This window comes from Rhinoderma darwinii (assembly GCF_050947455.1).
Source record: "Rhinoderma darwinii isolate aRhiDar2 chromosome 1 unlocalized genomic scaffold, aRhiDar2.hap1 SUPER_1_unloc_20, whole genome shotgun sequence".
Classification (NCBI taxonomy): domain Eukaryota; kingdom Metazoa; phylum Chordata; class Amphibia; order Anura; family Rhinodermatidae; genus Rhinoderma; species Rhinoderma darwinii.
Window position 1 is genome coordinate 75,826 of NW_027461657.1, and position 144,179 is coordinate 220,004.

Here is a 144,179-nt window from a genome sequence, read left to right on the forward strand (position 1 = left end):
ACTGTTATGTGAATCAGAGAACATTACAGGAGGAGATATAAGAGGAGAGAACTACAACTCCCAGCATGTCCAGACTGTTATGTGATATCAAAGGACATTACAGGGAGGCGACATAAAAGGAGAGGACTACAACTCCCAGCATGTCCAGACTGTTATTATATGATATCAGAGGACATTACAGGGAGGAGGTATAAGAGGAGAGGTTTACAACTCCCAGCATGTCCAGTCTGTTATGTGATATCAGAGAACATTACAGAAGGTGATATAAGAGGAGAGAACTACAACTCCCAGCATATCCAGACTGTTATTATGGGATATCAGAGTACATTACAGGGAGGAAATATAAGAGAGAACTACAACTCCCAGCATGTCCAGGCTGTTATGTGATATCAGAGGACATTACAGGAGGAGATATGAGAGAATTACAACTCCCAGCATGCTCAAACTGTTATTATGGGATATCAGTGGACATTACAGGAGGAGGTATGAGGAGAGGACTACTACTCCCCGCATGTCCAGGCTGTTATTATGTGATATCAGAGGACATTACAGGAGGAGGTATAAAAGGAGAGAACTACAACTCCCAGCATGTCCATGCTGTTATTATGTGATATCAGAGGACATTACAGGGAGGAGACATAAGAGGAGAGAACTACAACTCCCAGCATGTCCAGACTGTTATTATGTGATATCAGAGGACATTACAGGAGGAGGTATAAGAGGAGAGGACTACAACTCCCAGCATGTCCAGGCTGTTATGTGATATTAGAGGACATTACAGGAGGAGGTATAAAAGGAGAGAACTACAACTCCCAGAATGTCCAGACTGTTATTATGTGATATCAGAGGACATTACAGGAGGAGGATTAGAGGATAGGACTACAACTCCCAGCATGTCCAGACTGTTATTATAGGATATCAGAGGACATTACAGGAGGAGATATAAGAGGAGAGAACTACAACTCCCAGCATTTCCAGACTGTTATGTGATATCAGAGGACATTACGGGAGGAGACATAAGAGGAGAGAACTACAACTCCCAGCGTGTCCAGGCTGTTATTATGTGATATCAGAGAACATTACAGGAGGAGATATAAGAGGAGAGAACTACAACTCCCAGAATGTCCAGACTGTTATTATGCATATCAGAGGACATTACAGGAGGAGATATAAGAGGAGAGAACTACAACTCCCAGCATGTCCAGACTGTTATTATGTGATATCAGAGGACATTAGAGGGAGGAGATATAAGAGGAGAGGACTACAACTCCCAGCATGTCCAGGCTGTTATGTGATATCAGAGGACATTACAGGAGGAGAAATAAGAGGAGAGAACTACAACTCCCAGCATGTCCAGACTGTTATTATGTGATATCAGAGGACATTACAGGAGGAGATATAAGAGGAGAGAACTACAACTCCCAGCATGTCCAGACTGTTATGTGATATCAGAGGACATTAGAGGGAGGAGATATAAGAGGAGAGGACTACAACTCCCAGCATGTCCAGGCTGTTATGTGATATCAGAGGACATTACAGGAGGAGAAATAAGAGGAGAGAACTACAACTCCCAGCATGTCCAGACTGTTATTATGTGATATCAGAGGACATTACAGGAGGAGATATAAGAGGAGAGGACTACAACTCCCAGCATGTCCAGACTGTTATTATGTGATATCAGAGGACATTACAAGAGGAGATATAAGAGGAGAGAACTACAACTCCCAGCATGTCCACACTGTTATTATGTGATATCAGAGGACATTACAGGGAGACATAAGAGGAGAGGACTACAACTCCCAGCATGTCCAGAATGTTATTATGTGATATCAGAGGACATTACAGGAGGAGGTATAAGAGGAGAGAACTACAACTCCCAGCATGTCCAGACTGTTATTATGTGATATCAGAGGACATTACAGGAGGAGATATAAGAGGAGAGAACTACAACTCCCAGCATGTCCAGACTGTTATTATGTTATATCAGAGGACATTACAGGAGGAGGTATAAGAGGAGAGGACTACAACTCCCAGCATGTCCAGGCTGTTATGTGATATCAGAGGACATTACAGGAGGAGATATAAGAGGAGAGGACTACAACTCCCAGCATGTCCAGACTGTTATTATGTGACATCAGAGGACATTACAGGAGGAGGTATAAGAGGAGAGAACTAAAACTCCCAGCATGTCCAGGCTGTTATTATGTGATATCAGAGGACATTACAGGAGGAGGATTAGAGGAGAGAACTACAACTCCCAGCATGTCCAGGCTGTTATGTGATATCAGAGGACATTACAGGAGGAGATATAAAAGGAGGGGACTACAACTCCCAGCATGTCCAGACTGTTATTATGTGATATCAGAGGATATTACAGGGGGAAATATAAGAGGAGAGAACTACAACTCCCAGCATGTCCAGACTGTTATTATGGGATATCAGAGGACATTACAGGAGGATATATAAGAGGAGAGAACTACAACTCCCAGCATGTCCAGACTGTTATGGGATATCAGAGGACATTACAGGAGGAGATATAAGAGGAGAGAACTACAACTCCCAGCATGTCCAGGCTTTTATTATGTGATATCAGAGGACATTACAGGAGGAGATATAAGAGGAGAGGACTACAACTCCCAGCATTTCCAGACTGTTTATATGTGATATCAGAGGACATTACAGGAGGAGGTATAAGAGGAGAGGACTACAACTCCCAGCATGTCCAGGCTGTTATGTGATATTAGAGATCATTACAGGAGGAGGTATAAGAGAACTACAACTCCCAGCATATCCAGAGTGTTGTTATGTGATATCAGAGGACATTACAGGAGGAGATATGAGAGAACTACAACTCCCAGCATGTTCAAACTGTTATTATGCGATATCAGTGGACATTACAGGAGGAAGTATAAGAGGAGAGGACTACAACTCCCAGCATGTCCAGGCTGTTATTATGTGATATCAGAGGACATTACAGGAGGAGGTATAAGAGGAGAGAACTACAACTCCCAGCATGTCCAGGCTGTTATTATGTGATATCAGAGAACATTACAGGAGGAGATATGAGAGAACTACAACTCCCAGCATGTTCAAACTGTTATTATGTGATATCAGAGGACATTACAGGAAGAGATATAAAAGGAGAGAACTACAACTCCCAGCATGTCCATGCTGTTATTATGTGATATCAGAGGACATTACAGGGAGGAGACATAAGAGGAGAGAACTACAACTCCCAGCATGTCCAGACTGTTATTATGTGATATCAGAGGACATTACACGAGGAGATATAAGAGGAGAGAACTACAACTCCCAGCATGTCCAGACTGTTATTATGTGATATCAGAGGACATTACAGGGAGACATAAGAGGAGAGGACTACAACTCCCAGCATGTCCAGACTGTTATTATGTGATATCAGAGGACATTACAGGAGGAGATATAAGAGGAGAGAACTACAACTCCCAGCATGTCCAGACTGTTATTATGTGATATCAGAGGACATTACAGGAGGAGGTATAAGAGGAGAGGACTACAACTCCCAGCATGTCCAGGCTGTTATTATGTGATATCAGAGGACATTACAGGAGATATAAGTGGAGAGAACTACAACTCCCAGCATGTCCAGACTGTTATTATGTGATATCAGAGGACATTACAGGAGGAGGTATAAGAGGAGAGGACTACAACTCCCAGCATGTCCAGACTGTTATTATGTGATATCAGAGGGCATTAGAGGAGATATGAGAGGACTACAACTCCCAGCATGTCCAGACTGTTATTATGTGATATCAGAGGACGTTACAGGAGGAGATATAAGAGGAGAGGACTACAACTCCCAGCATGTCCAGACCTTTATTATGTGATATCAGAGGACATTACAGGAGGAGATAAAAGAGGAAAGAACTACAACTCCCAGCATGTCCAGGCTGTTATTATGTGATATCAGAGGACATTACAGGAGGAGATATAAGAGGATAGAACTACAACTCCCAGCATGTCCAGACTGTTATTATGGGATATCAGAGGACATTACAGGAGGAGATATAAGATGAGAGGACTACAACTCCCAGCATGTCCAGGCTGTTATTATGTGATATCAGAGGACATTACAGGAGGAGATATAAGAGGAAAGAACTACAACTCCCAGCATGTCCAGACTGTTATTATGGGATATCAGAGGACATTACAGGAGGAGATATAAGAGGAGAGAACTACAACTCCCAGCATGTCCAGGCTTTTATTATGTGATATCAGAGGACATTACAGGAGGAGATATAAGAGGAGAGGACTCCAACTCCCAGCATTTCCAGACTGTTATTATGTGATATCAGAGGACATTACGGGAGGAGACATAAGAGGAGAGAACTACAACTCCCAGCGTGTCCAGGCTGTTATTATGTGATATCAGAGAACATTACAGGAGGAGATATAAGAGGAGAGAACTACAACTCCCAGAATGTCCAGACTGTTATTATGTGATATCACAGGACATTAAAGTAGGATATATAAGAGAGAACTACAACTCCCAGCATGTCCAGGCTGTTATTATGCATATCAGAGGACATTACAGGAGGAGATATAAGAGGAGAGAACTACAACTCCCAGAATGTCCAGACTGTTATTATGGGATATCAGAGGACATTACAGGAGGAGGATTAGAGGAGAGAACTACAACTCCCAGCATGTCCAGACTGTTATTATGTGATATCAGAGGACATTACAGGAGGAGATATAAGAGGAGAGAACTACAACTCCCAGCATGTCCAGACTGTTATTATGTGATATCAGAGGACATTAGAGGGAGGAGATATAAGAGGAGAGGACTACAACTCCCAGCATGTCCAGGCTGTTATGTGATATCAGAGGACATTACAGGAGGAGAAATAAGAGGAGAGAACTACAACTCCCAGCATGTCCAGACTGTTATTATGTGATATCAGAGGACATTACAGGAGGAGATATAAGAGGAGAGGACTACAACTCCCAGCATGTCCAGACTGTTATTATGTGATATCAGAGGACATTACAAGAGGAGATATAAGAGGAGAGAACTACAACTCCCAGCATGTCCACACTGTTATTATGTGATATCAGAGGACATTACAGGGAGACATAAGAGGAGAGGACTACAACTCCCAGCATGTCCAGAATGTTATTATGTGATATCAGAGGACATTACAGGAGGAGGTATAAGAGGAGAGAACTACAACTCCCAGCATGTCCAGACTGTTATTATGTGATATCAGAGGACATTACAGGAGGAGATATAAGAGGAGAGAACTACAACTCCCAGCATGTCCAGACTGTTATTATGTTATATCAGAGGACATTACAGGAGGAGGTATAAGAGGAGAGGACTACAACTCCCAGCATGTCCAGGCTGTTATGTGATATCAGAGGACATTACAGGAGGAGATATAAGAGGAGAGAACTACAACTCCCAGCATGTCCAGACTGTTATGTGATATCAGAGGACATTACAGGAGGAAATATAAGAGGAGAGGACTACAACTCCCAGCATGTCCAGACTGTTATTATGTGATATCAGAGGGCATTACAGGAGGAGGTATAAGAGGAGAGGACTACAACTCCCAGCATGTCCAGACTGTTATTATGTGATATCAGAGGGCATTACAGGAGATATAAGAGGAGAGGACTACAACTCCCAGCATGTCCAGACTGTTATTATGTGATATCAGAGGACGTTACAGGAGGAGATATAAGAGGAGAGGACTACAACTCCCAGCATGTCCAGACCTTTATTATGTGATATCAGAGGACATTACAGGAGGAGATAAAAGAGGAAAGAACTACAACTCCCAGCATGTCCAGGCTGTTATTATGTGATATCAGAGGACATTACAGGAGGAGATATAAGAGGATAGAACTACAACTCCCAGCATGTCCAGACTGTTATTATGGGATATCAGAGGACATTACAGGAGGAGATATAAGATGAGAGGACTACAACTCCCAGCATGTCCAGGCTGTTATTATGTGATATCAGAGGACATTACAGGAGGAGATATAAGAGGAAAGAACTACAACTCCCAGCATGTCCAGACTGTTATTATGGGATATCAGAGGACATTACAGGAGGAGATATAATATGAGAGAACTACAACTCCCAGCATGTCCAGACTGTTATGTTATATCAGAGGACATTACAGGAGGAGATATAAGAGGAGAGAACTACAACTCCCAGCATGTCCAGGCTTTTATTATGTGATATCAAAGGACATTACAGGAGGAGATATAAGAGGAGAGGACTCCAACTCCCAGCATTTCCAGACTGTTATTATGTGATATCAGAGGACATTACGGGAGGAGACATAAGAGGAGAGAACTACAACTCCCAGCGTGTCCAGGCTGTTATTATGTGATATCAGAGAACATTACAGGAGGAGATATAAGAGGAGAGAACTACAACTCCCAGAATGTCCAGACTGTTATTATGTGATATCACAGGACATTAAAGTAGGATATATAAGAGAGAACTACAACTCCCAGCATGTCCAGGCTGTTATTATGCATATCAGAGGACATTACAGGAGGAGATATAAGAGGAGAGAACTACAACTCCCAGAATGTCCAGACTGTTATTATGGGATATCAGAGGACATTACAGGAGGAGGTATAAGAGGAGAGGACTACAACTCCCAGCATGTCCAGACTGTTATTATGTGATATCAGAGGACATTACAGGAGGAGGATTAGAGGAGAGAACTACAACTCCCAGCATGTCCAGACTGTTATTATGTGATATCAGAGGACATTACAGGAGGAGATATAAGAGGAGAGAACTACAACTCCCAGCATGTCCAGACTGTTATTATGTGATATCAGAGGACATTAGAGGGAGGAGATATAAGAGGAGAGGACTACAACTCCCAGCATGTCCAGGCTGTTATGTGATATCAGAGGACATTACAGGAGGAGAAATAAGAGGAGAGAACTACAACTCCCAGCATGTCCAGACTGTTATTATGTGATATCAGAGGACATTACAGGAGGAGATATAAGAGGAGAGGACTACAACTCCCAGCATGTCCAGACTGTTATTATGTGATATCAGAGGACATTACAAGAGGAGATATAAGAGGAGAGAACTACAACTCCCAGCATGTCCACACTGTTATTATGTGATATCAGAGGACATTACAGGGAGACATAAGAGGAGAGGACTACAACTCCCAGCATGTCCAGAATGTTATTATGTGATATCAGAGGACATTACAGGAGGAGGTATAAGAGGAGAGAACTACAACTCCCAGCATGTCCAGACTGTTATTATGTGATATCAGAGGACATTACAGGAGGAGATATAAGAGGAGAGAACTACAACTCCCAGCATGTCCAGACTGTTATTATGTTATATCAGAGGACATTACAGGAGGAGGTATAAGAGGAGAGGACTACAACTCCCAGCATGTCCAGGCTGTTATGTGATATCAGAGGACATTACAGGAGGAGATATAAGAGGAGAGAACTACAACTCCCAGCATGTCCAGACTGTTATGTGATATCAGAGGACATTACAGGAGGAAATATAAGAGGAGAGGACTACAACTCCCAGCATGTCCAGACCTTTATTATGTGATATCAGAGGACATTACAGGAGGAGATAAAAGAGGAAAGAACTACAACTCCCAGCATGTCCAGGCTGTTATTATGTGATATCAGAGGACATTACAGGAGGAGATATAAGAGGATAGAACTACAACTCCCAGCATGTCCAGACTGTTATTATGGGATATCAGAGGACATTACAGGAGGAGATATAAGATGAGAGGACTACAACTCCCAGCATGTCCAGGCTGTTATTATGTGATATCAGAGGACATTACAGGAGGAGATATAAGAGGAAAGAACTACAACTCCCAGCATGTCCAGACTGTTATTATGGGATATCAGAGGACATTACAGGAGGAGATATAAGATGAGAGAACTACAACTCCCAGCATGTCCAGACTGTTATTATGTGATATCAGAGGACATTACAGGAGGAGATATAAGAGGAGAGGACTACAACTCCCAGCATGTCCAGGCTGTTATTATGTGATATCAGAGGACATTACAGGAGGAGGTATAAGAGTAGAGAACTACAACTCCCAGCATGTCCAGACTGTTATTATGTGATATCAAAGGACATTACAGGAGGAGATATAAGAGGAGAGAACTACAACTCCCAGCATGTCCAGACTGTTATTATGTGATATCAGAGGACATTACAGGAGGAGATAAAAGAGGAGAGGACTACAACTCCCAGCATGTCCAGGCTGTTATTATGGGATATCAGAGGACATTACAGGAGGAGGTATAAGAGGAGAGAACTACAACTCCCAGCATGTCCAGACTGTTATTATGTGATATCAGAGGACATTACAGGAGGAGATATTAGAGGAGAGAACTACAACTCCCAGCATGTCCAGGCTGTTATTATGTGATATCAGAGGACATTACAGGAGGAGATATAAGAGGAGAGAACTACAACTCCCAGCATGTCCAGACTGTTATTATGTGATATCAGAGGACATTACAGGAGGAGATATAAGAGGAGAGAACTACAACTCCCAGCATGTCCAGACTGTTATTATGTGATATCAGAGGACATTACAGGAGGAGATAAGAGAGAACTACAACTCCCAGCATGTCCAGACTGTTATTATGTTATATCAGAGGACATTACAGGAGGAGATATAAGAGGAGAGAACTACAACTCCCAGCATGTCCAGGCTTTTATTATGTGATATCAGAGGACATTACAGGAGGAGATATAAGAGGAGAGGACTCCAACTCCCAGCATTTCCAGACTGTTATTATGTGATATCAGAGGACATTACAGGAGGAGATATAAGAGGAGAGAACTACAACTCCCAGCATGTCCAGGCTATTATTATGTGATATCAGAGGACATTACAGGGAGGAGATATAAGAGGAGAGAACTACAACTCCCAGCATGGCCAGACTGTTATTAGGTGATATCAGAGGACATTACAGGAGGAGATATAAGAGGAGAGAACTACAACTCCCAACGTGTCCAGGCTGTTATTATGTGATATCAGAGGACATTACAGGAGGAGATATAAGAGGAGAGAACTACAACTCCCAGAATGTCCAGACTGTTATTATGTGATATCACAGGACATTAAAGTAGGATATATAAGAGAGAACTACAACTCCCAGCATGTCCAGGCTGTTATTATGTGATATCAGAGGACATTACAAGAGGAGATATAAGAGGAGAGAACTACAACTCCCAGCATGTCCACACTGTTATTATGTGATATCAGAGGACATTACAGGGAGACATAAGAGGAGAGGACTACAACTCCCAGCATGTCCAGAATGTTATTATGTGATATCAGAGGACATTACAGGAGGAGGTATAAGAGGAGAGAACTACAACTCCCAGCATGTCCAGACTGTTATTATGTGATATCAGAGGACATTACAGGAGGAGATATAAGAGGAGAGAACTACAACTCCCAGCATGTCCAGACTGTTATTATGTTATATCAGAGGACATTACAGGAGGAGGTATAAGAGGAGAGGACTACAACTCCCAGCATGTCCAGGCTGTTATGTGATATCAGAGGACATTACAGGAGGAGATATAAGAGGAGAGAACTACAACTCCCAGCATGTCCAGACTGTTATGTGATATCAGAGGACATTACAGGAGGAGATATAAGAGGAGAGAACTACAACTCCCAGCATGTCCAGGCTTTTATTATGTGATATCAGAGGACATTACAGGAGGAGATATAAGAGGAGAGGACTCCAACTCCCAGCATTTCCAGACTGTTATTATGTGATATCAGAGGACATTACGGGAGGAGACATAAGAGGAGAGAACTACAACTCCCAGCATGTCCAGACTGTTATTATGGGATATCAGAGGACATTACAGGAGGAGATATAAGATGAGAGGACTACAACTCCCAGCATGTCCAGGCTGTTATTATGTGATATCAGAGGACATTACAGGAGGAGATATAAGAGGAAAGAACTACAACTCCCAGCATGTCCAGACTGTTATTATGGGATATCAGAGGACATTACAGGAGGAGATATAAGATGAGAGAACTACAACTCCCAGCATGTCCAGACTGTTATTATGTGATATCAGAGGACATTACAGGAGGAGATATAAGAGGAGAGGACTACAACTCCCAGCATGTCCAGGCTGTTATTATGTGATATCAGAGGACATTACAGGAGGAGGTATAAGAGTAGAGAACTACAACTCCCAGCATGTCCAGACTGTTATTATGTGATATCAAAGGACATTACAGGAGGAGATATAAGAGGAGAGAACTACAACTCCCAGCATGTCCAGACTGTTATTATGTAATATCAGAGGACATTACAGGAGGAGATAAAAGAGGAGAGGACTACAACTCCCAGCATGTCCAGGCTGTTATTATGGGATATCAGAGGACATTACAGGAGGAGGTATAAGAGGAGAGAACTACAACTCCCAGCATGTCCAGACTGTTATTATGTGATATCAGAGGACATTACAGGAGGAGATATTAGAGGAGAGAACTACAACTCCCAGCATGTCCAGGCTGTTATTATGTGATATCAGAGGACATTACAGGAGGAGATATAAGAGGAGAGAACTACAACTCCCAGCATGTCCAGACTGTTATTATGTGATATCAGAGGACATTACAGGAGGAGATATAAGAGGAGAGAACTACAACTCCCAGCATGTCCAGACTGTTATTATGTTATATCAGAGGACATTACAGGAGGAGATATAAGAGGAGAGAACTACAACTCCCAGCATGTCCAGGCTTTTATTATGTGATATCAGAGGACATTACAGGAGGAGATATAAGAGGAGAGGACTCCAACTCCCAGCATTTCCAGACTGTTATTATGTGATATCAGAGGACATTACAGGAGGAGATATAAGAGGAGAGAACTACAACTCCCAGCATGTCCAGGCTATTATTATGTGATATCAGAGGACATTACAGGGAGGAGATATAAGAGGAGAGAACTACAACTCCCAGCATGGCCAGACTGTTATTATGTGATATCAGAGGACATTACAGGAGGAGATATAAGAGGAGAGAACTACAACTCCCAACGTGTCCAGGCTGTTATTATGTGATATCAGAGGACATTACAGGAGGAGATATAAGAGGAGAGAACTACAACTCCCAGAATGTCCAGACTGTTATTATGTGATATCACAGGACATTAAAGTAGGATATATAAGAGAGAACTACAACTCCCAGCATGTCCAGGCTGTTATTATGCATATCAGAGGACATTACAGGAGGAGATATAAGAGGAGAGAACTACAACTCCCAGAATGTCCAGACTGTTATTATGGGATATCAGAGGACATTACAGGAGGAGGATTAGAGGAGAGAACTACAACTCCCAGCATGTCCAGACTGTTATTATGTGATATCAGAGGACATTACAGGAGGAGATATAAGAGGAGAGAACTACAACTCCCAGCATGTCCAGACTGTTATTATGTGATATCAGAGGACATTAGAGGGAGGAGATATAAGAGGAGAGGACTACAACTCCCAGCATGTCCAGGCTGTTATGTGATATCAGAGGACATTACAGGAGGAGATATAAGAGGAGAGGACTACAACTCCCAGCATGTCCAGACTGTTATTATGTGATATCAGAGGACATTACAGGAGGAGATATAAGAGGAGAGAACTACAACTCCCAGCATGTCCAGACTGTTATTATGTGATATCAGAGGACATTAGAGGGAGGAGATATAAGAGGAGAGGACTACAACTCCCAGCATGTCCAGGCTGTTATGTGATATCAGAGGACATTACAGGAGGAGATATAAGAGGAGAGAACTACAACTCCCAGCATGTCCAGACTGTTATTATGTGCTATCAGAGGACATTACAGGAGGAGATATAAGAGGAGAGGACTACAACTCCCAGCATGTCCAGACTGTTATTATGTGATATCAGAGGACATTACAAGAGGAGATATAAGAGGAGAGAACTACAACTCCCAGCATGTCCACACTGTTATTATGTGATATCAGAGGACATTACAGGGAGACATAAGAGGAGAGGACTACAACTCCCAGCATGTCCAGACTGTTATTATGTGATATCAGAGGACATTACAGGAGGAGGTATAAGAGGAGAGAACTACAACTCCCAGCATGTCCAGACTGTTATTATGTTATATCAGAGGACATTACAGGAGGAAATATAAGAGGAGAGGACTACAACTCCCAGCATGTCCAGACTGTTATTATGTGACATCAGAGGACATTACAGGAGGAGATATAAGAGGAGAGGACTACAACTCCCAGCATGTCCAGGCTGTTATTATGTGATATCAGAGGACATTACAGGAGGAGATATAAGAGGAGAGAACTACAACTCCCAGCATGTCCAGACTGTTATTATGTTATATCAGAGGACATTACAGGAGGAAATATAAGAGGAGAGGACTACAACTCCCAGCATGTCCAGACTGTTATTATGTGACATCAGAGGACATTACAGGAGGAGATAAGAGAGAACTACAACTCCCAGCATGTCCAGACTGTTATTATGTTATATCAGAGGACATTACAGGAGGAGATATAAGAGGAGAGAACTACAACTCCCAGCATGTCCAGACTGTTATTATGTGATATCAGAGGACATTACAGGAGGAGATAAGAGAGAACTACAACTCCCAGCATGTCCAGACTGTTATTATGTGATATCAGAGGACATTACAGGAGGAGATATAAGAGGAGAGAACTACAACTCCCAGCATGTCCAGACTCTTATTATGTGATATCAGAGGACATTACAGGGAGGAGATATAAGAGGAGAGAACTACAACTCCCAGCATGTCCAGACTGTTATTATGTGATATCAGAGGACATTACAGGAGGTGATATAAGAGAGAACTACAACTCCCAGCATGTCCAGACTGTTATTATGTGATATCAGAGGAGATTACAGGAGGAGATATAAGAGGAGAGAACTACAACTCCCAGCATGTCCAGACTGTTATTATGTGATATCAGAGGACATTACAGGAGGATATATAAAAGGAGAGAACTACAACTCCCAGCATGTCCAGACTGTTATTATGTGATATCAGAGGACATTACAGGAGGAGATATAAGAGGAGAGAACTACAACTCCCAGCATGTCCAGGCTGTTATTATGTGATATCAGAGGACATTACAGGAGGAGGTATAAGAGAGAACTACAACTCCCAGCATGTCCAGGCTGTTATTATGTGATATCAGAGGACATTACAGGAGGTGATATAAGAGGAGGGAACTACAACTCCCAGCATGTCCAGACTGTTATTATGTGATATCAGAGGACATTACAGGAGGAGATATGAGGAGAGGACTACAACTCCCAGCATGTCCAGGCTGTTATTATGTGATATAAGAGGATATTACAGGAGGTATAAGAGGAGAGAACTACAACTCCCAGCATGTACAGACTGTTATTATGTGATATCAGAGGACATTACAGGAGGAGATATAAGAGGAGAGAACTACAACTCCCAGCATGTCCAGACTGTTATTATGTGATATCAGAGGACATTACAGGGGGAGATATGAGGAGAGGACTACAACTCCCAGCATGTCCAGACTGTTGTTATTATGTGATATCAGAGGACATTACAGGGGGAGATATAAGAGAAGAGGACTACAACTCCCAGCATGTCCAGGCTGTTATTATGTGATATCAGAGGACATTACAGGAGGAGATATAAGAGAAGAGAACTACAACTCCCAGCTTTTCCAGACTGTTATTATGTGATGTCAGAGGACATTACAGGAGGAGGTATAAGAGGAGAGGACTACAACTCCCAGCATGTCCAGACTGTTATTATGTGATATCAGAGGACATTACAGGGGGAGATATGAGAAGACTATAACTCCCAGCATGTCCAGACTGTTATTATGTGATATCAGAGGACATTACAGGGGGAGATATGAGGAGAGGACTACAACTCCCAGCATGTCCAGACTGTTATTATGTGATATCAGAGGACATTACAGGGGGAGATATAAGAGAAGAGGACTACAACTCCCAGCATGTCCAGGCTGTTATTATGTGATATCAGAGGACATTACAGGAGGAGATATAAGAGGAGAGAACTACAACTCCCAGCATGTCCAGACTGTTATTATGTGATATCAGAGGACATTACAGGAGGAGATATAAGAGGAGAGGACTACAACTCCCAGCATGTCCAGACTGTTATTATGTGATATCAGAGGACATTACAGGAGGAGGTATTAGAGTAGAGGACTACAACTCCCAGCATGTCCAGGCTGTTATTATGTGATATCAGAGGACATTACAGGAGGAGATATAAGAGAGAACTACAACTCCCAGCATGTCCAGACTGTTATTATGTGATATCAGAGGACATTACAGGAGGAGATATAAGAGGAGAGGACTACAACTCCCAGCATGTCCAGACTGTTATTATGTGATATCAGAGGACATTAGAGGAGGCGATATAAGAGGAGAGGACTACAACTCCCAGCATGTCCAGACTGTTATGTGATATCAGAGGACATTACAGGAGGAGATATAAGAGGAGAGAACTACAACTCCCAGCATGTCCAGGCTGTTATGTGATATCAGAGGACATTACAGGAGGAGGTATAAGAGGAGAGAACTACAACTCCCAGCATGTCCAGGCTGTTATGTGATATCAGAGGACATTACAGGAGGAGGTATAAGAGAGAACTACAACTCCCAGCATGTCCAGACTGTTATTATGTGATATCAGAGGATATTACAGGAGGAGATATAAGAGGAGGACTACAACTCCCAGCATGTCCAGACTGTTATTATGTGATATCAGAGGACATTACAGGAGGAGATATAAGAGGAGAGAACTACAACTCCCAGCATGCCCATACTGTTATTATGTGATATCAGAGGACATTACAGGAGATATAAGAGGAGAGAACTACAACTCCCAGCATGTCCAGACTGTTATTATGGGATATCAGAGGACATTATAGGGAGAGATATAAGAGTAGAGAACTACAAGTCCCAGCATGTCCAGACTGTTATTATGTGATGTCAGAGGACATTACAGGAGGAGACATAAGAGGAGAGAACTACAACTCCCAGCATGTCCAGGCTGTTATTATGTGATATCAGAGGACATTACAGGAGGAGATATAAGAGGAGAGGACTACAACTCCCAGCATGTCCAGACTGTTATTATGTGATATCAGAGGACATTACAGGAGGAGGTATAAGAGGAGAGAACTACAACTCCCAGCATGTCCAGACTGTTATTATGTGATATCAGAGGACAATACAGGAGGAGGTATAAGAGGAGAGAACTACAACTCCCAGCATGTCCAGACTGTTATTATGTGATGTCAGAGGACAATACAGGAGGAGGTATAAGAGGAGAGAACTACAACTCCCAGCATGCCCATACTGTTATTATGTGATGTCAGAGGACATTACAGGAGATATAAGAGGAGAGAACTACAACTCCCAGCATGTCCAGACTGTTATTATGGGATATCAGAGGACATTACAGGAGGAGATATAAGAGGAGGGAACTACAACTCCCAGCATGTCCAGTCTGTTATTATGTGATATCAGAGGACATTACAGGAGGAGATATAAGAGGAGAGGACTACAACTCCCAGCATGTCCAGACTGTTATTATGTGATATCAGAGGACATTACAGGAGGAGATATAAGAGGAGAGGACTACAACTCCCAGCATGTCCAGTCTGTTATTATGTGATATCAGAGGACATTACAGGAGGAGATATAAGAGGAGAGGACTACAACTCCCAGCATGTCCAGACTGTTATTATGTGATATCAGAGGACATTACAGGAGGAGATATAAGAGGAGAGAACTACAACTCCCAGCATGTCCAGGCTGTTATTACGTGATATCAGAGGACATTACAGGAGGAGATATGAGGAGAGGACTACAACTCCCAGCATGTCCAGACTGTTATTATGTGATATCAGAGGACATTACAGGAGGATATATAAGAAGAGAGAACTACAACTTCCAGCATGTCCAGACTGTTATTATGGGATATCAGAGGATATTACAGGAGGAGGTATAAGAGGAGAGAACTACAACTCCCAGCATGTCCAGGCTGTTATGTGATATCAGAGGACATTACAGGAGGAGATATAAGAGGAGAGGACTACAACTCCCAGCATTCCTCTGGCTCCGCCTCTCACATAATTGCTGACAACCTATAGGAGAAAAAACACTGATTGATCACCAGATCACACGTCACAAAGCCCCGCCCCTCACATAGCCCCGCCCTTCATGGCACGTGGTTATCGCCTGGCCACACTACATAGGAGCGACGCCCTCATTGTATGATACGTCATCATGCAGCACAGAAGCCCCGCCTCCTCGCATAGCCCCGCCCGTCATTTCATGTGATTTCTTCTTATTAGCGCTTCTTCCTGGATTTCTCCGCCGCACAGCTAAGCTCCGCCCCCTACAGTACTGGTCACATGATGGGACGTCATCTCAGGTCCTTTGTTCACTTTACTGCACAGTTGAGCTCCACCCCCTCCGTTACTGGTCACATGATGGTGACGTCATCACAGGTCCTTGGTCCACTTCGCTGCACAGTTGAGCTCCGCCCCCTCCTGTACTGATCACATGATAGTGACGTCATCACAGGTGCTTGGTCCACTTTGCTGCTCAGTTGAGCTCCGCCCCCTCCGGTGCTGATCACATGATGGTGAAGTCTTCACAGGTCCTTCAGACATAGTCCTATTACAGATACGTAGCAGGTCCTGGTCGGTGGAGGACTGGTCGTCACTGCTGTTGTGTTCTTCTCTCTGTTATCAGTCAGTAGAAGATTTCCCATGATTCACAGCGGTGTATACAGAGGATATATATATATATTACCTGCTACTAAGCTGCATTCTCCCCTGTCTTACATTATTAGTAGAAGAAGACGCGGCGTGTGACTGCAGTGTAAGGTAAGATGACGTCACACGCGTTATATGTGAGGAGAGAGGCTGCCGGTGACATGACACGTGTTATATGTGAGGAGAGAGGCTGCCGGTGACGTGTTATATGTGAGGAGAGAGGCTGCCGGTGACGTGTTATATGTGAGGAGAGGCTGCCGGTGACGTGTTATATGTGAGGAGAGAGGCTGCCGGTGACGTGTTATATGTGAGGAGAGAGGCTGCCGGTGACGTGTTATATGTGAGGAGAGAGGCTGCCGGTGACGTGTTATATGTGAGGAGAGAGGCTGCCGGTGACGTGTTATATGTGAGGAGAGAGGCTGCCGGTGACATGTTATATGTGAGGAGAGAGGCTGCCGGTGACGTGTTATATGTGAGGAGAGAGGCTGCCGGTGACGTGTTATATGTGAGGAGAGAGGCTGCCGGTGACGTGTTATATGTGAGGAGAGAGGCTGCCGGTGACGTGTTATATGTGAGGAGAGAGGCTGCCGGTGACGTGTTATATGTGAGGAGAGAGGCTGCCTGTGACATGTTATATGTGAGGAGAGAGGCTGCCGGTGACGTGTTATATGTGAGGAGAGAGGCTGCCGGTGACATGTTATATGTGAGGAGAGAGGCTGCCGGTGACATGTTATATGTGAGGAGAGAGGCTGCCGGTGACATGTTATATGTGAGGAGAGAGGCTGCCGGTGACGCGTTATATGTGAGGAGAGAGGCTGCCGGTGACATGTTATATGTGAGGAGAGAGGCCGCCGGTGACATGTTATATGTGAGGAGAGAGGCCGCCGGTGACGTGTTATATGTGAGGAGAGAGGCTGCCGGTGACGTGTTATATGTGAGGAGAGAGGCTGCCGGTGACGTGTTATATGTGAGGAGAGAGGCTGCCGGTGACGTGTTATATGTGAGGAGAGAGGCTGCCGGTGACATGACACGTGTTATATGTGAGGAGAGAGGCTGCCGGTGACGTGTTATATGTGAGGAGAGAGGCTGCCGGTGACCTGTTATATGTGAGGAGAGAGGCCGCCGGTGACATGACACGTGTTATATGTGCGGAGAGAGACTGCCGGTGCATGTTATATGTGAGGAGAGAGGCCGCCGGTGACATGACACGTGTTATATGTGAGGAGAGAGGCTGCCGGTGACATGACATGTGTTATATGTGAGGAGAGAGGCTGCCGGTGACGCGTCATATGTGAGGAGAGAGGCTGCCGGTGACGCGTCATATGTGAGGAGAGAGGCTGCCGGTGACGTGTCATATGTGAGGAGAGAGGCTGCCGGTTATATGTGAGGAGAGAGGCTGCCGGTGACGCGTTATATGTGAGGAGAGAGGCTGCCGGTGACGCGTTATATGTGAGGAGAAAGGCTGCCGGTGACGCGTTATATGTGAGGTGAGAGGCTGCCGGTGACGTGTCATATGTGAGGAGAGAGGCTGCCGGTGACGTGTTATATGTTAGGAGAGAGGCTGCCGGTAACGTGTTCTATGTGAGGAGAGAGGCTGCCGGTTATATGTGAGGAGAGAGGCTGCCGGTGACATGACACGTGTTATATGTGAGGAGAGAGGCTGCCGGTGACGCGTTATATGTGAGGAGAGAGGCTGCCGGTGACGCGTTATATGTGAGGAGAGAGGCTGCCGGTGACGCGTTATATGTGAGGAGAGAGGCTGCCGGTGACGCGTTATATGTGAGGAGAGAGGCTGCCGGTGACGCGTTATATGTGAGGAGAGAGGCTGCCGGTGACGCGTTATATGTGAGGAGAGAGGCTGCCGGTGACGCGTTATATGTGAGGAGAGAGGCTGCCGGTGACGCGTTATATGTGAGGAGAGAGGCTGCCGGTGACGCGTTATATGTGAGGAGAGAGGCTGCCGGTGACGCGTTATATGTGAGGAGAGAGGCTGCCGGTGACGCGTTATATGTGAGGAGAGAGGCTGCCGGTGACGCGTTATATGTGAGGAGAGAGGCTGCCGGTGACGCGTTATATGTGAGGAGAGAGGCTGCCGGTGACGCGTTATATGTGAGGAGAGAGGCTGCCGGTGACGCGTTATATGTGAGGAGAGAGGCTGCCGGCGACATGTTATATGTGAGGAGAGAGGCTGCCGGTGACATGTTATGTGAGGAAAGAGGCTGCCGGTGACATGTTATATGGGAGTAGAGTCTGCCGGTGACATATGTAAGGAGAGAGCCTGCCGGTGACGTGTTATATGTGAGGAGAGAGGCTGCCGGTGACGTGTTATATGTGAGGCGAGAGGCTGCCGGTGACGCGTTATATGTGAGGAGAGAGGCTGCCGGTGACGCGTTATATGTGAGGAGAGAGGCTGCCGGTGACGCGTTATATGTGAGGAGAGAGGCTGCCGGTGACACGTTATATGTGAGGAGAGAGGCTGCCGGTGACATGTTATATGTGAGGAGAGAGGCTGCCGGTGACACGTGTTACATGATATAAAGAGGTATTTCCGTCACATGTAGAACATATTAGAGGAGACCTCCAGTGGTAACACAACTTTCCATGTCTGCACCCCCCACCCGGCTGTATACCTCTCTCTACACGTCTTTTATATATAATGGACTTCAATGCTGCCTTGTCTGTTCTTTATAAAAGTCTCCATCCTGATAATGAGATTTCCCCGGCTTTCTCTTCCTCTCTGCTTTGCTATCAATTCCATGATGATTCAGCACAGCATCACATGACCAGCTACAGACCATACCATTTCTTCATGCTGGGGACACACTGATTATCATTGTCTCTGAGAAACCATAAGTATACAGACAGGGAGGATGCACTATATTCTTCAATACCTTTGTGACGGTAACCTAAGTATCAGTTGTAGCTGAAGATAGAAGCCCCCCCCCCCCCTCCCCGTACAGAACGTGTGTCGTACAGGAACTGCTGATGGGTGACACATTGATCTCCATAGACTCAAGTAGAGAAAGCGTGTCACCGAGCCCGATCCACACTGCTGCTAAGCAACCGCCCCAGTCTGATATATAGAGATAAATAACAGGTGAGGGACACATGGAAAACCAGAATGAAGCACATGGGAGAGTTTAGTTTAGGCCGGAGTGTCCCTTTAACCGGATATTCCATAAATATCTGATAGATGCGGGTCCCTCCTATGGGAACCCCACCTATGTAGTGAAGAGGGGTCCCCTGACCCGCCTGATGAGGTGGTAGCTGCGTCCAGGAGGACAATGAATGTAGAGGGGGCCAAGCTCGTCTGTTTCCTTTACACCTGTAGAAGTGAATAGAACGAGTCGTACATGTGTGACCACCTCTTTATTAATTCTCTGCCTGTACCGGTCACCAGCAGCCCCCTTTATCCACATAGGTCCGGGTCCCCCCCTAGTCCACGTGGGTAGGCGGGGTCCCCCCCTAGTCCACGTGGGTAGGGGGTCCCCCCGTCCGTCCACGTGGGTACGGGTCACCCCTCTGGGACCCGGACCTCTTATCAATCATACATTTATGATCTATCCTGTAGATAATTGTCGGTCCCGGTCATGTCCCTTTATTCCATGTGGTGGAGGCTCGGAGAACCTTTTCCTCTCGATAAGTGAGATTCTGTATTTCCCACTGACGTCGTCCCCTGTATGATTCTCTCCTCTTCTCATAAAGACGCCTGCAGTACTACAACAACCAGTGGATCCATGTTCTCATCCAGAACGTTCCATCTCCTGAATGACCCACCAGCAATGGACAAGGACAGCAATGAGGTGACCACAAGAATATTAAACTTCACCCTGGAGATCATCTACCTGCTGAGCGGAGAGGTAAACGTTTCTATATTTCTATGTTCTTTATTGTATTATGTAACAAGTCACACATAAGAGGAAGAAGCCGGTGTCCTGTATACCATCTACGAGACCTTCCAAGTGACGGGAAGAAGTGAAGATAAGCCAGCAATATGGTTCGTTATGTGTCATGGTAATAGTAATGTAGAGTAATGAGAATAGTAAGTAGTCACGTTGTAACTAGGAGGAGAAGGGCAACCGGGACCAGGGGGAGAAGGACCACAGGGATCAGGAGGAGAAGGACCACTGGGATCAGGAGGAGAAGGACCGCAGGGACCAGGAGGAGAAGGACCGCAGGGACCAGGAGGAGAAGGACCGCAGGGACCAGGAGGAGAAGGACCGCAGGGACCAGGAGGAGAAGGACCGCAGGGACCAGGAGGAGAAGGACCGCAGGGACCAGCAGGAGAAGGACCGCAGGGACCAGGAGGAGAAGGACCAGAGGAACCAGGAGGAGAAGGACCAGGAGGAGAAGGACCACAGGGACCAGGAGGAGAAGGACCACAGGGACCAGGAGGAGAAGGACCACAGGGACCAGGAGGAGAAGGACCACAGGGACCAGGAGGAGAAGGACCACATGGACCAGGAGGAGAAGGACCACAGGGACCAGGAGGAGAAGGACCACAGGGACCAGGAGGAGAAGGACCACAGGGACCAGGAGGAGAAGGACCACAGGGACCGGAAGGAGGAGGAGCACAGGAACCGGGAGGAGGAGGCGCACAGGAACCGGGAGGAGGAGGCGCACAGGAACCGGGAGGAGGAGGAGCACAGGAACCAGGAGGAGGAGGAGCACAGGGACCAGGAGGAGAAGGAGCACAGGGACCAGGAGGAGAAGGAGCACAGGGACCAGGAGGAGAAGGAGCACAGGGACCAGGAGGAGAAGGAGCACAGGGACCAGGAGGAGAAGGAGCACAGGGACCAGGAGGAGAAGGAGCACAGGGACCAGGAGGAGAAAGGAGCACGGACCAGGAGGAGAAGGACCACAGGAACCAGGAGAATCATATGGCCGGTGTTTGTCCTGGAGATGAGGATTTCTACCACTAGTCTGACCTCTATATAGAAACATAGAAGATGAAGGCAGGAGGAGAACACCTGGTCCATCTAGTTGACATTTATATTTCCTTCTTATATCTCTTAGGTTAGATTTAGGATTACATCGGGCAGGTTTACAGTTCTGATCTTCCCCCACATTAATGTCAGATTGAGCCCTGTTCTTGTGTTTGTAGTTTCTTTCCTCCTGTAATATATAAAGTTTTCCATCGTGTCCCATTTTCCCTTGTTATACAAATGTCGTTTTTTAAGTTTCTTTCTCTCCATACACAGGATTACACAATAGTGAAGAAGACATGGGGTGACTGTGTGGCCCCCAGCAGTCATGAGTCAGGAGGGCGGAGCAGGAGCCGGACCCCCATCACAGAGGCACCTCCTCACTCCCTGATACATGAGAAAAACATTAAGCAGAAGATCCTAGAACTTCTCCACAAGATGACTGAGCTGCTGACTGGAGAGGTGACACTGCTGGGAATGCAGGGAAATGATACAGTATCAGCACTGGAGGAGTCTGGGTAATGACTGTATCATTGTGTATGTCAGGTTCCTATAAGGTGTCAGGATGTTGCTGTCTATTTCTCCATGGAGGAGTGGGAGTATGTAGAAGGACACAAGGATCTGTACAAGGAGGTCATGAAGGAGGACCACCGGCCGTGCACATCACAAGGTAAAACAATATATATATTTGTTTTAACCCGTTAAATAATACCTGTCATTTCAGGTGACTTATCAGAATAATTTACTATGTGTGTGTGTACATGAGTAATCATCAGTTTTCCCCTCTGTAATCTCTATTTCTAATTGTCCTTTGTCCCTGAACTCCAGAGGGGGCGTTCATGAGCTACTATGATGTCTCCCTTGCACAGCAATTACAGGGAAGGGGAGATCCTACTCCACTATATCTCAATAGCACACCCTCCGAAGCAAAAGCAGCGTGGAGGATATTATACAGCAGTAATGAGCAGTGTAGCTATGACTCCCAGCACTGGGGGAGAACACTTACTGGAAGCAGCATGGAGGACTTTATACAGCAGGGCTGAGCAGTGTAGCTGTGACTCCCAGCACTGGGTGAGAGAGAGCACTTACTGGAAGCAGCATGGAGGACATTATACAGCAGTGATGAGCACTGTAGCTGTGTCTCCCAGCACTGGGGTGAGAGAGAACACTTACTGGAAGCAGCATGGAGGACATTATACAGCAGTGATGAGCAGTGTAGCTGTGACTCCCAGCACTGGGTGAGAGAGAGCACTTACTGGAAGCAGCATGGAGGACATTATACAGCAGTGATGAGCACTGTAGCTGTGTCTCCCAGCACTGGGGGAGAACACTTACTGGAAGCAGCATGGAGGACTTTATACAGCAGGGCTGAGCAGTGTAGCTGTGACTCCCAGCACTGGGTCAGAGAGAGCACTTACTGGAAGCAGCATGGAGGACATTATACAGCAGTGTATCTGTGACTTCCAGCACGGGTGAGAGAGAGCACTTACTGGAAGCAGCATGGAGGACATTATGCAGCGGTAATGAGCAGTGTAGCTGTGACTCCCAGCACTGGGGTGAGAGAGAACACTTACTGGAAGCAGTATGGAGGACATTATACAGCAGTGATGAGCAGTGTAGCTGTGACTCCCGGCACTGGGGTGAGAGAGAACACTTACTGGAAGCAACATGGAGGATATTATACAGCAGTGATGAGCAGTATAGCTGTGAGTCTCAGCACTGGGGTGAGAGAGAGAACACTTACTGGAAGCAGCATGGAGGACATTATACAGCAGTAATGAGCAGTGTAGCTGTGACTCCCAGCACTGGGGTGAGAGAGAACACTTACTGGAAGTAGTATGGGGGACATTATACAGCAGTGATGAGCAGTGTAGCAGTGACTCCCAGCACTGGGGAGAGAGAACACTTACTGGAAGCAACATGGAGGATATTATACAGCAGTGATGAGCAGTGTAGCTGTGACTCCCAGCACTGGAGTGAGAGAGAACACTTACTGGAAGCAGCATGTAGGACATTATACAGCAGTAATGGGCAGTGTAGCTGTGACTCTCAGCACTGGGGTGAGAGCACTTACTGGAAGCAGCATGGAGTACATTATACAGCAGTGATGAGCAGTGTAGCTGTGTCTTCCAGCACTGGGGTGAGAGAGAACACTTACTGGAAGCAACGTGGAGGACATTATACAGCAGTAAGGATCAATGTAGCTGTGACTCCCAGCACTGGGGTGAGAGAGAACACTTACTGGAAGCAGCATGGAGGACATTATACAGCAGTAATGGGCAGTGTAGCTGTGACTCTCAGCACTGGGGTGAGAGAGAACACTTACTGGAAGCAGCATGGAAGACATTATACAACAGTGATCAGCAGTGTAGCTGTGACTCCTAGGACTTGGGTGAGAGAAAGCACTTACTGGAAGCAGCATGGAGGATATTATACAGCAGTGGTGAGCAGTGTAGCTGTGACTACCAGTACTGGGTGAGAGAGAGCGAACACTTACTGGAAGCAACATGTTTGACATACAGCAGTGATGGGCAGTGTAGCTGTGACTACCAGCACTGGGGTGAGAGAAAACACTTACTGGAAGCAGCATGGAGGACATTATACAGCAGTGATGAGCAGTGTAGCTGTGACTACCAGTACTGGGTGAGAGAGAACTCTTACTGGAAACAGCATGGAGGACATTATACATCAGTATAGCTGTGACTTCCAGCACTGGGGTGAGAGAGAACACTTACTGGAAGCAGCATGGAGGACTTTATACAGCAGTGATAAGCAGTGTAGCTGTGTCTCCCAGCACTGGGGGAGAACACTTACTGGAAGCAGCATGAAGGATATTATACAGCAGTGATGAGCACTGTAGCTGTGTCTCCCAGCACTGGGGGATAACACTTACTGGAAGCAGCATGGAGGACATTATACAGCAGTGTAGCTGTGACTCCCAGCACTGGGGTGAGACAGAACACTTATTGGAAGCAGCATGGAGGACATTATACAGCAGTGTAGCTGTGACTTCCAGCACTGTGGTGAGAGAGAGCACTTACTGGAAGCAGCATGGAGGACATTATACAGCAGTGATGTGCATTGAAGCTGTGTGTTCCAGCACAAGGGTTAGAGAGAATACTTACTGGAAGGAGAATACTTAATGGAGGACATTATACAGCAGTGATGAGCAGTGTAGCTGTGACTCCCAGCACTGGGGGGGGGAGAGAGAACACTTACTGGAAGCAACATGGAGGACATTATACAGCAGTAAGGAGCAATGTAGCTGTGACTCCCAGCACTGGGGTGAGCGAGAACATTTACTGGAAGCAGCATGGAGGACATTATATAGCAGTGATGGGCAGTGTAGCTGTGACTCTCAGCACTTGGGTCAGAGAACTCTTACTGGAAGCAGCATGAAGGACATTATACAGCAGTGATGAGCAGTGTATCTGTGACTACCAGTACTGGGTGAGAGAGCATTTACTGGAAGCAGCATGTTTGACATTATACAGCAGTGATGGGCTTGTGTAGCTGTGACTCCCAGCACTGGACATTGTACAGCAGTGATGAGCAGTGTAGCTGTGACTACCAGTACTGGGTGAGAGAGAGAGCACTTACTGGAAGCAGCATGGAGGACATTATACAGCAGTGATGAGCTGTGTAGCTGTGACTCTCAGCACTCGGGTGAGAGAGAACACTTACTGGAAGCAGCATGGAGGACATTATACAGCAGTGATCTGCATTGAAGCTGTGTGTTCCAGCTCTAGGGTTAGAGAGAATACTTACTGGAAGGAGAATACTTAATGGAGGACATTATACAGCAGTGATGAGCAGTGTAGCTGTGACTCCCAGCACTGGGGGTGAGAGAGAACACTTAATGGAAGCAGCATGGAGGACATTATACAGCAGTGATGAGCTGTGTAGCTGTGACTCTCAGCACTCGGGTGAGAGAGAACACTTACTGGAAGCAGCATGGAGGACATTATACAGCAGTGATCTGCATTGAAGCTGTGTGTTCCAGCTCTAGGGTTAGAGAGAATACTTACTGGAAGGAGAATACTTAATGGAGGACATTATACAGCAGTAAGGAGCAATGTAGCTGTGACTCCCAGCACTGGCGTGAGCGAGAACATTTACTGGAAGCAGCATGGAGGACATTATATAGCAGTGATGGGCAGTGTAGCTGGGACTCCCAGCACTGGGGGGGAGAGAGAACACTTACTGGAACCATGTGGTTTAACCTTATGATAGAGTAGTCTTAGATTCTGTTGATCAGAGTTGTGATGGATTTGGGGTTGCAGATTTATTTGCACGCTCATTCCTGACAGTCTCCAGCAGCCTTTGGGGAATCGCTCACCTAGCAATTCCATAAACGTCCATCCTGGGAATGAATCAACCAGTGATTCCATAACAATACTTTCTTCTTGATACAAAATGTAACGAACTAATTTACTCACCCAGATCCATAACCCTGCTACAGACTTTTAATCCATACGACCATGGAGACAGAATAAGATAGAGTGCAACAGAATAAAAAGAGACCGATGAAGAAAAGTGTTTTTTTAAATAAGCTTTTTTTCTGGCTGCAGAGGAGGGGGATCAATTTGTTCATCCATTTTCTAGTCAAGCATTTTCCTGGAGCAAATAACATTCTAGAGATCGCAGTTTTAACAGAAATATCAGAGATATCAAATTTCCATAAAATACAAATCTCTAGTTTAGACTCCAAATTATAATTTATTTATTTTTTAATGTATGTTTTTTTTATTTTTCCAAACATTACAGACAAGTGAACAAAAATTCAACAATCGAACATGTCCCATGGCAATAGCATCTCTGAACACTAATATCATTATTTTGCATAGAATATAATCTTCAATTTGTATAAATTACTTCAAAGGGTCCTAGTTGGAACAAGGACAGATTTAGAGACTTTACCCCAAAGACAAAGGGAAAAGGTGTCAATATTCATAGGACATGTAACACACTAAATAAACCATAAAGAAGGGGGGTGGGGGTGGACATGTGTATTCCCCATCGGTACCACGATTCCACACAGATATTTAAGGAATCATCAGGATTGGTGTCACACCAGACAGCTGATGTTCCACATACCAAGTTGTGGAGCCAAAGCATGCAATTAGTTTTTGTTTTATATGAAGTGGTGAGCGGTATAAAGTTCTCCCACAACGTAAAAAAAGCTTCAGTTTCGTGCTCTTTTCGAAGGGAGGTTTCCACCCAGTCCATTCGGAAAAGATAAGATATTTTGTCTAGGAAAATACGATGTGTGGGGGGGTGTATTAATTATCCAAACCTGGAGAATCGCCTTCCTAGTAGCCGCAGAGACATCGTATTAAAGTTTTTTTGTGAGGTTTCGGGATAAAGAGCATGGAAGGTGGCAGGATCCCAAAGAGACCCCGCTTTTGGGTTGAGGGGCATTGTATGGACAGGGTGTTCGACACAAAATATTGAATCTTTTGCCAAAAGTCAACAATAGTTGGGCACAACCAGAGACAATGTAATAAGTCTGCCTGCGGCGCTCCACACTTTAAACACGAATGGTCAGGGGAATTACCCATGAGGAAGCCCCTGTAAGGGGACACGTAAGCCCTATGAGCTATTTTAAAAGACATCTCCCAGTACATGGCTGATGGGAGGTATTTGGCCGCCGTAGTTACAGATGATAGGATATCATCATGAGTTATTTGATCTAAGCGGTCAACCCAGTAAGATACACCCGATCACGATTTAGCGTAGTCCAATGGCTGTCTTAAAAATATTACAGTAGGTAGTGATTAGTCTTTTTCGGCATTGGTGAGATGGAGTTAAGTGACAGAAGTCATCCCAGTCTTGATCTTGTAAGTGTCTAATGACCTTGTGAGCAAAGCCTGGCCTGCATGTACTAAAATGGGTGTTGGCCCAAAAAATCGTATTGAATACGTAGCTCATTAAATGAGTATGGACGACGAGTGAGCATGTTAATTATCTGACTAATACATGTCAACCCCCTCCGAGCCCATCCACGAAAGATCACATGGGGATTGGCGTTTTGGAAATCAAAGTTATGGATCCAGGGAAGGAGCAGGGAAAATCTAGGGTTTAATCCTAAATGCTGTCTGACCTTGGTCCACGTCTTCCAGGAGGACATGACTAGGGGGTTAGCCCGTTGATCAGGCGTTAGAGCCGAGTAGGGAGTATGTAAGAGGCATGTTAAGGAAATGGGTCTTGAAAATTGTTGATCTAATGTAGAATCAGTAAAGCAGGAGCTACCAGTTATCCAATCCCCAATCACTCACAGTTGAGCTGCCGTATTATATAAGTGAATCTGGGGAAAGTTAATCCCACCATGCTCACGGTGTTGCTGCAATATGCACAGGTCACTTGTGGTCTCTTTTGGTTCCAAATGAAGCCCGAAAGAGAGTATTCAGCCGCCTAACGTCCACTGGTCTCAAGTATATAGGCAAGGATTGTAGTAAGTATAACAATTTAGGGAAGACAACCATTTTTAATAGATTAGCCCTACCAAGAAATTATAGAGCAAAGTGCCTCCAAGCCACAAGCCGGGATTCCAAACATGCAACAAAGGAATTAAGGTTTTGTTGATATAAACGTGATGGTTGTCTCGTGATGCGCACCCCCAAATATGGAATGTAATCAGAGTTCCATTTAAATGCATGCTTTGAAGACCAGAGTGGCGTGGAGGGACCCTTAAGAATTAGGGCTTCTGATTTTTCTAGATTGAGATATCATGGAGGATTGGTTGTAAAATAGAGGCAGGGTTAGATATGAACAACAATATATCATGTGTAAAAAGGCCGATAGTTTAATTTGAGAATCTCCAATTTGTATGCCTTGAAAACATGCTAGGGACTGGAGATGATGGAGAAGGGGATCTAGGGATGAATTAAAAAGGAACGGTGAGAGGGCATCCCTGAAGTGTACCTCTGAAAATGGAGATAGGAGGCAAGTTAAGCCCATTGATGGTAAGGGATGTGGCAGAACAGGCCTGTGAGCGTGAAAGGAATGTTAGAAAGCGGTCCCCGAAGTCCCAGGACTGCAACACCGCTGTGAGAAATGGCCGTGATACAGAGTCAAACGCCTTTTCTGCGTCAAGTCCCAGCAGCATGGTCACTGGGGAGGAGGGGTCTAGTCCCAGCAGCATGGTCACTGGGGAGGAGGGGTCTAGTCCCAGCAGCATGGTCACTGGGGAGGAGGGGTCTAGTCCCAGCAGCATGGTCACTGGTGAGGAGGGGTCTAGTCCCAGCAGCATGGTCACTGGTGAGGAGGGGTCTAGTCGCAGCAGCATGGTCACTGGGGAGGAGGGGTCTAGTCCCAGCAGCATGGTCACTGGGGAGGAGGGGTCTAGTCCCAGCAGCATGGTCACTGGGGAGGAGGGGTCTAGTCCCAGCAGCATGGTCACTGGGGAGGAGGGGTCTAGTCCCAGCAGCATGGTCACTGGGGAGGAGGGGTCTAGGGAAGACACCGTGGCTGCTACAGCCTGGCGAATACCTTTAGTGGAATGTCTATTCCTCAAGAAACCTAGCTGGGTTGGGGCAATGATCGGTCCAAGCGTGGTTTGGAGACGGTCGGCCAAAATCTTTTGTTAGGAGCTTATAGTCTTGGTTTAAACGTGAAATCGGGCGATAGGAGGAAAGGAGGTTTAGATCCCCATCAGGTTTGGGAAGCAATATGGTCCTGGACTCATGAAAGTTAGGCAGGTCGATTTCCCCACTAAATATGGCTTGTAAGGTCCTCGTCAATGTCGGTACTATAGGACGTTGGAGTGCTCGTGGTAAATTCCATCCATACCGGAGCGTGATCTGATATACATATGGGCGTCAGGTCTACCGAGGTGAGTGATGGAAAAAGGGAATCCGGTATAAGAAAATAATCTATTCTCGAGTGAGTTGTGGACTGGACATGCGAAAAATACGTATATTCTCGTGAGGAGGTGTGGGTTACACGCCAGGGATCACACAATGATAGGTGTTCCATGAGTGTAAGGAGTACCGAGGCCCCCGCGCGGTCCCGTGTGGTCGGTTTGGACCGGTCGTTGTCTGAGTTCAAGGTGAGATTAAAGTCACCTCCCAAAATCAGAGTGTATGTTTGTCTCTGTAGTAGGAAAGTGAAAAGAGAGGAGTAAAAGTCTGCGTTAGGATACAGAGGTGAGTATATTTTAACCAGGCTATATCTGTGCGTGTTAATAGTAGCGTCGATGTACGGGTCCGAGTATGTATCGTGAACAGTCAGGCCCAGAGATTTATTAAAGAGAGTTGCCACCCCCCCTAGATTTAGAAGTGTAGGAGGCTGTGTAACAGTCACCCAACCATGAGGCCTTCAGTGAACCCCCATCACCCTCGCGCCAGTGTGTCTCTAAGAAAATGACATGGGGTCTCAGTCGCTTTAAGTGAGTTACGACCATTTTAAGCTTGACCACAGTGTTTAAGCCAGCAACGTTCCAGTTGACCATTCGTAGTGTAGAAGGCGTGATGACAGGTGTGTCTATAGTGTTTTAAAGGGTAATCATCCTATCTCAGTAGGGGCCACCTCAAAGTAGAAGTGTGATGAATTACAAGATCGGGGTCCACTGTCCCAGCGAGCAGTAAATCCCACGATGTAGCGACCTAGGAGGATAACACGTGTACCGGGAAGAAGGGAGTAGGAAAAAACCTGAGTTAGGAAAAATACATAGGTAAATAAAGTGAACAATATGTGCACCACATAACAATAAAAATTAGCAATGGAAGGCGTAGTAAAAGAAAACAATAGCAGCGCTCCAGTGCAAATACGCAACATGTGGTGAGGCACTGCAAAACATGAGGTAGAAGAGTCCCCAAATTATCACAGGATGATGACAGGTCAGTCAGGGACATCTCTGAAGAAGTGACGTCGAGCTGCTCCAGGATCTTCGTAGATGTTGGTCCGGCCATTTTCAGTCACCTTGAGCTTAGCCGGGTACAGAAGTTGGAAACGTATTCCCTTCTCATGTGGGTGACGGCATATTGGCGTGAACGCCTTTCGTTTCAAGGAGACTGCTGAGGAGAAGTCCTGGAAAATAAGGAGTTTAGATCCTCTGACCTGCAAGTTCCTGTCCTGTCTATAAGCCCTTAAGACACGTTCCTTGATTGCCCAGTTAAGATATTTCGCTATAACTGGGCGATGCTTACTCTCTCTCCCCGCGGGGGGCCAATTCTGTGAGCACGCTCAATGCTGAACGGGTCCGGTGGAAGATCCAGTTGGAGGGCAGATGGGATGGCTGCTGTGAGAAGCTGCGTGAGATCGTCGCCCACAACGCTTTAAGGAATTCCTACAAAGCGCAGATTGTTCCGCCTGTCCCGGTTTTCCAGGTCTTCCAGCTTATCTCTCAGAATTATTTCTGCATTTTGGTGTTGAGCCAACGAGTTCTTCAAATCAGACACTGTAGTTTCGCATGCCAGCATACGATTTTCCAGATCTGCTATTTTTTGTGTGCGTTCGGTAATCTGCGCCAGTGCTGAGTTAATGGAGGCATGGATCAGATCCAGTCTCCTGTCAAATAAAGGCATCATTAAGTGAGACATCTCTTCTGCCACTGCAGTGACATGATGACGATCCATAAGCGGAGAGGACATAGGACTGTCAACCGGAGATAGGTTTGGTGGAGTGATGTCTCCAGTTTGGAGAAGTTCTGGTGAATGAGGACAAGACAGTGATGCAGATGGAGTTTGAGGAGGTCTAGGTCCCTGTTTGTCTTTACCGGCTTGTCCCTTTGTCATTGCTTCTGTTTTAGGGTTGGTCCCCTGAGATTGCCTAGTAAGACGTGGAGGCTGAGCGTGTCTATGAAGAAATTTGTCCATTATCAAGACAGGGAGAGAGATGGAAGGGCTAGATTAGGTCAGACGGGTCATCTTCTACATTTCAGGGTTACGGCATCAGCATTTTATCAGAATTTTCAATTTGTAGAACAAAAGATGGTGCAACAAATAAGACTAGAACGACCACTAGGTGGCAGCAACGTCGCAAGCATTCAGCTATTACTGAGGTCAGATGATAGTGAAGTATGAGCAGTCAGGCCGGTACAACAGGCAATGTAGTTAACCAGATGACATATATGCCAGATTACAAGCGTGCAACCCAGGGTTGAGACAAATAGTTCAAAGTGTACATGCAACAGGTCTCTATGTGGCCCCTGTATTTAGCAGAAGATTATACTCAGTCCTTGAAAGGGGAGACACTGTACTCGCTCAGTACCAGGCGATATCTCCGGTCCGGTTGCTTTACTTTGAGAGGGCGAACAGCGCTCAAGATGGCCGCCAACTTCCTGATGATGAGGAAGGAGCCAGGTCACTCAGTTCTTCCCCCTTAGAGAGCCAGGCAAAGGTGTTTCAGCTCCCTCCAGTGTCCCCTGTCTATGGGAATGATATCCGCCTCACAATCCCCCTCCGCGAGGCGACTGGGGATGTAATGGGGAAACGCTCCAGCAGCCTCAAGGCCAGCAGCAGTGACCAGCCGACTCCGGATGAGGCGGCATGGCAGGCCCCAAGATGGCCGACTCCTCAGTGATGAGGACAAGCATGCGACGCCAGCAGCCCTCATCGGCAAGAAAATGTCCCTGGGAGGCAAAATAGGGGCGCCGAGACCTTCCCTGAGGGGAAGATGGAAGGCAGCAGCTCCGGCACTACTACCTGGACGTCCCCACCCGTGGCGGAGCAGTAGGCCACAAGATGGCCAGCGGTCGCTAGGGTGGCTGCCTCGATGGAGACACTGATGACTCCCTGAGCAAATGAGCGGCTCCAACGGTGCAGGGGAGGGTGTCCTGTGCACCCACCACAAGAAGGAGGACAGCGAGCCTCCGATAACAGCCGGATTCCCTGCATGGAGCCGAGGTAAGATGCGGCCACTCGGGATGCCCCGCCTCCAGAAGTTTCCAAATTGGTTTCAATTTTTTAGAAATTATTTTGCTAAACATAAAGAAAAAAATGGGAGAAATGTCTCAACGTGTGAGTGACTTAGAGGATTAAGTTACCCCGTTAGTAATTAGTCATGATGCAACGAAGACTCAGTTACAGGACTTGGTGAGCACCTAAAGAGATTTGTTAGGAATACATCAGAAATGTTCTCCCACCCTTTTAACCATTACCCCGAACATTAAAAATAAAACTTTTAAAAAATATATAAAACGCATAAATAAGCAAATAGGCCCAACATTGTCTATGATTTTGAAAAATTCTTATCCAGCCAATCAACCAGTTTTACTGGAGAATCAAAGAGTCTCAAGTTTTCCCTCCGTACCAACTGCACGACCGTGGATTGTTTGAAAATAACTTTGTGGCCATGAAAGTTTCACTAATATTTTTCCTCTCACCCTAGGGGGGTCTCGATCTATATTCACAATAAAATTTATTTTATTATCACTAGTAAAATTATTGACACTGGGGGCAGATTTGTGTATTTATGCGGTTCCCTTTTTTTGTGACCAACATTATAATTGCTATTGTATTTATACCCCTTTTTTTTATCAAATCTTTTTATTTTTTTTCTTTATAAACAATTTTTTATTAGAATATGAAAGAAAACAGAAAGCACGGCGCCACATGGTGCAGGTTACCCATAGAGAACTATAGGTGCTGCTGCTGCCAGGACTCGAGACCGGTGTTTCGGATGAAAGACCGCAAAGGTGTGCTGGGTAAGCAGGAATAAGGAGTCTCCGCGGGCGCTGCTGCACTTCAATGGGACCAAGAAGGACACGAAGGTTCGGAATGATGATAGGAAATGTACGAGAGAAAGTATGATGAAATGGGATTTATTAATATGACTACGCGTTTCAATGCCGTACCGGCATCTTCATCAGGTCATGAAGGAGCATACACAATACACAGTTTAAATAGCAATGTCAATGCTGAAAAAACCCGCCAATGTGAACGGGGTCAAAGTGTTCAGGTGACGTCATAGTTCAAAGGTTTAAAGAACGGATAATCGCAAAAACAATAGAAGAGTAGAACATGTAAAGGAACAAACAATCGATTGCAATGCTAAAAAGACAGAACATTTTTTACAAAATAGTGAAATCAATATGATAAAAACTATTAGAAGTACAGCACGGCATGTATCGCATCTAAAAGGATGCTGGAATAGAACGAAAAAAGCTACCCGGGGGTAACGGAATGACCACCGAAAATAGTGCAAACAGATCTAAAACCACAATGCCGTTGTGTGGTTTAGAGATCAAAAATGTAGGTGCACAAAATGACATTTGGAATGAACGCCCTTTTAACGCACAATAATACGCGAACATCAATATACATGAAAATAACTGTATGACAATAGTCAAAGGTAAAGCTAAATTTTAGACATAGTGAACAGCCGAAAATATAGAATATGAAGATAAATATGTACAACTATATGCATGATATAATAACAATAATAAAAACAAAGCATGAAAGAGCTGCATCGGCACTAGAAAAAATGGAACAAGATATCATATGATAGGAATTCACAATAAAACTTACATTATAAAAGTGTAAAAGTGCATATATTAACATACCTATCAAAACATGTCAAAGAAATAACAGAAAATACCCACATAGACTCATAAGAACAAAGACGGCAAATTGTAATTAATTATTTTACAGATTGTTTGTTTTCTTTTGAAAGCCCAACTCATCATTCTAGTATATTGTTATACTATTGTATTATAACATTATACTTCATATAGTTTTTTTTACTACGTTCCCTGTTATTTTCGTCTGGATTATTGGTACTCCTCCTCTCAGATACATTTTTAGTTATGTTTTGCATTTTAATTTCACTCATGACATATTGCCATATTTCAATTTCATTTTGTTATTAATTACAATTTGCCGGCTTTGCCGTCTTTGTTCTTATGAGTCTATGTGGGTATTTTCTGTTATTTCTTTGACATGTTTTGATAGGTATGTTAATATATGCACTTTTACACTTTTATAATGTAAGTTTTATTGTGAATTCCTATCATATGATATCTTGTTCCATTTTTTCTAGTGCCGATGCAGCTCTTTCATGCTTTGTTTTTATTATTGTTATTATATCATGCATATAGTTGTACATATTTATCTTCATATTCTATATTTTCAGCTGTTCACTATGTCTAAAATTTAGCTTTACCTTTGACTATTGTCATAGTTATTTTCATGTATATTGATGTTCGCGTATTATTGTGCGTTAAAAGGGCGTTCATTCCAAAAGTTCATTTTGTGCACCTACATTTTTGATCTCTAAACCACACAACGGCATTGTGGTTTTAGATCTGTTTGCACTATTTTCGGTGGTCATTCCGTTACCCCCGGGTAGCTTTTTTCGTTCTATTCCAGCATCCTTTTGGATGCGATACATGCCGTGCTGTACTTCTAATGGTTTTTATCATATTGATTTCACTATTTTGTAAAAATTTTCTGTCTTTTTAGCATTGCAATCGATTGTTTGTTCCTTTACATGTTCTATTCTTCTATTGTTTTTGCGATTATCTGTTCTTTAAACCTTTTTTTTTTTTTAAACTCGTTTTATTGAAAGAATTGTACAATACAAATGTCCATAGTACATAACAGAAAATAAACACATTTATGTAGTCATACAAATTTTGAACACATATGCATAGTGGCTATGGTGGTATTTAACATGTCATAACCTAATAGATCACATAGTTAAGCCTCAGTAATAACATAATGACATCCCAGCGGGCAAAATACTTTCCCAGGCCAATTTGAGTTATTCCATACAAAATACAGAAATCCTATAAGTAACCAATCATGCAACATCCGTCCTCCTCAAGGTTGCAACAACTGGTCCCTCAGGTCTGTAAATCTATGCGGAGTATACAGGGTACATGATGAATCACACCAAATCTGCCATATTTTATAAAATTTACCAATACACCCTCTTTTCTTATATAATACTCGCTCATATGGAATAATGGAATTGATCAACGATTTCCATTTCGTCACCCTAGGAGGTCTCTGATCCATCCACCGAAGTGCGATGGTTTTCCTTGCCATGAACAATACTTCTTGCAATAAAATACGTATGTGGAATGGCCACTGATCCTCAAGCAGCACCCCAAAGGGGATCGGCTGCTTCACCACTTCCTCAACCACTTTCAACACCTCCCCCCAAAAGGAGGCCACCACTGGGCAATCCCAGATCATATGCCAGAAATCAGATCTGGGAAAACGGCACCTGTGGCATTCAGTACTAGGATATCTGCCCATTCTATGCAGTCTCACCGGCGTGAGGTAACTGATGAACTATAGCTAATTGAATCATTTTGTTATTTGCCGCCGGTGATAGACATAGGAGATGAAAGTACATCCTCCCATTCCTCCCCTGTCAGATCTGGTATCAGGCTTTCCCATTTATCTTTTACCGGTAATTTGACATTGGCCAATTTAGCATGTATAAGGGCCGTGTAGACAGCCGAGATCAACCCCCGGGGGCCCTGTGATTTAAAAACTCCAATCAAAGGGAATCGTGAGAATTCGTGGTCTGACCTAGGGTATTGACTTGCGAGAGCATGTCGCAGCTGCAGATATCTATAAAAGCTTTTCCTAGGAATTTGGAAGTCCTCTTGCATTTGCGCAAAGGATTTAATGGCATTATCCGTATACACATCCCCGACTCTACGTACCTCAAATCCATCCCAGAAAGAGGGGGCCTGCCCCTCCATTAGATGTGAAAGAAGGGGGTTATCCCATAGTGGCATGTCCACCTGTATATCTGCATATGCATAAATTTGTTTGGCCGCCGTCCATGCCTGCACTGCCACCTTGTGGATTGGGAGCATTCTTTTATAAGTTCCCGGGGAGCTTTCTAGCACTGGCCAGAGGTGCGTTAGATGCAAATATGTAGCGAGGTGCTGTTTGCTCATTGGTAACGGGTCCGACCCTGTCCATAGCTGTAGATATCTCAACTGCCCAGCTAGATAGTACATAAACAAATCCGGTAGTGCCATTCCCCCCTCCTGTTTAGGTCTCTGCAGAGTAGCCATGCTAAGTTTGGATCTGTTGGATCCCCATATAAAAGCCGGGAATAATGCATGTAGGGATTTAAAAAAGGCCTTATATACTGGTATGGCTGCGTGCTCCAGAACATATAGACATTTTGGCAGAATAACCATTTTAATTAAATTTACGCGACCCGTCACTGCCAGTGGGAGTGCCCCCCACACCTTGAATTTGAGCTTGATATAGTCTAACAGAGGCAATATGTTGGTGATTTGATCTTGCCTATAGTCTCTGTTTATGATAATACCCAGATATTTAAAGGACGACACTACCTGTAGGCCGTGCTCAGCTTCCGCCCATCCCACTTCCTTCAAAGGCATGAAAAATGATTTGTTCCAATTAACATGTAGGCCAGAAAATCTACCGAATTGGTTCAGGATTTCAATAGCTAGCCCCAAGTTGTCTTTCGGGTATGACATACAATATCACATCATCGGCGTACAAACTAATCCTCTCCTCTCGTCCTCCCACTACTATTCCCCTATATTCTGGGTGCGTTATTACACGTATCGCCAAAGGCTCAATAGCTATGGCAAATAATAGCGGGGAGAGAGGGCACCCCTGCCTGGTACCTCTACGGAGTTGAAAATAAGGGGACATTATACCATTAATCAAAATTTGTGCCCTCGGATCCTTATACAAGATTTTTATCCATTCAATAAAAATCGGGCCAAAACCAAACCTCTGTAATGCTTCAAACAAATATGCCCACTCAACGGAATCGAAGGCCTTGGCCGCATCAAGAGATGCCATTGCCCAGTCCTCCTTCAGTGCCTCTCCTATTTTAGCCAAAATTTGAACCTTGCGTATATTGTCAGATGTGGACCTCCCTGGCATAAAGCCTGCCTGATCCGGATGAATGAGTTGTAATATCACCTTATTCAGTCTATTTGCCAGTACCTTTGCAAGTATCTTGTAGTCTAGATTCAGTAATGAAATAGGGCGGTAAGAACTACAGTCCCTAGGGTCTTTGTCAGGTTTTAGTAACACTACAATTGTGGCATCATAAAAACTGTCCGGTAGTTTCCCCTCCCTCCGGGCATAAGAATACATAGACCATAATGGGGGAATGAGCTGGTCAGAGTAACGAAGATATACCTCCAATGGAACCCCGTCTGGGCCCGATGCCTTACCCTTCGACATATCCCTCAATGCCTGCGTAACCTCGTCTTCCGTGATATCGAGTTCTAACATATCCCTGCCTGCCACATCTAACTGTGGAAATTTCAAGTCCTCCAAGTATGATACACACTCGGACCAATCATACGTAGACTGCGAGGAATATAAGTCCCTATAGAATTGGGTGAATCGGGCCGCTATACTAGGGGTATCAGTCAACTCACGGCCCTGACTGTCCTTAATCTTTAGTATTGCTGAGCTCTGAGAGCTGTGGTGAATTAAATGAGCCAGCAATTTGCTTGATTGGTTTCCCAATTCAAAATAGGTCTGCCGAGCAAAAAACAGTTTCCTATCAGCTTTTTCTTGTAGTAATAATAAGTATTTACGGCCCATCGTCAGCCATGCATGTTTATTTGCTTCAGATGGGTTTTCTATATACTCGCCCTCCAGTGTTTTACATTGCTGTGCTAACTGACCCTCTTCCTTTGCCGCTTCCCTTTTTATGTAGGAGATTGTAGATCGCAAGCAGCCTCTAAGGTAGGCCTTCAGGGTATCCCATAAAATATTAAGATTATCACATGAGTTATTGGTATCTTGAAAAACCTCCAGTTGATCTGGTATGCGATCTTGCGGCCCTATCAGGGTGAGCCAGAATGGATGAATTTTCCAGCTACCAATCCTCACAGGCCCTGGGTGATTGAAACGCGCTACCATCGGAGAGTGGTCTGACACTCCCCTTACTTCATAAGAAACATCCGTTACCATCGGAACCATTAGAGCGTTCCCAAAGATATAATCTATACGGGACAAGGAATTCCCACCGATAGAATGACATGAGTATACCTTTACATTCGGATGTTTGCACCTAAATATATCTATCCACCCCATTTCTTGAAATAGCAAATTCAACTCTGTTGGAGCCACCGATGCAACCCCACAATCCACTTCCCCTCTAAATCTATCACATTTGGGATCCATGACCATGTTAAGGTCCCCCATGCCCAGTACCATAGCTTGTGGGTAAGCGGCAGCAAATGCAGCAGCCTCATGTAAAATCTGTATATTCGCCGGAGGAGGAACATATAGGCCCAGTAATTCAAATGGTATAGTGTCGATGTAAGCATGTATAAACACATATCTACCTTCCTTATCCACTTTAAGTTTGACCGCTTCCCACCTCAGAGATTTGTGGATTAATACCGATACCCCCCGGGAGTAGGACGTATGAAAAGAGTGTGAAGACCATTGGATCCAAGGTCTCCGCAATAATCTCGCTTTGTCTGGGATTAAATGCGTCTCTTGCAGACATATTATAGAGGGATTAAATTTACGGATACATGCAAAAATGGCTGCCCTTTTCCTCGGGGTACCCAGCCCCCGCACATTCCAAGACACGATCGGTATAGACGCCATTAGTGGGGCCGGAAACTATGTCTGCCTCGGAGGGAAGATGGCTCCCGACTCCTGCATAATATCAATATACTTTCCCTAGTGACCTTTCCCCACCTTCTTTGCATTGTATGACTTTTTAGACATTTGCGTTCATAAATGAGTATAATTTCGCCTAAATACGGCGTTAAAAACATAAACGACAGAACTAACATATAAACAGTAAACTGTATCGGCAATGCGAGATGACACATAGGCCAATGCCGAATCATGCCCTCCTCGTGGCACCAAAGAGTAACGGGGAAGGCCCCGTGCTATTAGGCAGTGTTAACGTATCCTTCCCTATCTACATCTTCAAACACCATATTACATCTTAAGCCCTTTCCATAAATTCGTACAGGAGGACTATAAATCAATCAGCAGTGTAAACAATATAACAGTAATATTTAACCGTAATATGCTTCCTGCGCATATACCCGGATCTCTCCTGCAGTCTCTCAACTGGGACCCCTTCTTCACTTCGGCCGGATCACTCCTTCCCACTATAGGCCAAGCTCCAGGAACAGAATGGTAACAGATTGATAGTCCCGACAGTCCATTCAAATGAAATGGGGAGGATAAGAATGACCCTTTTCAGGGCCTCCGGATCTATCCACCCGCCGGTTAAGATTTCAAATTGGGTGTACCATAACATTGGAATCCCTCCTTAAACACAGGAGATCAACCAGCAAAAAGAAACCTCTTAGCCTGCATCAGGCGCATGAGAAACTCCAGCATCCTCTTTAAATTCCAGCACTTTCCATCCTCACCCCCCAAAGGGGTCACACGCGGCGGGGCGATCTCCTCCCTCTCACCCAATCGTCGGCCTCCAGCGGGAAGTTAAAAAAGATAGAACGGTCGTTATCCACTACCCGCAGCCTTGCAGGATACGCCATAGAATATGGGATATTGAGATCCCTCAGCCTTCTTTTCACCGCCATAAACGTAGCTCTGCGCTTTTGTAGATCAGCTGAGAAATCCGGGAATATGGATATAGCAACGCCATTATACTTAATTCCTTGCAATCGGCGGGCTTGACGTAGGATCATGTCCCTGTCGTTACAATTAAGCAACCGGGCCAGCATCGGCGTCGGAGGGGCCCCAGGTGGAGGTGGTCTTGCCGGCACTCTGTGCGCCCTTTCTACTGCAAAGGCCTGCGAATAAGGTGCATCTGGCAGTATCTCTTTCAACCACTTGGATATGAATTCGCCCAGATCTTGGCCCTCCGATTTCTCAGGCATTCCTATTATCCGGATATTATTCCGGCGCAGCCTATTCTCCAGATCATCATTTTTTTGTTTTAATAACTCCGTCATGGATTCCAGATCCGTAATCGCACGTGGCATGGCCGCCATCCTGTCTTCCACCCCAGACACCCTATCCTCCACATGTGTCACTCGTTCTCTCAAGGCCTGCATATCCTGCCTGATGAGGCCTATATCAATTTTCACCTCCTCCATCTTACCGGTCAGCGAGGTCTTGCATGCTGATATGGCTGCCAGGAGTTTGTTCATCACCTCTGTCGGGGTAGGTTCCGGCTCTGTCTCCTCCACCACCGCTGAGGAAGATGTCGTCCCGCCAGGCGTCTCACTGCCCTTTGAGCGCTGCTGCAGGGAAGCACGGCCGCCATCTTTGATATCTTCCCGGGCATAACTCTGTAGCTTTTCCGTGGCCGTTTGACCTCTCGTGGGGCCCATAACTCCACTCTTACCACCCGACTGCTGCCTGGATCTTCGGGACGTAATGATGAAGGTAAGGAACGATCAGGATATTCACAGGATCAATATAGCACGGAACCACAGCGGAGCTCTCAAGTCATGCGACTGCTCCCGTTGCGCACCAAGCCACGCCCCCCTGTTCTTTAAACCTTTGAACTATGACGTCACCTGAACACTTTGACCCCGTTCACATAGGCGGGTTTTTTCAGCATTGACATTGCTATTTAAGCTGTGTATTGTGTATGCTCCTTCATGACCTGATGAAGATGCCGGTACGGCATTGAAACGTGTAGTCATATTATTAATAAATCCCATTTCATCATACATTCTCTCGTACATTTCCTATCATCATTCCGAACCTTCGTGTCCTTCTTGGTCCCATTGAAGTGCAGCAGCGCCCGCGGAGACTTCTTTTTCCTGCTTATTATAAAACCGCATATAAGACATCGTACGATATTTCAAAACTTTCATAAATTCAAGCTGTACATAAAAGGTAGGAGGTATTCTCCCAAATATCCAAAAAACTAAGAAAGGAGGAAATAATAACATCCAATGGCAAATAACAGCACAATATCCATATTCGAAGGTAGTGCAATATGTAGGGAAACCAGTCCCAAAAAACAAGTAAGAATGACAATTTTTAAGTGTTCATTTCAACACAAAGTGACACAAACACAAGACAACAGAAGGAAGCACAAACAAAAGCACACAGAATTGGCGATGGCAACGTTCAAAAGAGGCCATCCAACCAGAGAGGCAAATCAGCACCATACCGACCAGACTGACCAATTTTGAACAAAGATTTCAGATTTACCCTGATCAGCAGACATCAACTCCTCCGTCCTCATAATCCCGTTCATTTCAGTTACCCATTCATGCAAAGAAGGCACATGAATGGACTTCCAGTGACGTAGTAGGATAGTTCGAGCTGCAGCGAGAAAATGCCGAAAGATACCCTTTTTGAGGTGTGGGAGTGATCCAGGAACCATGGAAAGCAAGCCGATAGAAGGAAATGTAGGAACTTCAATGTCAAAAAGCTTGTTTCCGAGGTCAAAAAATGTTTCCCAAAAGGCACGGAGCTTGGGGCAATCCCACTAAATGTGCAACATGGTTCCAGGAGCCTCCCCACACCTCCAACAATCAGCAGGCACATCAGGAAATATCCTATGCAGAGAGGAAGGACAACGGTACAATCTGGTAAAGATTTTATAATTTTTCTCCTGAGCAAAACAAGAAGTCGGCAATTTGTGAGCCAAGAAAAAGGAAGTCCCCCAATCTTCTTCAGAGTGTCGAACCCCCATTTCCTCATCTCAGGCTGTAGTGAACACCAACTGAGAAGAATAGCTAGGGTGAAGAATCCCATGCAGATAGGACAGCATGTGAGAAGGAGCAGAAGTCAAGGACAGAAAGTTCTAAAGGAGTCTTCTCCTGAAGCAACGCAAAACAATCACTAATGGAGGAGAGATACAAAGGCAGCCGGAAATAAGACCACCATATTGATCGTCTCCCTGGGCAATCCTCAGAGACAGCAGCAAGTGACAAAATAGCACCATCGGGCATAAGGGTCCGAGGCTTAGAAGAGCCCCACACAAATTTGGTTATGGCCATATGCAAGGTCTAAAAGAAGGCCGCAGGAACCACAACAGGGCATATACAGAAATTTGGGCAATGTATCCATTTTAACAGTGTTAATGCGCCCGAACCACGACATGCGTCTACCACCATACGCCTCCAACTCTCGCAATGTATGCTGTAGGATAGGTGTGTAGTTCATGGTAAACAGGTCAGACAAATGTGTGGGGATATATATCCCCAAGTATTTTAAAGATGCAGATTGCCACTTAAACTGAAAAACCCGAGCGAGATGAGCAGTTAGAGGAGTGTCCAGAGATACATTCAACACCTCCGATTTAGAATAATTGACCTTAAAATGACTCAAGTGACCAAATCGCTCAAAGGCGGCAAAGAAATCATGGGATTTGTAAGGTACACGAGAAGATAATCAGCATACAGTACTAACTTGTGATGCTGAGCATCAACACAAATGCTAGGGTTGTTCCGCATTGCCACATCCAGGTGTTCCATGACCAAAACCTATAACAGAGGCGAAAGTGGACACCCCTGTCTCGTCCCATTTGTAATAGGCAAGGAGTCCGACAAAAGACCATTAACTCGTACCCGAGCTGAAGGCCTGTGGTATTGCGCCATAATCCTATCTACCATTGTAGAGCCAAGTCCGACCTGAGTCAAGACACTGCGGAGAAACACCCAGTGTACCCTACCAAAAGCCTTTTCGGCATCAATAGAAAGTAAACATCGATATCTTGCGTGTCTGGCAATATGATGTTAAAAGAAGGGTCTTGTTGGTATTATCCCGGGCTTCTCAACCGCGCATAAACCCCACCTGATCATTCGTGACCAAGTCAGGCAATAACGGAGAGAGGCGAGAGGCAATCAATTGCGCAAAGATTTTCACATCAACATTAATCAATGAAATGGGCCTAAAATTTGCACGTCGTTGGGTCCCTACCCAGTTTTGGCAGAAGGGTAATATGAGCCTCGAGAGACTGAGGCACAAAGGGACAAGAGGAAGACATGAAGTTAAAGACTTTTGTCAAAAAAGGAGCGAGTTGATCCTTAAATGTCTTCTAAAATCTATTGTTAAACCCATTAGGTCCTGGACTTTTGCCCAGAGGAGAGTCCACAATTCCCTGCAACACTTCCGAATCCAAAAAATGTTCCTCAAGTCCCAAGGTGTCCCCAGCCCCCAAAGACGGCAAGGCAGTGTCCTGTACATAATAATCAATTTTTTCACGCAGCACATCAGCTTGCATATTATGAAAGTGACCTTTTGAGATTATACAAGGTAGAGTAATAATGTCTGAAACACTCCGTGATACCGACCGGGTCATAAACCTCACCGCCAGTGGGAGACGTAATTTTAGGAACATACGATGCTTGTGTACGGGGATGTAAAATCCTTGCCAAGGACCTGCCACATTTATCTGCAAATTCGTACGAGTGTTTGCGCATCCGATCCCGAAATCTAGCATGCGATTGGTCTATCAGAGAACGCAAGAATTGTCGCATTGTAGTAAGCTCAGAAAAAACCTGTGAAGGAGCGCGCTTATGACTGGATTCCAAGTCCCGTATTCGCGCAAGGAGCCGTACAATAGCTACCCCTTTTTCCCTCTTCAATCGAGCCCCATGCTGAATTAGGACACCTCTAACCACGCACTTCAATGCCTCCCACTGTAGTGGTAACAAAGTCATCATGAGCATGCACAGCGAAGAAAGTGCCGAGCGTATCCTTAAGAGCTGACATACACACCGCATCCCGCAAGAGATTGTCATTAATTTTCCAAAACTGAAAATTAGGCACCGAACCAGGGAGGGTAAGGGACAAAAAAACCGGAGCATGATCCGACCAAAACATGGACCCACCTCAGAAGTAGGGTGCCAGGTAAGCAAGTGGTAGCTAACGAGAAAGGCATCTAAGAGACTGTACATATTGTTTAATGGAGAGAAATAAGTATATTCTTGTACCTGAGGATGAAGAATCCTCCACACATCAATTGCATGGAGTGCATCATAGTCTTCAAGGCCGCCAGTTGTGTCTTGGGAACAGCAGACCTGCCCGAGGAGGTATCAAGCCTGGATCAAATGTCAAATTGAAGTCACCTCCCACAATTAAAACATCCTCTGAAAACTCCTCTAATTTCCTCAGAAATACTCGGCACACCCGAGCCTGATCCTGATTGGGAAGGTAGAAGTTAGCCAAAGTGAAAATCTTATTCCTAATGGACCACTTAAGAAAGACAAACCGACCACCCGGGTCAATCATGACATTTATGGTCTTATGAGAAAGCGATTTGTCGATAGAAATACTCGCCCCTTGGATTCCGGGTTGGCACTGTGGAACCAAGCCGGATAATAGCGATTAGTAAACTGTGGCGTATGGCCCACATGAAAATGAGTTTCTTGTAGGAACAAGATCCGCACCCGCTCTTTGTGCATGTTATACAGTACCTATGAGTGTTTTTCAGGGACATTAAACCCTCTGACATTAAAGGTACATACTTTCAACTGTGCCATCTCCACGGTGCTCAGGATAATCAAGCCAATACTATGTACTAAAGCAGCAAAGACCAGACAAACAAGGAAGGGATAACACGACAACAAAAACAAACAAGACGGGTGAAACTATCACCCACTCCCTGATCTAATCAAGGAGAAACAATCCAATAGACAATATACACCGGATAGGACCAGTGAGTCCCTAAGAGGAGAAGTGTCAGGACAAGGTCTAGCCAGCGCCCCGCACTCCCCAACCCATCAATAAAATGAAACGGCTGAATATACATAGAAATTAAGGAAAAAGGGAAAGGTAACCAAGTTATGTGAAGTTAGGTCAAAAGACAAATGACAAAAAGCAACGACATTAGGCATATGGCATGGTCAGGAACAGAAAGAAACCCCAATAAAGAACCACCCTAAATACATTCATTGACAACATAAATGTACATTTAGGAAAATAAAGTAAAGAAATAAACATTCACGTGGAATTAATTCCTACAGCCCACCAGGGGCAATCGACCAACAGCAAATGGCCAATATTCCAGGAAGGAGTATCCAGCTAGAATAAAAGCAAAATAAGCAGGCGTCAGTCCTTTTTTATTTATTTTTTCAAAAATAAGCAACTTCCAGTTGTCTGTGATGATATTGATAAGATTGTACATAAGTGTTCGAAAACCACTGTGAAGTTGAAAGATGTCTTTCCGAAGTTCCAGAATATGCAGTACAGTCGAAACAGCACAAAATCGTACAATAGATAAAAAGGCAGAGAGCCGAATAATGCAAAACAATTTAAACCAACAGGGTGCGACCGTATGAGCTATTACACATTGTCCTACATTTACAATATCTTCAGATATATTTAGCAGTAATGGCAGAAAGTGGCTGTGAGCAATAACCACCTATTATGAACATCACCGTCCGAGTTAGCCAGGACCCAAAGCTCCAGGATATAGTCATGAAGGCGTGGCCGATACCCAAGCTATACATTGAGACCATTGAACTACGAATTTTTCGTGAGTCCTTGATTCCCAGCTGGAAAGTTCCTCCTGTCGGAATATTTGTTTCACTTTCTCTTTCCACATTTGTAATGTAGGAAGTTCTTTGTTAAGCCAAAGAAGCGGCATAAGCAGTTTGTCTGCCGTTATTACATATGCTGGGAGACCATGTTTAGATAAGGGGCAGTCTGGACTGGGTAAGTTTAGCAAGACCAATGAAGGGGTAAGGATAATGAATGAAGAACAGATTAGGTTGATTTAAGGTTGTCTTGGAGGTCCAAAAAGCAGAGATTGGGGGCATTCCCACCATCTATGGACCACACCTCCAGCAAGTATTCGGAGCACCTGGGAACATTTTAGATACCACATCTGGACTTCGGTGCCATCTAGTCAACCCCTTTTTATAAGAATTTTCCTGGGTTTTAACGCCATGTAAAAAAACATGTGAATGGGACGGAATCCGTTGAACTTCTTTGGTAGAGAAGGACATTTTTTTTAAAAAAATTCCCATGCCTCCAGAAAGGTAGGTTTAGCAGAGTTCTGAACTAATACATTTTTTATATAACATGGATAGGAGATGTTTCGGATGATTGTGCATACGTAAAAGAGATTCATACCAGGATAGATCTCATTTTAATTTATAATTTTGCAGGAATCTTCCACAACTTTTTTCAAAGTGTGCGTGTTGTTCAGACTATTTATGCTTCGAGAAGGAAGGGAAAATTGTCTTGTGTTTAGGAGTCTGCTGGTCTACATGACCTGCTACATGAAGGTCACCTATTAAGCATGGAGGAATAGAATTCCATAACCCTAGAGGGTCGTCATATTGACTGTCTAAGAGGTAGGGTATAAGGTATGCAGGAGCAGCCGGTGAGGGAAATTGTATTGGCTGTAAGTGGGCTTGGGGGAAGGACTAACTGCGTAATAGTTCTTTTAAAAAAGGGTCCTTAATTCCTGTGTGACCCGTATGTTGCGGTGAACCCCAGACAAGAGCTAGGACTGAGGGTGTAAAGGTGCATGTGGCGATCGACCTAGCATGTTTTGGGGAGTTATTTGAAAGGAATTCTATTAGTGTGCGGAGCTGAGTCGCATGGTAGTACGTAACAACATCAGGCAAACCAAAACCTCCCCCCTCCTTCGGCAATGACAGCTGTCTGTAAGAAACTTTCTAGAATATTTCCAAATGAATTGAGAAAACCTACGCCTTATTTGGGTGCAGTATGATGTGGGGAGAAACACTGGTGCAGTCTGGAGTAGATATAGAAACCTGGTCATTTATATAGGATTTGATGAGGTTTTTGCGACCCATTGCCTGGAAGGGGTTTAAGACTGATATTGACGATATGCGCTACATATGTTTTGTGAGGGGGTTTTATACTAATAATTGGGATTACTCATTTTCTGAACTTCATACATTTTTTGACACTATTATAATTCCTGTTCTATCATCCGCAGACAGACTAAAGTCATCAAGGCAATCAATGATTTACCTGGTTCTAAAGCAGATGGACCGGATGGTCTTCCCATTGACCTCTATATATCATTCAAGATGGCGACCTATTATTTTTTCGATGCATTCAGTAGTGAGATGGGGCATAAGTCCTTGGTCGAATCTGATCAACCAATTTCTGATGCTAAAATATTGTCTAAGATTTAGGCAAATCGCCTGGTCTGGATTGTTGATACATGAGAATCAATCCAGCTTTATGCCTGTGGAAGAACGTCTGTTATTTTGAGCAAAATTCTGCGTATTAAGGACGGGCATTGTTCGTTAATTTCATTCAATGCAGTCAAAGCCTTTGACCGCGTCGAGTGGGAGTTTGTTCAAGGTTTTGACTCTGCTTGGCTTTGGCCTATGCTTTATTAACTGAATTAGGATTTTGTATGAAAATGCATTAGCATGTGTCTCTGTGAATGGGCCCAGGTCTTTTTTTTTTGTCTACAGAGGAGAACGAGCCAGGGATGATGTTGCGGGGTGAATAGTGAATTAGCTTGTCTGTGTATGTGGATCTCTCTGCTCTTTCACCTGCTGACCAGCAAACCTTTGTCTCTGACCAGTATTATTTCTACAGATAAACTGATTCAGCATTCCCCACTAACACACAGCATTACCTGCATGTGACTAAACTAAATAGGAAGCACTTGATTAATGCCAGGTGAGGCAGAGCTACAGCCACACAAAGTATATGGAGCTTTCTTTTGTATGATTTGGTTATGTGTATAGAGATTGTAAGCTCCTGTTCATTTTAAAAGGTGACAGGAAGTGTGGAACATGTATAATATGTGTTTAAAATATAAACACATGTGTGTGTCCCTTTAAGACTGTAGAATTCTGGGAAATAGAATATTGTGTATTTAAGTGCGCCCAAAGGAGGGTGGGACAGGTTCAGAGCATATGAGCTGAGGATTGGGGTGCTGCTCGATATGAAGGCAGCTGCAATTCAACCCAATTTACCTGCTTTTTGTTGTTTCTTTTATTTTGTATTTGCTCCAAATACATTGATAAAGCATTGTTTGCCAAATCCTGTGTGAGGACTGTTTATGACGGCAAGAATACCCACACCCCAACAGATCCACTCTACTCTTTTTTGCTTAATCTAATCATTTATTCCTTAGCTCTTTTATCAGGCAGGATTCTCGCATATCTGGTTTTGAATGGGAAGATTTTTCTAAAAACAAAATGGTTCTACTCTGATGACCTGCTCCTCTTCATGGCAGATACTTCTAGATCTTTAGAAGTACTTTTGGTTACCTAAACAACTGTCTTAAATGCCAGATTCTGCCCCTAGCACACTGTAAATGACAAAGGGCCTTGGGAGAACTTTCAATACCTTAATGGAATGATGCTCCAAGAATGGTAGTAGACACCACTCATAATCCGTCTCATAGAATATCCCAACTCTATATAATACATGTGCGGTATTATTCACCGAAAAGGATGTTCAGATTTACAGTTAGAATAGACTCTTGCTGTAAGAGATACAGGGACCCCCATGTCGACCTGGTCCATGTGATAGGGAGGGTGCACTCTGGAAGGAGATAAACAAATTGAATTCTGTAGAGGTGTTAATTTGTATAATTTTAATGGTTTCTCTTTTTATATGCAATTTCAAATAAAAAAATCACTGCGGGTGTGTTTTCAGCCTAATAAAAATGATTTCAATTTTGTCTACTTTGCGGTTAAAACATTTTTATGTTTTAATCCTTTTACAGGAAAGCCCAGTAAGAACTCTGAGGGAAAATTCATGCTAGCGCTAAATTATAAAGTAGAAGAGGAAGATCTCATGCAGCAGTCTTCAGGAGAAAACCTCATGCCCTTTAATGTACATCCTGGACTTCACAGTACAGATCTATCATATAATCCCCCTAATCATGAGGAACCTTCTCCTGACCAAACACAGATTGTTACCACAAGTACAGATCCAAACAGGATTAAGAGGTTTCAATTTGGAAAACCGTTAATGAAAAGCTCAGGTCCTTTTACACACAGAAAAATTCACACAGGCGAGAAGCCATACTCCTGTTCAGAATGTGGGAAATGTTTTACCTGTAAATCACTCCTTGATCAACATGAAAGAAGTCACAAAGCAGAAAAGCCATACTCTTGTTTAGAATGTGGAAAATGCTTTACCCGTAAGTCACATCTTCTTACACATGAGAAAAGTCACACAGGGGAGAAGCCATATTCATGTTTAGAATGTGGGAAATGTTTTACAAATAAATCAGATCTTGTTGTACATGAGAGAAGTCACACAGGGGAGAAGCGGTATTCATGTTCAGAATGTGGGAAATGTTTTATAGATAAAGCACATCTTGTTATACATGAGAGAAGTCACACAGGGGAGAAACCATATTCTTGTTCAATATGTGGGAAATGTTTTACCGATAAATCACGCATTGTTACACATGAGAGAATTCACACAGGAGAGAAACCATATTCCTGTTCGGAATGTGGAAAATGTTTTACAAAAAAATCTAGTCTTGTTACACATCAGAGAATTCACACAGGGGAGAAGCCATATTCCTGCTCAGAATGTGGGAAATATTTTATAGATAAAGCATATCTTGTTGCACATATGAGTAGTCACACAGGAGAAAAACCATATCCATGTTCAGAATGTGGGAAATGTTTTATTGCTAACGCCAAACTTAGGATTCATCAAAGAAGTCACACAGGGGAGAAGCCATTTTCATGTTCAGAATGTGGAAAATGTTTTACAAATAAATCAGACCTTGTTATACATAAGAGAAGTCACACAGGAGAGAAACCATATCCATGTTCACAATGTGGGAAATGTTTTATTACGAACGCCAAACTAAGGACTCATCAGAGAAGTCACACAGGGGAGAAGCCATATTTATGTTCAGAATGTGGGAAATGTTTTACAAATAAATCAGACCTTGTTATACATAAGAGAAGTCACACAGGAGAGAAACCATATTCCTGTTCAGAATGTGGAAAATCTTTTACAAAAAAATCTAGTCTTGTTACACATCAGAGAATTCACACAGGGGAGAAGCCATATTCCTGCTTAGAATGTGGGAAATGTTTTACAAATAAATCACATCTTGTTACACATGAGAGAACGCACACAGGGGAGAAACCCTATTCATGTTCAGAATGTGGGAAATGCTTTGCAAATAGATCAGATCTTGTTAAACATAAAAGAATTCACACAGGAGAGAAGCCGTATTCATGTTCAGAATGTGGTAAATGTTTTACATCAAACTCAAGTCTTGTTCTGCATAAGAGAAGTCACACGGGAGAGAAACCATATCCATGTTCAGAATGTGGGAAATGTTTTGTAGATAAATCATCTCTTGTTATACATGCGATAAGTCACACAGTGGAGAAGCCATTTTAATCTTTTATATGTGGAAAATGTTTTACAATAAAATCTGATGTTCAAGATTTTACATAGAGACTAAACTATTTTCTTCTTTGAAATATTGGAAATGGAATAAGAGCAAAACTTTTTTTTTAACACATCAGATCATTAACAGCCATTAAAGAGAGACTCACCAGGTTATTGCTGTCCTATCTGAGGGCAACATAAAGTACTGGCAGAGACCCTGATTCTAGCGCTGAGTCACTTACTTTACTGTAATCAGTAGTTTTCATAACATCCCAGTTAAAGAGGCTCTGTCACCAGATTTTGCAACCCCTATCTGCTATTGCAGCAGATAGGCGCTGCAATGTAGATTACAGTAACGTTTTTATTTTTAAAAAACGAGCATTTTTGGCCAAGTTATGACCATTTTTGTAATTATGCAAATGAGGCTTGCAAAAGTCCAAGTGGGTGTGTTTAAAAGTAAAAGTCCAAGTGGGTGTGTATTATGTGCGTACATCGGGGCGTTTTTAATACTTTCACTAGCTGGGCGCTCTGATGAGAAGTAACATCCTCTTCTCTTCAGAACGCCCAGCTTGTGACAGTGCAGATCTGTGACGTCACTCACAGGTCCTGCATCGTGACGGCCACATCGGCAGCAGAGGCTACAGTTGATTCTGCAGCAGCATCAGCGTTTGCAGGTAAGATCGACTTACCTGCAAACGCTGATGCTGCTGCAGAATCAACTGTAGCCTCTGGTGCCGATGTGGCCGTCACGATGCAGGACCTGTGAGTGACGTCACAGGTCTGCACTGTCACAAGCTGGGCGTTCTGAAGAGAAGAGGATGTTACTTCTCATCAGAGCGCCCAGCTAGTGAAAGTATTAAAAACGCCCCGATGTACGCACATAATACACACCCACTTGGACTTTTACTTTTAAACACACCCACTTGGACTTTTGCAAGCCTCATTTGCATAACTACAAAAATGGTCATAACTTGGCCAAAAATGCTCGTTTTTTTAAAATAAAAACGTTACTGTAATCTACATTGCAGCGCCTATCTGCTGCAATAGCAGATAGGGGTTGCAAAATCTGGTGACAGAGCCTCTTTAATCTCCTGCAGCACATACAAATGATCTGTGGTTCCCTTGCAGTGCTTAAAGGGAACCTGTCACCAGCATTTCACCTATTGAACTTATCTCTCACTGGCCGCTGCTATCAAAAGTTCATTGCCGTTATCCCCTTTCCTAAACTCCTCCGACTGTAAATAACGGTCTGCAAATGTTCCACTCTTTCTCTTGTAATAATCCGGTGTCCCTTTGTGCGCACTCAAGAGGACATCAATACACAAGCACGGGATTGTGTGTGCTGGGGGAAGGCGAGGAGCTGTCAATCAAAAGTAAGGAGGTGGGGTAAACTCGGAAAGACTTGAGGAATGAAGATTTGACTTCAAATGCAGATCTAACTCTTTTCAATCGAAGATTTGACTCTTAATTGCTCATTAGCATACGGTGTGGGAACACTAAAAATCAATACTAAAGCTAAAGAGCTGACTAAGAAGACAATTATAGGTTATATAGAAATTATTTTTCACCCACTACCACCAGGTATTGCTGGTATAATAGGTGAAATGCTGGGGATAGGTTCCCTTTAAAGAGAACCTTTCACCTCCCCATACATGTGCAGCTGAGTGCAGCATGTAATGGGGAGGGCTGCACAAACCCTGGGGCACTTCACTTTTTTTTCTACCCTCCGTTATTTAGATATTGGTGCCGTTATATTTGGTGCCCGATATTTAAATAACCCCCTGAACTGTCAATGGGGCGTGTACTGGCAAGGGGACGTGTTACTATGGCTGTGACACTGTCCAATCAGATACGGATAGTGTTACAGCAAGAGCGAGGATAGAGGAGATGTTCTGCTCCTGCTTGTACTCTCAGTTGTCCACTGGGGGTGCATGGTAAGGTGAGCTTTATTCCATCTGTTCACTTGTTGTGCTACTGTGTGGTGGTGTCTGTTGCTGTGGTGCTGCACTTGTGGGGGGACGTGGCCCAGAGCCAAGAAGGTGTGATCGCAATGAGGTCACTTTACGCTTTGATCTCCATGCAGGTTCAAATCAGGTGGGGGGGGGGGTGCGAGCTCGGAGAAGCAACAGATACACTGAGACGTTTCTCAAGGCAAAAATACTTCTGACTTTATTTGCAGAGACACAGAGTTTATATAGTAAAAATATCATATAATTACGTGCAGACACATATGAGTCATTTAGACGTATACATTCTTGTGGTTTCTTTCCTCATTATTCTTATCTCTACATACATTGTTTCTTATTCCTTACATCTAGTTTTTAATCCGGTGTTCTACCCATATCTATCTTGGCTGTACGCCCAGAACCCAAAAATCCTGTAAACAGACTCCCTAGTTTCTGGTGATACTCCCAAAACACAAAGAGTTCGCAGTTTCTAGTCTCTGCAGAACATCTGCAGATTATTACATTCCATAACCTTTCAATAATACCCAAAATATAGACTCGTTTATCCTTCTACCTTGAAGTAGTACATACATTACACTTATATCATTGATTATAGGTTGTTCTATACCATCACAAAGGCTTGGCTTGATGGCATGGGTGCTTTTGGGCCTCTGGGTTGCTTGTTATTATTAGATATCAGAGGACATTAATACAGGAGATGTAAGAGGAGAGAACTACAACTCCCAGCATGTCCAGGCTGTTATTATGAGATATCAGAGGACATTACAGGAGGAGATATAAGAGGAGAGAACTACAACTCCCAGAATGTCCAGACTGTTATTATGTGATATCACAGGACATTAAAGTAGGATATATAAGAGAGAACTACAACTCCCAGCATGTCCAGACTGTTATGTGATATCAAAGGATATTACAGGGAGGCAACATAAAAGGAGAGGACTACAACTCCCAGCATGTCCAGAATGTTATAATGTGATATCAGAGGACATTACAGGAGGAGGTATAAGAGGAGAGAACTACAACTCCCAGCATGTCCAGACTGTTATTATGGGATATCAGAAGACATTACAGGAGGAGATATAAGAGAGAACTACAACTCTCAGCATGTCCAGACTGTTATGAGATATCAGAGGACATTACAGGAGGAGATATAAGGGGAGAGAACTACAACTCCCAGAATGTCCAGACTGTTATGTGATATCACAGGACATTAAAGTAGGATATATAAGAGAACTACAACTCCCAGCGTGTCCAGGCTGTTATTATGCATATCAGAGGACATTACAGGAGGAGATATAAGAGGAGAGGACTACAACTCCCAGCATGTCCAGACTGTTATTATGTGATATCAGAGGACATTACAGGAGGAGGTATAAGAGGAGAGGACTACAACTCCCACCATGTCCAGACTGTTATGGGATATCAGAGGACATTACAGGGAGGAGGTATAAGAGGAGAGAACTACAACTCCCAGCATGTCCAGGCTGTTATTATGTGATATCAGAGAACATTACAGAAGGTGATATAAGAGAAAACTACAACTCCCACCATATCCAGACTGTTATTATGGGATATCAGATATCAGAGGACATTACAGGGAGGAAATATTAGAGGAGAGAACTACAACTCCCAGCATGTCCAGACTGTTATTATGTGATATCAGAGGACATTACAGGAGGAGGTATAAGAGGAGAGGACTACAACTCCCAGCATGTCCAGACTAATATGGGATATCAGAGGACATTACAGGAAGAAGGTATAAGAAAAGATAACTACAACTCTCAGCATGTCCAGGCTTATTACAGGATATCAGAGGACATTACAGGGGGGATATGAGGAGAGAACTACAACTCCCAGCATTTCCAGACTGTTATTATGGGATATCAGAGGACATTACAGGAGGAGGTATAAGAGGAGAGAACTACAACTCCCAGCATGTCCAGGCTGTTATTTTGTGATATCAGAGGACATTACAGGAGGAGGTATAAGAGGACTACAACCCCCAGCATGTCCAGGCTGTTATGTGATATCAGAGGAGATATAAGAGGAGAGAACTACAACTCCCAGTATGTCCAGACTGTTATGTGATATCAGAGGACATTACAGGAGGAGATATAAGAGGAGAGAACTACAACTCCCAGCATGTCCAGGCTGTTGTTATGGGATATCAGAGGATATTACAGGGAGATATAAGAGGAGAGAACTACAACTCCCAGCATGTCCAGGCTGTTGTTATGGGATATCAGAGGATATTACAGGGAGATATAAGAGGAGAGAACTACAACTCCCAGCATGTCCAGACTGTTATTATGTGATATCAGAGGACATTACAGGAGTAGGTATAGGAGGACATAACTACAACTCCCAGCATGTCCAGGCTGTTATGTGCTATCAGAGGACATTACAGGAGGAGATATAAGAGGAGAGAACTACAACTCCCAGCATGTCCAGCCTGTTATTATGTGATATCAGAGGACATTATAGGAGGAGATATAAGAGGAGAGAACTACAACTCCCAGCATGACCATAGTTACATAGTTTGTACATAGTTACATAGTTACATAGTTTGTACGGTTGAAAAAAGACACATGTCCATCAAGTTCAACCAAGGGATGGGAAAGGGGAAGTGGGATGGGAAAGGGGAAGTAAAAAATTTCTACACATAGCAGTTAATATTTTTTTGTTCTAGGAAATTATCTAAGCCTTTTTTAAAGCCATCTACTGTCCCTGCTGTGACCAGCTCCTGCGGTGTCTCCTGTCCCTGCTGTGACGGCTCCTGCGGTGTCTACTGTCCCTGCTGTGACGGCTCCTGCGGTGTCTCCTGTCCCTGCTGTGACGGCTCCTGCGGTGTCTCCTGTCCCTGCTGTGACGGCTGCTGCAGTGACTATTCCATAGATTCACAGTTCTCACTGTAAAGAAGCCTTGTCGCCTCTGCAGCTTGAACCTTTTTTTCTCCAGACGGAGGGAGTGCCCCCTTGTTTTTTGAGGGGGTTTTACATGGAACAGGATTTCACCATATTTTTTGTATGTGCCATTCATATATTTATATAAGTTAATCATGTCCCCCCTTAGTCGTCTTTTCTCAAGGCTAAATAGGTTTAATTCTTTCAATCTTTCCTCATAACTTAAATTCTCCATGCCCCTTATTAGCTTCGTTGCTCTTCTTTGTATTTTTTCCAACTCCAGGGCATCCTTTCTATGAACTGGAGCCCAGAACTGAACTGCATATTCTAGATGAGGCCTCACTAATGCTTTGTAAAGTGGTAATATTACCTCCCTGTCCCGCGAGTCCATGCCTCTTTTGATACACGACAATATTTTGCTGGCCTTTGAAGCAGCTGATTGACACTGCATGCTGTTATTGAGTTTATGATTTACAAGTACACCCAGATCCTTCTCAACAATTGACTCCCCCAGTGTAGCTCCCCCTAGGATATATGGTGCATGCAGATTATTACCCCCAGTGTAGCTCCCCCTAGGACATATGATGCTTGCAGGTTTTTCGTACCCAGATGCATAACTTTACATTTATCTACATTAAACTTCATCTGCCAAGTGGACGCCCAAACACTTAGTTTGTTTAAATCTGCCTGCAATTCATGAACATCTTCCATAGACTGAACTATATTGCATAGCTTGATGTCATCTGCAAAAATAGAAATAGTGCTATTAATCCCTTCCTCTATATCATTAATAAATAAGTTGAATAATAGGGGTCCGAGCACTGAACCCTGGGGTACACCACTTATAACCGGTGACCATTCAGAGAAGGAATCATTGACCACAACTCTCTGGATACGGTCCTTGAGCCAATTCTCAATCCAATTACAAACTATATTTTCTAAACCTATAGTCCTTAATTTACCCATTAGGCGTCTATGGGGGACAGTGTCAAATGCCTTTGCAAAGTCCAAAAACACTAAATCCACAGCGGCCCCTCTGTCTAGACTTCTGCTTACCTCTTCATAAAAACAGATTAGGTTAGTTTGACAGCTTCTGTCCTTTGTAAAACCGTGCTGGCTGTCACTTATAATGCTATTTATTGTCACATAATCCTGTATATAGTCCCTCAATAGCCCCTCAAACATTTTCCCCACAATTGATGTTAAGCTTACTGGTCTATAATTACCCGGCGAAGACCTAGTGCCCTTTTTGAAAATAGGCACCACATTTGCCCTGCGCCAGTCCCTTGGCACTTTACCACTCATGAGAGACTCTCTAAATATTATGAAGAGGGGGACAGAAATAACTGAACTAAGCTCTTTAAGAACTCTAGGGTGTAACCCATCTGGTCCCGGGGCCTTGTGTACATTTATTTTATTTAATTTAGCTTGGACCATCTCTACATTCATCCAATTCAGTATATCAACTGATATATTAACAGCACTGGCACCGGCTACATCAGCTGCTCTTTCTTCTGTTGTATATACAGAGCGGAAGAACCCATTTAGTAACTCTGCCTTCTCTTGATCCCCTGTGATCAACTCCCCATTACCATTATCTAGGGGTCCTACATGTTCAGACCTGGGCTTTTTTGCATTTATATGCTTGAAGAATTTTTTAGGATTTGTTTTACTATCCTTGGCCACCTGCCTTTCATTTTGTATTTTTGCTAATTTTATTACATTTTTACAGATTTTATTAAGCTCTTTATATTTTACAAAGGCTACAGCTGTACCCTCAGATTTGTATTTTTTAAATGCCCTTTTTTTGTCATGTATTGCCCCTTTCACAGAAGGTGTAAGCCATGTGGGGTTTAATTTTAGTCGTTTATACTCGTTACCTGTAGGAATAAATTTTGCACTATAATAACTCAAAGTAGATTTGAAAATCTCCCATTTATCATTTGTTCCATTATTTGACATTAGTTCTTCCCAGTCTATATCCTGAATTGCCGCCCTCATCCTGGGGAAATTGGCTTTCTTAAAATTAAATGTTTTTGCCCTCCCAGCCTGCGTTTGTTTTTTACAGTATAGGTAAAATGTAACTATATTGTGATCACTGTTACCGAGGTTTTCACGAACATTGACATTCCCAACAAGATCTGCATTATTAGAAATGACCAGATCCAACAGAGCTTCACCTCTAGTCGGGTCTTCCACAAACTGGCCCATAAAATTTTCCTGCAATAGGTTGAGGAAATGTCTCCCCTTTGCAGTTGAAGCCGAACCATGACACCAATTAATATCCCGGAAATTAAAATCTCCCATTATCACTACAGTACCCGCCTGTGCAGCCCGCTCCATCTGTTTATATATTTGACCTTCTATCTCCTCAGTTATATTGGGGGGTCTATAGATTACACCAAAAGTAATTTTTTCAGTGTTTACTTCCCTTTTGTAATTCCACCCACAAGGTTTCAACCTCCTCACAGTCTTCACCCACTATTGTCTCATTTACACTCACCTTCATATCGCTTCTCACATACAGACATACAGCACCGCCTTCATATAACTTCTCACATACAGACATACAGCACCGCCTTCATATAACTTCTCACATACAGACATACACCACCACCTTCATATAACTTCTCACATACAGACATACACCACCACCTTTCCTATTTGTCCTGTCTTTCCGAAACAGTGTAAAACCCTGTAGATTTACAGCCCAGTCATGTGAAGAGTCCAGCCATGTTTCAGCAACACAAACTATATCTATATCTTCTTCCAGTATTAAGGCCTCCAGCTCCCCCATTTTGCTTGCTAGACTTCTGGCATTTGTGAACATACACTTTAACTTGCCTTTAAATGTTTCAATTTCACTATCAGAAATGTGATTATTTGACATTTGGGCCTTTTTATTTTCACTGCTGTTTTGTAACGAAAGGATCTCCTTATCTTGTTGTCTAGTCCTCTCCCCACCGTCTGTTTCTCCCCCCTCCAATATAGTCTGACCCCTCTCTAACCTGGCTACCCCTTTTTTTTCTACATTGACCTCCCTCCTCAGCCCTAGTTTAAACACTCCGCCACCCCAGCTAGAATTCTCTCCCCCAGCACAGCGGACCCCCTTCCATTTAGGTGCAAATCATCTGCAGAATACAGTTTGTACCCCAATGAAAAGTCAGCCCAGTGCTCTAGGAACCCAAATCCTTCTCCTCTACACCAAGACTTCAGCCATGCATTTAACTCCCTGAGCTCCCGCTGTCTTTCCTGTGATGCGCATGGCACAGGCAGTATTCCTGAGAATACAACCTTGGAGGTCCTTCCCTTCAGCTTGTAGCCTAGTTCTTTAAAATTATTCTTAAGGCTCCTCCACCTACCATTTATTCTGTCGTTGGTACCGACATGGACCACGACAGCTGGATCATCACCAGCCCCTCCCAGCAATTTGTCCACCCGTTCCACCACATGCCGAACCCTGGCACCAGGGAGACAGCAAACCATTCGGTTGAGGCGGTCTTGGCGACAAATTATTCTATCCGTCTTCCTGATTATAGAATCCCCTACGACTATCAATTGTCTTGGCTTACCTGCATTACCATCCCGCCGACTACTAGCTGGGCTGTTCTCCCGGCTGTTAGAGAGATCAGTATCCACTAGGGCTGCCATTTCTGAGACTGACACCCTCGCATCATCACCCAACCTGGCAATTTTGCTTGGAATGCCAGAAACCGGATCGGCCTTCCTTGTCTTTGACCCCTTTCTACTGCCCCTAACTACATTAACCCAGCTACTTACCTGATCCTGCTCACCCATGTCTTCACCCTCCAGTTGTAACCCACTAACTGCATGCTCTGTGAGCAGCAAGCTCCGCTCAAAATTGTCTATCTTCCTCAGTGTTGAATTTTGCTCCTCCAGATCTCTAATACGAGCTTCCAGGTGAACAACATGCTCACATCTGCCACAGAGATATTCACCCTGGAACTCCGGCTCCAGTCGTGTATACATATGACAAACTGTGCACTGAAGAAAACTTCCAATCTTGGTGTCCATTATCCCAGTTACAAAAAAACAGCGAACAATTGTCAAAGAAAAAGAAAAGAAGAGTACTTACTGGGGCTTCAACTCCTCTTTTCAACTCCGGTTTTAGAACTCCACTTAGTTCACAAGCCACTTAAACCACCAAGCTCAGAAAGAGCAAGCTCAAAATGAGCAGACTGTTATTATGTGATATCAGAGGACATTACAGGGGGAGATATAAGAGGAGAGAACTACAACTCCCAGCATGTCCAGACTGTTATTATGTGATATCAGAGGACATTACAGGAGGAGATATAAGAGGAGAGGACTACAACTCCCAGCATGTCCAGACTGTTATTATGTGATATCAGAGGACATTACAGGAGGAGGTATAAGAGGAGAGAACTACAACTCCCAGCATGTCCAGGCTGTTATTATGTGATATCAGAGGACATTACAGGAGGAGGTATAAGAGGAGAGAACTACAACTCCCAGCATGTCCAGACTGTTATTATGTGATATCAGAGGACATTACAGGAGGAGATATAAGAGGAGAGAACTACAACTCCCAGCATGTCCAGACTGTTATTATGTGATATCAGAGGACATTACAGGAGGAGATATAAGAGGAGAGAACTACAACTCCCAGCATGTCCAGACTGTTATTATGTGATATCAGAGGACATTACAGGAGGAGATATAAGAGGAGAGAACTACAACTCCCAGCATGTCCAGACTGTTATTATGTGATATCAGAGGACATTACAGGGAGATATATAAGAGGAGAGAACTACAACTCCCAGCATGTCCAGGCTGTTATTATGTGATATCAGAGGACATTACAGGAGGAGATATAAGAGGAGAGAACTACAACTCCCAGCATGTCCAGACTGTTATTATGTGATATCAGAGGACATTACAGGAGGAGATATAAGAGGAGAGAACTACAACTCCCAGCATGTCCAGACTGTTATTATGTGATATCAGAGGACATTACAGGAGGAGATATAAGAGGAGAGAACTACAACTCCCAGCATGTCCAGACTGTTATTATGTGATATCAGAGGACATTACAGGGAGATATATAAGAGGAGAGAACTACAACTCCCAGCATGTCCAGGCTGTTATTATGTGATATCAGAGGACATTACAGGAGGAGACATAAGAGGAGAGAACTACAACTCCCAGCATTTCCAGACTGTTATTATGTGATATCAGAGGATATTACAGGAAGATATAAGAGGAGAGAACTACAACTCCCAGCATGTCCAGACTGTTATTATGCGATATCAGAGGACATTACAGGAGGAGGTATAAGAGGAGAGAACTACGACTCCCAGCATTTCCAGACTGTTATTATGTGATATCAGAGGATATTACAGGAAGATATAAGAGGAGAGAACTACAACTCCCAGCATGTCCAGACTGTTATGTGATATCAGAGGACATTACAGGAGGATATATAAGAGGAGAGAACTACAACTCCCAGCATGGCCAGACTGTTATTATCTGATATCAGAGGACATTACAGGAGGAGATATAAGAGGAGAGTACTACAACTCCCAGCATGTCCAGACTGTTATGTGATATTAGAGGACATTACAGGAGGAGATATAAGAGGAGAGAACTACAACTCCCAGCATGTCCAGACTGTTATTATGTGATATTAGAGGACATTACAGGAGGAGATATAAGATAAGAACTACAACTCCCAGCATGTCCAGACTGTTATTATGTGATATCAGAGGACATTACAGGAGGAGATATAAGATAAGAACTACAACTCCCAGCATGTCCAGACTGTTATTATGTGATATCAGAGGACATTACAGGAGGAGATATAAGAGAAGAACTACAACTCCCAGCATGTCCAGGCTGTTATTATGTGATATCAGAGGACATTACAGTAGGGGGTATAAGAGGAGAGGACCACAACTCCCAGCATGTCCAGACTGTTATTATGTGATATCAGAGGACATTACCGGAGGAGATATAAGAGGAGAGAACTACAACTCCCAGCATGTCCAGACTGTTATTATGTGATATCAGAGGACATTACAGGAGGAGATATAAGAGGAGAGAACTACAACTCCCAGCATGTCCAGACTGTTATTATGTGATATCAGAGGACATTACAGGAGGAGGTAAAAGGGGAGAGAACTACAACTCCCAGCATGTCCAGACTGTTATTATGTGATATCAGAGGACATTACAGGAGGAGGTATAAGAGGAGAGAACTACAACTCCCAGCATGTCCAGACTGTTATTATGTGATATCAGAGGACATTACATGGAGGAGGTATAAGAGGAGAGGACTACAACTCCCAGCATGTCCAGGCTGTTATTATGTGATATCAGAGGACATTACAGGAGGAGGTATAAGAGGAGAGAACTACAACTCCCAGCATGTCCAGTCTGTTATTATGTGATATCAGAGGACATTACAGGGGGAGATATAAGAGGAGAGAACTACAACTCCCAGCATGTCCAGGCTGTTATTATGTGATATCAGAGGACATTACAGGAGGAGGTATAAGAGGAGAGAACTACAACTCCCAGCATGTCCAGACTGTTATTATGATATCAGAGGACATTACAGGAAGAGATATAAGAGGAGAACTACAACTCCCAGCATGTCCAGGCTGTTATTATGTGATATCAGAGGACATTACAGGAGGAGATATAAGAGGAGAGAACTACAACTCCCAGCATGTCCAGACTGTTATTATGTGATATCAGAGGACATTACAGGAGGAGATATAAGAGGAGAGAACTACAACTCCCAGCATGTCCAGACTGTTATTATGTGATATCAGAGGACATTACAGGAGGAGATATAAGAGGAGAGAACTACAACTCCCAGCATGTCCAGACTGTTATTATGTGATATCAGAGGACATTACAGGAGGAGATATAAGAGGAGAGGACTACAACTCCCAGCATGCCCAGACTGTTATTATGTGATATCAGAGGACATTACAGGAGGAGATATAAGAGGAGAGGACTACAACTCGCAGCATGTCCAGACTGTTATTATATGATGTCAGAGGACATTACAGGGAGGAGGTATAAGAGGAGAGAACTACAACTCCCAGCATGTCCAGACTGTTATTATGTGATATCAGAGGACATTACCGGAGGAGATATAAGAGGAGAGAACTACAACTCCCAGCATGTCCAGGCTGTTATTATGTGATATCAGAGGACATTACAGGAGGAAATATAAGAGGAGAGAACTACAACTCCCAGCATGTCCAGGCTGTTATTATGTGATATCAGAGGACATTACAGAAGGATATATAAGAGGAGAGAACTACAACTCCCAGCATGTCCAGACTGTTATTATGTGATATCAGAGGACATTACAGGGGGAGATATAAGAGGAGAGAACTACAACTCCCAGCATGTCCAGGCTGTTATTATGTGATATCAGAGGACATTACAGGAGGAGACATAAGAGGAGAGAACTACAACTCCCAGCATTTCCAGACTGTTATTATGTAATATCAGAAGATATTACAGGGAGATATAAGAGGAGAGAACTACAACTCCCAGCATGTCCAGGCTGTTATTATGTGATATCAGAGGACATTACAGGAGGAGACATAAGAGGAGAGAACTACAACTCCCAGCATTTCCAGACTGTTATTATAATATCAGAAGATATTACAGATAGATATAAGAGGAGAGAACTACAACTCCCAGCATGTCCAGACTGTTATTATGCGATATCAGAGGACATTACAGGAGGAGGTATAAGAGGAGAGAACTACGACTCCCAGCATTTCCAGAATGTTATTATGTGATATCAGAGGATATTACAGGAAGATATAAGAGGAGAGAACTACAACTCCCAGCATGTCCAGACTGTTATGTGATATCAGAGGACATTACAGGAGGATATATAAGAGGAGAGAACTACAACTCCCAGCATGGCCAGACTGTTATTATCTGATATCAGAGGACATTACAGGAGGAGATATAAGAGGAGAGAACTACAACTCCCAGCATGTCCATACTGTTATTATGTGATATTAGAGGACATTACAGGAGGAGATATAAGATAAGAACTACAACTCCCAGCATGTCCAGACTGTTATTATGTGATATCAGAGGACATTACAGGAGGAGATATAAGAGAAGAACTACAACTCCCAGCATGTCCAGGCTGTTATTATGTGATATCAGAGGACATTACAGTAGGGGGTATAAGAGGAGAGGACCACAACTCCCAGCATGTCCAGGCTGTTATTATGTGATATCAGAGGACATTACAGGAGGAGATATAAGAGGAGAGAACTACAACTCCCAGCATGTCCAGACTATTATTATGTGATATCAGAGGACATTACAGGAGGAGATATAAGAGGAGAGAACTACAACTCCCAGCATGTCCAGACTGTTATTATGTGATATCAGAGGACATTACAGGAGGAGGTATAAGAGGAGAGAACTACAACTCCCAGCATGTCCAGACTGTTATTATGTGATATCAGAGGACATTACAGGAGGAGGTATAAGAGAGGACTACAACCCCCAGCATGTCCAGACTATTATTATGTGATATCAGAGGACATTACAGGAGGAGATATGAGGAGAGAACTACAACTCCCAGCATGTCCAGACTGTTATTATGTGATATCAGAGGACATTACAGGAGATATAAGAGGAGAGAACTACAACTCCCAGCATGTCCAGACTGTTATTATGTGATATCAGAGGACATTACAGGAGATATAAGAGGAGAGAACTACAACTCCCAGCATGTCCAGGCTGTTATTATGTGATATCAGAGGACATTACAGGAGGAGATATGAGGAGAGAACTACAACTCCCAGCATGGCCAGACTGTTATTATGTGATATCAGAGGACATTACAGGAAGAGATATAAGAGGAGAGAACTACAACTCCCAGCATGTCCAGACTGTTATTATGTGATATCAGAGGACATTACAGGAGGAGATATAAGAGAGGACTACAACTCCCAGCATGGCCAGACTGTTATGTGATATCAGAGGATATTACAGGAGGAGATATAAGAGAGGACTACAACTCCCAGCATGTCCAGACTGTTATTATGTGATATCAGAGGACATTACAGGAGGAGATATAAGAGAGGACTACAACTCCCAGCATTCCTCTGGCTCCGCCTCTCACACAATTGCTGACAACCTATAGGAGAAAACACTGAATGATCACCTGATCACACGTCAGATAGCCCCGCCCCTCACATAGCCCCGCCCTTCATGGCACGTGGTTATCGCCTGGCCACACTACATAGGAGCGACGCCCTCATTGTATGATACGTCATCATGCAGCACAGAAGCCCCGCCTCCTCGCATAGCCCCGCCCGTCATTTCATGTAATTTCTTATTATTAGCGCTTCTTCCTGGATTTTTCCGCCGCACAGCTAAGCTCCGCCCCCTACAGTACTGGTCACATGACAGGACGTTATCACAGGTCCTTGGTTCACTTTACGCACAGTTGAGCTCCGCCCTCTCCGTTCCTGGTCACATGATGGTGACGTCATCACAGGTCCTTGGTTTACTTCGCTGCACAGTTGAACCTCCGCCCCCTCCTGTACTGATCACATGATAGTGACGTCATCACAGGTGCTTGGTCCACTACGCCGCACTGTTGAGCTCCGCCTCCTCCGGTACTGATCACATGATGGTGACGTCATCACAGGTCCTTCAGACATAGTCCTATTACAGATACGTAGCAGGTCCTGGTCGGTGGAGGACTGGTCGTCACTGCTGTTGTGTTCTTCTCTCTGTTATCAGTAGGTAGAAGATTTCCCATGATTCACAGCGGTGTATACAGAGGATATATATATATATTACCTGCTACTAAGCTGCATTCTCCCCTGTCTTACATTATTAGTAGAAGAAGACGCGGCGTGTGACTGCAGTGTAAGGTAAGATGACGTCACACGCGTTATATGTGAGGAGAGAGGCTGCCGGTGACGTGTTATATGTGAGGAGAGAGGCTGCCGGTGACGTGTTATATGTGAGGAGAGAGGCTGCCGGTGACATGTTATATGTGAGGAGAGAGGCTGCCGGTGACGTGTTATATGTGAGGAGAGAGGCTGCCGGTGAAGTGTTATATGTGAGGAGAGAGGCTGCCGGTGACGTGTTATATGTGAGGAGAGAGGCTGCCGGTGACGTGTTATATGTGAGGAGAGAGGCTGCCGGTGACGTGTTATATGTGAGGAGAGAGGCTGCCGGTGACATGACATGTGTTATATGTGAGGAGAGAGGCTGCCGGTGACGTGTTATATGTGAGGAGAGAGGCTGCCGGTGACGTGTTATATGTGAGGAGAGAGGCTGCCGGTGACGTGTTATATGTGAGGAGAGAGGCTGCCGGTGACGTGTTATATGTGAGGAGAGAGGCTGCCGGTGACGTGTTATATGTGAGGAGAGAGGCTGCCGGTGACCGTGTTATATGTGAGGAGAGAGGCTGCCGGTGACATGTTATATGTGAGGAGAGAGGCTGCCGGTGACGTGTTATATGTGAGGAGAGAGGCTGCCGGTGACATGTTATATGTGAGGAGAGAGGCTGCCGGTGACATGTTATATGTGAGGAGAGAGGCTGCCGGTGACATGTTATATGTGAGGAGAGAGGCTGCCGGTGACGTGTTATATGTGAGGAGAGAGGCTGCCGGTGACGTGTTATATGTGAGGAGAGAGGCTGCCGGTGACATGTTATATGTGAGGAGAGAGGCTGCCGGTGACGTGTTATATGTGAGGAGAGAGGCTGCCGGTGACGTGTTATATGTGAGGAGAGAGGCTGCCGGTGACATGTTATATGTGAGGAGAGAGGCTGCCGGTGACATGTTATATGTGAGGAGAGAGGCTGCCGGTGACGTGTTATATGTGAGGAGAGAGGCTGCCGGTGACGTGTTATATGTGAGGAGAGAGGCTGCCGGTGACGTGTTATATGTGAGGAGAGAGGCTGCCGGTGACGTGTTATATGTGAGGAGAGAGGCTGCCGGTGACGTGTTATATGTGAGGAGAGAGGCTGCCGGTGACGTGTTATATGTGAGGAGAGAGCCTGCCGGTGACGTGTTATATGTGAGGAGAGAGGCTGCCGGTGACGTGTTATATGTGAGGAGAGAGGCTGCCGGTGACGTGTTATATGTGAGGAGAGAGGCTGCCGGTGACGTGTTATATGTGAGGAGAGAGGCTGCCGGTGACGTGTTATATGTGAGGAGAGAGGCTGCCGGTGACGTGTTATATGTGAGGAGAGAGGCTGCCGGTGACGTGTTATATGTGAGGAGAGAGGCTGCCGGTGACGTGTTATATGTGAGGAGAGAGGCTGCCGGTGACGTGTTATATGTGAGGAGAGAGGCTGCCGGTGACGTGTTATATGTGAGGAGAGAGGCTGCCGGTGACGTGTTATATGTGAGGAGAGAGGCTGCCGGTGACGTGTTATATGTGAGGAGAGAGGCTGCCGGTGACGTGTTATATGTGAGGAGAGAGGCTGCCGGTGACATGACATGTGTTATATGTGAGGAGAGAGGCTGCCGGTGACGTGTTATATGTGAGGAGAGAGGCTGCCGGTGACATGTTATATGTGAGGAGAGAGGCTGCCGGTGACGTGTTATATGTGAGGAGAGAGGCTGCCGGTGACGTGTTATATGTGAAGAGAGAGGCTGCCGGTGACATGTTATATGTGAGGAGAGAGGCTGCCGGTGACGTGTTATATGTGAGGAGAGAGGCTGCCGGTGACGTGTTATATGTGAGGAGAGAGGCTGCCGGTGACGTGTTATATGTGAGGAGAGAGGCTGCCGGTGACGTGTTATATGTGAGGAGAGAGGCTGCCGGTGACGTGTTATATGTGAGGAGAGAGGCTGCCGGTGACGTGTTATATGTGAGGAGAGAGGCTGCCGGTGACGTGTTATATGTGAGGAGAGAGGCCGCCGGTGACGTGTTATATGTGAGGAGAGAGGCCGCCGGTGACGTGTTATATGTGAGGAGAGAGGCCGCCGGTGACGTGTTATATGTGAGGAGAGAGGCTGCCGGTGACGTGTTATATGTGAAGAGAGAGGCTGCCGGTGACGTGTTATATGTGAGGAGAGAGGCTGCCGGTGACGTGTTATATGTGAGGAGAGAGGCTGCCGGTGACGTGTTATATGTGAGGAGAGAGGCTGCCGGTGACGTGTTATATGTGAGGAGAGAGGCCGCCGGTGACGTGTTATATGTGAGGACAGAGGCTGCCGGTGACGTGTTATATGTGAGGAGAGAGGCTGCCGGTGACGTGTTATATGTGAGGACAGAGGCTGCCGGTGACGTGTTATATGTGAGGAGAGAGGCTGCCGGTGACGTGTTATATGTGAAGAGAGAGGCTGCCGGTGACATGTTATATGTGAGGAGAGAGGCCGCCGGTGACGTGTTATATGTGAGGAGAGAGGCTGCCGGTGACGTGTTATATGTGAAGAGAGAGGCTGCCGGTGACATGACACGTGTTATATGTGAGGAGAGAGGCTGCCGGTGACGTGTTATATGTGAGGAGAGAGGCTGCCGGTGACGTGTTATATGTGAAGAGAGAGGCTGCCGGTGACGTGTTATATGTGAGGAGAGAGGCTGCCGGTGACGTGTTATATGTGAAGAGAGAGGCTGCCGGTGACGTGTTATATGTGAGGAGAGAGGCTGCCGGTGACGTGTTATATGTGAAGAGAGAGGCTGCCGGTGACGTGTTATATGTGAGGAGAGAGGCTGCCGGTGACATGTTATATGTGAGGTGAGAGGCTGCCGGTGACATGACACGTGTTATATGTGAGGAGAGAGGCTGCCGGTGACGTGTTATATGTGAGGAGAGAGGCTGCCGGTGACGTGTTATATGTGAGGAGAGGCTGCCGGTGACGTGACACATATTATGTGTGAGGAGAGAGGCTGCCGGTGACATGACACGTGTTATATGTGAGGAGAGAGGCTGGCGGTGACATGTGCTATATATATGTGAGGAGAGAGGCTGGCGGTGACATGTGCTATATATATGTGAGGAGAGAGGCTGCCGGTGACATGTTATATGTGAGGAGAGAGGCTGCCGGTGACATGTTATATGTGAGGAGAGAGGCTGCCGGTGACATGTTATATGTGAGGAGAGAGGCTGCCGGTGACATGACACGTGTTATATGTGAGGAGAGGCTGCCGGTGACATGACACGTGTTATATGTGAGGAGAGAGGCTGGCGGTGACATGTGCTATATATATGTGAGGAGAGAGGCTGTCGGTGACACGTGCTATATATGTGATGAGAGAGGCTGCCGGTGACGTGTTATATGTGAGGAGAGAGGCTGCCGGTGACGTGTTATATGTGAGGAGAGAGGCCGCCGGTGACGTGTTATATGTGAGGAGAGAGGCTGCCGGTGACATGTTATATGTGAGGAGAGAGGCTGCCGGTGACGTGTTATATGTGAGGAGAGAGGCTGCCGGTGACATGTTATATGTGAGGAGAGGCTGCCGGTGACGTGTTATATGTGAGGAGAGAGGCTGCCGGTGACATGTTATATGTGAGGAGAGAGGCTGCCGGTTATATGTGAGGAGAGAGGCTGCCGGTTATATGTGAGGAGAGAGGCTGCCGGTTATATGTGAGGAGAGAGGCTGCCGGTGACGTGTTATATGTGAGGAGAGAGGCTGCCGGTGACGTGTTATATGTGAGGAGAGAGGCTGCCGGTGACGTGTTATATGTGAGGAGAGAGGCTGCCGGTGACATGTTATATGTGAGGAGAGAGGCTGCCGGTGACATGTTATATGTGAGGAGAGAGGCTGCCGGTGACATGACACGTGTTATATGTGAGGAGAGAGGCTGCCGGTGACATGACACGTGTTATATGTGAGGAGAGAGGCTGCCGGTGACATGACACGTGTTATATGTGAGGAGAGAGGCTGCCGGTGACATGTTATATGTGAGGAGAGAGGCTGCCGGTGACATGTTATATGTGAGGAGAGAGGCTGCCGGTGACGTGTTATATGTGAGGAGAGAGGCTGCCGGTGACGTGTTATATGTGAGGAGAGAGGCTGCCGGTAACATGTTATATGTGAGGAGAGAGGCTGCTGGTGACGTGACACATATTATGTGTGAGGAGAGAGGCTGTCGGTGACACGTGCTATATATGTGATGAGAGAGGCTGCCGGTGACGTGTTATATGTGAGGAGTGAGGCTGCCGGTGACATGACACGTGTTACATGTGAGGAGAGAGGCTGCCGGTGACATGTTATATGTGAGGAGAGGCTGCCGGTGACATGTTATATGTGAGGAGAGAGGCTGCCGGTGACGTGATATATGTGAGGAGAGAGGCTGTCGGTGACATGTGCTATATATGTGAGGAGAGAGGCTGCCGGTGACGTGTTACATGTGAGGAGAGAGGCTGCCGGTGACGTGTTACATGTGAGGAGAGAGGCTGCCGGTGACACGTGTTATATGGGAGGAGAGAGGCTGCCGGTGACGTGTTATATGTGAGGAGAGAGGCTGCCGGTGACATGTTATATGTGAGGAGAGAGGCTGCCGGTGACGTGTTATATGTGAGGAGAGAGGCTGCCGGTGACATGTTATATGTGAGGAGAGAGGCTGCCGGTGACGTGTTATATGTGAGGAGAGAGGCTGCCGGTGACGTGTTATATGTGAGGAGAGAGGCTGCCGGTGACATGTTATATGTGAGGAGAGAGGCTGCCGGTGACATGTTATATGTGAGGAGAGGCTGCCGGTGACGTGACACATATTATGTGTGAGGAGAGAGGCTGCCGGTGACATGAGCTATATATATGTGAGGAGAGAGGCTGCCGGTGACATGTTATATGTGAGGAGAGGCTGCCGGTGACGTGACACATATTATGTGTGAGGAGAGAGGCTGGCGGTGACATGTGCTATATATATGTGAGGAGAGAGGCTGCCGGTGACATGTTATATGTGAGGAGAGAGGCTGCCGGTGACATGTTATATGTGAGGAGAGAGGCTTCCGGTGACATGACACGTGTTATATGTGAGGAGAGAGGCTGCCGGTGACATGTTATATGTGAGGAGAGAGGCTGCCGGTGACATGACACGTGTTATATGTGAGGAGAGGCTGCCGGTGACGTGACACATATTATGTGTGAGGAGAGAGGCTGTCGGTGACACGTGCTATATATGTGATGAGAGAGGCTGCCGGTGACGTGTTATATGTGAGGAGTGAGGCTGCCGGTGACATGACACGTGTTACATGTGAGGAGAGAGGCTGCCGGTGACATGTTATATGTGAGGTGAGAGGCTGCCGGTGACATGTTATATGTGAGGAGAGGCTGCCGGTGACATGTTATATTTGAGGAGAGAGGCTGCCGGTGACATGTTATATGTGAGGAGAGAGGCTGTCGGTGACATGTGCTATATATGTGAGGAGAGAGGCTGCCGGTGACGTGTTACATGTGAGGAGAGAGGCTGCCGGTGACGTGTTACATGTGAGGAGAGAGGCTGCCGGTGACACGTGTTATATGTGAAGAGAGAGGCTGTGGGTGACACGTGTTATATGGGAGGAGAGAGGCTGCCGGTGACGTGTTATATGTGAGGAGAGAGGCTGCCGGTGACATGTTATATGTGAGGAGAGAGGCTGCCGGTGACGTGTTATATGTGAGGAGAGAGGCTGCCGGTGACGTGTTATATGTGAGGAGAGGCTGCCGGTGACGTGACACATATGTGTGAGGAGAGAGGCTGCCGGTGACATGACACGTGTTATATGTGAGGAGGGAGGCTGGCGGTGACACGTGCTATATATATGTGAGGAGAGAGGCTGCCGGTGACATGTTATATGTGAGGAGAGAGGCTGCCGGTGACCTATTATATGTGAGGAGAGAGGCTTCCGGTGACATGACACGTGTTATATGTGAGGAGAGAGGCTGCCGGTGACATGTTATATGTGAGGAGAGATGCTGCCGGTGACATGACACGTGTTATATGTGAGGAGAGAGGCTGCCGGTGACGTGTTATATGTGAGGAGAGAGGCTGCCGGTGACATGACACGTGTTATATGTGAGGAGAGAGGCTGCCGGTGACATGACACGTGTTACATGTGAGGAGAGAGGCTGCCGGTGACATGTTCTATGTGAGGAGAGAGGCTCCCAGTGACATGTTATATGTGAGGAGAGAGGCTGCCGGTGACATGACACGTGTTATATGTGAGGAGAGAGGCTGCCGGTGACATGACACGTGTTATATGTGAGGAGAGAGGCTGCCGGTGACATGTTATATGTGAGGAGAGGCTGCCGGTGACATGACACGTGTTATATGTTAGGAGAGAGGCTGTCGGTGACACGTGCTATATATGTGATGAGAGAGGCTGCCAGTGACGTGTTATATGTGAGGAGAGAGGCTGCCGGTGACATGACACGTGTTACATGTGAGGAGAGAGGCTGCCGGTGACATGTTCTATGTGAGGAGAGAGGCTCCCAGTGACATGTTATATGTGAGGAGAGGCTGCCGGTGATGTGTTATATGTGAGGAGAGAGGCTGCCGGTGACGTGTTATATGTGAGGAGAGAGGCTGCCGGTGACGTGTTATATGTGAGGAGAGAGGCTGCCGGTGACGTGTTATATGTGAGGAGAGAGGCTGCCGGTGACGTGACACATATTATGTGTGAGGAGAGAGGCTGTCGGTGACACGTGCTATATATGTGATGAGAGAGGCTGCCGGTGACGTGTTATATGTGAGGAGTGAGGCTGCCGGTGACATGACACGTGTTACATGTGAGGAGAGAGGCTGCCGGTGACATGTTATATGTGAGGAGAGGCTGCCGGTGACATGTTATATGTGAGGAGAGAGGCTGCCGGTGACATGTTATATGTGAGGAGAGAGGCTGCCGGTGACATGTTATATGTGAGGAGAGAGGCTGCCTGTGACGTGTTATATATGAGGAGAGAGGCTGCCGGTGACATGTTATATGTGAGGAGAGAGGCTGCCGGTGACGTGATATATGTGAGGAGAGAGGCTGTCGGTGACATGTGCTATATATGTGAGGAGAGAGGCTGCCGGTGACGTGTTACATGTGAGGAGAGAGGCTGCCGGTGACACGTGTTATATGGGAGGAGAGAGGCTGCCGGTGACGTGTTATATGTGAGGAGAGAGGCTGCCGGTGACATGTTATATGTGAGGAGAGAGGCTGCCGGTGACGTGTTATATGTGAGGAGAGAGGCTGCCGGTGACATGTTATATGTGAGGAGAGAGGCTGCCGGTGACATGTTATATGTGAGGAGAGGCTGCCGGTGACGTGACACATATTATGTGTGAGGAGAGAGGCTGCCGGTGACATGACACGTGTTATATGTGAGGAGAGAGGCTGGCGGTGACACGTGCTATATATATGTGAGGAGAGAGGCTGCCGGTGACATGTTATATGTGAGGAGAGAGGCTGCCGGTGACATGTTATATGTGAGGAGAGAGGCTTCCGGTGACATGACACGTGTTATATGTGAGGAGAGAGGCTTCCGGTGACATGACACGTGTTATATGTGAGGAGAGAGGCTGCCGGTGACATGTTATATGTGAGGAGAGAGGCTGCCGGTGACATGACACGTGTTATATGTGAGGAGAGAGGCTGCCGGTGACATGACACGTGTTATATGTGAGGAGAGAGGCTGCCGGTGACATGACACGTGTTATATGTGAGGAGAGAGGCTGCCGGTGACATGTTATATGTGAGGAGAGAGGCTGCCGGTGACGTGTTATATGTGAGGAGAGAGGCTGCCGGTGACGTGTTATATGTGAGGAGAGAGGCTGCCGGTGACATGTTATATGTGAGGAGAGGCTGCCGGTGACGTGACACATATTATGTGTGAGGAGAGAGGCTGTCGGTGACACGTGCTATATATGTGATGAGAGAGGCTGCCGGTGACGTGTTATATGTGAGGAGTGAGGCTGCCGGTGACATGACACGTGTTACATGTGAGGTGAGAGGCTGCCGGTGACATGTTATATGTGAGGAGAGGCTGCCGGTGACATGTTATATGTGAGGAGAGAGGCTGCCGGTGACATGTTATTTGTGAGGAGAGAGGCTGCCGGTGACGTGATATATGTGAGGAGAGAGGCTGTCGGTGACATGTGCTATATATGTGAGGAGAGAGGCTGCCGGTGACGTGTTACATGTGAGGAGAGAGGCTGCCGGTGACGTGTTACATGTGAGGAGAGAGGCTGCCGGTGACACGTGTTATATGTGAAGAGAGAGGCTGTGGGTGACACGTGTTATATGGGAGGAGAGAGGCTGCCGGTGACGTGTTATATCTGAGGAGAGAGGCTGCCGGTGACATGTTATATGTGAGGAGAGAGGCTGCCGGTGACGTGTTATATGTGAGGAGAGAGGCTGCCGGTGACATGTTATATGTGAGGAGAGAGGCTGCCGGTGACATGTTATATGTGAGGAGAGGCTGCCGGTGACGTGACACATATGTGTGAGGAGAGAGGCTGCCGGTGACATGACACGTGTTATATGTGAGGAGGGAGGCTGGCGGTGACACGTGCTATATATATGTGAGGAGAGAGGCTGCCGGTGACATGTTATATGTGAGGAGAGAGGCTGCCGGTGACCTATTATATGTGAGGAGAGAGGCTTCCGGTGACATGACACGTGTTATATGTGAGGAGAGAGGCTGCCGGTGACATGTTATATGTGAGGAGAGATGCTGCCGGTGACATGACACGTGTTATATGTGAGGAGAGAGGCTGCCGGTGACGTGTTATATGTGAGGAGAGAGGCTGCCGGTGACATGTTATATGTGAGGAGAGAGGCTGCCGGTGACATGACACGTGTTATATGTGAGGAGAGAGGCTGCCGGTGACATGACACGTGTTATATGTGAGGAGAGAGGCTGCCGGTGACATGACACGTGTTATATGTGAGGAGAGAGGCTGCCGGTGACATGTTATATGTGAGGAGAGGCTGCCGGTGACATGACACGTGTTATATGTTAGGAGAGAGGCTGTCGGTGACACGTGCTATATATGTGATGAGAGAGGCTGCCAGTGACGTGTTATATGTGAGGAGAGAGGCTGCCGGTGACATGACACGTGTTACATGTGAGGAGAGAGGCTGCCGGTGACATGTTCTATGTGAGGAGAGAGGCTCCCAGTGACATGTTATATGTGAGGAGAGAGGCTGCCGGTGACATGACACGTGTTATATGTGAGGAGAGAGGCTGCCGGTGACATGACGCGTGTTATATGTGAGGAGAGAGGCTGCCGGTGACATGTTATATGTGAGGAGAGGCTGCCGGTGACATGACACGTGTTATATGTTAGGAGAGAGGCTGTCGGTGACACGTGCTATATATGTGATGAGAGAGGCTGCCAGTGACGTGTTATATGTGAGGAGAGAGGCTGCCGGTGACATGTTATATGTGAGGAGAGGCTGCCGGTGATGTGTTATATGTGAGGAGAGAGGCTGCCGGTGACGTGTTATGTGTGAGGAGAGAGGCTGCCGGTGACGTGTTATATGTGAGGAGAGAGGATGCCGGTGACATGACACGTGTTTTTGTGAGGAGAGAGGCTGCCGGTGACATGTTATATGTGAGGAGAGAGGCTGCCGGTGACATGTTATATGTGAGGAAAGAGGCTGCCGGTGACATGTTATATGTGAGGAGAGACGCTGCCGGTAACATGACACGTGTTATATGTGAGGAGAGAGGCTGCCGGTGACATGTTATATGTGAGGAGAGAGGCTGCCGGTGACATGTTATATGTGAGGAGAGAGGCTGCCGGTGACATGACACATGTTATATGTGAGGAGAGAGGCTGCCGGTGACACGTGTTACATGATATAAAGAGGTATTTCCGTCACATGTAGAACATATTAGAGGAGACCTCCAGTGGTAACACAACTTTCCATGTCTGCACCCCCCACCCGGCTGTATACCTCTCTCTACACGTCTTTTATATATACTGGACTTCTTGAAATGCTGCCTTGTCTGTGCTTTATAAAAGTCTCTCTCCTGATAATGAGATTTCCCCGGCTTTCTCTTCCTCTCTGCTTTGCTATCAATTCCATGATGATTCATCACAGCATCACATGACCAGCTACAGACCATACCATTTCTTCATGCTGGGGACACACTGTTTATCATTGTCTCTGAGAAACCATAAGTATACAGACAGGGAGGATGCACTATATTCTTCAATACCTGTGTGACAGTAACCTAAGTATCAGTTGTAGCTGAAGATAGAAGCCCCCACCCCCCCTCCCCGTACAGAACGTGTGTCGTACAGGAACTGCTGATGGGTGACACATTGATCTCCATAGACTCAAGTAGAGAAAGCGTGTCACCGAGCCCGATCCACACTGCTGCAAAGCAACCGCCCCAGTCTGATATATAGAGATAAATAACAGGTGAGGGACAGATGGAAAACCAGAATGAAGCACATGGGAGATTTTAGTTTAGGCCGGAGTGTCCCTTTAACCGGATATTCCATAAATATCTGATAGATGCGGGTCCCTCCTATGGGAACCCCACCAATGTAGAGAAGAGGGGTCCCCTGACCTGCCTGATGAGGTGGTCCCTGCATCCAGTAGGAGAATGAATGTAGAGGGCGCCACTCATCGGTTTCCCTTACACCCGTATAAGTGAATAGAACGTGTCGTACATGTGTGACCACCTCTTTATTCATTCTCTGCCTGGACCGGTCACCAGCAGCCCCCGTTGTCCACATGGGTACGGGTCCCCCCCCCCTCATCCACATGGGTACGGGTCCCCCCCCCCTCATCCACATGGGTACGGGTCCCCCCCCCCCTCATCCACATGGGTACGGGTCCCCCCCCCCTCATCCACATGGGTACGGGTCCCCCCCCCTCATCCACATGGGTACGGGTCCCCCCCCCCTCATCCACATGGGTACGGGTCCCCCCCCCCTCATCCACATGGGTACGGGTCCCCCCCCCCCTCATCCACATGGGTACGGGTCCCCCCCCCCCTCATCCACATGGGTACGGGTCCCCCCCCCCCCTCATCCACATGGGTACGGGTCCCCCCCCCCCCTCATCCACATGGGTACGGGTCCCCCCCCCCTCATCCACATGGGTACGGGTCCCCCCCCCCTCATCCACATGGGTACGGGTCCCCCCCCCTCATCCACATGGGTACGGGTCCCCCCCCCTCATCCACATGGGTACGGGTCCCCCCCTCATCCACATGGGTACGGGTCACCCTTCTGGGACCCGGACCTCTCCTTAATCAGACATGTATAATATATCCTGTAGATAATTGTCGGTGCCGGTCATGTCCCTTTATTCCATGTGGTGGAGGCTCGGAGAACCGGTTCCTCTCAATAAGTGAGATTCTGTATTTCCCACATGACGTCGTTCCCTGTATAATTCTCTCCTCTTCTCATAAAGACGCCTGCAGTACTACAACAACCAGTGGATCCATGTTCTCATCCAGAACGTTCCTTCTCCTGAATGACCCACCAGCAATGGACAAGGACAGCAATGAGGTGACCACAAGAATATTAAACTTCACCCTGGAGATCATCTACCTGCTGAGCGGAGAGGTAAACGTTTCTATATTTCTATGTTCTTTATTGTATTATGTAACAAGTCACACATAAGCGGAAGAAGCCAGTGTCCTGTATACCATCTACGAGACCTTCTAAGTGACGGGAAGAAGTGAAGATCAGCCGGCAATATGGTCAGTTATGTGTCATGGTCAGAGTAATGAGAATAGTAAGTAGTCACGCTGTAACCAGGAGGAGGAGGACCCCCGGGACCAGGAGGAGGAGGACCCCCGGGACCAGGAGGAGGAGGACCCCCGGGACCAGGAGGAGGAGGACCCCCGGGACCAGGAGGAGGAGGACCCCCGGGACCAGGAGGAGGAGGACCCCCGGGACCAGGAGGAGGAGGACCCCCGGGACCAGGAGGAGGAGGACCCCCGGGACCAGGAGGAGGAGGACCACAGGGACCAGGAGGAGAAGGACCACAGGGACCAGGAGGAGAAGGACCACAGGGACCAGGAGGAGAAGGACCACAGGGACCAGGAGGAGAAGGACCACAGGGACCAGGAGGAGAAGGACCACAGGAACCAGGAGAATCACATGGCCGGAGTCTGTCCTGGAGATGAGGATTTCTACCTCTAGTCTGAACTCTATATAGAAACATAGAAGATGACGGCAGGAGAATCACATGGCCGGAGTCTGTCCTGGAGACGAGGATTTCTACCACTAGTCTGACATCTATATAGAAACATAGAAGATGACGGCAGGAGGAGAATCACATGGCCGGAGACTGTCCTGGAGATGTGGATTTCTACCACTAGTCTGACCTCTATATAGAAACATAGAAGATGACGGCAGGAACCAGGAGAATCACATGGCCGGAGTCTGTCCTGGAGAGGAGGATTTCTACCTCTAGTCTGACATCTATATAGAAACATAGAAGATGACGGCAGGAGGAGAATCACATGGCCGGAGTCTGTCCTGGAGACGAGGATTTCTACCACTAGTCTGACCTCTATATAGAAACATAGAAGATGCCGGCAGGAACCAGGAGAATCACATGGCCGGAGTCTGTCCTGGAGAGGAGGATTTCTACCACTAGTCTGACATCTATATAGAAACATAGAAGATGACGGCAGGAGAATCACATGGCTGGAGTCTGTCCTGGAGACGAGGATTTCTACCACTAGTCTGACATCTATATAGAAACATAGAAGATGATGTCCGGAGGAGAATCACATGGCTGGAGTCTGTCCTGGAGATGAGAATTTCTACCACTAGTCTGACCTCTATATAGAAACATAGAAGATGACGGGAGGAGGAGGATCACATGGCCGGAGTCTGTCCTGGAGATGAGGATTTCTACTACTAGTCTGACATCTGTATAGAAGATGACGGCAGGAGGAGAATCACATGGCTGGAGTCTGTCCTGGAGACGAGGATTTCTACCACTAGTCTGACCTCTATATAGAAACATAGAAGATGACGGCAGGAGGAGAATCACATGGCCGGAGTCTGTCCTGGAGACGAAGATTTCTACCACTAGTCTGACCTCTATATAGAAACATAGAAGATGACGGCAGGAGGAGAATCACATGGCTGGAGTCTGTCCTGGAGACGAAGATTTCTACCACTAGTCTGACCTCTATATAGAAACATAGAAGATGGCGGCAGGAGGAGAATCACATGTCCGGAGTCTGTCCTGGAGACGAGGATTTCTACCACTAGTCTGACATCTATATAGAAACATAGAAGATGCCGGCAGGAACCAGGAGAATCACATGGCCGGAGTCTGTCCTGGAGAGGAGGATTTCTACCACTAGTCTGATCTCTATATAGAAACATAGAAGATGACTGCAGGAGGAGAATCACATGGCCGGAGTCTGTCCTGGAGACGAGGATTTCTACCACTAGTCTGACCTCTATATAGAAACATAGAAGATGCCGGCAGGAACCAGGAGAATCACATGGCCGGAGTCTGTCCTGGAGACGAGGATTTCTACCACTAGTCTGACATCTATATAGAAACATAGAAGATGACGGCAGGAAGAGAATCACATGGCTGGAGTCTGTCCTGGAGATGAGGATTTCTACCACTAGTCTGACATCTATATAGAAACATAGAAGATGACGGCAGGAACCAGGAGAATCACATGTCCGGAGTCTGTCCTGGAGATGAGAATTTCTACCACTAGTCTGACCTCTATATAGAAACATAGAAGATGACGGCAGGAGGAGAATCACATGGCCGGAGTCTGTCCTGGAGAGGAGGATTTCTACCACTAGTCTGACATCTATATAGAAACATAGAAAATGGCGGCAGGAGGAGAATCACATGGCCGGAGTCTGTCCTGGAGATGAGGATTTCTACCACTAGTCTGACATCTATATAGAAACATAGAAGATGACGGCAGGAGGAGGATCACATGGCCGGAGTCTGTCCTGGAGATGAGGATTTCTACTACTAGTCTGACATCTGTATAGAAGATGACGGCAGGAGGAGAATCACATGACCGGAGCCTGTCCTAGAGGCGAGGATTTCTACCACTAGTCTGACCTCTATATAGAAACATAGAAGATGACGGCAGGAGGAGAATCACATGGCCGGAGTCTGTCCTGGAGACGAGGATTTCTACCACTAGTCTGACCTCTATATAGAAACATAGAAGATTACGGCAGGAGGAGAATCACATGGCCGGAGTCTGTCCTGGAGATGTGGATTTCTACCACTAGTCTGACATCTATATAGAAACATAGAAGATGACGGCAGGAGGAGAATCACATGGCCGGAGTCTGTCCTGGAGACGAGGATTTCTACCACTAGTCTGACCTCTATATAGAAACATAGAAGATGGCGGCAGGAGGAGAATCACATGGCTGGAGTCTGTCCTGGGGATGAGGCTTTCTACCACTAGTCTGACCTCTATATAGAAACATAGAAGATGACGGCAGGAGGAGAATCACATGGCCGGAGTCTGTCCTGGAGACGAGGATTTCTACCACTAGTCTGACATCTATATAGAAACATAGAAGATGACGGCAGGAGGAGAATCACATGGCCGGAGTCTGTCCTGGAGAAGAGGATTTCTACCACTAGTCTGACATCTATATAGACACATAGAAGATGGCGGCAGGAGGAGAATCACATGGCTGGAGTCTGTCCTGGGGATGAGGCTTTCTACCACTAGTCTGACCTCTATATAGAAACATAGAAGATGACGGCAGGAGGAGAATCACATGGCTGGAGTCTGTCCTGGAGATGAGGATTTCTACCACTAGTCCGACCTCTATATAGAAACATAGAAGATGACGGCAGGAGGAGAATCACATGACCGGAGCCTGTCCTGGAGATGAGGATTTCTACCACTAGTCCGACCTCTATATAGAAACATAGAAGATGATGGCAGGAGGAGAATCACATGGTCCATCTAGTTTACATTTATATTATTTCCTTCTTATATCTCTGAGGATAGATCTAGGATTACACCGGGCGGGTTTACATTTATGATTTTCCCCCACATTAATGTCAGATTGTGCCCTTGTGTTGTAGTTTCTTTCCTCCTGTAATATATAAAGTTTTCCATCATGTCCCATTTTTCTTTGTTAAACAAAAGAAGTTCTTTAAGTATCTCTCTCTCTCCATACACAGGATTACACAATAGTGAAGAAGACATCGGGGGACTGTGTGGCCCCCAGCAGTTATGAGTCAGGAGGATGGAGCCGGAGCCCCATCATAGAGGCCCCTCCTCACTCCAGGATACATGAGAAGAACAATAAGCAGAAGATCCTAGAACTTCTCCACAAGATGACTGAGCTGCTGACTGGAGAGGTGACACTGCTGGGAATGCTGGGAAATTATACAGTATCCGCACTGGAGGAGTCTGGGTAATGACTCATTGTGTATGTCAGGTTCCTATAAGGTGTCAGGATGTTGCTGTCTATTTCTCCATGGAGGAGTGGGAGTATGTAGAAGGAAACAAGGATCTGTACAAGGAGGTCATGATGGAGGACCACCGGCCGCACACATCACAAGGTAAAACGATATATATATTTATTTTAACCCGTTAAATAATACCTTTCATTTCAGGTGACTTTACAGAATAATCTACTATGTGTGGTTGTACATGAGTAATCATCAGTTTTCCCTCTCTAATCTCTATTTCTAATTGTCATTTGTCCCTGAACTCCAGAGGGAGCGTTTACGAGCTACTATGATGTCTCCCTTACACAGCAATTACAGGGAAGGGGAGATCCTACTCCTATATCTCAACAGCACACCCTCCGAAGCAAAAGCAGCGTGGAGGATATTATGTAGCAGTAAAGAGCAGTGTAGCTGTGTCTCCCAGCACTGGGGTGATAGAGCAGTTACTGGAAGCATCATGGAGGACATTCTACAGCAGTGATGAGCAGTGTTTCTGTTACTCCCAGCACTGGGTGAGAGCACTTACTGGAAGCAGCATGGATGACGACATACAGCAGTGATGAGCAGTGTAGCTGTGACTCCCAGTACTGGGGTGAGAGAGGACATTATACAGCAGTGATGAGCCATGTAGCACTGGGGTGAGAGAGAGCACTTACTGGAGGCCGCATGGAGGATATTATACAGCAGTGATGAACAGTGTAGCTGTGACTCCAAGCACTGGGGTGAGAGAGAACACTTACTAGAAGCAGCATGGAGGACATTATACAGCAGTGATGAGCAGGGTAGCTGTGACTCCCAGCGTTGGGGTGAGAGAGCATTTATTGGAAGCAGCATGGAGGACATTATACAGCAGTGATGAGCAGTGTAGCTGTGACTCCCAGCACTGGGGTGAGAGAGAGCACTTACTGGAAGCAGCATGGAGGACATTATACAGCAGTGATGAGCAGTGTAGCTGTGACTCCCAGCACTGGGGTGAGAGAGAGCACTTACTGGAAGCAGCATGGAGGACATTATAAAGCAGTGATGAGCAGTGTAGCTATGACTCCCAGCACTGGAATGAGAGATCACTTACTGGAAGCAGCATGGAGGACATTATACAGCAGTGATGAGCAGTGTTTCTGTTACACCCAGCACTGGGTGAGAGCACTTACTGAAAGCAGCATGGATGACGACATACAGCAGTGATGAGCAGTGTAGCTGTGACTCCCAGTACTGGGGTGAGAGAGGACATTATACAGCAGTGATGAGCCATGTAGCACTGGGGTGAGAGAGAGCACTTACTGGAGGCAACATGGAGGACATTATACAGCAGTGTAGCTGTGACTCCCAGCACTGGGGTGAGAGAGAGAGCACTTACTGGAAGCAGCATGGAGGATATTATACAGCAGTTATAGCTGTGACTCCCAGCGTTGGGGTGAGAGAGAAGACTTACTGGAAGCAGCATGGAGGACATTATACAGCAGTAATGAGCAGTGTAGCTGTGACTCCAGCACTGGGGTGAGAGAGAAGACTTACTGGAAGCAGCATGGAGGACAGTATAAAGCAGTGATGAGCAGTGTAGCTGTGCCTCCCAGCACTGGGGTGAGAGAGAACACTTACTGGAAGCAGCATGGAGGACATTATACAGCAGTGTGTTCCAGCACTGGGGTTAGAGAGAATACTTACTGGAAGGAGAATACTTAATGGAGGACATTATACAGCAGTGAGGAGCAGTGTAGCTGTGACTTCCAGCAATGGGGTGAGAGAACACTTACTGGAAGCAGCATGGAGGACATTATACAGCAGTGATGAGCAGTGTACCTGTGACTCCCAGCACTGGGGTGAGAGAGAGCACTTACTGGAAGCAGCATGGAGGACATTATACAGCAGTGTAGCAGTGACTCCCAGCACTGGGGGAGAGAGAACACTTACTGGAAGCAACATGGAGGATATTATACAGCAGTGCTGAGCAGTGTTGCTGTGACTCCCAGCACTGGGGTGAGAGAGAACACTTACTGGAAGCAGCATGGAGGACATTATACAGCAGTGATGAGCAGTGTGTAGCTGTGTGTTCCAGCACTGGGGTTAGAGAGAATACTTACTGGAAGGAGAATACTTAATGGAGGACGTTATACAGCAGTGAGGAGCAGTGTAGCTGTGACTTCCAGCACTGGGGTGAGAGAGAACACTTACTGGAAGAAGCATGGAGGACATTATACAGCAGTGATGAGCAGTGTACCTGTGACTCCCAGCACTGGGGTGAGAGAGAACACTTACTGGAAGCAGCATGGAGGACATTATACAGCAGTGATGAGCAGTGTGTAGCTGTGTTTTCCAGCACTAGGGTTAGAGAGAATACTTACTGGAAGGAGAATACTTAATGGAGGACATTATACAGCAGTGATGAGCAGTGTAGCTGTGACACCCAGCACTGGGGTGAGAGAGAACACTAACTGGAAGCAGCGTGGAGGACATTATACAGCAGTGATGAGCAGTGTGTAGCTGTGTTTTCCAGCACTAGGGTTAGAGAGAATACTTACTGGAAGGAGAATACTTAATGGAGGACATTATACAGCAGTGATGAGCAGTGTAGCTGTGACACCCAGCACTGGGGTGAGAGAGAACACTTACTGGAAGCAGCGTGGAGGACATTATACAGCAGTGGTGAACAGTGTACCTGTGACTCCCAGCACTGGGTGAGAGAGAACACTTACTGGAAGCAGCATGGAGGACATTATACAGCAGTGATGAGCAGTGTACCTGTGACTCCCAGCACTGGGTGAGAGAGAACACTTACTGGAAGCAGCATGGAGTGTAGAGGAATACATCAGAAATGTTCTCCCACCCTCTTAACCATTACCCCGAACATTAAAAAGAAAACTTAAAAAAAAATATAAAACGCATAAATAAGCAAATAGGCCCAACATTTTCTATGATTTAAAAAAATTCTTATCCAGCCAATCAACCAGTTTTACTGGAGAATCAAAGAGTCAAGTTTTCCCTCCGTACCAACTGCACGACCGTGGATTGTTTGAAAATAACTTTGTGTCCTTGAAAGTTTCACTTATATTTTTCCTCTCACCCTAGGGGGGTCTCAATCTACACTACCGGTCAAAAGTTTAGGGTCACTTAGAAATTTCCTTATTTTTGAAAGAAAAGCCCAGTTTTTTTCAATGAAGATAACATTAAATTAATCAGAAATCCACTCTATACATTGTTAATGTGGTAAATGACTATTCTAGCTGCAAACGTCTGGTTTTTAATGCAATATCTACATAGGTGTACAGAGGCCCATTTCCAGCAACCATCGCTCCAGTGTTCTAATGGTACATTGTGTTTGCTAACTGTGTTAGAAGGCTAATGGATGATTAGAAAACACTAGAAAACTCCTGTGCAATTATGTACGCACCGCTGTAAACCGTACTGCTGTTTAGAGGAGCTATAAAACTGACCTTCCTTTGAGCTAGTTGAGAATCTGGAGCATTACATTTGTGGGTTCGATTAAACTCTCAAAATGGCTAGAAAAAGAGAGCTTTCATGTGAAACTCGACAGTCTATTCTTGTTCTTAGAAATGAAGGCTATTCCATGCGAGAAATTGCCAAGAAACTGAAGATTTCCTACAACGGTGTGTACTACTCCCTTCAGAGGACAGCACACACAGGCTCTAACCAGAGTAGAAAGAGAAGTGGGAGGCCCCGCTGCACAACTGAGCAACAAGACAAGTACATTAGAGTCTCTAGTGTGAGAAATAGACGCCTCACAGGTCCTCAACTGGCAGCTTCATTAAATAGTACCCGCAAAACGCCAGTGTCAATGTCAATAGTGAAGAGGCGACTCCGGGATGCTGGCCTTCAGGGCAGAGAGGCAAAGAAACAGCCATATCTGAGACTGGCTAATAAAAGGAAAAGATTAATATGGGCAAAAGCTCAGACATTGGACAGAGGAAGATTGGAAAAAAGTGTTATGGACAGACGAATGGAAGTTTGAGGTGTTTGAATCACACAGAAGAACATTTGTGAGACGCAGAACAACTGAAAAGATGCTGGAGGAGCGCCTGACGCCATCTGTCAAGCATGGTGGAGGTCATGTGATGGTCTGGGGTAAAGTGGGAGATTTGTACAAGGTAAAAGGGATTGTGAATAAGGAAAGCTATCACTCTGCAACGCCATGCCATACCCTGTGGACAGCGCTTGATTGGAGTCAATTTCATCCTACAACAGGACAATGACCCAAAGCACCTCCAAATGATGCAAGAACTATTTAGGGAAGAAGCCGGCAGCCGGTATTCTATCTGTAATGGAGTGGCCAGCGCCGTCACCAGATCTCAACCCCATAGAGCTGTTGTGGGAGGAGCTTGACCGTATGGTACGCAAGAAGTGCCCATCAAGCCAATCCAACTTGTGGGAGGGGCTTCTGGAAGCATGGGGGGAAATTTCTCACGATTACCTCAGCAAATTAACAGCTCGAATGCCAAAGGTCTGCAATGCTGGAATTGCTGCAAATGGAGCGACCAAAGCAAAGTCTGAAGGAGAAAATTATTATTTCAAATAAAAATCATTGTTTCTAACCTTGTCAATGTCTTGACTATATTTTCTAGTCGTTTTGCAACTCATTTGATAAATATAAGTGTGAGTTTTCATGGAAAACACAAAATTGTCTGGGTGACCCCAAACTTTTGAACGGTAGTGTGTATATACACAATAAAATTTATTTTATTATCACTAGTAAAATGATTGACACTGAGGGCAGATTTGTGTATTTATGCGGTTCCCTTTTTTTGTGACCAACATAATTGCTATTGTATTTCTACCCCTTTTTTTTTTTATCAAATCCTTATTTTTTTTTATTTTTTTTCTTGGCAATTTTTTATTAGAATATAAAACAGCATATAAGACATCGTACGATTATTCAAAACTTTGCACGCAGTGCAATAAATTCAAGCTGCACAAATTTACAGGTACATAAAAGGTAGGAGGTATTCTCCCAAACATCCAAAAAACTAAGAAAAGAGGAAATAATAACATCCAATGGCAAATAACAGCACAATATCCATATTCGAAGGTAGTGCAATATGTAGGGAAACCAGTCCCAAAAAACAAGTAAGAATGACAATTCTTAAGTGTTCATTTCAACACAAAGTGACACAAACACAAGACAACAGAAGGAAGCACAAACAGAAGCACACAGAATTGGCGATAGCAACGTTCAAAAGAGGCCATCCAACCAGAGAGGCAAATCAGCACCACCCCGACATACCGACCAGACTGACCAATTTTGAACAAAGATTTCAGATTTACCCTGATCAGCAGACATCAACTCCTCCGTCCTCATAATCCCGTTCATTTCAGTTACCCATTCATGCAAAGAAGGAACATGAATGGACTTCCAGTGACGTAGTAGGATAGTTCGAGCTGCAGCCAGGAAATGCCGAAAGATACGCTTTTTGAGGTGTGGGAGTGATCCAGGAACTATGGAAAGCAAGCCGATAGAAGGAGATGTAGGAACTTCAATGTCAAAAAGCTTGTTTCCGAGGTCAAAAAATGTTTCCCAAAAGGGACGGAGCTTGGGGCAATCCCTCTAAATGTGCAACATGGTTCCAGGAGCCTCCCCACACCTCCAACAATCAGCAGGCACATCAGGAAATATCCTATGCAGAAAGGAAGGACAACGGTACCATCTGGTAAAGATTTTATAATTTTTCTCCTGAGCAAAACAAGAAATCGGCAATTTGTGAGCCAAGAAAAAGGAAGTCCCCCAATCTTCTTCAGAGTGTCAAACCCCCATTTCCTCATCTCAGGCTGTAGTGAACACCAACTGAGAAGAAGAATAGCTAGGGTGAAGAATCCCATGCAGATAGGACAGCATGTGAGAAGGAGCAGAAGTCAAGGACAGAAAGTTCTAAAGGAGTCTTCTCCTGAAGCACCGCAAAACAATCACTAATGGAGGAGCGATACAACGGCAGCCGGAAATAAGACCACCATATTGATTGTCTCCCCGGGCAAGCCTCAGAGACAGCAGCAAGTGACAAAATAGCACCATCGGGCGTAAGGGTCTGAGCTAAGTATCCGCCGTCCTGTCTCCCCCAACATAGGAATGTGTCCACACCCACCGCTAGAGGGAAGGAAGGGTTATCAAAAAGAGGGGTCAGAGGACCCGGATGGTGAGCAAGGTCCAGGGTACCAATGATCCGCTCCCAGACTACAAGAAACAGACGTGTGAGGAAAGGCAGAGAAGATGTTGGTCGCTGGGGACCAATCAACCAAGGCAGAGAGGACAATGCAAGAGAGGACATACCTTTCTCAATTCGCACCCATTGCCTATCCGCAGCCGAGCGGTACCATTCCACCAATCTCATGAGGATTGCAGCTTGATGGTAACGTTTACAGTACAGTAAACCCGCTCCCCCCTCGACTTTGGGCCTACTGAGGACAGAAAATCGAATCCGAGGCTTAGAAGAGCCCCACACAAATTTGGTTATGGCCCTATGCAAGGTCTTGAAGAAGGCCGCAGGAACCACAATAGGGACAGTCTGAAACATATACAGAAATTTTGGCAATGTATCCATTTTAACAGCGTTAATACGCCCGAACCACGACATGCGTCTACCCCCATACGCCTCCAACTCTCGCAATGTACGCTGTAGGATAGGTGTGTAGTTCATGGTAAACAGGTCAGACAAATGTGTGGGGATATATATCCCCAAGTATTTTAAAGATGCAGATTGCCACTTCAACAGAAAAACCCTAGCGAGATGAGTGTCCAGAGATACATTCAACTCCTCCGATTTAGAATAATTGACCTTAAAATGACTCAAGTGACCAAATCGCTCAAACTCCCCAGTCAAAGGCGGCAAAGAAATCATGGGATTTGTAAGGTACACGAGAAGATCATCGGCATACAGTACTAACTTGTGATGCTGAGCATCAACACAAATGCTATTAATGCTAGGGTTCCGCATTGCCACATCCAGGTGTTCCATGACCAAAACCTATAACAGAGGCGAAAGTGGACACCCCTGTCTCGTCCCATTTGTAATAGGCAAGGAGTCAGACAAAAGACCATTCACTCGTACCCGAGCTGAAGGCCTGTGGTATTGCGCCATAATCCTATCTACCATTGTAGAGCCAAGTCCGACCGGAGTCAAGACACTGCGGAGAAACACCCAGTGTACCCTATCAAAAGCCTTTTCGGCATCAACAGAAAGTAAACACATCGATATCTTGCGTGTCTTGCAATATGATGTTAAAAGAAGGGTCTTGTTGGTATTATCCCGGGCTTCTCTACCACGCATAAACCCCACCTGATCATTCGTGACCAAGTCAGGCAATATCGGAGAGAGGCGAGAGGCAATCAATTGCGCAAAGATTTTCACATCTACATTAATCAATGAAATGGGCCTAAAATTTGCACATGTCGTTGGGTCCCTACCCAGTTTTGGCAGAAGGGTAATATGAGCCTCGAGAGACTGAGGCACAAAGGGACAAGAGGAAGACATGAAGTTAAAGACTTTTGTCAAAAAAGGAGCGAGTTGATCCTTAAATGTCTTCTAAAATCTATTGTTAAACCCATCAAGTCCTGGACTTTTGCCCAGAGGAGAGTCCCCAATTGCCCGCAACACTTCCGAATCCAAAAAATGTTCCTCAAGTCCCAAGGCGTCCCCAGCCCCCAAAGACGGCAAGGCAGTGTCCTGTACATAATAATCCATTTTTTCACGCAGCACATCAGCTTGCATATTATGAAAGAGACCTTATTATACAAGGTAGAGTAATAATGTCTGTAACATTCAGTGATAACGACCGGGTCATAAATCTCACCGCCAGTGGGAGACGTAATTTTAGGAACATACGATGCTTGTGTACGGGGATGTAAAATCCTTGCCAAGGACCTGCCACATTTATCTGCAAATTCGTACGAGTGTTTGCGTATCCGATCCCGAAATCTAGCATGCGATTGGTCTAGCAGAGAACGCAAGAATTGTCGCATTGTAGTAAGCTCAGAAAAAACCTGTGAAGGCGCGCGCTTATGACTGGATTCAAACCAGACTACTATAGTGATTTATATAATTTGAAGGAAGATCCTTCTCTTCCACAAGTAACTTTAGAAAAGGCTCGGGAATTTTTGTCAGCCCTGAACTTACCAAAACTATCTGATCAGCAATTGAACTGCCTAAACGACCCTATTTCAGAGCAGGAAGTCAGGAAACTTATTAGGTACTCGAAACAAAATAAGATCCCAGGCCCAGATGGTCTTCCCAATGAGTATTATAAAACTTTTATTAATGTTCTGTCCCCGTACTTTATGGGTTTGGTAAATAATATGCACGTAATGGCTCTCCTCCCGCGGAAATGTTGAAAGCCATAATTGTTACTATCCCTAAACCTGGTAAACCCCCTGATTCTCCGGCTAATTTTAGGCCGATTTCACTGTTAAATAATGATCTAAAACTCTTTGCTAAATTACTGGCTTCGAGACTTAACGGGTGCCTAACTTCTCTGATTGCTTCAGACCAAGTGGGCTTTATTACAGGCCGTCAGGCCAGAGACGGAACTAGGAGGAGTCTTGATCTAATTCAAATTGCGCATTCCCTGAGGGTCCCTGCGGTGCTGATTTCATTGGATGCGGAAAAAGCCTTTGACAGGGTTAATTGGCATTTTCTAGAAGCGCTCCTGGACAAATTGGGTTTTCAAGCCTTTATTAAGGATGCAATCCTTTCTTTATATACCTCCCCATCGGCCCAGATCTTTACGTCTGTTTTCTTTTCAAAACATATTCAAATCAGTAATGGCACTCGTCAAGGGTGTCCGTTGTCCCCCTTAATTTTTACCCTATGCATGGAACCATTTGCTGAACTTATACGTAGTTCCCTTGATATCCAGGGCCTTCAGGTCGGCCCTATTGAGCACAAAATCGGGTTGTATGCGGATGACGTCCTGTTATTTTGTAAATCGCCTCTAACAACGATTCCCGCAATTCTTAAAGTTATAAAATCCAATTCAGCAGTCTCCTTTTATAAATTGAATGTTGCTAAATCCTCCATGATGCCTATTCATATTTCCCCACAAATGAGAGCGTCTATCTCTAAATTTAAATTTACTTGGGCGGAATCGGGTCTGAAATATCTGGGGATTACGCTCACTCCCAACCCTTCTCAGGTAATTATTTAATTAAACCAAAGAAGAAATCTTGATATAATAATATTTAATCAAAATAATTTTATTTAATCAAAACAAATAATTTAATACACATAAATACAAGATTAAATAAAGATACAAAAATTAAACCCCCCTCCCAAGTATATACTATAGACAATTAAAATAACATAAAATATATGCCAGGTGTATAATAATGGATAAAGAAGGTAAATATGGTAAATGTAATGGTATCAAGTCCTCATGCAGAAAAGCATAAACCCTTAAGGAAGGATAAAAAAGCACTGTATGTCTATGTGCACGAACTGCATCAGAGCACCAGAGAGCTGATATGAATAATGCTGTAATCACAAGTCGCTCCAGTGCCAATGATGCACTGATGTGAGTAAAGAGACAAGCACTGAAACAAGAAGGGAAGAAATATCGACTACAATGAGTGGACTATACCTGCAGAGGACTCAGGACTCAGGTAATCCCTACTAATTTTTCTTCTCTTATTGGGGCTCTTAAACAGGATTGTATACAATTTGAAAATCTTCATCTTTCATGGTTCGCTAGAATTCAATTAGTTAAGATGTTTTTGCTCCCCAAATTTTTATATCTATGCAGAACTATTCCATATATCCTTCCAGGTTTTATTACAGCACCACTCCAATCCTTATTTCTTAATTTTATTTGGCATAAGAAGAGAGCTAGAGTAGCTAAGAATCTCCTTTATCGCAAAATAAAAAATGGAGGGATGGGTGTACCAAATGTTGTAGCCTATAACGTAGCGGCTATTGCAGACCAACTATATCCCTTTTGGAATGATACGACCCCCTTTCTGTGGGCTGTCTTAGAAGAGAATAGTCACCCTAACGTTTCATTTAAATCTACTCTTATAGCGACTTTATTAGGAGCTAAGGTACCAAAATTTACTTTGACTTCTATGACCGATTCTTTACAGGTGCGGGTACGATATGTTTGCAAAAATAAGTGGGTTCATGTGTCGAAAGATTGTATTCCGCTTTCTGTTCTTTATTCCTCATATTTCCATGTCTCCTTGGGTTGCCAGGGTATGAAGGTTATTTCTGATTTTTATGACACTTTTCAGACGTTTGAAGACTTACAGAAGGTTTTATCAACTCTCCCATAACTTTTTCTACCAATATCTGCAAATCAGACATTGTATCCAATCCATGAAACTTCCCCAATCACCTACTAATCTCACTTCATTCCACAAATTCTTAAATAAAGGGCAGGGATATTCAAAGGGTTTACCACAGTTTTATGATTTGATCCTTGCTCTGGATAATAAGGGTAAAACAAGTTACATGTTAAAATGGGAGAGGAAACTGGGTTCAGTTTTTCCTGAAGATACCTGGATTAAAGCTTCAAATTGGGCCGCAAAACACTCTAAATGTGTAAACCATACTGAATTAATGCGGAAAATTCACCTGCGATGGTATTTAACACCTTCTGGACTAGCGCATATCATCACGGGTTCTTCTAAACTTTGTTGGAGAGGTTGTGGACAGATAGGATCCCCTTTACATATGTGTTGGTCGTGTCCATCAGTGTCTGGCCTTTGGATTCGAGTATTTGCACTTTTTCAGAATTCGTACAGGTTCCCGTGTTGATATCCCCTGCTATAGCAATTTTAGATATTAATCTGGAGGAAATAGATCCGCTAGATAGATTACTTATTCACCATATTCTTATAGCCACTAGAATGGCCATCGCACAATCTTGGAAAGCTCAGATTTCCCCATCTATTCAGGAGGTCATTAGAAGAGTTAATAGCCAATGTTATCATGAAACTTATTTAGTTTCTGATTTAGTTCTTCATGGTCGGAATGTGAGGAGATGGAATTCTTGGACTCGTTCAAAATACTATATTTAATTATGATCTTAAATGGCTAATTTGAGATGTGTTTTACTTGTATGGAGTGTCATTCTAATACGAACAGTATTGTGTCTGTTACTTATGTGTATTTTTGTTTGGTTGTAATGTATAAAAATCTTTCAATAAAAATTGAAGATTTAAAAAAAAAAAAAATGACTGGATTCCAACTCCAGTATCCGCGCAAGGAGCCGTGCAATAGCTACCCCTTTTTCTCTCTTCAATCGAGCCCCGTGCTGAATTAGAACACCTCTAACCACGCACTTCAATGCCTCCCACTGTAGTGGTAACGAAGTATTCATGAGCATGCACAGCGAAGAAAGTGCCAAGCGTATCCTTAAGAGCTGACATACACACCGCGTCCCGCAAGAGATTGTCATTAATTTTCCAAGACTGAAAATTAGGCACCGAATCAGGGAAGGTAAGGGACAAAAAAAACAGAGCATGATCTGACCAAAACATGGGACCCACCTCAGAAGTAGGGTGCCAGGTAAGCAAGTGGTGGCTAACGGGAAAGGCATCTAAGAGACTGTACATATTGTTTAATGGAGAGAAATAAGTATATTCTTGTACCTGAGGATGAAGAATCCTCCACACATCAACTGCATGGAGTGCATCATAGTCTTCAAGGCCGCCAGTTGTGTCTTGGGAACAGCAGACCTGCCCGAGGATGTATTAAGCCTGGATCAAATGTCAAATTGAAGTCACCTCCCACAATTAAAACAGCCTCTGAAAACTCCTCTAATTTCCTCAGAAATACTCGGCACACGCGAGCCTGATCCTGATTGGGAAGGTAGAAGTTAGCCAAAGTGAAAATCTTATTCCTAACGGACCACTTAAGAAAGACAAACCGACCACCCGGGTCAATCATGACATCTATGGTCTTATGAGAAAGCGATTTGTCGATACAAATACTCGCCCCTTTGGACTTGGATTCCGGGTTGGCACTGTGGAACCAAGCCGGATAATAGCGATTAGTAAACTGTGCGGCCCACCTGAAAATGAGTTTCTTGTAGGAACAATATATGCACCCGCTCTTTGTCATGTTCTACAGTACCTATGAGCGTTTTTCAGGGACATTAAACCCTCTAACATTAAAGGTACATACTTACTACTGTGCCATCTCCACGGTGCTCAGGATAATCAAGCCAATACTATGTACTAAAGCAGCAAAGACCAGACAAACAAGGAAGGGATAACACGACAACAAAAACAAACAAGACGGGTGAAACGATCACCCACTCCCTGATCTAATCAAGGAGAAACAATCCAATAGACAATATACACCGGATAGGACCAGTGAGTCCCTAAGAGGAGAAGTGTCAGGACAAGGTCTAGCCAGCGCCCCGCACCCCCCAACCCATCAATAAACTAAAACAGCTGAATATACATAGAAATGAAGGAAAAAGGGAAAGGTAACCAAGTTATGTGAAGTTAGATGAAAAGACAAATGACAAAAAGCATACGGCATTAGGCATATGGCATGGTCAGGAACAGAAAGAAACCCCAATAAAGAACCACCCTAAATACATTCATTGACAACATAAATGTACATTTAGGAAAATAAAGTAAAGAAATAAACATTCACGTGGAATTAATTCCTACAGCCCACCAGGGGCAATCGACCAACAGCAAATGGCCAATATTCCAGGAAGGAGTATCCAGCTAGAATAAAAGGAAAATAAGCAGGCGACAATCCTTTTTTATTTATTTTTTTCAAAAATAAGCAACTTCCAGTTGTCTGTGATGATATTGATAAGATTGTACATAAGTGTTCGAAAACCACTGTGAAGTTGAAAGATGTCTTTCCGTAGTTCCAGAATATGCAGTACAGTCGAAATAGCACAAAATCGTACAATAGATAAAAAGGCAGAGAGCCGAATAATGCAAAACAATTTAAACCAACAGGGTGCGACCGTATGAGCTATTACACATTGTCCTACATTTACAATATCTTCAGATATATTTAGCAGTAATGGCAGAAAGTGGCTGTGAGCAATAACCACCTATTATGAACATCACCGTCCGAGTTAGCCAGGACCCAAAGCTCCAGAATATAGTCATGAAGGCGTGGCCGATACCCAAGCTATACATTGAGACCATTGAACTACGAATTTTTCGTGAGTCCTTGATTCCCAGCTGGAAAGTTCCTCCTGTCGGAATATTTGTTTCACTTTCTCTTTCCACATTTGTAATGTAGGAAGTTCTTTGTTAAAGAGGCTGTCACCAGATTTTGCAATCCCTATCTGCTATTGCAGCAGATCGGCGCTGCAATGTAGATTACAGTAACGTTTTTATTTTTAAAAAACGAGAACACGGCTGTGTCTGCACTGCCAGAAGCTGGGCGTTCTGAAGAGAAGTGGATGATACTTCTCGTCAGAACGCCCAGCTAGTAAAAGTAGTAAAAACGCCCCGATGTACGCACATAATACACGCCCACTTGAACTTTTACTTTAAACACGCCCACTTGGACTTTTGCAAGCCTCATTTGCATAAATACAAAAATGGTCATAACTTGGCCAAAAATGCTCGTTTTTTAAAAATAAAAACGTTCCTGTAATCTACATTGCAGCGCCTATCTGCTGCAATAGCAGATAGGGGTTGCAAAATCTGGTGACAGAGCCTCTTTAAGCCAAAGAAGCGGCATAAGCAGTTTGTCTGCCGTTATTACATGTGCTGGGAGACCATGCTTAGATAAGGGGCAGTCTGGACTGGGTAAGTTTAGCAAGACCAATGAAGGGGTAAGGATAATGGATGAAGAACAGATTAGGTTGATTTAAGGTTGTCTTGGAGGTCCAAAAAGCAGAGATTGGTGGGGCATTCCCACCATCTATGGACCACACCTCCAGCAAGTATTCAGAGCACCTGGGAACATTTTAGATACCACATCTGGACTTCGGTGCCATCTAGTCAACACCTTTTATAAGAATTTTCCTGGGCTTTAACGCCATGTAAAAAAACATGTGAATGGGACGGAATCCGTTGAACTTCTTTGGTAGAGAAGGTCATTTTTAAAAAAAATTCCCATGCCTCCAGAAAGGTAGGTTTAGCAGAGTTCTGACCTAATACGTTTTTTATATAACATGGATAGGAGATGTTTCGGATGATTGTGCATACGTAAAAGAGATTCATACCAGGATAGATCTCATTTTAATTTATAATTTTGCAGGAATCTTCCACAACTTTTTTGTGTGTGTGTTGTTCAGACTACCATTTATGCTTCGAGAAGGAAGGGAAAATTGTCTTGTGTTTAGGAGTCTGCTAGTCTACATGACCTGCTACATGAAGGTCACCTATTAAGCATGGAGTAATAGAATTCCATAACCCTAGAGGGTCGTCATATTGACTGTCTAAGAGGTAGGGTATAAGGTTTGCAGGAGCAGCCGGTGAGGGAAATTGTATTGGCTCTAAGTGGGCTTGGGTGAAGGACTAACTGTGTAACAGTTCTTTTAAAAAAGGGTCCTTAATTCCTGTGTGACCCGTATGTTGCGGTGAACCCCAGACAAGAGCTAGGACTGAGGGTGTAAAGGTGCATGTGGCGATCAACCTAGCATGTTTTGGGGAGTTATTTGAAAGGAATTCTATTAGTGTGCGGAGCTGAGCTGCATGGTAGTACGTAACAACATCAGGCAAACCAAAACCTACCCCCTCCTTCGGCAATGACAGCTGTCTGTAAGATAAACTTTCTAGAATATTTCCAAATGAATTGAGAAAACCTACGCCTTATTTGGGTGCAGTATGATGTGGGGAGAAACACTGGTGCAGTCTGGAGTAGATAAAGAAACCTGGTCATTTATATAGGATTTGATGAGGTTTTTGCGACCCATTGCCTGGAAGGGGTTAAGACTGATATTGACGATATGCGCTACATATGTTTTGTGAGGGGGTTTTATACTAATAATTGGGATTACTCATTTTCTGAACTTCATACATTTTTTGACACTATTATATTTCCTGTTCTATCATCCGCAGACAGACTAAAGTCATCAAGGCAATCAATGATTTACCTGGTTCTAAAGCAGATGGACCGGATGGTCTTCCCATTGACCTCTATATATCATTCAAGATGGCGACCAATTATTTTTTTGATGCATTCAATAGTGAGATGTTGCCCCCCCCCATAAATATACGAGGTGATAATTACCTTATTGCTAAAGGGGGGGGGCATAAGTCCTTGGTCGAATCTTCTCAACCAATTTCTGATGCTAAAATATTGTCTAAGATTTAGGCAAATCGCCTGGTCTGGATTGTTGATACATGAGAATCAATCCGGCTTTATGCCTGGTGGAAGAACGTCTGTTATTTTTAGCAAAGTTCTGCGTATTAAGGACGGGCATTGTTCGTTAATTTCATTCAATGCAGTCAAAGCCTTTGACCGCGTTGAGTGGGAGTTTGTTCAAGGTTTTGACTCTGTTTGGCTTTGGCCTATGCTTTATTAAATGAATTAGGATTTTGTATGAAAATGCATTAGCATGTGTCTCTGTGAATGGGCCCAGGTCTTTTTTTTGTCTACAGAGGAGAACGAGCCAGGGATGATGTTGCGGGGTGAATAGTGAATTAGCTTGTCTGTGTATGTGGATCTCTCTGCTCTTTCACCTGCTGGCCAGCAAACCTTTGTCTCTGTCCAGTATTATTTCTACAGATAAACTGATTCAGCATTCCCCACTAACACACAGCATTACCTGCATGTGACTAAACTAAATAGGAAGCACTTGATTAATGCCAGGTGAGGCAGAGCTACAGCCACACAAAGTATATGGAGCTTTCTTTTGTATGATTTGGTTATGTGTATAGAGATTGTAAGCTCCTGTTCATTTTAAAAGGTGACAGGAAGTGTGGAACATGTATAATATGTGTTTAAAATATAAACACAAATATGTGTGTGTGTGTCCCTTTAAGACTGTAGAATTCTGGGAAATAGAATATTGTGTATTTAAGTGCACCCAAAGGAGGGTGGGACAGGTTCAGAGCATATGAGCTGAGGATTGGGGTGCTGCTCGATATGAAGGCAGCTGCAATTCAACCCAATTTACCTGCTTTTTGTTGTTACATTTATTTTGTATTTGTTCCAAATAAATACATTGATAAAGCATTGTTTGCCAAATCCTGAGTGAGGACTGTTTATGACGGCAAGAATACCCACACCCCAACAGATCCACTCTCTACTCTTTTTTGCTTAATCTAATCATTTATTCCTTAGCTCTTTTATCAGGCAGGATTCTTGCATATCTGGTTTTGGATGGGAAGGTTTTTCTAAAAAAAAATGGTTCTACTCTGATGACCTGCTCCTCTTCATGGCAGATACTTCTAGATCTTAAGGGTATGTTCACACGAGGGCGTCCGTTACGGCTGAAATTACGGGGATGTTTCAGCCTGAAAACATCCCCGTAATTTCAGCCGTACCGGCATGTGCAGACGCTTGAACGCCGCGTCAATTACGGCCGTAATTAGCGCTGCTATTCATTGGAGTCAATGAATAACGGCTCTAATTACGGCCAAAGAAGTGACAGGTCACTTCTTTGACGCGGGCGTCTATTTACGCGCCGTCATTTGACAGCGGCGCGTAAATATACGCCTCGTGTGAACAGACAAACGTCTGCCCATTGCTTTCAATGGGCAGATGTTTGTCAGCGCTATTGAGGCGCTATTTTCGGGCGTAATTCGGGGCAAAAACGCCCGATTTAAGTCCGTAAATAGGCCGTGTGCACATACCCTTAGAAGTACTTTTGGTTACCTAAACGACTGTCTTAAATGCCAGATTCTGCCCCTAGCACACTGTAAATGACAAAGGGCCTTGGGAGAACTTTCGATACCCTAATGGAATGATCCTCCAAGAATGGTAGTAGACACAACCCATAATCCGTCTCATAGAATATCCCAACTCTATATAATACATGTGCGGTATTATTCACCGAAAAGGATGTTCAGATTTACAGTTAGAGTAGACTCTTGCTGTAAGAGATACAGAGACCCCCATGTCGACCTGGTCCATGTGATAGGGAGGGTTCACTCTGGAAGGAGATAAACCAATTGAATTCTGTAGAGGTGTTAATTTGTATAATTTTAATGGTTTCTCTTTTTATATGCAATTTCAAATAAAAAAATCACGGCTGGTGTGTTTTCAGCCTAATAAAAATGATTTCAATTTTGTCTACTTTGCGGTTAAAACATTTTTATGTTTTAATCCTTTTACAGGAAAGCCCAGTAAGAACTCTGAGGGAAACTTCATGCTATTGCTAAATTATAAAGTAGAAGAGGAAGATCTCATGCAGCAGTCTTCAGGAGAAAACCCCATGCCCTTTAATGTACATCCTGGACTTCACAGTACAGATTTATCATATAATCCCCCTAATCATGAGGAACCTTCTCCTGACCAAACACAGATTGTTACCACAAGTACGGATCCAAACAGGATTCAGAGGTTTCAATTTGGAAAACCGTTAATGAAAAGCTCAGGTCCTTTTACACACACAAAAATTCACACAGGCGAGAAGCCATACTCCTGTTCAGAATGTGGGAAATGTTTTACCTATAAATCACTCCTTGATCAACATGAAAGAAGTCACAAAGCAGAAAAGCCATACTCTTGTTTAGAATGTGGAAAATGCTTTACCCGTAAGTCATCTCTTCTTACACATGAGAAAAGTCACACAGGGGAGAAGCCATATTCATGTTTGGAATGTGGGAAAAGTTTTACAAATAAATCAAATCTTGTTGCACATGAGAGTATTCACACAGGAGAGAAACCATATTCATGTTTCGAATGTGGAAAATGCTTTACCCGTAAGTCACATCTTCTTACACATGAGAAAAGTCACACAGGGGAGAAGCCATATTCATGTTTGGAATGTGGGAAAAGTTTTACAAATAAATCAAATCTTGTTAAACATGAGAGAAGTCACACAGGAGAGAAACCATATTCATGTTTAGAATGTGGGAAATGCTTTACAAATAAATCAGATCTTGTTAAACATGAGAAAAGTCACACAGGGGAGAAGACATTTTTATGTTGTGAATGTGGGAAATGGTTTACAAATAAATCAAATCTTGTTGCACATGAGAGAATTCACACAGGGGAGAAGCCGTATTCATGTTCAGAATGTGGGAAATGTTTTACAAATAAATCAGATCTTGTTAGACATGACAGAAGTCACACAGGGGAGAAGCCATATTCATGTTCAGAATGTGGGAAATGCTTTGCAAATAGATCAGATCTTGTTAAACATAAAAGAATTCACACAGGAGAGAAGCCATTTCCATGTTCAGAATGTGGTAAATGTTTTATATCCAGCTCAAATCTTGTTATGCATAAGAGAAGTCACACGGGAGAGAAACCATATCCATGTTCAGAATGTGGGAAATGTTTTGTAGATAAATCATCTCTTGTTATACATGCGATAAGTCACACAGAGGAGAAGCCATTTTAATCTTTTATATGTGGAAAATATTTGACAATAAAATCTGATGTTCAAGATTTTACATAGAGACTAAACTATTTTCTTCTTTGAAATATTGGAAATGGAATAAGAGCAAAACATTTTTTTTAACACATCAGATCATTAACAGCCATTAAAGAGAGACTGTCACCAGGTTATTGCTGTCCTATCTGAGGGCAACATAAAGTACTGGCAGAGACCCTGATTCTAGCGCTGGATCACTTACTTTACAGTAATCAGCAGTTTTCATAACATCCCAGTTAATCTCCTGCAGCACATACAAATGATCTGTGGTTCCCTTGCAGTGCTTAAAGGGAACCTGTCACCAGCATTTCACCTATTGAACTTATCTCTCACTGGCCGCTGCTATCAAAAGTTCATTGCCGTTATCCCCTCTCCTAAACTCCGACTGTAAATAACGGTCTGCAAATGTTCCACGCTTTCTATCGTAATAATCCGGTGTCCCTTTGTGCGCACTCAAGAGGACATCAATACACAAGCACAGGATTGTGTGTGCTGGGGGAAGGCGAGGAGCTGTCAATCAAAAGTAAGGAGGTGGGGTAAACTCGGAAAGACTTGAAGAATGAAGATTTGACTCTTAATTGCTCATTAGCATATGGTGTGGGAACACTAAAAATCAATACTAAAGCTAAAGAGCTGACTAAGAAGACAATTATAGGTTATATAGAAATGATTTTTCACCCACTACCACCAGGTATTGCTGGTATAATAGGTGAAATGATGGGGATAGGTTCCCTTTAAAGAGAACCTTTCACCTCCCCATACATGTGCAGCTGAGTGCAGCATGTAATGGGGAGGGCTGCACAAACCCTGGGGCACTTCACTTTTTTTTCTACACTCCGTTATTTAGATATCGGTGCCGTTATATTTGGTGCCCGATATTTAAATAACCCCCTGAACTGTCAATGGGGTGTGTACTGGCAAGGGGACATGTTAGTATGGCTGTGACACTGAGGAGATGTTCTGCTCCTGCTTGTACTCTCAGTTGTCCACTGGGGGCGCATGGTAAGGTGAGCTTTATTCCATCTGTTCACTTGTTGTGCTACTGTGTGGTGGTGTCTGTTGCTGTGGTGCTGCACTTGTGGGGGGACGTGGCCCAGAGCCAAGGAGGCTTGGCTTGGCCTGATGGCATGGGTGCTTTTGGGCCTCTAGGTTGCTTGTTATTATGAGATATCAAAGGACATTAAAACAGGAGATATAAGAGGAGAGAACTACAACTCCCAGCATGTCCAGGCTGTTATTATGTGATATCAGAGAACATTACAGGAGGAGATATGAGAGAACTACAACTCCCAGCATGTTCAAACTGTTATTATGTGATATCAGAGGACATTACAGGAAAAGATATAAAAGGAGAGAACTACAACTCCCAGCATGTCCATGCTGTTATTATGTGATATCAGAGGACATTACAGGGAGGAGACATAAGAGGAGAGAACTACAACTCCCAGCATGTCCAGACTGTTATTATGTGATATCAGAGGACGTTACAGGAGGAGATATAAGAGGAGAGAACTACAACTCCCAGCATGGCCAGACTGTTATTATCTGATATCAGAGGACATTACAGGAGGAGATATAAGAGGAGAGAACTACAACTCCCAGCATGTCCAGACTGTTATTATGTGATATTAGAGGACATTACAGGAGGAGGTAAAACATGAGAACTACAACTCCCAGCATGTCCAGACTGTTATTATGGTATATCAGAGGACATTACCGGAGGAGATATAAGAGGAGAGAACTACAACTCCCAGCATGTCCAGACTGTTATTATGTGATATCAGAGGACATTACAGGAGGAGATATAAGAGGAGAGAACTACAACTCCCAGCATGTCCAGATTGTTATTATGTGATATCAGAGGAAATTACAGGAGGAGGTATAAGAGGAGAGAACTACAACTCCCAGCATGTCCAGTTTGTTATTATGTGATATCAGAGGACATTACAGGGGGAGATATGAGGAGAGAACTACAACTCCCAGCATGTCCAGGCTGTTATTATGTGATATCAGAGGACATTACAGGAGGAGATATAAGAGGAGAGGACTACAACTCCCAGCATGTCTAGACTGTTATTATGTGATATCAGAGGACATTACAGGAGGAGGTATAAGAGGAGAGAACTACAACTCCCAGCATGTCCAGACTGTTATTATGTGATATCAGAGGACATTACAGGAGGAGGTATAAGAGGAGAGAACTACAACTCCCAGCATGTCCAGACTGTTATTATGTGATATCAGGGGACATTACAGGAGGAGATATAAGAGGAGAGAACTACAACTCCCAGCATGTCCAGGCTGTTATTATGTGATATCAGAGGACATTACAGGAGGAGGTATAAGAGGAGAGAACTACAACTCCCAGCATGTCCAGACTGTTATTATGTGATATCAGGGGACATTACAGGAGGAGATATAAGAGGAGAGAACTACAACTCCCAGCATGGCCAGACTGTTACTATGTGATATCAGAGGACATTACAGGAGGAGGTATAAGAGAGGACTACAACCCCCAGCATGTCCAGACTGTTATTATGTGATATCAGGACATTACAGGGAGGAGATATAAGAGGAGAGAACTACAACTCCCAGCATGTCCAGACTGTTATTATGTCATATAAGAGGACATTACAGGAGGAGATATAAGAGGAGAGAACTACAACTCCCAGCATGTCCAGACTGTTATCATGTGATATCAGAGGACATTACAGGAGGAGATATGAGGAGAGAACTACAACTCCCAGCATGTCCAGACTGTTATTATGTGATATCAGAGGACATTACAGGAGGAGGTATAAGAGGAGAGAACTACAACTCCCAGCATTTCCAGACTGTTATTATGTGATATCAGAGGATATTACAGGGAGATATAAGAGGAGAGAACTACAACTCCCAGCATGACCAGACTGTTATTATGTGATATCAGAGGACATTACAGGAGGAGATATAAGAGGAGAGTACTACAACTCCCAGCATGGCCAGACTGTTATTATCTGATATCAGAGGACATTACAGGAGGAGATATAAGAGGAGAGTACTACAACTCCCAGCATGTCCAGACTGTTATGTGATATTAGAGGACATTACAGGAGGAGATATAAGAGAGGACTACAACTCCCAACATGTCCAGGATGTTATTATGTGATATCAGAGGACATTACAGGAGGAGATATAAGAGGAGAGAACTACAACTCCCAGCATGTCCAGACTGTTATTATGTGATATTAGAGGACATTACAGGAGGAGATATAAGAGGAGAGGACTACAACTCCCAGCATGTCCAGACTGTTATTATGTGATATCAGAGGACATTACAGGAGGAGATATAAGAGGAGAGAACTACAACTCCCAGCATGTCCAGGCTGTTATTATGTGATATCAGAGGACATTACAGGAGGAGATATGAGGAGAGAACTACAACTCCCAGCATGTCCAGACTGTTATTATGTGATATCAGAGGACATTACAGGAGGAGGTATAAGAGGAGAGAACTACGACTCCCAGCATTTCCAGACTGTTATTATGTGATATCAGAGGATATTACAGGGAGATATAAGAGGAGAGAACTACAACTCCCAGCATGTCCAGACTGTTATGTGATATCAGAGGACATTACAGGAGGGTATATAAGAGGAGAGAACTACAACTCCCAGCATGGCCAGACTGTTATTATCTGATATCAGAGGACATTACAGGAGGAGATATAAGAGGAGAGAACTACAACTCCCAGCATGTCCAGACTGTTATTATGTGATATTAGAGGACATTACAGGAGGAGGTAAAACATGAGAGAACTACAACTCCCAGCATGTCCAGACTGTTATTATGTGATATCAGAGGACATTACCGGAGGAGATATAAGAGGAGAGAACTACAACTCCCAGCATGTCCAGACTGTTATTATGTGATATCAGAGGACATTACAGGAGGAGGTAAAAGGGGAGAGAACTACAACTCCCAGCATGTCCAGACTGTTATTATGTGATATCAGAGGACATTACAGGAGGAGATATAAGAGGAGAGAACTACAACTCCCAGCATGTCCAGACTGTTATTATGTGATATCAGAGGACATTAGAGGAGGATATATAAGAGGAGAGGACTACAACTCCCAGCATGTCCAGACTGTTATTATGTGATATCAGAGGACATTACAGGAGGAGATATAAGAGAGAGGACTACAACTCCCAGCATGTCCAGACTGTTATTATGTGATATCAGAGGATATTACAGGGAGATATAAGAGGATAGAACTACAACTCCCAGCATGTCCAGGCTGTTATTATGTGATATCAGAGGACATTACAGGAGGAGATATAAGAGGAGAGAACTACAACTCCCAGCATGTCCAGACTGTTATTATGTGATATCAGAGGACATTACCGGAGGAGATATAAGAGGAGAGGACTACAACTCCCAGCATGTCCAGACTGTTATTATGTGATACCAGAGGACATTACAGGAGGAGATATAAGAGGAGAGAACTACAACTCCCAGCATGTCCAGACTGTTATTATGTGATATCAGAGGACATTACAGGAGGAGATATGAGGAGAGAACTACAACTCCCAGTATGTCCAGACTGTTATTATGTGATATCAGAGGACATTACAGGAGGAGGTATAAGAGGAGAGAACTACGACTCCCAGCATTTCCAGACTTTTATTATGTGATATCAGAGGATATTACTGGGAGATAATAAGAGGAGAGAACTACAACTCCCAGCATGTCCAGACTGTTATGTGATATCAGAGGACATTACAGGAGGGTATATAAGAGGAGAGAACTACAACTCCCAGCATGGACAGACTGTTATTATCTGATATCAGAGGACATTACAGGAGGATATATAAGAGGAGAGTACTACAACTCCCAGCATGTCCAGACTGTTATGTGATATTAGAGGACATTACAGGAAGAGGTAAAACATGAGAGAACTACAACTCCCAGCATGTCCAGACTGTTATTATGTGATATCAGAGGACATTACAGGAGGAGATATAAGATAAGAACTACAACTCCCAGCATGTCCAGACTGTTATTATGTGATATCAGAGGACATTACAGGAGGAGATATAAGAGAAGAACTACAACTCCCAGCATGTCCAGGCTGTTATTATGTGATATCAGAGGACATTACAGTAGGGGGTATAAGAGGAGAGAACTACAACTCCCAGCATGTCAAGACTGTTATGTGATATCAGAGGACATTACAGGGGGAGATATAAGAGGAGAGAACTACAACTCCCAGCATGTCCAGACTGTTATTATGTGATATCAGAGGACATTACAGGAGGAGGTAAAAGGGGAGAGAACTACAACTCCCAGCATGTCCAGACTGTTATTATGTGATATCAGAGGACATTACAGGAGGAGATATAAGAGGAGAGAACTACAACTCCCAGCATGTCCAGACTGTTATTATGTGATATCAGATGAAATTACAGGAGGAGGTATAAGAGGAGAGAACTACAACTCCCAGCATGTCCAGTCTGTTATTATGTGATATCAGAGGACATTACAGGAGGAGATATAAGAGGAGAGAACTACAACTCCCAGCATGTCCAGGCTGTTATTATGTGATATCAGAGGACATTACAGGAGGAGATATGAGGAGAGAACTACAACTCCCAGCATGTCCAGACTGTTATTATGTGATATCAGAGGACATTACAGGAGGAGGTATAAGAGGAGAGAACTACGACTCCCAGCATTTCCAGACTGTTATTATGTGATATCAGAGGATATTACAGGGAGATATAAGAGGAGAGAACTACAACTCCCAGCATGTCCAGACTGTTATGTGATATCAGAGGACATTACATGAGGGTATATAAGAGGAGAGAACTACAACTCCCAGCATGGCCAGACTGTTATTATCTGATATCAGAGGACATTACAGGAGGAGATATAAGAGGAGAGGACTACAACTCCCAGCATGTCCAGACTGTTATTATGTGATATCAGAGGACATTACTGGAGGATATATAAGAGGAGAGGACTACAACTCCCAGCATGTCCAGGCTGTTATTATGTGATATCAGAGGACATTACAGGAGATATAAGAGGAGAGGACTACAACTCCCAGCATGTCCAAACTGTTATGTGATATTAGAGGACATTACAGGAGGAGAAATAAGAGGAGAGAACTACAACTCCCAGCATGTCCAGACTGTTATTATGTGATATCAGAGGACATTACAGGAGGAGATATAAGAGAAGAACTACAACTCCCAGCATGTCCAGGCTGTTATTATGTGATATCAGAGGACATTACAGTAGGGGGTATAAGAGGAGAGAACTACAACTCCCAGCATGTCAAGACTGTTATTATGTGATATCAGAGGACATTACAGGGGGAGATATAAGAGGAGAGAACTACAACTCCCAGCATGTCCAGACTGTTATTATGTGATATCAGAGGACATTACCGGAGGAGATATAAGAGGAGAGAACTACAACTCCCAGCATGTCCAGACTGTTATTATGTGATATCAGAGGACATTACAGGAGGAGGTATAAGAGGAGAGAACTACAACTCTCAGCATGTCCAGACTGTTATTATCTGATATCAGAGGACATTACAGGAGGAGATATAAGAGGAGAGGACTACAACCCCCAGCATGTCCAGACTGTTATTATGTGATATCAGAGGACATTACTGGAGGATATATAAGAGGAGAGGACTACAACTCCCAGCATGTCCAGGCTGTTATTATGTGATATCAGAGGACATTACAGGAGATATAAGAGGAGAGGACTACAACTCCCAGCATGTCCAAACTGTTATATGATATTAGAGGACATTACAGGAGGAGAAATAAGAGGAGAGAACTACAACTCCCAGCATGTCCAGACTGTTATTATGTGATATCAGAGGACATTACAGTAGGAGATATAAGAGAAGAACTACAACTCCCAGCATGTCCAGGCTGTTATTATGTGATATCAGAGGACATTACAGTAGGGGGTATAAGAGGAAAGCACTACAACTCCCAGCATGTCAAGACTGTTATTATGTGATATCAGAGGACATTACAGGGGGAGATATAAGAGGAGAGAACTACAACTCCCAGCATGTCCAGACTGTTATTATGTGATATCAGAGGACATTACCGGAGGAGATATAAGAGGAGAGAACTACAACTCCCAGCATGTCCAGACTGTTATTATGTGATATCAGAGGACATTACAGGAGGAGATATAAGAGGAGAGAACTACAACTCCCAGCATGTCCAGACTGTTATTATGTGATATCAGAGGACATTACAGGAGGAGGTAAAAGGGGAGAGAACTACAACTCCCAGCATGTCCAGACTGTTATTATGTGATATCAGAGGACATTACAGGAGGAGATATAAGAGGAGAGAACTACAACTCCCAGCATGTCCAGACTGTTATTATGTGATATCAGAGGAAATTACAGGAGGAGGTATAAGAGGAGAGAACTACAACTCCCAGCATGTCCAGTCTGTTATTATGTGATATCAGAGGACATTACAGGGGGAGATATAAGAGGAGAGAACTACAACTCCCAGCATGTCCAGACTGTTATTATGTGATATCAGAGGACATTACAGGAGGAGATATAAGAGGAGAGAACTACAACTCCCAGCATGTCCAGGCTGTTATTATGTGATATCAGAGGACATTACAGGAGGAGATATAAGAGGAGAGAACTACAACTCCCAGCATGTCAAGACTGTTATTATGTGATATCAGAGGACATTACAGGGGGAGATATAACAGGAGATAACTACAACTCCCAGCATGTCCAGACTGTTATTATGTGATATCAGAGGACATTACAGGAGGAGATATAAGAGGAGAGAACTACAACTCCCAGCATGTCCAGGCTGTTATTATGTGATATCAGAGGACATTACAGGAGGAGATATAAGAGGAGAGAACTACAACTCCCAGCATGTCCAGGCTGTTATTATGTGATATCAGAGGACATTACAGGAGGAGATATAAGAGGAGAGAACTACAACTCCCAGCATGTCAAGACTGTTATTATGTGATATCAGAGGACATTACAGGGGGAGATATAACAGGAGATAACTACAACTCCCAGCATGTCCAGACTGTTATTATGTGATATCAGAGGAAATTACAGGAGGAGATATGAGGAGAGAACTACAACTCCCAGCATGTCCAGACTGTTATTATGTGATATCAGAGGACATTACAGGAGGAGGTATAAGAGGATAGAACTACGACTCACAGCATGTCCAGACTGTTATTATGTGATATCAGAGGACATTACAGGAGGAGATATAAGAGGAGAGAACTACAACTCCCAGCATTTCCAGACTGTTATTATGTGATATCAGAGGATATTACAGGGAGATATAAGAGGAGAGAACTACAACTCCCAGCATGTCCAGACTGTTATGTGATATCAGAGGACATTACAGGAGGGTATATAAGAGGAGAGAACTACAACTCCCAGCATGGCCAGACTGTTATTATCTGATATCAGAGGACATTACAGGAGGAGATATAAGAGGAGAGTACTACAACTCCCAGCATGTCTAGACTGTTATGTGATATTAGAGGACATTACAGGAGGAGATATAAGAGGAGAGAACTACAACTCCCAGCATGTCCAGACTGTTATTATGTGATATTAGAGGACATTACAGGAGGAGGTAAAACATGAGAGAACTACAACTCCCAGCATGTCCAGACTGTTATTATGTGATATCAGAGGACATTACAGGAGGAGATATAAGAGAAGAACTACAACTCCCAGCATGTCCAGGCTGTTATTATGTGATATCAGAGGACATTACAGTAGGGAGTATAAGAGGAGAGAACTACAACTCCCAGCATGTCAAGACTGTTATGTGATATCAGAGGACATTACAGGGGGAGATATAAGAGGAGAGAACTACAACTCCCAGCATGTCCAGACTGTTATTATGTGATATCAGAGGACATTACAGGAGGAGATATAAGAGGAGAGAACTACAACTCCCAGCATGTCCAGACTGTTATTATGGGATATCAGAGGAAATTACAGGAGGAGGTATAAGAGGAGAGAACTACAACTCCCAGCATGTCCAGTCTGTTATTATGTGATATCAGAGGACATTACAGGGGGAGGTATAAGAGGAGATAACTACAACTCCCAGCATGTCCAGGCTGTTATTATGTGATATCAGAGGACATTACAGGAGGAGATATAAGATAAGAACTACAACTCCCAGCATGTCCAGACTGTTATTATGTGATATCAGAGGACATTACAGGAGGAGATATAAGAGAAGAAATACAACTCCCAGCATGTCCAGGCTGTTATTATGTGATATCAGAGGACATTACAGTAGGAGATATAAGAGGAGAGGACTACAAATCCCAGCATGTCCAGACTGTTATTATGTGATATCAGAGGACATTACAGGAGGAGATATAAGAGGAGAGAACTACAACTCCCAGCATGTCCAGACTGTTATTATGTGATATCAGAGGACATTACAGGGGGAGATATAAGAGGAGAGAACTACAACTCCCAGCATGTCCAGACTGTTATTATGTCATATAAGAGGACATTACAGGAGGAGATATAAGAGGAGAGAACTACAACTCCCAGCATGTCCAGACTGTTATCATGTGATATCAGAGGAAATTACAGGAGGAGGTATAAGAGGAGAGAACTACAACTCCCAGCATGTCCAGCCTGTTATTATGTGATATCAGAGGACATTACAGGAGGAGATATAAGAGGAGAGAACTACAACTCCCAGCATGACAAGACTGTTATTATGTGATATCAGAGGACATTACAGGGGGAGGTATAAGAGGAGAGAACTACAACTCCCAGCATGTGCAGGCTGTTATTATGTGATATCAGAGGACATTACAGGAGGAGATATAACAGGAGATAACTACAACTCCCAGCATGTCCAGACTGTTATTATGTGATATCAGAGGACATTACAGGGGGAGATATAAGAGGAGAGGACTACAACTCCCAGCATGTCCAGACTGTTATTATGTGATATCAGAGGACATTACAGGAGGAGGTATAAGAGGAGAGAACTACAACTCCCAGCATTTCGAGACTGTTATTATGTGATATCAGAGGATATTACAGGGAGATATAAGAGGAGAGAACTACAACTCCCAGCATGGCCAGACTGTTATTATCTGATATCAGAGGACATTACAGGAGGAGATATAAGAGGAGAGTACTACAACTCCCAGCATGTCCAGACTGTTATGTGATATTAGAGGACATTACAGGAGGAGATATAAGAGGAGAGAACTACAACTCCCAGCATGTCCAGACTGTTATTATGTGATATTAGAGGACATTACAGGAGGAGGTAAAACATGAGAGAACTACAACTCCCAGCATGTCCAGACTGTTATTATGGTATATCAGAGGACATTACCGGAGGAGATATAAGAGGAGAGAACTACAACTCCCAGCATGTCCAGACTGTTATTATGTGATATCAGAGGACATTACAGGAGGAGATATAAGAGGAGAGAACTACAACTCCCAGCATGTCCAGATTGTTATTATGTGATATCAGAGGAAATTACAGGAGGAGGTATAAGAGGAGAGAACTACAACTCCCAGCATGTCCAGTTTGTTATTATGTGATATCAGAGGACATTACAGGGGGAGATATAAGAGGAGAGAACTACAACTCCCAGCATGCCCAGGCTGTTATTATGTGATATCAGAGGACATTACAGGAGGAGATATAAGAGGAGAGGACTACAACTCCCAGCATGTCTAGACTGTTATTATGTGATATCAGAGGACATTACAGGAGGAGGTATAAGAGGAGAGAACTACAACTCCCAGCATGTCCAGACTGTTATTATGTGATATCAGAGGACATTACAGGAGGAGGTATAAGAGGAGAGAACTACAACTCCCAGCATGTCCAGACTGTTATTATGTGATATCAGAGGACATTACAGGAGGAGATATAAGAGGAGAGAACTACAACTCCCAGCATGTCCAGGCTGTTATTATGTGATATCAGAGGACATTACAGGAGGAGATATAAGAGGAGAGGACTACAACTCCCAGCATGTCCAGACTGTTATTATATGATATCAGAGGACATTACAGGAGGAGATATAAGAGGAGAAGACTACAACTCCCAGCATGTCCAGGCTGTTATTATGTGATATCAGAGGACATTACAGGAGGAGGTATAAGAGGAGAGAACTACAACTCCCAGCATGTCCAGACTGTTATTATGTGATATCAGGGGACATTACAGGAGGAGATATAAGAGGAGAGAACTACAACTCCCAGCATGGCCAGACTGTTACTATGTGATATCAGAGGACATTACAGGAGGAGGTATAAGAGAGGACTACAACCCCCAGCATGTCCAGACTGTTATTATGTGATATCAGGACATTACAGGGAGGAGATATAAGAGGAGAGAACTACAACTCCCAGCATGTCCAGACTGTTATTATGTGATATCAGAGGACATTACAGGAGGAGGTATAAGAGGAGAGGACTACAACTCCCAGCATGTCCAGACTGTTATTATGTGATATCAGAGGACATTACAGGGAGGAGATATAAGAGGAGAGAACTACAACTCCCAGCATGTCCAGACTGTAATTATGTGATATCAGAGGACATTACAGGAGGACATATAAGAGGAGAGGACTACAACTCCCAGCATGTCCAGACTGTTATTATGTGATATCAGAGGACATTACAGGAGGAGATATAAGAGGAGAGGACTACAACTCCCAGCATGTCCAGACTGTTATTATGTGATATCAGAGGACATTACAGGAGGAGGTATAAGAGAGGACTACAACCCCCAGCATGTCCAGACTGTTATTATGTGATATCAGAGGACATTACAGGGAGGAGATATAAGAGGAGAGAACTACAACTCCCAGCATGTCCAGACTGTAATTATGTGATATCAGAGGACATTACAGGAGGACATATAAGAGGAGAGAACTACAACTCCCAGCATGTCCAGGGTGTTATTATGTGATATCAGAGGAGATATAAGAGGAGAGAACTACAACTCCCAGCATGTCCAGACTGTTGTTATGGGATATCAGAGGATATTACAGGGAGATATAAGAGGAGAGAACTACAACTCCCAGCATGTCCAGGGTGTTATTATGTGATATCAGAGGACATTACAGGAGGAGATATAAGAGGAGAGAACTACAACTCCCATCATGTCCAGTCTGTTATTATGTGATATCAGAGGACATTACAGGAGGAGATATAAGAGGAGAGGACTACAACTCCCAGCATGTCCAGGCTGTTATTATGTGATATCAGAGGACATTACAGGAGGAGGTATAAGAGGAGAGAACTACAACTCCCAGCATGTCCAGGCTGTTATTACGTGATATCAGAGGACATTACAGGAGGAGATATGAGGAGAGAACTACAACTCCCAGCATGTCCAGGCTGTTATTACGTGATCTCAGAGGACATTACAGAAGGAGATATAAGAGAGAACTACAACTCCCAGCATGTCCAGACTGTTATTATGCGATATCAGAGGACATTACAGGAGGAGATATAAGAGGAGAGAACTACAACTCCCAGCATGTCCAGACTGTTATTATGGGATATCAGAGGACATTACAGGGGGAGATATAAGAGGAGAGAACTACAACTCCCAGCATGTCCAGGCTGTTATTACGTGATATCAGAGGACATTACAGGAGGAGATATGAGGAGAGGACTACAACTCCCAGCATGTCCAGACTGTTATTATATGATATCAGAAGACATTACAGGAGGATATATAAGAGGAGAGAACTACAACTCCCAGCATGTCCAGACTGTTATTATGGGATATCAGAGGACATTACAGGGGGAGATATAAGAGGAGAGAACTACAACTCCCAGCATGTCCAGGCTGTTATTATGTGATATCAGAGGACATTACAGGGAGAAGGTATAAGAGGAGAGAACTACAACTCCCAGCATGTCCAGGCTGTTATTATATGATATCAGAAGACATTACAGGAGGAGATATAAGAGGAGAGAACTACAACTCCCAGCATGTCCAGACTGTTATTATGTGATATCAGAGGACATTACAGGAGGAGATATAAGAGGAGAGAACTACAACTCCCAGCATGTCCAGACTGTTATTATGTGATATCAGAGGACATTACAGGAGGAGATATAAGAGGAGAGAACTACAACTCCCAGCATGTCCAGGCTGTTATTATGTGATATCAGAGGACATTACAGGAGGAGATATAAGAGGAGAGAACTACAACTCCCAGCATGTCCAGACTGTTATTATGTGATATTAGAGGACATTACAGGAGGAGATATAAGAGGAGAGGACTACAACTCCCAGCATGTCCAGACTGTTATTATGTGATATCAGAGGACATTACAGGAGGAGATATAAGAGGAGAGAACTACAACTCCCAGCATGTCCAGACTGTTATTATGTGATATCAGAGGACATTACAGGGGGAGATATAAGAGGAGAGGACTACAACTCCCAGCATGTCCAGGCTGTTATTATGTGATATCAGAGGATATTACAGGAGGAGATATAAGAGGAGAGAACTACAACTCCCAGCATGTCCAGGCTGTTATTATGTGATATCAGAGGACATTACAGGAGGAGATATAAGAGGAGAGGACTACAACTCCCAGCATGTCCAGACTGTTATTATATGATATCAGAGGACATTACAGGAGGAGATATAAGAGGAGAAGTCTACAACTCCCAGCATGTCCAGACTGTTATTATGTGATATCAGAGGACATTACAGGAGGAGGTATAAGAGGAGAGAACTACAACTCCCAGCATGTCCAGACTGTTATTATGTGATATCAGAGGACATTACAGGAGGAGATATAAGAGGAGAGGACTACAACTCCCAGCATGTCCAGGCTGTTATTATGTGATATCAGAGGACATTACAGGAGGAGATATAAGAGGAGAGAACTACAACTCCCAGCATGGCCAGACTGTTACTATGTGATATCAGAGGACATTACAGGAGGAGGTATAAGAGAGGACTACAACCCCCAGCATGTCCAGACTGTTATTATGTGATATCAGGACATTACAGGGAGGAGATATAAGAGGAGAGAACTACAACTCCCAGCATGTCCAGACTGTTATTATGTGATATCAGAGGACATTACAGGAGGAGATATAAGATAAGAACTACAACTCCCAGCATGTCCAGACTGTTATTATGTGATATCAGAGGACATTACAGGAGGAGATATAAGAGAAGAACTACAACTCCCAGCATGTCCAGGCTGTTATTATGTGATATCAGAGGACATTACAGTAGGAGATATAAGAGGAGAGGACTACAAATCCCAGCATGTCCAGACTGTTATTATGTGATATCAGAGGACATTACAGGAGGAGATATAAGAGGAGAGAACTACAACTCCCAGCATGTCCAGACTGTTATTATGTGATATCAGAGGACATTACAGGAGGAGATATAAGAGGAGAGAACTACAACTCCCAGCATGTCAAGACTGTTATTATGTGATATCAGAGGACATTACAGGGGGAGATATAAGAGGAGAGAACTACAACTCCCAGCATGTCCAGACTGTTATTATGTCATATAAGAGGACATTACAGGAGGAGATATAAGAGGAGAGAACTACAACTCCCAGCATGTCCAGACTGTTATCATGTGATATCAGAGGACATTACAGGAGGAGATATGAGGAGAGAACTACAACTCCCAGCATGTCCAGACTGTTATTATGTGATATCAGAGGACATTACAGGAGGAGGTATAAGAGGAGAGAACTACAACTCCCAGCATTTCCAGACTGTTATTATGTGATATCAGAGGATATTACAGGGAGATATAAGAGGAGAGAACTACAACTCCCAGCATGACCAGACTGTTATTATGTGATATCAGAGGACATTACAGGAGGAGATATAAGAGGAGAGTACTACAACTCCCAGCATGGCCAGACTGTTATTATCTGATATCAGAGGACATTACAGGAGGAGATATAAGAGGAGAGTACTACAACTCCCAGCATGTCCAGACTGTTATGTGATATTAGAGGACATTACAGGAGGAGATATAAGAGAGGACTACAACTCCCAACATGTCCAGGATGTTATTATGTGATATCAGAGGACATTACAGGAGGAGATATAAGAGGAGAGAACTACAACTCCCAGCATGTCCAGACTGTTATTATGTGATATTAGAGGACATTACAGGAGGAGATATAAGAGGAGAGGACTACAACTCCCAGCATGTCCAGACTGTTATTATGTGATATCAGAGGACATTACAGGAGGAGATATAAGAGGAGAGAACTACAACTCCCAGCATGTCCAGACTGTTATTATGTGATATCAGAGGACATTACAGGGGGAGATATAAGAGGAGAGGACTACAACTCCCAGCATGTCCAGGCTGTTATTATGTGATATCAGAGGATATTACAGGAGGAGATATAAGAGGAGATAACTACAACTCCCAGCATGTCCAGGCTGTTATTATGTGATATCAGAGGACATTACAGGAGGATATATGAGGAGAGAACTACAACTCCCAGCATGTCCAGACTGTTATTATGTGATATCAGAGGACATTACAGGAGGAGGTATAAGAGGAGAGAACTACGACTCCCAGCATTTCCAGACTGTTATTATGTGATATCAGAGGATATTACAGGGAGATATAAGAGGAGAGAACTACAACTCCCAGCATGTCCAGACTGTTATGTGATATCAGAGGACATTACAGGAGGGTATATAAGAGGAGAGAACTACAACTCCCAGCATGGCCAGACTGTTATTATCTGATATCAGAGGACATTACAGGAGGAGATATAAGAGGAGAGTACTACAACTCCCAGCATGTCCAGACTGTTATGTGATATTAGAGGACATTACAGGAGGAGATATAAGAGGAGAGAACTACAACTCCCAGCATGTCCAGACTGTTATTATGTGATATTAGAGGACATTACAGGAGGAGGTAAAACATGAGAGAACTACAACTCCCAGCATGTCCAGACTGTTATTATGTGATATCAGAGGACATTACCGGAGGAGATATAAGAGGAGAGAACTACAACTCCCAGCATGGCCAGGCTGTTATTATGTGATATCAGAGGACATTACAGGAGGAGGTAAAAGGGGAGAGAACTACAACTCCCAGCATGTCCAGACTGTTATTATGTGATATCAGAGGAAATTACAGGAGGAGGTATAAGAGGAGAGAACTACAACTCCCAGCATGTCCAGTCTGTTATTATGTGATATCAGAGGACATTACAGGGGGAGATATAAGAGGAGAGAACTACAACTCCCAGCATGTCCAGGCTGTTATTATGTGATATCAGAGGACATTACAGGAGGAGATATAAGAGGAGAGAACTACAACTCCCAGCATGTCCAGGCTGTTATTATGTGATATCAGAGGACATTACAGGAGGAGATATAAGAGGAGAGAACTACAACTCCCAGCATGTCAAGACTGTTATTATGTGATATCAGAGGACATTACAGGGGGAGGTATAAGAGGAGAGAACTACAACTCCCAGCATGTCCAGACTGTTATTATGTGATATCAGAGGACATTACAGGAGGAGATATAAGAGAGGACTACAACTCCCACCATGTACAGGCTGTTATTATGTGATATCAGAGGACATTACAGGAGGAGATATAAGAGGAGAGAACTACAACTCCCAGCATGTCCAGGCTGTTATTATGTGATATCAGAGGACATTACAGGAGGAGATATAACAGGAGATAACTACAACTCCCAGCATGTCCAGACTGTTATTATGTGATATCAGAGGACATTACAGGAGGAGATATAAGAGGAGAGAACTACAACTCCCAGCATTTCCAGACTGTTATTATGTGATATCAGAGGACATTACAGGAGGAGATATAAGAGGAGAGGACTACAACTCCCAGCATTTCCAGACTGTTATTATGTGATATCAGAGGACATTACAGGAGGAGATATAAGAGGAGAGGACTACAACTCCCAGCATGTCCAGACTGTTATTATGTGATATCAGAGGACATTACAGGAGGAGATATAAGAGGAGAGAACTACAACTCCCAGCATTTCCAGACTGTTATTATGTGATATCAGAGGATATTACAGGGAGATATAAGAGGAGAGAACTACAACTCCCAGCATGGCCAGACTGTTATGTGATATCAGAGGACATTACAGGAGGGTATATAAGAGGAGAGAACTACAACTCCCAGCATGTCCAGTCTGTTATTATGTGATATCAGAGGACATTACAGGGGGAGATATAAGAGGAGAGAACTACAACTCCCAGCATGTCCAGGCTGTTATTATGTGATATCAGAGGACATTACAGGAGGAGATATAAGAGGAGAGAACTACAACTCCCAGCATGTCCAGGCTGTTATTATGTGATATCAGAGGACATTACAGGAGGAGATATAAGAGGAGAGAACTACAACTCCCAGCATGTCCAGGCTGTTATTATGTGATATCAGAGGACATTACAGGAGGAGATATAAGAGGAGAGAACTACAACTCCCAGCATGTCAAGACTGTTATTATGTGATATCAGAGGACATTACAGGGGGAGATATAACAGGAGATAACTACAACTCCCAGCATGTCCAGACTGTTATTATGTGATATCAGAGGAAATTACAGGAGGAGGTATAAGAGGAGAGAACTACGACTCACAGCATGTCCAGACTGTTATTATGTGATATCAGAGGACATTACAGGAGGAGGTATAAGAGGATAGAACTACGACTCACAGCATGTCCAGACTGTTATTATGTGATATCAGAGGACATTACAGGAGGAGATATAAGAGGAGAGAACTACAACTCCCAGCATTTCCAGACTGTTATTATGTGATATCAGAGGATATTACAGGGAGATATAAGAGGAGAGAACTACAACTCCCAGCATGTCCAGACTGTTATGTGATATCAGAGGACATTACAGGAGGGTATATAAGAGGAGAGAACTACAACTCCCAGCATGGCCAGACTGTTATTATCTGATATCAGAGGACATTACAGGAGGATGTAAAACATGAGAGAACTACAACTCCCAGCATGTCCAGACTGTTATTATGTGATATCAGAGGACATTACAGGAGGAGATATAAGAGAAGAACTACAAGTCCCAGCATGTCCAGACTGTTATTATGTGATATCAGAGGACATTACAGTAGGGGGTATAAGAGGAGAGAACTACAACTCCCAGCATGTCAAGACTGTTATGTGATATCAGAGGACATTACAGGGGGAGATATAAGAGGAGAGAACTACAACTCCCAGCATGTCCAGACTGTTATTATGTGATATCAGAGGACATTACCGGAGGAGATATAAGAGGAGAGAACTACAACTCCCAGCATGTCCAGACTGTTATTATGGGATATCAGAGGACATTACAGGAGGAGGTAAAAGGGGAGAGAACTACAACTCCCAGCATGTCCAGGCTGTTATTATGTGATATCAGAGGACATTACAGGAGGAGGTATAAGAGGAGAGAACTACAACTCCCAGCATGTCAAGACTGTTATTATGTGATATCAGAGGACATTACAGGAGGAGATATAAGATAAGAACTACAACTCCCAGCATGTCCAGACTGTTATTATGTGATATCAGAGGACATTACAGGAGGAGATATAAGAGAAGAACTACAACTCCCTGCATGTCCAGACTGTTATTATGTGATATCAGAGGACATTACAGGAGGAGATATAAGAGGAGAGAACTACAACTCCCAGCATGTCCAGACTGTTATTATGTGATATCAGAGGACATTACAGGAGGAGATATAAGAGGAGAGAACTACAACTCCCAGCATGTCAAGACTGTTATTATGTGATATCAGAGGACATTACAGGGGGAGATATAAGAGGAGAGAACTACAACTCCCAGCATGTCCAGACTGTTATTATGTCATATAAGAGGACATTACAGGAGGAGATATAAGAGGAGAGAACTACAACTCCCAGCATGTCCAGACTGTTATCATGTGATATCAGAGGAAATTACAGGAGGAGGTATAAGAGGAGAGAACTACAACTCCCAGCATGTCCAGTCTGTTATTATGTGATATCAGAGGACATTACAGGAGGAGATATAAGAGGAGAGAACTACAACTCCCAGCATGTCCAGCCTGTTATTATGTGATATCAGAGGACATTACAGGAGGAGATATAAGAGGAGAGAACTACAACTCCCAGCATGTCAAGACTGTTATTATGTGATATCAGAGGACATTACAGGGGGAGGTATAAGAGGAGAGAACTACAACTCCCAGCATGTGCAGGCTGTTATTATGTGATATCAGAGGACATTACAGGAGGAGCTATAACAGGAGATAACTACAACTCCCAGCATGTCCAGACTGTTATTATGTGATATCAGAGGACATTACAGGAGGAGATATGAGGAGAGAACTACAACTCCCAGCATGTCCAGACTGTTATTATGTGATATCAGAGGACATTACAGGAGGAGATATAAGAGGAGAGAACTACAACTCCCAGCATGTCCAGATTGTTATTATGTGATATCAGAGGATATTACAGGGAGATATAAGAGGAGAGAACTACAACTCCCAGCATGGCCAGACTGTTATTATCTGATATCAGAGGACATTACAGGAGGAGATATAAGAGGAGAGTACTACAACTCCCAGCATGTCCAGACTGTTATGTGATATTAGAGGACATTACAGGAGGAGATATAAGAGGAGAGAACTACAACTCCCAGCATGTCCAGACTGTTATTATGTGATATTAGAGGACATTACAGGAGGAGGTAAAACATGAGAGAACTACAACTCCCAGCATGTCCAGACTGTTATTATGTGATATCAGAGGACATTACCGGAGGAGATATAAGAGGAGAGAACTACAACTCCCAGCATGTCCAGACTGTTATTATGTGATATCAGAGGAAATTACAGGAGGAGATATAAGAGGAGAGGACTACAACTCCCAGCATGTCTAGACTGTTATTATGTGATATCAGAGGACATTACAGGAGGAGGTATAAGAGGAGAGAACTACAACTCCCAGCATGTCCAGACTGTTATTATGTGATATCAGAGGACATTACAGGAGGAGGTATAAGAGGAGAGAACTACAACTCCCAGCATGTCCAGACTGTTATTATGTGATATCAGAGGACATTACAGGAGGAGATATAAGAGGAGAGAACTACAACTCCCAGCATGTCCAGGCTGTTATTATGTGATATCAGAGGACATTACAGGAGGAGATATAAGAGGAGAGGACTACAACTCCCAGCATGTCCAGGCTGTTATTATGTGATATCAGAAGACATTACAGGAGGAGATATAAGAGGAGAGAACTACAACTCACAGCATGTCCAGCCTGTTATTATGTGATATCAGAGGACATTACAGGAGGAGATATAAGAGGAGAGGACTACAACTCCCAGCATGTCCAGGCTGTTATTATGTGATGTCAGAGGACATTACAGGAGGAGATATAAGAGAAGAGAACTACAACTCCCAGCATGTCCAGACTGTTATTATGGGATAACAGAGGACATTACAGGAGGAGATATAAGAGGAGAGAACTACAACTCCCAGCATGTCCAGGCTGTTATTATGTGATATCAGAGGACATTACAGGAGGAGATATAAGAGGAGAAGACTACAACTCCCAGCATGTCCAGGCTGTTATTATGTGATATCAGAGGACATTACAGGAGGAGGTATAAGAGGAGAGAACTACAACTCCCAGCATGTCCAGACTGTTATTATGTGATATCAGGGGACATTACAGGAGGAGATATAAGAGGAGAGAACTACAACTCCCAGCATGGCCAGACTGTTACTATGTGATATCAGAGGACATTACAGGAGGAGGTATAAGAGAAGACTACAACCCCCAGCATGTCCAGACTGTTATTATGTGATATCAGGACATTACAGGGAGGAGATATAAGAGGAGAGAACTACAACTCCCAGCATGTCCAGACTGTTATTATGTGATATCAGAGGACATTACAGGAGGACATATAAGAGGAGAGGACTACAACTCCCAGCATGTCCAGACTGTTATTATGTGATATCAGAGGACATTACAGGAGGAGATATAAGAGGAGAGGACTACAACTCCCAGCATGTCCAGACTGTTATTATGTGATATCAGAGGACATTACTGGAGGATATATATGAGGAGAGGACTACAACTCCCAGCATGTCCAGTCTGTTATTATGTGATATCAGAGGACATTACAGGAGGAGATATAAGAGGAGAGGACTACAAGTCCCAGCATGTCCACACTGTTATTATGTGATATCAGAGGAGATATAAGAGGAGAGAACTACAACTCCCAGCATGTCCAGGCTGTTATTATGTGATATCAGAGGATATTACAGGAGGAGATATAAGAGGAGAGAACTACAACTCCCAGCATGTCCAGGCTGTTATTATGTGATATCAGAGGACATTACAGGAGGAGATATAAGAGGAGAGGACTACAACTCCCAGCATGTCCAGACTGTTATTATGTGATATCAGAGGACATTACAGGAGGAGATATAAGAGGAGAAGTCTACAACTCCCAGCATGTCCAGACTGTTATTATGTGATATCAGAGGACATTACAGGAGGAGGTATAAGAGGAGAGAACTACAACTCCCAGCATGTCCAGACTGTTATTATGTGATATCAGAGGACATTACAGGAGGAGATATAAGAGGAGAGAACTACAACTCCCAGCATGTCCAGGCTGTTATTATGTGATATCAGAGGACATTACAGGAGGAGATATAAGAGGAGAGGACTACAACTCCCAGCATGTCCAGGCTGTTATTATGTGATATCAGAGGACATTACAGGAGGAGATATAAGAGGAGAGAACTACAACTCCCAGCATGGCCAGACTGTTACTATGTGATATCAGAGGACATTACAGGAGGAGGTATAAGAGAGGACTACAACCCCCAGCATGTCCAGACTGTTATTATGTGATATAAGGACATTACAGGGAGGAGATATAAGAGGAGAGAACTACAACTCCCAGCATGTCCAGACTGTTATTATGTGATATCAGAGGACATTACAGGAGGACATATAAGAGGAGAGAACTACAACTCCCAGCATGTCCAGACTGTTATTATGTGATATCAGAGGACATTACAGGAGGAGATATAAGAGGAGAGGACTACAACTCCCAGCATGTCCAGGCTGTTATTATGTGATATCAGAGGACATTACTGGAGGATATATAAGAGGAGAGGACTACAACTCCCAGCATGTCCAGGCTGTTATTATGTGATATCAGAGGACATTACAGGGGGAGCTATAAGAGGAGAGAACTACAACTCCCAGCATGTCCAGGCTGTTATTACGTGATATCAGAGGACATTACAGGAGGAGATATGAGGAGAGAACTACAACTCCCAGCATGTCCAGGCTGTTATTACGTGATATCAGAGGACATTACAGAAGGAGATATAAGAGAGAACTACAACTCCCAGCATGTCCAGACTGTTATTATGTGATATCAGAGGACATTACAGGAGGAGATATAAGAGGAGAGAACTACAACTCCCAGCATGTCCAGGCTGTTATTATGTGATATCAGAGGACATTACAGGAGGAGATATAAGAGGAGAGGACTACAACTCCCAGCATGTCCAGGCTGTTATTATGTGATATCAGCAGACATTACAGGAGGAGATATAAGAGGAGAGAACTACAACTCCCAGCATGTCCAGACTGTTATTATGTGATATCAGAGGACATTACCGGAGGAGATATAAGAGGAGAGAACTACAACTCCCAGCATGTCCAGACTGTTATTATGTGATATCAGAGGACATTACAGGAGGAGATATAAGAGGAGAGAACTACAACTCCCAGCATGTCCAGGCTGTTATTACGTGATATCAGAGGACATTACAGGAGGAGATATGAGGAGAGGACTACAACTCCCAGCATGTCCAGACTGTTATTATATGATATCAGAAGACATTACAGGAGGATATATAAGAAGAGAGAACTACAACTTCCAGCATGTCCAGACTGTTATTATGGGATATCAGAGGACATTACAGGAGGAGATATAAGAGGAGAGGACTACAACTCCCAGCATGTCCAGACTGTTATTATGTGATATCAGAGGACATTACAGGAGGAGATATAAGAGGAGAAGTCTACAACTCCCAGCATGTCCAGACTGTTATTATGTGATATCAGAGGACATTACAGGAGGAGGTATAAGAGGAGAGAACTACAACTCCCAGCATGTCCAGACTGTTATTATGTGATATCAGAGGATATTACAGGAGGAGATATAAGAGGAGAGAACTACAACTCCCAGCATGTCCAGGCTGTTATTATGTGATATCAGAGGACATTACAGGAGGAGATATAAGAGGAGAGGACTACAACTCCCAGCATGTCCAGGCTGTTATTATGTGATATCAGAGGACATTACAGGAGGAGATATAAGAGGAGAGAACTACAACTCCCAGCATGGCCAGACTGTTACTATGTGATATCAGAGGACATTACAGGAGAAGGTATAAGAGAGGACTACAACCCCCAGCATGTCCAGACTGTTATTATGTGATATCAGGACATTACAGGGAGGAGATATAAGAGGAGAGAACTACAACTCCCAGCATGTCCAGACTGTTATTATGTGATATCAGAGGACATTACAGGAGGACATATAAGAGGAGAGAACTACAACTCCCAGCATGTCCAGACTGTTATTATGTGATATCAGAGGACATTACAGGAGGAGATATAAGAGGAGAGGACTACAACTCCCAGCATGTCCAGACTGTTATTATGTGATATCAGAGGACATTACTGGAGGATATATAAGAGGAGAGGACTACAACTCCCAGCATGTCCAGGCTGTTATTATGTGATATCAGAGGACATTACAGGGGGAGATATAAGAGGAGAGAACTACAACTCCCAGCATGTCCAGGCTGTTATTACGTGATATCAGAGGACATTACAGGAGGAGATATGAGGAGAGAACTACAACTCCCAGCATGTCCAGGCTGTTATTACGTGATATCAGAGGACATTACAGAAGGAGATATAAGAGAGAACTACAACTCCCAGCATGTCCAGACTGTTATTATGTGATATCAGAGGACATTACAGGAGGAGATATAAGAGGAGAGAACTACAACTCCCAGCATGTCCAGGCTGTTATTATGTGATATCAGAGGACATTACAGGAGGAGATATAAGAGGAGAGGACTACAACTCCCAGCATGTCCAGGCTGTTATTATGTGATATCAGCAGACATTACAGGAGGAGATATAAGAGGAGAGAACTACAACTCCCAGCATGTCCAGACTGTTATTATGTGATATCAGAGGACATTACCGGAGGAGATATAAGAGGAGAGAACTACAACTCCCAGCATGTCCAGACTGTTATTATGTGATATCAGAGGACATTACAGGAGGAGATATAAGAGGAGAGAACTACAACTCCCAGCATGTCCAGGCTGTTATTACGTGATATCAGAGGACATTACAGGAGGAGATATGAGGAGAGGACTACAACTCCCAGCATGTCCAGACTGTTATTATATGATATCAGAAGACATTACAGGAGGATATATAAGAAGAGAGAACTACAACTTCCAGCATGTCCAGACTGTTATTATGTGATATCAGAGGACATTACAGGAGGAGATATAAGAGGAGAGAACTACAACTCCCAGCATGTCCAGATTGTTATTATGTGATATCAGAGGAAATTACAGGAGGAGGTATAAGAGGAGAGAACTACAACTCCCAGCATGTCCAGTTTGTTATTATGTGATATCAGAGGACATTACAGGGGGAGATATAAGAGGAGAGAACTACAACTCCCAGCATGTCCAGGCTGTTATTATGTGATATCAGAGGACATTACAGGAGGAGATATAAGAGGAGAGGACTACAACTCCCAGCATGTCTAGACTGTTATTATGTGATATCAGAGGACATTACAGGAGGAGGTATAAGAGGAGAGAACTACAACTCCCAGCATGTCCAGACTGTTATTATGTGATATCAGAGGACATTACAGGAGGAGGTATAAGAGGAGAGAACTACAACTCCCAGCATGTCCAGACTGTTATTATGTGATATCAGAGGACATTACAGGAGGAGATATAAGAGGAGAGAACTACAACTCCCAGCATGTCCAGGCTGTTATTATGTGATATCAGAGGACATTACAGGAGGAGATATAAGAGGAGAAGACTACAACTCCCAGCATGTCCAGGCTGTTATTATGTGATATCAGAGGACATTACAGGAGGAGGTATAAGAGGAGAGAACTACAACTCCCAGCATGTCCAGACTGTTATTATGTGATATCAGGGGACATTACAGGAGGAGATATAAGAGGAGAGAACTACAACTCCCAGCATGGCCAGACTGTTACTATGTGATATCAGAGGACATTACAGGAGGAGGTATAAGAGAAGACTACAACCCCCAGCATGTCCAGACTGTTATTATGTGATATCAGGACATTACAGGGAGGAGATATAAGAGGAGAGAACTACAACTCCCAGCATGTCCAGACTGTTATTATGTGATATCAGAGGACATTACAGGAGGACATATAAGAGGAGAGGACTACAACTCCCAGCATGTCCAGACTGTTATTATGTGATATCAGAGGACATTACAGGGAGGAGATATAAGAGGAGAGAACTACAACTCCCAGCATGTCCAGACTGTTATTATGTGATATCAGAGGACATTACAGGAGGACATATAAGAGGAGAGGACTACAACTCCCAGCATGTCCAGACTGTTATTATGTGATATCAGAGGACATTACAGGAGGAGATATAAGAGGAGAGGACTACAACTCCCAGCATGTCCAGACTGTTATTATGTGATATCAGAGGACATTACTGGAGGATATATATAAGAGGAGAGGACTACAACTCCCAGCATGTCCAGTCTGTTATTATGTGATATCAGAGGACATTACAGGAGGAGATATAAGAGGAGAGGACTACAAGTCCCAGCATGTCCACACTGTTATTATGTGATATCAGAGGATATTACAGGAGGAGATATAAGAGGAGAGAACTACAACTCCCAGCATGTCCAGGCTGTTATTATGTGATATCAGAGGACATTACAGGAGGAGATATAAGAGGAGAGGACTACAACTCCCAGCATGTCCAGACTGTTATTATATGATATCAGAGGACATTACAGGAGGAGATATAAGAGGAGAAGTCTACAACTCCCAGCATGTCCAGACTGTTATTATGTGATATCACAGGACATTAAAGTAGGATATATAAGAGAGAACTACAACTCCCAGCATGTCCAGACTGTTATTATGGGATATACGAGGACATTACAGGAGGAGATATAAGAGGAGAGAACTACAACTCCCAGCATGTCCAGACTGTTATTATGTGATATCAGAGAACATTACAGGAGGAGATATAAGAGGAGAGAACTACAACTCCCAGCATGTCCAGACTGTTATTATGTGATATCAGAGGACATTGCAGGAGGAGGTATAAGAGGAGAGAACTACAACTCCCAGCATGTCCAGACTGTTATTATGTGATATCAGAGGACATTACAGGAGGAGATATAAGAGGAGAGAACTACAACTCCCAGCATGTCCAGGCTGTTATTATGTGATATCAGAGGACATTACAGGAGGAGATATAAGAGGAGAGGACTACAACTCCCAGCATGTCCAGGCTGTTATTATGTGATATCAGAGGACATTACAGGAGGAGATATAAGAGGAGAGAACTACAACTCCCAGCATGGCCAGACTGTTACTATGTGATATCAGAGGACATTACAGGAGGAGGTATAAGAGAGGACTACAACCCCCAGCATGTCCAGACTGTTATTATGTGATATAAGGACATTACAGGGAGGAGATATAAGAGGAGAGAACTACAACTCCCAGCATGTCCAGACTGTTATTATGTGATATCAGAGGACATTACAGGAGGACATATAAGAGGAGAGAACTACAACTCCCAGCATGTCCAGACTGTTATTATGTGATATCAGAGGACATTACAGGAGGAGATATAAGAGGAGAGGACTACAACTCCCAGCATGTCCAGACTGTTATTATGTGATATCAGAGGACATTACTGGAGGATATATAAGAGGAGAGGACTACAACTCCCAGCATGTCCAGGCTGTTATTATGTGATATCAGAGGACATTACAGGGGGAGATATAAGAGGAGAGAACTACAACTCCCAGCATGTCCAGGCTGTTATTACGTGATATCAGAGGACATTACAGGAGGAGATATGAGGAGAGAACTACAACTCCCAGCATGTCCAGGCTGTTATTACGTGATATCAGAGGACATTACAGAAGGAGATATAAGAGAGAACTACAACTCCCAGCATGTCCAGACTGTTATTATGTGATATCAGAGGACATTACAGGAGGAGATATAAGAGGAGAGAACTACAACTCCCAGCATGTCCAGGCTGTTATTATGTGATATCAGAGGACATTACAGGAGGAGATATAAGAGGAGAGGACTACAACTCCCAGCATGTCCAGGCTGTTATTATGTGATATCAGCAGACATTACAGGAGGAGATATAAGAGGAGAGAACTACAACTCCCAGCATGTCCAGACTGTTATTATGTGATATCAGAGGACATTACCGGAGGAGATATAAGAGGAGAGAACTACAACTCCCAGCATGTCCAGACTGTTATTATGTGATATCAGAGGACATTACAGGAGGAGATATAAGAGGAGAGGACTACAACTCCCAGCATGTCAGACTGTTATTATGTGATATCAGAGGACATTACAGGGAGGAGGTATAAGAGGAGAGAACTACAACTCCCAGCATGTCCAGGCTGTTATTACGTGATATCAGAGGACATTACAGGAGGAGATATGAGGAGAGGACTACAACTCCCAGCATGTCCAGACTGTTATTATATGATATCAGAAGACATTACAGGAGGATATATAAGAAGAGAGAACTACAACTTCCAGCATGTCCAGACTGTTATTATGGGATATCAGAGGACATTACAGGAGGAGATATAAGAGGAGAAGTCTACAACTCCCAGCATGTCCAGACTGTTATTATGTGATATCAGAGGACATTACAGGAGGAGGTATAAGAGGAGAGAACTACAACTCCCAGCATGTCCAGACTGTTATTATGTGATATCAGAGGACATTACAGGAGGAGATATAAGAGGAGAGAACTACAACTCCCAGCATGTCCAGGCTGTTATTATGTGATATCAGAGGACATTACAGGAGGAGATATAAGAGGAGAGGACTACAACTCCCAGCATGTCCAGGCTGTTATTAGGTGATATCAGAGGACATTACAGGAGGAGATATAAGAGGAGAGAACTACAACTCCCAGCATGGCCAGACTGTTACTATGTGATATCAGAGGACATTACAGGAGGAGGTATAAGAGAGGACTACAACCCCCAGCATGTCCAGACTGTTATTATGTGATATCAGGACATTACAGGGAGGAGATATAAGAGGAGAGAACTACAACTCCCAGCATGTCCAGACTGTTATTATGTGATATCAGAGGACATTACAGGAGGACATATAAGAGGAGAGAACTACAACTCCCAGCATGTCCAGACTGTTATTATGTGATATCAGAGGACATTACAGGAGGAGATATAAGAGGAGAGGACTACAACTCCCAGCATGTCCAGACTGTTATTATGTGATATCAGAGGACATTACTGGAGGATATATAAGAGGAGAGGACTACAACTCCCAGCATGTCCAGGCTGTTATTATGTGATATCAGAGGACATTACAGGGGGAGATATAAGAGGAGAGAACTACAACTCCCAGCATGTCCAGGCTGTTATTACGTGATATCAGAGGACATTACAGGAGGAGATATGAGGAGAGAACTACAACTCCCAGCATGTCCAGGCTGTTATTACGTGATATCAGAGGACATTACAGAAGGAGATATAAGAGAGAACTACAACTCCCAGGGAGGTCAATGTAGAAAAAAAAGGGGTAGCCAGGTTAGAGAGGGGTCAGACTATATTGGTGGGGGGAGAAACAGAATGTGGGGAGAGGACTAGACAACAGGATAAGGAGATCCTTTCGTTACAAAACATCAGTGTAAATAAAAAGGACCGATTAATGTCAAATCACATTTCTGATAATAAAAGTGAAAAACTGACAGGCAAGTTAAAGTGTATGTTCACAAATGCCAGAAGTCTAGCAAGCAAAATGGGGGAGCTGGAGGCCTTGATACTGGAAGAAAATATAGATATAGTTGGTGTTGCTGAAACATGGCTGGACTCTTCACATGACTGGGCTGTAAATCTACAGGGTTTTACACTTTTTCGTAAAGACAGGACAAATAGGAAAGGTGGTGGTGTATGTCTGTATGTGAGAAGTGATATGAAGGCGAGTGTGAAAGAGACAATAGTGGGTGAAGACTGTGAGGAGGTTGAAACCTTGTGGGTGGAACTAGAAAGGGAGGTAAACACTGAAAAAATTACTTTTGGTGTAATCTATAGACCCCCCAATATAACTGAGGAGATGGAAGTTCAGCTATATAAACAGATGGAGCGGGCAGCATAGGCGGGTACTGTAGTGATAATGGGAGATTTTAATTTCCGGGATATTAATTGGTGTCATGGTTCGGCTTCAACTGCAAAGGGGAGACATTTCCTCAACCTGTTGCAGGAAAATTTTATGGGCCAGTTTGTGGAAGACCCGACTAGAGGTGAAGCTCTGTTGGATCTGGTCATTTCTAATAATGCAGATCTTGTTGGGAATGTCAATGTTCGTGAAAACCTCGGTAACAGTGATCATAATATAGTTACATTTTACCTATACTGTAAAAAACAAACGCAGGCTGGGAGGGCAAAAACATTTAATTTTAAGAAAGCCAATTTCCCCAGGATGAGGGCGGCAATTCAGGATATAGACTGGGAAGAACTAATGTCAAATAATGGGACAAATGATAAATGGGAGATTTTCAAATCTACTTTGAGTTATTATAGTGCAAAATTTATTCCTACAGGTAATAAGTATAAACGACTCAAATTAAACCCCACATGGCTTACACCTTCTGTGAAAGGGGCAATACATGACAAAAAAAGGGCATTTAAAAAATACAAATCTGAGGGTACAGCTGTAGCCTTTGTAAAATATAAAGAGCTTAATAAAATCTGTAAAAATGTAATAAAATTAGCAAAAATACAAAATGAAAGGCAGGTGGCCAAGGATAGTAAAACAAATCCTAAAAAATTCTTCAAGCATATAAATGCAAAAAAGCCCAGGTCTGAACATGTAGGACCCCTAGATAATGGTAATGGGGAGTTGATCACAGGGGATCAAGAGAAGGCAGAGTTACTAAATGGGTTCTTTAGCTCTGTATATACAACAGAAGAAAGAGCAGCTGATGTAGCCGGTGCCAGTGCTGTTAATATATCAGTTGATATACTGAATTGGATGAATGTAGAGATGGTCCAAACTAAATTAAATAAAATAAATGTGCACAAGGCTCCGGGACCAGATGGGTTACACCCTAGAATTCTTAAAGAGCTTAGTTCAGTTATTTCTGTCCCCCTTTTCATAATATTCAGAGAATCTCTAGTGACTGGTATAGTGCCAAGGGACTGGCGCAGGGCAAATGTGGTGCCTATTTTCAAAAAGGGCTCTAGGTCTTCCCCGGGTAATTATAGACCAGTAAGCTTAACATCCATCGTGGGGAAAATGTTTGAGGGGCTATTGAGGGACTATATACAGGATTATGTGACAATAAATAGCATTATAAGTGACAGCCAGCACGGTTTTACTAAGGACAGAAGTTGTCAAACTAACCTAATCTGTTTTTATGAAGAGGTGAGCAGAAGTCTAGACAGAGGGGCCGCTGTGGATTTAGTGTTTTTAGACTTTGCAAAGGCATTTGACACTGTCCCCCATAGACGCCTAATGGGTAAATTAAGGACTATAGGTTTAGAAAATATAGTTTGTAATTGGATTGAGAATTGGCTCAAGGACCGTATCCAGAGGGTTGTGGTCAATGATTCCAACTCTGAATGGTCCCCGGTTATAAGTGGTGTACCCCAGGGTTCAGTGCTGGGACCACTATTATTCAACTTATTTATTAATGATATAGAGGAAGGGATTAATAGCACTATTTCTATTTTTGCAGATGACACCAAGCTATGTAATATAGTTCAGACTATGGAAGATGTTCATGAATTACAGGCAGATTTAAACAAACTAAGTGTTTGGGCGTCCACTTGGCAAATGAAGTTTAATGTAGATAAATGTAAAGTTATGCATCTTGGTACCAACAACCTGCATGCATCATATGTCCTAGGGGGCGCTACACTGGCGGATTCACTTGTTGAGAAGGATCTGGGTGTACTTGTAAATCATAAACTCAATAACAGCATGCAGTGTCAATCAGCTGCTTCAAAGGCCAGCAGGATATTGTCGTGTATTAAAAGAGGCATGGACTCGCGGGACAGGGATGTAATATTACCACTTTACAAAGCATTAGTGAGGCCTCATCTAGAATATGCAGTTCAGTTCTGGGCTCCAGTTCATAGAAAGGATGCCCTGGAGTTGGAAAAAATACAAAGAAGAGCAACGAAGCTAATAAGGGGCATGGAGAATTTAAGTTATGAGGAAAGATTGAAAGAATTAAACCTATTTAGCCTTGAAAAAAGAAGACTAAGGGGGGACATGATTAACTTATATAAATATATTAATGGCACATACAAAAAATATGGTGAAATCCTGTTCCTTGTAAAACCCCCTCAAAAAACAAGGGGGCACTCCCTCCGTCTGGAGAAAAAAAGGTTCAAGCTGCAGAGGCGACAAGGCTTCTTTACAGTGAGAACTGTGAATTTATGGAATAGCCTACCGCAGGAGCCGTCACAGCAGGGACAGGAGACACCGCAGGAGCCGTCACAGCAGGGACAGTAGATGGCTTTAAAAAAGGGTTAGATAATTTCCTAGAACAAAAAAATATTAGCTCCTATGTGTAGAAATTTTTCCTTCCCTTTTCCCTTCCCTTGGTTGAACTTGATGGACATGTGTCTTTTTTCAGCCGTACTAACTATGTAACTATGTAACTATGTAACTACAACTCCCAGCATGTCCAGGCTGTTATTATGTGATATCAGAGGACATTACAGGGGGAGATATAAGAGGAGAGAACTACAACTCCCAGCATGTCCAGGCTGTTATTACGTGATATCAGAGGACATTACAGGAGGAGATATGAGGAGAGAACTACAACTCCCAGCATGTCCAGGCTGTTATTACGTGATATCAGAGGACATTACAGAAGGAGATATAAGAGAGAACTACAACTCCCAGCATGTCCAGACTGTTATTATGTGATATCAGAGGACATTACAGGAGGAGATATAAGAGGAGAGAACTACAACTCCCAGCATGTCCAGGCTGTTATTATGTGATATCAGAGGACATTACAGGAGGAGATATAAGAGGAGAGGACTACAACTCCCAGCATGTCCAGGCTGTTATTATGTGATATCAGCAGACATTACAGGAGGAGATATAAGAGGAGAGAACTACAACTCCCAGCATGTCCAGACTGTTATTATGTGATATCAGAGGACATTACCGGAGGAGATATAAGAGGAGAGAACTACAACTCCCAGCATGTCCAGACTGTTATTATGTGATATCAGAGGACATTACAGGAGGAGATATAAGAGGAGAGAACTACAACTCCCAGCATGTCCAGGCTGTTATTACGTGATATCAGAGGACATTACAGGAGGAGATATGAGGAGAGGACTACAACTCCCAGCATGTCCAGACTGTTATTATATGATATCAGAAGACATTACAGGAGGATATATAAGAAGAGAGAACTACAACTTCCAGCATGTCCAGACTGTTATTATGGGATATCAGAGGACATTACATGAGGAGATATAAGAGGAGAGAACTACAACTCCCAGCATGTCCAGACTGTTTTTATGGGATATCAGAGGACATTACAGGAGGAGGTATAAGAGGAGAGAACTACAACTCCCAGCATGTCCAGACTGTTATTATGTGATATCAGAGGACATTACAGGAGGAGATATAAGAGGAGAGAACTACAACTCCCAGCATGTCCAGGCTGTTATTATGTGATATCAGAAGACATTACAGGAGGATATATAAGAGGAGAGAACTACAACTTCCAGCATGTCCAGACTGTTATTATGGGATATCAGAGGACATTACAGGAGATATAAGAGGAGAGAACTACAACTCCCAGCATGGCCAGACTGTTACTATGTGATATCAGAGGACATTACAGGAGGAGGTATAAGAGAGAACTACAACCCCCAGCATGTCCAGACTGTTATTATGTGATATCAGAGGACATTACAGGAGGAGATATAAGAGGAGAGGACTACAACTCCCAGCATGTCCAGACTGTTATTATGTGATATCAGAGGACATTACTGGAGGATATATAAGAGGAGAGGACTACAACTCCCAGCATGTCCAGTCTGTTATTATGTGATATCAGAGGACATTACAGGAGGAGATATAAGAGTCGAGGACTACAACTCCCAGCATGTCCAGACTGTTATTATGTGATATCAGAGGAGATATAAGAGGAGAGAACTACAACTCCCAGCATGTCCAGACTGTTGTTATGGGATATCAGAGGATATTACAGGGAGATATAAGAGGAGAGAACTACAACTCCCAGCATGTCCAGGGTGTTATTATGTGATATCAGAGGACATTACAGGAGGAGATATAAGAGGAGAGAACTACAACTCCCAGCATGTCCAGGCTGTTATTATGTGATATCAGAGGACATTACAGGAGGAGATATAAAAGAGGACTACAACTACCAGCATGTCCAGACTGTTATGTGATATCAGAGGAGATATAAGAGGAGAGAACTACAACTCCCAGCATGTCCAGACTGTTATTATGTGATATCAGAGGACATTACAGGAGGAGATATAAGAGAAGAACTACAACTCCCAGCATGTCCAGGCTGTTATTATGTGATATCAGAGGACATTACAGTAGGGGGTATAAGAGGAGAGAACTACAACTCCCAGCATGTCAACACTGTTATGTGATATCAGAGGACATTACAGGGGGAGATATAAGAGGAGAGAACTACAACTCCCAGCATGTCCAGACTGTTATTATTTGATATCAGAGGACATTACAGGAGGAGATATAAGAGGAGAGAACTACAACTCCCAGCATGTCCAGACTGTTATTATGTGATATCAGAGGACATTACAGGAGGAGGTAAAAGGGGAGAGAACTACAACTCCCAGCATGTCCAGACTGTTATTATGTGATATCAGAGGATATTACAGGAGGAGATATAAGAGGAGAGAACTACAACTCCCAGCATGTCCAGACTGTTATTATGTGATATCAGAGGAAATTACAGGTGGAGGTATAAGAGGAGAGAACTACAACTCCCAGCATGTCCAGTCTGTTATTATGTGATATCAGAGGACATTACAGGAGGAGATATAAGAGGAGAGAACTACAACTCCCAGCATGTCAAGACTGTTATTATGTGATATCAGAGGACATTACAGGGAGGAGATATAAGAGGAGAGGACTACAACTCCCAGCATGTCCAGACTGTTATTATGTGATATCAGAGGACATTACAGGAGGAGATATAAGAGGAGAGGACTACAACTCCCGGCATGTCCAGGCTGTTATTATGTTATATCAGAGGACATTACAGGAGGAGGTATAAGAGGAGAGAACTACAACTCCCAGCATGTCCAGACTTTTATTATGTGATATCAGAGGACATTACAGGGGGAGATATAAGAGGAGAGGACTACAACTCCCAGCATGTCCAGACTGTTATTATGTGATATCAGAGGACATTACAGGAGGAGATATAAGAGGAGTGAACTACAACTCCCAGCATGGCCAGACTGTTACTATGTGATATCAGAGGACATTACAGGAGGAGGTATAAGAGAGGACTACAACCCCCAGCATGCCCAGACTGTTATTATGTGATATCAGGACATTACAGGGAGGAGATATAAGAGGAGAGAACTACAACTCCCAGCATGTCCAGACTGTTATTATGTGATATCAGAGGACATTACAGGAGGAGATATAAGAGGAGAGGACTACAACTCCCAGCATGTCCAGTCTGTTATTATGTGATATCAGAGGACATTACAGGAGGAGATATAAGAGGAGAGGACTACAAGTCCCAGCATGTCCACACTGTTATTATGTGATATCAGAGGACATTACAGGAGGAGGTATAGGAGGAGAGAACTACAACTCCCAGCATGTCCAGACTGTTGTTATGGGATATCAGAGGATATTACAGGGAGATATAAGAGGAGAGAACTACAACTCCCAGCATGTCCAGGGTGTTATTATGTGATATCAGAGGACATTACAGGAGGAGATATAAGAGGAGAGAACTACAACTCCCATCATGTCCAGTCTGTTATTATGTGATATCAGAGGACATTACAGGAGGAGATATAAGAGGAGAGGACTACAACTCCCAGCATGTCCAGGCTGTTATTATGTGATATCAGAGGACATTACAGGAGGAGATATAAGAGGAGAGAACTACAACTCCCAGCATGTCCAGACTGTTATTATGTGATATCAGAGGATATTACAGGAGGAGATATAAGAGGAGAGAACTACAACTCCCAGCATGTCCAGACTGTTATGTGATATCAGAGGACATTACAGGAGGGTATATAAGAGGAGAGAACTACAACTCCCAGCATGTCCAGGCTGTTATTATGTGATATCAGAGGACATTACAGGGGGAGATATAAGAGGAGAGGACTACAACTCCCAGCATGTCCAGACTGTTATTATGTGATATCAGAGGACATTACAGGAGGAGATATAAGAGGAGAGAACTACAACTCCCAGCATGTCCAGACTGTTATTATGTGATATCAGAGGACATTACAGGAGGAGGTAAAAGGGGAGAGAACTACAACTCCCAGCATGTCCAGACTGTTATTATGTGATATCAGAGGAAATTACAGGAGGAGGTATAAGAGGAGAGAACTACAACTCCCAGCATGTCCAGTCTGTTATTATGTGATATCAGAGGACATTACAGGGGGAGATATAAGAGGAGATAACTACAACTCCCAGCATGTCCAGGCTGTTATTATGTGATATCAGAGGACATTACAGGAGGAGATATAAGAGGAGAGGACTACAACTCCCAGCATGTCCAGACTGTTATTATGTGATATCAGAGGACATTACAGGAGGAGGTATAAGAGGAGAAGACTACAACTCCCAGCATGTCCAGGCTGTTATTATGTGATATCAGAGGATATTACAGGGAGATATAAGAGGAGAGAACTACAACTCCCAGCATGTCCAGGGTGTTATTATGTGATATCAGAGGACATTACAGGAGGAGATATAAGAGGAGAGAACTACAACTCCCAGCATGTCAAGACTGTTATTATGTGATATCAGAGGACATTACAGGGGGAGATCTAACAGGAGATAACTACAACTCCCAGCATGTCCAGATTGTTATTATGTGATATCAGAGGACATTACAGGAGGAGATATGAGGAGAGAACTACAACTCCCAGCATGTCCAGACTGTTATTATGTGATATCAGAGGATATTACAGGGAGATATAAGAGGAGAGAACTACAACTCCCAGCATGTCCAGACTGTTATGTGATATCAGAGGACATTACAGGAGGGTATATAAGAGGAGAGAACTACAACTCCCAGCATGGCCAGACTGTTATTATCTGATATCAGAGGACATTACAGGAGGAGATATAAGAGGAGAGTACTACAACTCCCAGCATGTCCAAACTGTTATGTGATATTAGAGGACATTACAGGAGGAGATATAAGAGGAGAGAACTACAACTCCCAGCATGTCCAGGCTGTTATTATGTGATATTAGAGGACATTACAGGAGGAGGTAAAACATGAGAGAACTACAACTCCCAGCATGTCCAGACTGTTATTATGTGATATCAGAGGACATTACAGGAGGAGATATAAGATAAGAACTACAACTCCCAGCATGTCCAGACTGTTATTATGTGATATCAGAGGACATTACAGGGAGAGATATTAGAGGAAAGAACTACAACTCCCAGCATGTCCAGACTGTTATTATGTGATATCAGAGGACATTACAGGAGGAGATATAACAGGAGATAACTACAACTCCCAGCATGGCCAGACTGTTACTATGTGATATCAGAGGACATTACAGGAGGAGGTATAAGAGAGGACTACAACCCCCAGCATGCCCAGACTGTTATTATGTGATATCAGGACATTACAGGGAGGAGATATAAGAGGAGAGAACTACAACTCCCAGCATGTCCAGACTGTTATTATGTGATATCAGAGGACATTACAGGAGGAGATATAAGAGGAGAGGACTACAACTCCCAGCATGTCCAGTCTGTTATTATGTGATATCAGAGGACATTACAGGAGGAGATATAAGAGGAGAGGACTACAACTCCCAGCATGTCCAGACTGTTATTATGTGATATCAGAGGACATTACAGGAGGAGGTATAGGAGGAGAGAACTACAACTCCCAGCATGTCCAGACTGTTGTTATGGGATATCAGAGGATATTACAGGGAGATATAAGAGGAGAGAACTACAACTCCCAGCATGTCCAGGGTGTTATTATGTGATATCAGAGGACATTACAGGAGGAGATATAAGAGGAGAGAACTACAACTCCCATCATGTCCAGTCTGTTATTATGTGATATCAGAGGACATTACAGGAGGAGATATAAGAGGAGAGGACTACAACTCCCAGCATGTCCAGGCTGTTATTATGTGATATCAGAGGACATTACAGGGGGAGATATAAGAGGAGAGGACTACAACTCCTAGCATGTCCAGACTGTTATTATGTGATATCAGAGGACTTTACAGGAGGAGATATAAGAGGAGAGAACTACAACTCCCAGCATGTCCAGGCTGTTATTATGTGATATCAGAGGACATTACAGGGGGAGATATAAGAGGAGAGGACTACAACTCCCAGCATGTCCAGACTGTTATTATGTGATATCAGAGGACATTACAGGAGGAGATATAAGAGGAGAGAACTACAACTCCCAGCATGTCCAGACTGTTATTATGTGATATCAGAGGACATTACAGGAGGAGGTAAAAGGGGAGAGAACTACAACTCCCAGCATGTCCAGACTGTTATTATGTGATATCAGAGGACATTACAGGAGGAGATATAAGAGGAGATAACTACAACTCCCAGCATGTCCAGGCTGTTATTATGTGATATCAGAGGACATTACAGGAGGAGATATAAGAGGAGAGAACTACAACTCCCAGCATGTCCAGACTGTTATTATGTGATATCAGAGGACATTACAGGAGGAGATATAAGAGGAGAGAACTACAACTCCCAGCATGTCAAGACTGTTATTATGTGATATCAGAGGACATTACAGGGGGAGATCTAACAGGAGATAACTACAACTCCCAGCATGTCCAAACTGTTATGTGATATTAGAGGACATTACAGGAGGAGATATAAGAGGAGAGAACTACAACTCCCAGCATGTCCAGACTGTTATTATGTGATATTAGAGGACATTACAGGAGGAGGTAAAACATGAGAGAACTACAACTCCCAGCATGTCCAGACTGTTATTATGTGATATCAGAGGACATTACAGGAGGAGATATAAGATAAGAACTACAACTCCCAGCATGTCCAGACTGTTATTATGTGATATCAGAGGACATTACAGGAGGAGATATAAGAGAAGAACTACAACTCCCAGCATGTCCAGGCTGTTATTATGTGATATCAGAGGACATTACAGGGGGAGATATTAGAGGAAAGAACTACAACTCCCAGCATGTCGAGACTGTTATTATGTGATATCAGAGGACATTACAGGAGGAGATATAACAGGAGATAACTACAACTCCCAGCATGTCCAGACTGTTATTATGTGATATCAGAGGACATTACAGGGAGGAGGTATAAGAGGAGAGAACTACAACTCCCAGCATGTCCAGACTGTTATTATGTGATATCAGAGGACATTACAGGGAGGAGGTATAAGAGGAGAGAACTACAACTCCCAGCATGTCCAGACTGTTATTATGTGATATCAGAGGACATTACCGGAGGAGATATAAGAGGAGAGAACTACAACTCCCAGCATGTCCCGACTGTTATTATTTGATATCAGAGGACATTACAGGAGGAGATATAAGAGGAGAGAACTACAACTCCCAGCATGTCCAGACTGTTATTATGTGATATCAGAGGACATTACAGGAGGAGGTAAAAGGGGAGAGAACTACAACTCCCAGCATGTCCAGACTGTTATTATGTGATATCAGAGGAAATTACAGGTGGAGGTATAAGAGGAGAGAACTACAACTCCCAGCATGTCCAGGCTGTTATTATGTGATATCAGAGGAAATTACAGGAAGAGATATAAGAGGAGAGGACTACAACTCCCAGCATGTCCAGACTGTTATTATGTGATATCAGGACATTACAGGAGGAGATATAAGAGAGGACTACAACTCCCAGCATGTCCAGACTGTTATTATGTGATATCAGAGGACATTACAGGAGGAGGTATAAGAGGAGAGAACTACAACTCCCAGCATGTCCAGACTGTTATTATGTGATATCAGAGGACATTACAGGAGGAGATATAAGAGGAGAGAACTACAACTCCCAGCATGTCCAGACTGTTATTATGTGATATCAGGACATTACAGGAGGAGATATAAGAGAGGACTACAACTCCCAGCATGTCCAGACTGTTATTATGTGATATCAGAGGACATTACAGGTGGAGATATAAGAGAGAACTACAACTCCCAGCATGTCCAGACTGTTATTATGTGATATCAGGGGACATTACAGGAGGAGATATAAGAGGAGAGAACTACAACTCCCAGCATGTCCAGAGTGTTATTATGTGATATCAGAGGACATTACAGGAGGAGATATAAGAGGAGAGGACTACAACTCCCAGCATGTCCAGACTGTTATTATGTGATATCAGAGGACATTACAGGAGGAGGTATAAGAGGAGAGAACTACAACTCCCAGCATGTCCAGACTGTTATTATGTGATATCAGAGGACATTATAAGAGGATATAACTACAACTCCCAGCATGTCCAGACTGTTATTATGGGATATCAGAGGACATTACAGGAGGAGATATAAGAGGAGAGAACTACAACTCCCAGCATGGCCAGACTGTTATTATGTGATATCAGAGGACATTACAGGAGGAGATATAAGAGGAGAGAACTACAACTCCCAGCATGTCCAGTCTGTTATTATGTGATATCAGAGGACATTACAGGAGGAGATATAAGAGGAGAGGACTACAAGTCCCAGCATGTCCACACTGTTATTATGTGATATCAGAGGACATTACAGGAGGAGGTATAGGAGGAGAGAACTACAACTCCCAGCATGTCCAGACTGTTGTTATGGGATATCAGAGGATATTACAGGGAGATATAAGAGGAGAGAACTACAACTCCCAGCATGTCCAGGGTGTTATTATGTGATATCAGAGGACATTACAGGAGGAGATATAAGAGGAGAGAACTACAACTCCCATCATGTCCAGTCTGTTATTATGTGATATCAGAGGACATTACAGGAGGAGATATAAGAGGAGAGGACTACAACTCCCAGCATGTCCAGGCTGTTATTATGTGATATCAGAGGACATTACAGGAGGAGATATAAGAGGAGAGAACTACAACTCCCAGCATGTCCAGGCTGTTATTATGTGATATCAGAGGACATTACAGGGGGAGATATAAGAGGAGAGGACTACAACTCCCAGCATGTCCAGACTGTTATTATGTGATATCAGAGGACATTACAGGAGGAGATATAAGAGGAGAGAACTACAACTCCCAGCATGTCCAGACTGTTATTATGTGATATCAGAGGACATTACAGGAGGAGGTAAAAGGGGAGAGAACTACAACTCCCAGCATGTCCAGACTGTTATTATGTGATATCAGAGGACATTACAGGAGGAGATATAAGAGGAGAGAACTACAACTCCCAGCATGTCCAGACTGTTATTATGTGATATCAGAGGAAATTACAGGAGAAGGTATAAGAGGAGAGAACTACAACTCCCAGCATGTCCAGTCTGTTATTATGTGATATCAGAGGACATTACAGGGGGAGATATAAGAGGAGATAACTACAACTCCCAGCATGTCCAGGCTGTTATTATGTGATATCAGAGGACATTACAGGAGGAGATATAAGAGGAGAGGACTACAACTCCCAGCATGTCCAGACTGTTATTATGTGATATCAGAGGACATTACAGGAGGAGGTATAAGAGGAGAAGACTACAACTCCCAGCATGTCCAGGCTGTTATTATGTGATATCAGAGGATATTACAGGGAGATATAAGAGGAGAGAACTACAACTCCCAGCATGTCCAGGGTGTTATTATGTGATATCAGAGGACATTACAGGAGGAGATATAAGAGGAGAGAACTACAACTCCCAGCATGTCAAGACTGTTATTATGTGATATCAGAGGACATTACAGGGGGAGATCTAACAGGAGATAACTACAACTCCCAGCATGTCCAGATTGTTATTATGTGATATCAGAGGACATTACAGGAGGAGATATGAGGAGAGAACTACAACTCCCAGCATGTCCAGACTGTTATTATGTGATATCAGAGGATATTACAGGGAGATATAAGAGGAGAGAACTACAACTCCCAGCATGTCCAGACTGTTATGTGATATCAGAGGACATTACAGGAGGGTATATAAGAGGAGAGAACTACAACTCCCAGCATGGCCAGACTGTTATTATCTGATATCAGAGGACATTACAGGAGGAGATATAAGAGGAGAGAACTACAACTCCCAGCATGTCCAGGCTGTTATTATGTGATATTAGAGGACATTACAGGAGGAGGTAAAACATGAGAGAACTACAACTCCCAGCATGTCCAGACTGTTATTATGTGATATCAGAGGACATTACAGGAGGAGATATAAAAGAGGACTACAACTACCAGCATGTCCAGACTGTTATGTGATATCAGAGGAGATATAAGAGGAGAGAACTACAACTCCCAGCATGTCCAGACTGTTATTATGTGATATCAGAGGACATTACAGGAGGAGATATAAGAGAAGAACTACAACTCCCAGCATGTCCAGGCTGTTATTATGTGATATCAGAGGACATTACAGTAGGGGGTATAAGAGGAGAGAACTACAACTCCCAGCATGTCAACACTGTTATGTGATATCAGAGGACATTACAGGGGGAGATATAAGAGGAGAGAACTACAACTCCCAGCATGTCCAGACTGTTATTATTTGATATCAGAGGACATTACAGGAGGAGATATAAGAGGAGAGAACTACAACTCCCAGCATGTCCAGACTGTTATTATGTGATATCAGAGGACATTACAGGAGGAGGTAAAAGGGGAGAGAACTACAACTCCCAGCATGTCCAGACTGTTATTATGTGATATCAGAGGATATTACAGGAGGAGATATAAGAGGAGAGAACTACAACTCCCAGCATGTCCAGACTGTTATTATGTGATATCAGAGGAAATTACAGGTGGAGGTATAAGAGGAGAGAACTACAACTCCCAGCATGTCCAGTCTGTTATTATGTGATATCAGAGGACATTACAGGAGGAGATATAAGAGGAGAGAACTACAACTCCCAGCATGTCAAGACTGTTATTATGTGATATCAGAGGACATTACAGGGAGGAGATATAAGAGGAGAGGACTACAACTCCCAGCATGTCCAGACTGTTATTATGTGATATCAGAGGACATTACAGGAGGAGATATAAGAGGAGAGGACTACAACTCCCGGCATGTCCAGGCTGTTATTATGTTATATCAGAGGACATTACAGGAGGAGGTATAAGAGGAGAGAACTACAACTCCCAGCATGTCCAGACTTTTATTATGTGATATCAGAGGACATTACAGGGGGAGATATAAGAGGAGAGGACTACAACTCCCAGCATGTCCAGACTGTTATTATGTGATATCAGAGGACATTACAGGAGGAGATATAAGAGGAGTGAACTACAACTCCCAGCATGGCCAGACTGTTACTATGTGATATCAGAGGACATTACAGGAGGAGGTATAAGAGAGGACTACAACCCCCAGCATGCCCAGACTGTTATTATGTGATATCAGGACATTACAGGGAGGAGATATAAGAGGAGAGAACTACAACTCCCAGCATGTCCAGACTGTTATTATGTGATATCAGAGGACATTACAGGAGGAGATATAAGAGGAGAGGACTACAACTCCCAGCATGTCCAGTCTGTTATTATGTGATATCAGAGGACATTACAGGAGGAGATATAAGAGGAGAGGACTACAAGTCCCAGCATGTCCACACTGTTATTATGTGATATCAGAGGACATTACAGGAGGAGGTATAGGAGGAGAGAACTACAACTCCCAGCATGTCCAGACTGTTGTTATGGGATATCAGAGGATATTACAGGGAGATATAAGAGGAGAGAACTACAACTCCCAGCATGTCCAGGGTGTTATTATGTGATATCAGAGGACATTACAGGAGGAGATATAAGAGGAGAGAACTACAACTCCCATCATGTCCAGTCTGTTATTATGTGATATCAGAGGACATTACAGGAGGAGATATAAGAGGAGAGGACTACAACTCCCAGCATGTCCAGGCTGTTATTATGTGATATCAGAGGACATTACAGGAGGAGATATAAGAGGAGAGAACTACAACTCCCAGCATGTCCAGACTGTTATTATGTGATATCAGAGGATATTACAGGAGGAGATATAAGAGGAGAGAACTACAACTCCCAGCATGTCCAGACTGTTATGTGATATCAGAGGACATTACAGGAGGGTATATAAGAGGAGAGAACTACAACTCCCAGCATGTCCAGGCTGTTATTATGTGATATCAGAGGACATTACAGGGGGAGATATAAGAGGAGAGGACTACAACTCCCAGCATGTCCAGACTGTTATTATGTGATATCAGAGGACATTACAGGAGGAGATATAAGAGGAGAGAACTACAACTCCCAGCATGTCCAGACTGTTATTATGTGATATCAGAGGACATTACAGGAGGAGGTAAAAGGGGAGAGAACTACAACTCCCAGCATGTCCAGACTGTTATTATGTGATATCAGAGGAAATTACAGGAGGAGGTATAAGAGGAGAGAACTACAACTCCCAGCATGTCCAGTCTGTTATTATGTGATATCAGAGGACATTACAGGGGGAGATATAAGAGGAGATAACTACAACTCCCAGCATGTCCAGGCTGTTATTATGTGATATCAGAGGACATTACAGGAGGAGATATAAGAGGAGAGGACTACAACTCCCAGCATGTCCAGACTGT

The 144,179-nt window shown here is 44.1% G+C and overlaps 3 protein-coding genes across 4 annotated transcripts; all 3 read left to right on the forward strand.

Moving 5' to 3' along the window:
- Positions 1–16,518: 16,518 nt before the first annotated feature.
- Positions 16,519–22,542, forward strand: LOC142670913 (gastrula zinc finger protein XlCGF66.1-like). Its single transcript, XM_075847128.1, has 6 exons — positions 16,519–16,852; positions 16,954–16,987; positions 20,582–20,736; positions 22,078–22,263; positions 22,348–22,471; positions 22,526–22,542. Exons 3-6 carry the CDS (start codon positions 20,614–20,616, stop codon positions 22,540–22,542), a joined length of 450 nt encoding a protein of 149 aa, XP_075703243.1. The 5' UTR covers positions 16,519–16,852; positions 16,954–16,987; positions 20,582–20,613.
- A 10,786-nt stretch (positions 22,543–33,328) lies between these two features.
- LOC142670912 (uncharacterized) lies at positions 33,329–51,051 on the forward strand. Its single transcript, XM_075847127.1, has 2 exons — positions 33,329–33,514; positions 49,348–51,051. The coding sequence occupies exon 2, from the start codon at positions 49,380–49,382 to the stop codon at positions 50,997–50,999; it is 1,620 nt and encodes a 539-aa protein (XP_075703242.1). The 5' UTR covers positions 33,329–33,514; positions 49,348–49,379; the 3' UTR covers positions 51,000–51,051.
- A 14,489-nt stretch (positions 51,052–65,540) lies between these two features.
- LOC142670911 (uncharacterized) lies at positions 65,541–99,720 on the forward strand. Of its 2 annotated transcripts, XM_075847126.1 has the most exons (6): positions 65,541–65,645; positions 65,747–65,780; positions 77,214–77,368; positions 80,958–81,137; positions 81,218–81,341; positions 98,437–99,720. In XM_075847126.1, the coding sequence occupies exons 3-6, from the start codon at positions 77,246–77,248 to the stop codon at positions 99,666–99,668; spliced, it is 1,659 nt and encodes a 552-aa protein (XP_075703241.1). In that variant the 5' UTR covers positions 65,541–65,645; positions 65,747–65,780; positions 77,214–77,245; the 3' UTR covers positions 99,669–99,720. The 2 variants fall into 2 exon arrangements, with proteins under 2 accessions (XP_075703241.1, XP_075703240.1); XM_075847125.1 differs by lacking the exon at positions 65,541–65,645 and having other exon boundaries at positions 65,655–65,780.
- Positions 99,721–144,179: the final 44,459 nt, after the last annotated feature.

Coding starts and splice junctions, on each gene's coding strand:
- LOC142670913 (XM_075847128.1), top strand. CDS start 20,614: ATGTTCTCATCCAGAACGTTCCATCTCCTGAATGACCCACCAGCAATG. Junction 20,737..22,077: donor TCTACCTGCTGAGCGGAGAG/GTAAACGTTTCT, acceptor CTCCATACACAG/GATTACACAATAGTGAAGAA. Junction 22,264..22,347: donor CTGAGCTGCTGACTGGAGAG/GTGACACTGCTG, acceptor TGTGTATGTCAG/GTTCCTATAAGGTGTCAGGA.
- LOC142670912 (XM_075847127.1), top strand. CDS start 49,380: ATGCTAGCGCTAAATTATAAAGTAGAAGAGGAAGATCTCATGCAGCAG.
- LOC142670911 (XM_075847126.1), top strand. CDS start 77,246: ATGTTCTCATCCAGAACGTTCCTTCTCCTGAATGACCCACCAGCAATG. Junction 77,369..80,957: donor TCTACCTGCTGAGCGGAGAG/GTAAACGTTTCT, acceptor CTCCATACACAG/GATTACACAATAGTGAAGAA. Junction 81,342..98,436: donor CCGGCCGCACACATCACAAG/GTAAAACGATAT, acceptor ATCCTTTTACAG/GAAAGCCCAGTAAGAACTCT.